This window comes from Oncorhynchus mykiss, chromosome 13, assembly GCF_057628025.1.
Source record: "Oncorhynchus mykiss isolate SJ-2025 chromosome 13, ASM5762802v1, whole genome shotgun sequence".
Classification (NCBI taxonomy): domain Eukaryota; kingdom Metazoa; phylum Chordata; class Actinopteri; order Salmoniformes; family Salmonidae; genus Oncorhynchus; species Oncorhynchus mykiss.
In genome coordinates this window covers 36,084,643-36,228,821 of record NC_143034.1, presented here as the reverse complement: position 1 = coordinate 36,228,821, position 144,179 = coordinate 36,084,643, and the positions used below count along the sequence as shown (strand labels likewise).

The window sequence follows — 144,179 nt, the reverse complement described above, 5'->3', positions numbered from 1 at the left end:
AGAACGAAGAGGAGAGCCGAGAGTGGCATCCCTGCCTGACCCCAGACGAGAGGTCAAAAACGTCACCTAAGTGACTATTTACACTAACTCGACACCCCGCTCCGACATATAAAGTACGGATCCATCCTATAAACTTCTCCCCAAATCCTAATCTACCTAACACCCTGAATAGAAAATATCTATTCACGCGATCAAAAGCTTTCGCCTGATCTAGCGCTGCTACCATTAAAGGCAGCCCTCTATCTTCAACCCAAGCGATGGAATCCCTGATCAACTGTAGGTTCCATCTTATAGAGCGGCCCTCTATCCCGCACGTCTGATCCTCGTGGACGACGTAGGGAAGGGCTGTGCGCAACCGGTCTGCTAAAACATTTTCAAGAATCTTGTAATCTACGCACAGCATGGTCAATGGCCGCCAGTTGCCAAGGTCAGTTCCTTCCCCCTTCTTATAAAGAAGTGACAGCACACCAACAGCCATTGATCCCCCGGGACCCCCGTCTCAAGGATGGCCTTCAAGACTTCGAGAACCACTGGTCCAAGTATACCCCAAAACTTGAGGTAAAACTCAGCCGGCAGCCCATCCATCCCAGGCACCTTCTCTTTTCCCATCCTCCTAAGAGCGCTCTCAACCTCTTCTAGTGAGATCTGGGCCTCCATCACGTCTCTAATGTCCTCTGGCAACCGCCGGGACAAGTGTTCTAAAAACACGTTTCCCTGCTCTACATCTATTTCCCTTTCCTTAAATAAACCTTGGAAATGATCAGTTGTTACCCTGACCATTTCCTCTGGTTTACTTACTATACTACCATTTTCTTCCCTAACTCCCTTCATTACCTTCCTACTCTGTCTGGCCCTAACCGACTTAAAGAACATAGCGGAACAAGTCTCATTATGTTCTAGAAAGCCACTATGCGCACGCTCCAGGAAAGCTCGAGCCTTCTGCTCCTGCAGCTCCCTGAGCTGCGCCTTTAGGGCTGCGAATCTCTCCCAGTCAATCGACCCGCCGAGGTTGCCTGCCTCGTACTCGAGTTCAATTAACCTTTGGATACGATCCACCTCCCTCCTTTCCTCCCTTTTTTTCCTTCTACAATATCCTATTATAAAAACCCTTATCCTCCCCTTGACTAAATCCCACCACTCTAACACCCCCTCGCACATGGACCGGAGGCCGTCAAGCCTCCGAAAGAAACAAAAAAATGCGTCAACGAAAGCCTGCTCCTCCAGTATATCCCGATCTAACTTCCAGTACCCCCTACCGAAGAGGCAGACTGGCGACCCCACCTGCAGGAACACCCCGTCGTGATCCGTGAAGAAAACAGGCAACAGCCGCCCAGACAACTGACCCAAAGACCTGGATACAAAAATGTAGTCGAGCCTCCGCGCAACCCCCCTGGAGTTGCGCCATGTAGGACCGACCATTGCCGGAGTAGTGTGCAGGCCACCATCAACCAGACCATGGCAAGCCATTAGCCCAGAGATGGCACCTGCACTGCTATCACCGCCTAACCCTAAATCTATATTAAAGTCTCCTCCTATCACCAAGTGCCTGTTTGTAACACACAGGGGCGCCAGACAGTCCACCATCTCCCTCCTGTCTGCCGCCACCTGTGGCCCATACACCCCAATTAACCTATATCTAGCTTCTCTAAACTTAACATCTATCCCCAAAACTCTACCCTGCATTATTACAAAAGTGTTCTCTATTTTAACCTCTCTATGCCCACACAAAATCCCTACTCCTGTTGAGTGCACCCCTCCTATGCCCCAAAAAGATTCCCCCTTATCCCACTCCCTCTTAAATCTACACACATCCCCACCATCCCTCAGGTGAGCCTCCTGTAAAAAACAGAAATCAAACCCCACACCCTCTAAATAACAAAAAACCGCCCTCCTTTTAACATTATCCCTTAACCCCCTAACATTTAGACTAAAAAAAGAAACAGAACTATTCATTTAATTATTTACAACAAATAAAAACCCCAAAACCCAAAGAAAAACCAGGAGACTCACCCGATGCTCCCCTGGTCCATCTCCACCGGCGGGGACGTCCTCTCCTCTCCTGACGCCCCCCCGTCCTCCATCCCAACCCATGATCCAGGCAGTGTGTTGGGTCCTCCCTCCCCACCCACCACCCCCCCCTCCCTGTTTGCCTCGGGGCTGCATATAGGGGACCCCATCTCCCCAAACAGGAGTTGGGATCCCTCTAGCAAACAACCCACCGACCCCTCACTGGAGTCATCCACTAAAATGCAAGGGGCTGAGGCAAACCGGGAGGACAAATTACCCCCCCCCCCCCCCCCCCCGCCACTCTCTTAACCCCCCCCTCCCCCTCCACACCCCCCTCCCTCTCACTTCCTGCCAAGCTCCCCCTCTTTATCCCTTTCTTCTTTGGTGAAGGAGGTAGCGGGGAGACACAACGTCCCATCCCCACTAACCCCTCCACCAAATCCCTCATTTCGACCTCGAGGAAGCCTGGCAGGCTGTCCCCCCACTCCTTCCCCCCATCTCCCCCCCCTCCCACCCCCTCCCCTCCCACATCCACTCCTCCCTCCTTCTCCGTCACTGTCCCCCTTCCCTCTTCCACTCCTTCTCGTACCACTGTCCCCTTCTCCCTCTTCTCTGCTCCTCCACGTTCTTCCACCTTCTTTTTAATCTCTCCTTCTTTTTCCTTCTTTCCATCTTCTCTCCTCTTTCTTTTCGCCTCTTCCTTCTTCCCTTCTTCGTCCTTCTCCGTCCTTTCCCCTGTGCCATCCGTACAATCCGCATGCGTCCTCTCTTTCCTCCCCCCATCCCCCGCTCCCCCCCCAGCTGCAGACGCGTATGACCTGTGACGAGCCGGGCAATCACGCCACAGGTGTGCTCTTGAGCCACACCCATGACAAGCCTTGGGCTCGTCACATTCCTTGGCCTCGTGCTCTTCCGACCCACAAAATCGACACCTCTTGGCACTGCACGAGGCCAGGATATGTCCGTAGGCCATACAACGCCTGCAGAACGGGGGCTGACGTGCATAGTAGAGTGTTCCCCTGTCAGCCCCCAGGGAGAACATCGCCGGAGGATGGAGGTAGCCATCCACACTCTTCGGGGACTCCCTGAGTAACGCCTGGAAACCTCTCCTCCCGTTCCAGAAACCCAGGGAGTCCCTGAGGTACCTCGCTGAGGAGACATTGTCCATGTACCTCCCCAGAAAGGCCCTCACCTCTTCATCTTTCACGTGCGGATTGTACATGGTTACGGTGACCACCCTGAAGTTGTTCTTCGCCAGGCTGGTCACCGCATAATGGCACAGGGGTCCCGTTTTCTCCGCTTCCTTTGCCATCTTCATTACTTCGTCGTGTTTTTCTTCTTTGTGAAACGTCACATCGAAAGCCTTCTCATTCGGGTTCCCTTGAAGGCAGAGCACTTCCTTCACCTCTATCCTGAGGCATCCCATCAAAATAGTCCTTCCAAATGTCTCTCTACTCCACGGCTCCATCTCATTTTCAGTCCAGGCAAATCGTAAGGTATTTGCCATACCAATCCCCGGAACCGATCTTGTTTGCTTGTATTGATTCATTTAAAAAAATAAGCTCTCTTCAGAAAGAAGCTTCAACTTGGAATGAAAACATATTTTAACCAAAAAGGAGGAGCAACTAAAGGTGTTGACTCTCCACATCTATCAAGACAACTGGAGCACTGGGCCAGACACTCTTAAATAGAACCTGGACCAGCTCATGTGAAACACCTTCCCACTAACGAGACGGACAAGCCAGCACAGGTGTAACACATACTGACTAACGAGGTGACACCAATCAGTGCATCCTACGTGCTAACGAGCTATACGTGCTAATGAGCCATATACGTGCTAAAGTCCAACCTCAAAACATAAATGGAAAAACCAAAGCCTGTAAAACCTTCCCCTTTAAGACAACAAATATATCCTATATTTTTGTTGGACAAGTTTGCTCACCACCAACAGAAAACAACATACATTTCACATTATAATCAACTACAATGCTTCACCTTCACCAATATAAACATGGTGTCTACTGGCTGTCAACAATTAAAAACAAGAAGAAGAAAAAACATTTCTAAATAATAATATACAATCATATAATTTTTTTTCTCCTTTTTCTTTCTATAGAATCCTAAAACTCACTAGCTTCTAGAACTCTCCTCCCCTTGGAACGAGCCCAAACAACTAACTAATCTCCAATACAGGAAAAACGTGCAGTCAAAATAAACTGTGATCCATTGCAACTCACTGCCTAAACGCAAAACACAATTTTTAAATTTATTTGACCCCTTTTCCCCCCGAATTTCGTGGTATCCAATTGTTTAGTAGCTACTATCTTGTCTCATCGCTACAACTCCCGTAAGGGCTCGGGAGCGACGAAGGTTGAAAGTCATGCGTCCTCCGATACACAACCCAACCAAGCCGAACTGCTTCTTAACACAGCGCGCATCCAACCCTGAAGCCAGCCGCACCAATGTGTCGGAGGAAACACCGTGCACCTGGCAACCTTGGTTAGCGCGCACTGCGCCCGGCCTGCAACTGGAGTCGCTGGTGCGCGATGAGTCAAGGATATCCCTACCGGCCAAGCCCTCCCTAACCCGGACGACGCTGGGCCAATTGTGCGTCGCCCCACGGACCTACCGGTCGCTTAACCACTACGCCACCCGGGAGTCCCAACACAAATCTTTTTGACTGCCCGCCCTTGAGACAATCAGCAACCAAGTTGTCCTTACCACGGACATGTCTGATTTCAAGAGGAAACTCCTGCAATATCCGTAGTAACTTTCCACCTCACTGCAGAGCTTCTCTCCCTTTTCAGGATTCACGAGATAGGCATGTTGTTGGATCGGGCCCAGTCCCCAATGTCATGCTCTAGTACATTTGGGTTGGCACATCTGAGAAGGAACCCTGATATTTTAAAAGCACAAAGTCAATATAATGTCAATATTTCACAATGTCAATATAATTGTACCCAAAAATTGTCAGCTGGTTGCATAAATAATTATGATTACTAAATGTTACATAAATTGTAAATATGAAAATCAAAACCAAATGTACACCCCTTTGTTAATATGTATTGGCAAAAATGAACTTGATGGTGAGACATGGAATAACTAAACATGTATCTGTTGTCAGGCTGAATGTTTGAAATGAGGTGATTTGAGACATGCTTCTTCAGTAGTGGAATAAAGACAATTAGCACTTGAATGTTGTAAAGAAATACTGGAGTGATGTAGGATTGTTCATAAAATTGATTATAGACCAATTTATTACACTGCGTCCATGTGTATAGTCTGCAAGTATGTTGAAATGAAGTTGTTTTCAAGTCATTGAAAAATCTACCCAAAAAGACATCTTTTCAACTTTCACTTTCAACTACAACCGAACATATATTGGACATCGGGCATAGTCTTATTTTCAACGTCTTTTCAATTACATTTTGCTAAATTGGAATAGCGCAATGTCAAAACACATTTTTAACGTGTCCAAATCAATAACCACTATGCAGAAACAGTTTGTGATATATTGAAAACCTAAACATTTTGGAGTGTTTCATTGTGATTCCAGTGGGTCACCAATGTGATAAACTGCTAGCTACATTGTGATTTCAGTCGGTCACCAACGTGGTAAACTGCTAGCTACATTTTGAAGTGTTGCATTTAGATTCCAGTGGGTCACCAACGTGGTAAGTGTAACAAACTCTTTTTTTGTTAGTCACTTTTTGTTCAATCACATAAATAGTAACTCTTTCAATTCAGAGCCTGGATTGTTTCCATGAAGCTAAAATCAATTGAGGGGGCAAACATTTAGGGTTCTACGTTGACATTCATTAAAATACTACTGATATAATGTTAAAATAATCTACATTGTGACATTATTTCATTGATATCATGAAACAACTCCTTCATGTATTTTCTGATGTTTGATCAGAGATCTTTTACTAGAGTATCTCTTCCCACATTGATCACAGCTATAAGGTTTCTGTCCTGTGTGTGTTCTCTGGTGTACAGTCAGTTGGCCAGATTGACCAAAACTCTTCCCACATTGATCACAGCTATAAGGTTTCTGTCCTGTGTGTGTTCTCTGGTGTACAGTCAGTTGGCCAGATTGACCAAAACTCTTCCCACATTGATCACAGCTAAAATATTTCTCTCCTGTGTGTGTTCTCTGGTGTATAGTTAGTTTGCTAGATGTAGTAAAACTCTTCCCACATTGATCACAGCCATAAGGTTTCTCTCCTGTGTGTGTTCTCTGGTGTATAGTTAGATTGCTAGATGTAGTAAAACTTTTCCCACATTGATCACAGCCATAAGGTTTCTCTCCTGTGTGTGTTCTCTGGTGTATAGTTAGATTGCTAGATGTAGTAAAACTCTTTCCACATTGATCACAGCTATAAGGTTTTTCTCCTGTGTGTCCCCGCTGGTGTCCTATCAGGCTGCTTAAGTGAGAAAAACTTGTCCCACATTGATAACAGCCAAAAGGTTTCTCTCCAGAATGTATTCTCTGGTGTGATTTCAGGGTTTCTAGCAGAATAAATCTCTTCCCACATTGATCACAGGCGTAAGGTTTCTCTCCTGTGTGTGTACTCTGGTGTATAGTTAGATAGCTAGATGTAGTAAAACTCTTCCCACATTGATCACAGCCATAAGGTTTCTCTCCTGTGTGTATTCTCTGGTGTATAGTTAGATTGCTAGATGTAGTAAAACTCTTCCCACATTGATCACAGCTATAAGGTTTCTCTCCTGTGTGAATTCTTTGATGTATTTTAAGGTTTGATGAAGAGTTTAATATTTTCCCACAGTCAGAGCAGCAGTGAGATTTCGTTCCTGTGGGTCTCTGCTGGTGTTTCTTGAGGAGTTCTGATCTGGAGAGACTTTTCTCTGCCTCGTCAGCATCATGATGTTGCTGAGGTTCCCCGGAGGATCCACGATAGTCACGTCTCTCTACTGTGTGAACGACAAAGTCAGACAGATGGTTAAAGGCCCACAACAGCAGAAATCCACTGTTTATTTGAGGTTAAGGGTGATGTCCAGAGCGTACCCATGAAGTTGTACATCAATTGACGTCTGTTAAATTTGATAGTCAAGACAGCAACAATAGTCAGATTTAGTCTTGTTTTCACATTAGTACTAACATCGATGATTGCATGCTAGAAATACATTTTTCAAGTTGTTGAAATCCTAAGCAGTGTGCCAGACGACCTTTGGTCTCCAATAGGCCCCTTACTGTGTTTGCTAAAATTGCGTCACGAGGGCAATGCACACACAATTTGGTTGCAGAAACTCCTCCATGCTAATGAGGAAACCGCTAGTTATGGATGTGGTATATCTGCCTGGAGCCAAAATGGTGAGCGAAGATTTTAGATTTTCACAATGTATTCTGAACACTACAGCGCAAGATCAGGAGTGCTACTCAAGGAAACCTCCATTAAGCTCTGTGTCTATTCACTAATTCATCACCATGGGGGAAAACTCAGGGGAGTTCTCATAGGCTGACAGCAAATATAGCCTCCAATTTACAGGTTGATTATGAGTGTATTTCACACTACTATTGGATTATACAGTGGAGCAAAAAAGTATTTAGTCAGCCACCAATTGTGCAAGTTCCCCCACTTAAAAAGATGAGAGAGGCCTTTCATCATAGGTACACCAACTATGACAGACAAAATGAGAAAAAAAATTCCAGAAAATCACATTGTAGGATTTTTTATGAATTTATTTGCAAATTATGGTGGAAAACAAGTATTTGGTCACCTACAAACAAGCAAGATTTCTGGCTCTCACAAACCTGTAACTTCTTCTTTAAGAGGCTCCTCTGTCCTCCACTCGTTACCTGTATTAATGGCACCTGTTTGAACTTGTTATCAGTATCAATGACACCTGTCCACAACCTCAAACAATCACACTCCAAACTACACTATGGCCAAGACCAAAGAGCTGTCAAAGGACACCAGAAACAAAATTGTAGACCTGCACCAGGCTGGGAAGACTGAATCTGCAATAGGTAAGCAGCTTGGTTTGAATAAATCAATTGTGGGAGCAATTATTAGGAAATGGAAGACATACAAGACTACTGATAATCTCCCTCAATCTGGGGCTCCACGCAAGATCTCACCCCGTGGGGTCAAAATGATCACAAGAACGGTGAGCAAAAATCCCAGAACCACACAGGGGGACCTAGTGAATGACCTGCAGAGAGCTGGAACAGTAAGTAAGTAGTAACAAAGCTACTAAGTAAGTAACAAAGCCTACCATCAGTAACACACTACGCCGCCAGGGACTCAAATCCTGCAGTGCCAGACGTGTCCCCCTGCTTAAGCCAGTACATGTCCAGGCCCGTCTGAAGTTTGCTAGAGAGCATTTGGATGATCCAGAGGAAGATTGGGAGAATGCCATATGGTCAGATGAAACCAAAATAGAACTTTGTGGTAAAAACTCAACTCGTCGTGTTTGGAGGACAAAGAATGCTGAGTTGCATCCAAAGAACACCATACCTACTGTGAAGCATGGGGGTGGAAACATCATGCTTTGGGGCTGTTTTTCTGCAAAGGGACCAGGACGACTGATCCGTGTAAAGGAAAGAATGAATGGGGCCATGTATCGTGAGATTTTGAGTGAAAACCTCCTTCCATCAGCAAGGGCATTGAAGATGAAACATGGCTGGGTCTTTCAGCATGACAATGATCCCAAACACACCGCCCGGGCAACGAAGGAGTGGCTTCTTAAGAAGCATTTCAAGGTCCTGGAGTGGCTTAGCCAGTCTCCAGATCTCAACCCCATAGAAAATCTTTGGAGGGAGTTGAAAGTCTGTGTTGCCCAGCAACAGCCCCAAAACATCACTGCTCTAGAGGAGATCTGCATGGAGGAATGGGCCAAAATACCACCAACAGTGTGTGGAAACCTTGTGAAGACTTAGCGAAGACTTACCTCTGTCATTGCCAGCAAAGGGTAAATAACAAAGTATTGAGAAACTTTTGTTATTGACCAAATACCTATTTTCCACCATAATGTGCAAATAAATTCATAAAAAAACCTACAATGTGATTTTCTGGATTTTTTTTTCTCATTTTGTCTGTCATAGTTGAAGTGTACCTATGATGAACATTACAGGCCTCTCATCTTTTTAAGTGGGAGAACTTGCACAATTGGTGGCTGACTAAATACTTTTTTGCCCCACTGTAATTGTAAGGCTTGCTTGAATCACCTGCTTAAAATGTTTGTTATTGTCTCAAATCATCTGCTTTATAGTTCAAAAAATACTTCAACCAGTAAAATTCTCTTTGGCTAGCTTTGCGATCAGCCTGAAAATAAGGGTTTGTACACTAAGTGTTTAACAAATTGGCACATTACTGCACCTAACAATAACATAGACCTACTATAGGACTCTTAACTCCATCCAACAATAACATAGACCTAAGACTATAAATAATTTAATATTTCAGGTGAAACATGGAACCTAAAATGTCTTTGTCATGACATTTCATAACCAGATAATTTTGTGAATAATCCCACTAGACTACTCTGTAATGGGTTGTCATTCTAAATAAGGGAAAATAGCTCTGTGTGTTGTACAATAGCCTATCCACCACGGGACAATTCTCTACACATTATGAGCTAATTATCTCTGTGTCCAAACAGACTAACGGGACCCTACAGTAAATCAAGCAGACAATAACACATTACAAACATCAATTTGTTAGGGATGTTGGATCTAACGTGGAGCACGGCATAACTGTCTTTACCAGAGTAATGAATGAAGAAGCACTTTGGTTGTTGTTGAATGTCGTGATGTTTGTCACATGACTGTCATTCGAAAATGATTTCCTGGATCAGCTGATGATAGTTGAACATGTGACTGTAACTAAACAGCTACAGTATTAAGAATGTGTAATTATTGAAGAACCTGCATTAATGACAGTGTCCATTTGGGTGTTGTCAATAAAGTTAAGGTGACTAGGTTAGGACCATTGGATTTAGCAAACTCTGAAATTCTTTAGGATTTCTGTGCCCATGAAAACAGTTTTCACAACATAATATAAGGAGACACTAAATGTTCCGTAGTTAAAGAGCATTTCAGAGATCTGCATACAAAAAACTGTCCTAACAGGACAATAACCTAAACCACAAGGCCAAATCTTCACTGGAGGAGCTTACCAAGATGACATTGAATGTTCCTGAGTGGACTAGTTACAGTTTGGACTTAAATCGTCTTGAAAGTCTATAGCAAGACTTGAAAATGGCTTTTTAGCAATGATTAACAACCAACTTGACAGAACAGGAAGGATTTAAAAAAGAATAATGAATTTCACATGAAGATCAGTTGCCTATTGGATGACATCGCGACTTCCTATCAAAGCCAACTCATTGAATGCCTTAGTATGACATCACTCACTCCTTCTAGTTTGCAATTGTCTAAAAAAACAATATTTTGCTGAAAACATTTATTTGTTTCCCTTCAGTTTCCCTTTAGTGTGTTTATACTTTACTGTATTTATATATTACTTTTTTTATTTATATTTATTTATCACTGGAACACGTCATGAACAATTCCGACAGGACAAAAACATATTCAAGTGTAGAATGCCCTTTTAAAAATCACACATTAGTTTAACAATTGCAGAGTTTTGAGTCCCTGTTTTTTAAGATAGTACTCACTGTATTTACTGGTGTTAATCAGATCTCCAGTCTTCTCTTCTTCGTCCTCCTCTAATTTGACAGTAATCTCCCCCTCTTCATCCTTCATTCCAAAAACGTCTTCATCTTCTTTCACTTCATCCTCTATTCCAAAAACTGCATCTTCCTCCTCTTCTTTCACAGTAACATCCTCCTCCTCTTTCACTCTGAACGCGTCTTCCTCCTCTTCTTTCACGGTAACAGCCTCACCCTCTACTTGTTTTTGTATTTTAACAGCCTCCTCTTCCTCCTCCTCCTCCTCCTCTTTCACCAGAGCTTCTTTCTCCGTCCAGCAGAGAAAAGGAGGAGAGTAGCTTAGTGAACTCATGTTCGGGGATAATAGCTAGTTAGCATTAGCTACCAGACTAGTGCTAACTTAACCAGCCAGCTAGTTGACTTACAACGTAAATATTAAATTAAATGGGCATCTAGTTGTTTCCACATAAGTATGTTTAAATCATAGTGGCAATTAAACCACGAAATTGTCTAAAGATCTTGAATGTTCCGACTTTGTTGTCTAGCGAGCTACCGAGGTGGCTGCAGTTGTTCCGTCCACGAGATTATACGTCACACTGGAAACATCGCCTGAAAGACACATATCGCCATCTGCTGTCTGGAGGGAGAAAACGCAGTTGAGGAGGGAAAACTTTTTTTATTCTTCATTGAATTATAATATTATAAAGCAGTTTAGGGAAACCGTTTTTTCTCTCCATTAAATTTGAATATTATATCAACACGTACAAAGAGCAACAAGTGTTGTTTGATTAGTTCAGATTTTTTATGAGAATTTAAAACATCTACTCCACATCTGTATTTCTGATTCAGTCAAATATCAAAATATATATATCAAATATATCAAAATAAGCACCTAGTTATTGATACCCTTGATCAAGATGAGCAAAAATGTATGTATAAAATAAATAAACTTTACCCACTACCAGGATATTTTAGCCCAAAACCGGGTTACCTCTCTGCTAGGAGGCTGAAACTTGGCCATAAGTGGATCTTCCAGCAAGACACATCAACATCCAGGAATAAACTGTTAATTTGGCACAAATTCAACATTTTTTATGGCCATCTCAGTCTTCGGACTTTCTCTGAGCAATTGTATCATAATAAAATAATATAAATTTCCCTTGATTTTTTGTGTGTGTAAGAATACATCATGTACAGTGGGGAGAACAAGTATTTGATACAGTGCTGATTTTGCAGGTTTTCCTACTTACAAAGCATGTAGAGGTCTGTAAACAAATGAAAATAAAGGTCAGAACGTGACACAGGTCTGTGAGAGCCGGAATTCTTACTGGTTGGTAGGTGATCAAATACTTATGTCATGCAATAAAATGCAAATGAATTACTTAAAAATATACAATGTGATTTTCTGGATTTTTGTTTTAGATTCCGTCTCTCACAGTTGAAGTGTACCTATGATAAAAATTACAGACCTCTACATGCTTTGTAAGTAGGAAAACCTGCAAAATTGGCAGTATCAAATACTTGTTCTCCCCACTGTATATAATGAACAGACTAGGTCTATACTGCTCCTACATGGTGTAACAATATATCACGTAGATGTATATAATGAACAGACTAGGTCTGTACTGCTCCTACATGGTGTAACAATATATCACGTAGATGTATATAATGAACAGACTAGGTCTATACTGCTCCTACATGGTGTAACAAAAGTTACATGACATATTATTTCCTAACCATTCACAATGCTGTCTGAGGTACGAGTAAATCATGACATATTATTTCCTAACCATTCACAATGCTGGCTGAGGTTTGAGTAAAACATGACATATTATTTCTTAACCATTCACAATGCTGGCTGAGGTATGAGTAAAACATGACATATTATTTCCTAACCATTCACAATGCTGGCTGAGGTACGAGTAAATCATGACATATTATTTCCTAACCATTCACAATGCTGGCTGAGGTTTGAGTAAAACATGACATATTATTTCTTAACCATTCACAATGCTGGCTGAGGTTTGAGTAAAACATGACATATTATTTCTTAACCATTCACAATGCTGGCTGAGGTTTGAGTAAAACATGACATATTATTTCCTAACCATTCACAATGCTGGCTGAGGTACCAGTAAAACATGACATATTATTTCCTAACCATTCACAATGCTGGCTGAGGTACGAGTAAAACATGACATATTATTTCCTAACCATTCACAATGCTGGCTGAGGTTTGAGTAAAACATGACATATTATTTCCTAATTGTCAAAAAATCCCCACTCCTTTATCAACTAGTCTCTCACTGTTTAACCAGAATAACATGAGTTGTGCCCTTCAAACTGTTAGACTGTTAGTCCATAATCATATTTAGCTACTTAGATGTCATGTATTGTCATGTTATGTTCTCTATAATGAAACATCACCAAGTGAAATAAAGTTGATAAGATACTCTTAATAGACATTAAATAAAAAATGGTTGTTCAGAAATCATTCATTATTATGTTGCTCTCATGAAATGAACAAAATATTTCACAATCATTCCCACTGCTGATATTCACATCGAATAATTACAAGGATCATATTTCTCAGTTGCATTGACCTGCAGACATCAGACACCACCTCTCTCTCTTATGCACATGTGACTGAAATGTAACCAATCAGAAAAATCACTGAGACAATTTTGATGGCCAAATAAAAAAAACAGCACGTTTCTGCACGTATCCAATTGGATAATTCCAGTACAGTACATGTCTAGAGGGATAATTCCAGTACAGTACATGTGTAGAGGGATAATTCCAGTGCAGTACATGTGTAGAGGGATAATTCCAGTGCAGTACATGTGTAAAGGCTGTGGAGGGAAGATTCCAGTGCAGTACATGTGTAAAGGGTGTAGAGGTATAATTCCAGTACAGTACATGTGTAAGGGGATAATTACAGTACATGTGTAGAGGGATAATTCCAGTGCAGTACAGTGCATTTGTAGAGGGATAATTCCAGTACAGTACATGTGTAGATGGACAATTCCAGTGCAGTACATGTGTAGAGGGATAATTCCAGTGTAGTACATGTGTAAGGGGATAATTCCAGTGCAGTACATGTTTGGAGGGATAATTCCAGTACAGGACATGTGTAGAGGGATAATTCCAGTACAGTACATGTGTAGAGGGATAATTCCAGTGCAGTACATGTTTGGAGGGATAATTCCAGTGCAGTACATGTGCAGAGGGATAATTCATAATTCTCTTGGATTCTAACATGCAAGCTTCTGCATGTCATCTATAGCCGACACCTTTCACAGAACAGTTCACAGAATTGTCCATTGAAATACATTTTCACAATTTAATCATTGATTGCTACCTTAAGGCCTGATTGGTGGAGTGCTGCAGAGATGGTTGTCCTTCTGGAAGGTTCTCCCATCTCCACAGAGGAACTCTGGAGCTCTGTCAGAGTGAACATCGGTGTCACAATTCATGTGTATAGGTGGCAGGGAAGTCAGGCACAGGAGAATTCAACTTGGTAAAATGGAGTAATTTAATAAAACAAAACATAACTCCAAAACCATAAATACAAAATGAAACAAATTGTGTATGAGGACTCGTCGCGCACCAAATACAAACAACACGACACTGAACATAAAACAATCTCTGACAAAGACATGATGGGAAGCCTAGTGGCAGGGTAGCCTAGTGGTTAGAGCGTTGGACTAGTAACCGGAAGGTTGCAAGTTCAAACCCCCGAGCTGACAAGGTACAAATCTGTCGTTCTGCCCCAGTTAACCCACTGTTCCTAGGCCGTCATTGAAAATAAGAATTTGTTCTTAACTGACTTGCCTAGTTAAATACAGTAATAAAACACATTTTTGCTATGATCCATGTCAGAAGTATGGTTCAATGCAAATATGTAGTGGGTGTAAAGTTTATTTAAATTTCTCACTCATTAAAAACAAATCAATCAACACATGCTTCTCTTTGAACGACTTAATATAATATTAAACTTAATAAATGTAAGGGAACACACCGCTGAAATGTACAAAAATGAATGGGAAGTCATTGGCACTGGACAAACCATATACACGGTGTCCAATACAACTCAATTCGGCGTCGTTTCATTCAAAGTTGATTGCAAATGCCATATGGCAAATGCCAAGTGTAACACTTTAAAAATCCAACAGATGGCGAGTGCACTCCACCGTGACTTTTCTTATTGCAAATGTAACACAAGTCAACATCCAAAAGTAAAATGTTTAAAAACTGAACAATTTTTCAAAAACGTATCACCCCTTAAAAAAGTGCTTTCTGGACCGTTTTTTGTCAATTACACATGTGTAAGAACTGTATGAATATACTTTTGTCCAATTTTATTATCATATTTTATTTATTTTTTACTTGTGCATATGGCATATTTGCAATATGATTTCATAGAAGTCAAAAGTAAAATAGCAAAAAAAAAAAAGTGTATAAGAACTGTATAAACACACTTTAGTCATATTTTATTATAATTTTTTTTTACTTGTGAATAAGGCATATGTTTTCTCCATTTGCAATATGATTTCATAGGAAGTCAAAATATGAAAGATTTGAAAATGCCAAATCAGGATGTTATGTCCATTTGCCATGTACCATCACGAATTTGACATGCTCAAAAATCCTGCAGAAATGCAAAATTGACTGGCCTGATGAACACAGGATGGCCGGGCAGTGATAGTGGTTCCTCTCCATCGCTCGTTGTGTTGATTTCATCATGTCCATTTGGTGATGTTTTTTCACTGTTGAATCATATTGCAAATGCACGTGCATTTGCAATATGTTTCAATGGTTATTTACCATCACGAATTTGTCATGCTCAAAAATACTGCAGAAATGCAAAATTGACTGGCCTGATGAACTCCGGATGGCCGGGCAGTGATTCTGGTTCCTCTCCATCGCTCGTTGGGGTTGATTTCAGAATGTCACTTTGGTGATAGTACCTCACTGTTTAAACATATTGCAAAGGGACAAAAGTCACCAGCAAGTCACCGTCCATCAGTCAATTAGATATCATTCTGACACCACACCCACTTTTTCCAACTCGTTTAGTTGGCTTCTATCACATACTTCAGAGCTGGCCCAAAATTCACAACACCTTCTGTTCAAACCCCCAAAAAACGTACAACACGTAGTTACGTTCTAGCTGTGGGTCCAGTTCTGACATTATGTGTAGGCCTAGCTGAGGCGACCCCGAATCCCAAGTTTCGGCTCAATAGGTAATTTGGTGCCCGAGCAAGACCTTAATTGGTGCTGAAAATCCACTTTTTTTCCATGACATGCTACGGGTCCTTGAATGAGCTATCGGACAGAAACGTTGGGGTCCGTCTATATGGCCCAGGCGGTCGCAATGCACCTAGTCTTGCGACTCTGAGACATTTCTAAATGTCAGCATTTTAGTGATGTAAAAATGAATTGAAGTTATTGCAAATGTACGAGGCTGTTTCTCGGTCCGGGAACCATCTAGAGCCACACGACCTGAGCTCTAGAACAGGTTTCTAAAGTTTCAGAATTCTAGCTCTGACGGTTCTTTAATAGTTCGAACAAAGTTAACTATTGCAGGCACTGTCTGTCTACGCACTCCAATGTGTCCCTCCTTCCAAGCTGTGTGTGTGTGTGTGATGTAGTTTTTCTTGGAAATTTTAAGTTTTAAGTCTTTACGTTAAGAACTGACTGATTTACACAGGGTTGAATGCACTATTTCTATCAAACTGCAGGTTGGGTATGGAAAAACTTTTAGGATGATTTTAACCACTTCCGGTTGCTTCAGGAAGGTTAGAATCAACACAGGTAGACCTCATAGTGGCCTGATGGACTGTCATCGAAGATAGCCTGCTCCTCTAAAGTCAACCTGAAGCCTATGTGGGTTATGAATGCCTTATGAACCTATGTATTCCTATGGGGAGAGAAGTAATTGTAATCTGTGAGATCAAAAAACGCTGATTTACTGTTAAGGGTTAATGCCACACGGTCGAGGTTAGGCTTGCACAGATAGGGAGGACCTCAGGAACGTACCCGAGGTCGAATTGTGCTTCTCACCCTAACGGTTCTCTCACTGTCACCCAAAATCAAATAACATTTAGGGTCAGGCTTCATTTTGGGCCTTCTTTTTTTTCAAGGTCGCTGCACTCAGAGTGAGCTACGGTCAAGCGGGGCATCTCGTTGAACTCGGCACGACCTTGAGAATATGTTAATGCCATTGTAGGCTCTGTGTGTCTTTGAGCACCGCATTTTGTCACTCCATCCTTGCTGTGTGTGTGTGTGTGAGAGAGAGCTTTTCTTTGACATCTGTTGGGAAAAATGACTGATTTACAGTTCATGAGGGTTGCCTAATCACACATATGAAGTTTTAAAAGATCTGACCTTTTTACCCCTTCGAAACAGCACCTATGACACCATTTAAGGCACTTCCGGTTGGCACAGGAAGCTATAAGTAAACACATATTTTGCTTCGGGTATGCTCTTACAGAATCCTGAGTTTTAAGTCTATGTTAAGAATTGACTGATCGACACAGGGTTGAATGCAGTGATTTTCATAATTGCAGGTTATGTTTTTCAAAACACTTTTAGGGTGAATTTAATCACTTCCGGTTGCTTCAGGAAGCTTAGAATCAACACAGGTGAACCTTATAGTGGCCTGATGGATTGTCCTCGAACACAGATTCATAAGATATTCATAACCCACATAGGCTTCAGGTTGAATTTAGGGGTGCAGGCAATTTATTCCTATGGGGAGAGAAGTTGTTACGGTGAGTGAATGAGGACCCAAAAGCGAATTAACTTAAACAGAGCTTCTTTAATAACCAAACATAGGTAGGCTCAGATAGACCGGCAGATTCCGACAGGACAGGACAAGGTTACAGCAAACATGACGATAGTCTGGTTCAGGCATGAAACACAACAAACAAGAATCCGACAAGGACAGGAACAAAAACAGAGAGAGATATAGGGACCTAATCAGAGGGAAAAAGGGAACAGGTGGGAAACGGGGTGAATGGGTAGTTAGGAGGAGACAAGGCACAGCTGGGGGAAAGAGGAGGAGAAAAGGTAACCTAACAACGACCAGCAGAGGGAGACAGGGTGAAGGGAAAGGACAGAAACACACAACATGACAATACATGACAGTACCCCCCCACTCACCGAGCGCCTCCTGGCGCACTCGAGGAGGAAACCTGGCGGCAACGGAGGAAATCCTCGATCAGCGCACGGTCCAGCACGTCCCGAGAGGGAACCCAACTCCTCTCCTCAGGACCGTACCCCTCCCAATCAACGAGGTACTGGTGACCACGGCCCCGAGGACGCATGTCCAAAATCCTGCGGACCCTGTAGATGGGTGCGCCCTCGACAAGGATGGGGGGGGGGGGGGAAGACGAGCGGGGGCGCGAAGAACGGGCTTAATACCGGAGACATGGAAGACCGGGTGGACGCGACGAAGGTATCGCGGAAGAAGAAGTCGAACTGCGACAGGATTAATGACCCGAGAAATACGGAACGGACCAATGAACCGCGGGGTCAACTTGCGAGAAGCCGTCTTAAGGGGAAGGTTCTGAGTGGAGAGCCAAACTCTCTGACCGCGACAATATCTAGGACTCTTAGTTCTACGCTTATTAGCAGCCCTCACAGTCTGCGTCCTATAACGGCAAAGTGCAGACCTGACCCTCTTCCAGGTGCGCTCGCAACGTTGGACAAAAGCCTGAGCGGAGGGGACGCTGGACTCGGCGAACTGAGATGAGAACAGCGGAGGCTGGTACCCGAGGCTACTCTGAAAAGGAGATAGCCCGGTCGCAGACGAAGGAAGCGAGTTGTGGGCGTATTCTGCCCAGGGGAGCTGTTCTGACCAAGACGCAGGGTTGCGAAAAGAAAGACTGCGTAAGATGCGACCAATAGTCTGATTGGCCCGTTCTGCTTGACCGTTAGACTGGGGGTGAAAGCCGGAAGAGAGACTGACGGAAGCCCCAATCAAACGGCAAAACTCCCTCCAAAATTGAGACGTGAATTGCGGACCTCTGTCCGAAACGACGTCTGACGGAAGGCCATGAATTCTGAAAACATTCTCGATGATGATTTGTGCCGTCTCTTTAGCAGAAGGAAGCTTAGCAAGGGGAATGAAATGAGCCGCCTTAGAGAACCTATCGACAACCGTAAGAATAACAGTCTTCCCCGCTGACGAAGGCAGTCCGGTGACAAAATCTAAGGCGATGTGAGACCACGGTCGAGAGGGAATGGGAAGCGGCCTGAGACGGCCGGCAGGAGGGGAGTTACCGGACTTAGTCTGCGCGCAGACCGAACAAGCAGCCACGAAACGACGCGTGTCATGCTCCCGGGTGGGCCACCAAAAACGCTGGCGAATGGAAGCAAGCGTACCCCGAACGCCAGGGTGGCCGGCTAACTTGTCAGAGTGAGCCCACTGAAGAACGGCCAGACGAGTAGGAACGGGAACGAAAAGAAGGTTCCTAGGACAAGCGCGCGGCGACGGAGTGTGAGTGAGCGCTTGCTTTACCTGCCTCTCAATTCCCCAGACAGTCAACCCGACAACACGCCCCTCAGGGAGAATCCCCTCGGGGTCAGTGGAGGCTACTGAAGAACTGAAGAGACGAGATAAAGCATCAGGCTTGGTGTTCTTAGAGCCCGGACGATAAGAAATCACGAACTCGAAACGAGCGAAAAACAGCGCCCAACGCGCCTGACGCGCATTAAGTCGTTTGGCAGAACGGATGTACTCAAGGTTCCTATGGTCAGTCCAAACGACAAAAGGAACGGTCGCCCCCTCCAACCACTGTCGCCATTCGCCTAGGGCTAACCGGATGGCGAGCAGTTCGCGGTTTCCCACATCATAGTTACGTTCCGACGGGGACAGGCGATGAGATAAATACGCGCATGGGTGGACCTTGTCGTCAGAGAGGGAGCGCTGAGAAAGAATGGCTCCCACGCCCACCTCTGACGCGTCAACCTCGACAACGAACTGTCTAGAGACGTCAGGTGTAACAAGGATAGGAGCGGATGTAAAACGATTCTTGAGGAGATCAAAAGCTCCCTGGGCGGAAACGGACCACTTAAAGCACGTCTTGACAGAAGTAAGGGCTGTGAGAGGAGCTGCCACCTGACCGAAATTACGGATGAAACGACGATAGAAGTTCGCGAAGCCGAGAAAGCGCTGCAGCTCGACGCGTGACTTAGGGGCGGGCCAACCAATGACAGCTTGGACCTTAGCGGGATCCATCTTAATGCCTTCAGCGGAAATAACAGAACCGAGAAATGTGACGGAGGAGGCATGAAAAGTGCACTTCTCAGCCTTCACAAAAAGACAATTCTCTAAAAGGCGCTGGAGGACACGTCGAACGTGCTGAAGATGAATCTGGAGTGACGGTGAAAAAATCAGGATATCGTCAAGGTAAACGAAAACAAAGATGTTCAGCATGTCTCTCAGGACATCATTGACTAATGCCTGAAAGACAGCTGGAGCGTTAGCGAGGCCGAAAGGAAGAACCCGGTATTCAAAGTGCCCTAACGGAGTGTTAAACGCCGTCTTCCACTCGTCCCCCTCCCTGATGCGCACGAGATGGTAAGCGTTACGAAGGTCCAACTTAGTGAAAAACCTGGCTCCCTGCAGGATCTCGAAGGCTGAGGACATAAGAGGAAGCGGATAACGATTCTTAACTGTTATGTCATTCAGCCCTCGATAATCTATGCAGGGGCGCAGAGACCCGTCCTTCTTCTTGACAAAAAAAAACCCCGCTCCGGCGGGAGAGGAGGAGGGGACTATGGTACCGGCGTCAAGAGCTACAGACAAATAATCCTCGAGAGCCTTACGTTCGGGAGCCGACAGAGAGTATAGTCTACCCCGGGGGGGAGTGGTTCCCGGAAGGAGATCAATACTACAATCATACGACCGGTGTGGAGGAAGAGAGGTGGCCCTGGACCGACTGAACACCGTGCGCAGATCGTGATATTCCTCCGGCACCCCTGTCAAATCACCAGGCTCCTCCTGTGAAGAAGAGACAGAGGAAACAGGAGGGATAGCAGACATTAAACATTTCACATGACAAGAGACGTTCCAGGAGAGGATAGAATTACTAGACCAATTAATGGAAGGATTATGACAAACTAGCCAGGGATGGCCCAAAACAACAGGTGTAAAAGGTGAACGAAAAATCAAAAAAGAAATGGTTTCGCTATGATTACCAGAAACAGTGAGGGTTAAAGGTAGCGTCTCACGCTGAATCCTGGGGAGAGGACTACCATCCAGGGCGAACAAGGCCGTGGACTCCCTTAACTGTCTGAGAGGAATGTCATGTTCCCGAGCCCAGGTCTCGTCCATAAAACAGCCCTCCGCCCCAGAGTCTATTAAGGCACTGCAGGAAGCTGACGAACCGGTCCAGCGTAGATGGACCGACAAGGTAGTGCAGGATCTTGAAGGAGAGACAGGAGTAGTAGCGCTCACCAGTAGCCCTCCGCTTACTGATGAGCTCTGGCTTTTACTGGACATGAAGTGACAAAATGACCAGCAGAACCGCAATAGAGACAGAGGCGGTTGGTGATTCTCCGTTCCCTCTCCTTAGTCGAGATGCGGATACCTCCCAGCTGCATAGGCTCAGCTCCCGAGCCGGCAGAGGAAGATGGTAGTGATGCGGAGAGGGGGGCAACGGAGAACGCGAGCTCCTTTCCACGAGCTCGGTGACGAAGATCAACCCGTCGCTCAATGCGAATAGCGAGTTCAATCAAGGAATCCACGCTGGAAGGAACCTCCCGGGAGAGAATCTCATCCTTTACCTCTGCGCGGAGACCCTCCAGAAGACGAGCGAGCAAAGCCGGCTCGTTCCAGCCACTGGAGGCAGCAAGAGTGCGAAACTCAATAGAGTAGTCTGTTATGGATCGATTGCCTTGACATAGGGAAGACAGGGCCCTGGAAGCCTCCTCCCCAAAAACAGATCGATCAAAAACCCGTATCATCTCCTCCTTAAAGTCCTGATACTGGTTAGTACACTCAGCCCTTGCCTCCCAGATTGCCGTGCCCCACTCACGAGCCCGTCCAGTAAGGAGAGATATGACATAGGCGACACGAGCAGTGCTCCTGGCGTAAGTGTTGGGCTGGAGAGAAAACACAATATCACACTGGGTGAGGAACGAGCGGCATTCAGTGGGCTCCCCAGAGTAACACGGCGGGTTATTGATTCTGGGCTCCGGAGATTCGAAGGCCCTGGAAGTGGCCGGTGGATCGAGGCGGAGATGGTGAACCTGTTCTGTGAGGTTGGAGACTTGGGTGGCCAGGGTCTCAACGGCATGTCGAGCAGCAGACAATTCCTGCTCGTGTCTGCCTAGCATCGCTCCCTGGATCTCGACGGCTGAGTGGAGAGGATCCGAAGTCGCTGGGTCCATTCTTGGTCGGATTCTTCTGTTACGGTGAGTGAATGAGGACCCAAAAGCGAATTAACTTAAACAGAGCTTCTTTAATAACCAAACATAGGTAGGCTCAGATAGACCGGCAGATTCCGACAGGACAGGACAAGGTTACAGCAAACATGACGATAGTCTGGTTCAGGCATGAAACACAACAAACAAGAATCCGACAAGGACAGGAACAAAAACAGAGAGAGATATAGGGACCTAATCAGAGGGAAAAAGGGAACAGGTGGGAAACGGGGTGAATGGGTAGTTAGGAGGAGACAAGGCACAGCTGGGGGAAAGAGGAGGAGAAAAGGTAACCTAACAACGACCAGCAGAGGGAGACAGGGTGAAGGGAAAGGACAGAAACACACAACATGACAATACATGACAGAAGTCATTGAAAACATTGCTCCAGGAAGCTTAGAATCAACACAGGTAGACCTCATAGTGGCCTGATGGATTGTCATTGAAGACAGGCTCATAAGGCATTATTAACCCACATAGGCTCTCGGTTGAATTTAGGGGAGCAGGCAATGTAGACTAATGACAATAGTTGCTCAAAGTTTTTTTTAAATATTTCCAACGCTCGATAACCACTCGGCATTGAAAAGGAAAATGAAATGCTCTGATCCAGTGGAAATGTCATAAAACCCCTGATGAGTTTTTATTCTTTGCACAAATAGCCTAGAGCTGTGTCGGTACAAAACTCACTAGAGCGGAAAACTTGAGGGCCCAGAATATTTTATACAATGTTGCAAGCTTGCTATTGCTAGTTTTGGACGACCCAGTTGATAGTTGATACAATGTTTTCGTTGTAGACAGGCCATGTGCAGCCAATAATGTGATTTATAAATTACATTTATTTTTAACAGGATATTTAACTGCAGGCTGCAATGTTTTTATTTGCTTTATTTATGTTTACAATAAAAAAAAGTACCTTTAGATTTGTATAATTTTCATTTAGATAGTTGATTTTATTAAACACATGGGGTCTATATATGGAAAAATACACGTTATAACATTTCAACAAATCGTTTGGTAGAATGAACAGACGACTCTTGGTTGACCAAGATATATTTCAGTTGGCGACAGCACTAGAACATGACTTTGGGTCTGCCGAGTGGTGCAGCGGTCTAAGGCACTGCAACTCAGAGCTTGCGGCGTCACTACAGACACCCTGGTTCGAATCACACACTTCAGACCCCTTCCCCTTTTCCACATTTTGTTTCGGTAGTCTTATTCTAATAATTATTACAATTAAAATAAATCCTCATTAATCTACACAAAATAGCCAAAAATGAAAACAGGTTTTTATAAATGTTTGCTCATTTATATAAAAAATGTTTTTTTAAATACCTTGTTTACATAAGTATTCAGACCCTTTGAGACTTCAGGTGCATCCTGTTTCCATTAATCATCATTGAGATGTATCTACAACTTGAGTGGAGTCCACCTGTGGTAAATTAAATTGATTGGACATGATTTGGAAGGCACACACCTGTCGATATAAGGTCCCACAGTTGACAGTGCATGTTAGAGCAAAAACCAAGCCATGAGGTCGAACGAATTGTTCGTAGAGCTCCAAGACAGGATTGTAGGCACAAATATGGGGAAGGGTACCAAAAAATGTCTGCAGCATTGAAGGTCCCCAAGAACACAGTATCCTCCATCATTCTAAACTGGAAGAAGTTTTGAGCAACTAAGAGCTCCAAAGTTCCTCTGTGGAGATGGGAGAACCTTCCAGAAGGACAACCATCTCTGCAGCACTCCACCAATCAGACCTTGACGATAGAGTGGCCAGATGGAAACCACTCCTCAGTAAAAGACACATGACAGCCTGCTTGGAGTTTGCCAAAAGGCACCTCAAGGACTCTCAGACCATGAGAAACAAGATTGGCCTGAATGCCAAGAGTCACGTCTGTAGGAAACCTGGCACCATCCCTAAGGTGGAGCATGGTCATGGTAGCATCATGCTGTGGGGATGTTTTTAGCAGCAGGGACTGGGAGACTAGTCAGGATCGAGGGAAATATTAAATGATGCAAAGTGCAGAGAGATCCTTGATGAAAGACCTGCTCCAGGGTGCTCAGGACCTCAGACTGGGGTGAAGGTTCACCGTCCAACAGGACAACAACCTTAAGCACACAGCCAATACAACACAGGAGTGGCTTTGGTAGAGGTCTTTGAATGTCCTTGAGTGGCCCAGCCAGAGCCATGACTTGAGCCCAATCTAACATCTTTGGAGAGACCTGAAAATAGCTGTGCAGTGATGTTCCCCGTCCAACTTGACAGAGCTAGAGAGGATCTGCAGAGAAGGATGGGAGAAACTCCACAAATGCAGGTGTGCCAAATAAATTAGCTAAATTAAAGTTTAAAAAAACAATTTAAACTCCCTGTTCGAAGACTGATTTAAGTCTGTCAATCACACAGCATAATCTGATTTAGGAATTTGCAGTGTGGCAGGCATTTGTGAGAAACAATTGTGATCCAATGCAGCATAGGTTTGATCATTTTCATGCGAGATTTGTACTGTAAAGCCACATTGGTACTTGTGCTGATTCATTGACTACGCTGTGTAAAGAAGGCAGAGATTGCACACATTAAAAACCCTGACCACGATGTGATTTGAACACGAAACCTTCTGATCTGGAGATGCGCTACCTTTGCGCCACGAGGTCTTGGACAAATTGTATCTTTGGAGGGGATGCCTAGTTCAGATTTCGTTGATTGTATCATTTGGAATGGAGGCCTGGTTCTCTGGGGAAATGTACCATCTGACAATTCCCACTCGTCAGTATGTGCCTCTGCCCGGCAGGTTAAGTGTGTGAAAATTAGCAAATACAGAGCCCGGATAGCTCAGTCAGCATCAGACTTTTAATCTGAGGGTCCAGGGTTCAAGTCCCTATTCGGGCGTTGCTTTAATGTTTAACTTCCTTCAGTAGGCAGTCGTCCTATACTTTCATTTTCTACGACTTTCCGTGACATGACAAATGACATGTTCACCTGTGGACAATACACTCCCAGAGCCAAAACAGTCTGAAGACTTTAGGATTTTTAATCTGAACCTCCAGGTTTAACCTTTCTGGCGCAGGAGTCCTGCTATCAACCCACCTCGACAACATCCGGTGAAATTGCAGAGCGCCAAAGTGTTATACATTGTCTTAAAGATAAACTTCTTGTTAATCCAGCATCTTTATCAGATTTCAAAGAGGCTTTACGGTGAAAGCATACCATGCGATTATCTGAGGACAGCGTCTTGCTTACAAAAGCATACAAACATTTTCCAACCAAGTAGAGGAGGCACGAAAGTCAGAAATAGCAATAAAATTAATCACTTACCTTTGAAGATCTTCATCTGGTTGCAGTCAAAAGAGTCCCAACTACACAATAAATGTTTGTTTTGTTCAATAAAGTCCCTCATTATATCCCTAAAACTCAATTTTGTTGGCGTGTGGTGTTCAATAATCCACAAGCTCAAAGGTGGTCAAAACAGGCAGACGAATACATCCTAATTGTACCGGTAACGTTCGTTGAAACATGTCAAACGATGTTTATAATTAATCCTCAGGTTGTCAGTTGTCTAAATAATCAATAATATTTCAACCGAACAATAGCGTATTCAATAATAAGGAAAAACAACAAAAAGGGCGTCAAAATACTGCCCTCAAGCCATAAATTGTTAATCAAATTTAGAAAGTAACAAAATGGAGAAAGGCAAGGGGTCTGAATACTTTCCAAATGCACTGTATACAGCAACACCTCCCCCATAGGCATTCCTGTATTTTCTGTAGATGTTATATCCCTGTATTGCTACTGCTGTATCAAAGGAATTATCTCAGTGAGTTTCAGAGATGAACAGTACAGTGCATTCCAAATTCAATAGCCAGGCAAGTAAACAAAAACGTTTTCAAATAAAAACTATTCCAGAAAATGTCAAAGCGTACATAACGCCTGTCCAAGAGACTGTCGACCAATCGCGTTCACATTGTCATGCTGTGACACACAGTTCCTAAGCTAATTCTCACTAAAATCCCTTTTTAAAGTCAGGGTATGAGTCGAGAAACATGCCTATTTTCCTTGGATGTATGTAATGTCACGATTGCAAAGCTATCGTGGGGGCGTAGTGACTATGCATAGGTAACAAACAACCAGTAGGTAGTACCAGTGCACAAAAGGGAGGGGGGTGGGGAGGTCAATGTAAATTGTCCAGTGGTGATTTTATGAATTGTTCAGCAGTCTTATGGCTTGGGGGTAGAAGCTGTTGAGGAGGCTTTTGGTCCTAGACTTGGCACTCTGGTACCGCTTGCCATGCGTTAGCAGAGAAAACGGTCTATGACTGGGTGACTGGAGTCTCTGACAATTTTGTTGTCTTTCCTCTTACACCGCCTATTATATAGGTCCTTATATAGGTCCTGGATGGCAGGAAGCTTGGCCACAGTAATGTACTGGGCCATAAGCACTACACTCTGTAGTGCCTTAGGGTCAGATGCCGAGCAGTTGCCATACGAGGCAGTGATGCAACCGGTCAGGATGCTCTCGATGGTGCAGCTGTATTACCTTTTGAGGATCTGGGGACCCACGCCAAATCTTTTCAGTCTCCTGAGGGGGAAAAGGTTTTGTTGTGCCCTCTTCCTAACTGTCTTGGTATATACCCACGTGGGTGATTAAAAGATGAACTGAGGTCCACACTCCAGTCCAGATGATAGTGGTAATGCACCTTAAAGTTGGTTGCCAACCTCCATATAAAGTCCACAGAAGACAAATAAGCCTGAAGGAAGGAGAAATTACGAGAAACTAATTTGGTTTACCATTTGGGGCGTCACAACTGGTTACCTATTTTGATGTGATATGAAAGTATTATTTGAAATGATTTTGATGTGATATGAAAGTACAGCGATTTGTGTTTCTAGAAATGTATCGCAATTGAGAATCAATTCACATTTAGATGTTATATTGGACTATTTTAGTTGCCAGAGCCAGTCTATACCTTGAGGAGTAACGGGGGCAGCAATCAGCAGTAGAAACAATAACAAAGCGTACTTCATGCCCGCTTCGGTAAAAAGCTAAGGGATGAGGCTGGAGAAATTCAACCATCCATGATATCAACATTATAGCTTTAACCATGTTTTGAGGATATACAGTGTTTGTTTATATTTACTCACAAACATTGGAGTAAAAAAAAAGCGTATATTTTGGTTTCTGGTGGGGTACGACAGTTGAACAAAGATCATGAGGCATTTATAAGGGATTTCTTCAAGAAACAATGGGTTCATATCATTAATGTATAAATCCCAAAATGGACGTAACAACTGCTGATTGCCCCTTTAAGACTACATATTGGGCTAATCTAATAAGAGATATTGAGGATTACAGTATTTCAGGTATTGTCATTGGATGCATTTGATCAATTGTTAATGTTTTGGTGATGGTCCACTCTTGATGTTCTACACGTTACAGTGTAGCTTCAGCCATTCCTACAGAACAACATTAAAGTGTAGAACCCCTTTACTGCATTTTGGTTCAACGACTGCAGAGACGGTACTTACTGGTGTTAAACAGATCTCCAACCTTCTCTTCTTCCTCCTTCTCCTCTTTCAATGTGACAGTCATCTCCCCCTCTTTCACTCCAAAAACTGCATCCTCTTCCTCCACTCTGAACGAGTCTTCCTCTTCTTTCACTGAAACGTCCTCTTCTTCTTTCACAGTAACAGCCTCACCCTCTACTTGTTTTTGTATTGTAACATCCTTCTCTCTCCCCTCCTCTTTCACAAAATATTATTTCTCCGTCCAGCAGACCACCTCTTTGTAGTATCTGGGATCTACATCTGTTTATATTAGTTACTGTGCTGTTACTAAGCAGTAATGCATTACGGCAGTGTTACGTTAGGGGTGCCGGGAACTGTAGAGCATGAGGGGTTTTGACTAAACGAAAACTAACTGTACTCCCGTCTCCTGCCTGGTCATTTCTCCACAACACAAATATTACAGTGGCGACGAGGTGATTAAACTACATAAACGGACATTGCTTGAAGGGAAGAATGTTGCGTGAGTAATGAAACTCAAAATAATTATGTAATTCGTCAGTTATTTTTTATTTTCTTTCGCCAGTATAAAAGGCTAACCACAGCTAGCACTGCTAGTACAGTATTCAGGAGCTGCCAAGTAGCAAGACTATTGGAGTCCAGAATAGCGACACTGCCCTCTGGTGGTTAAATAAAAAAAACTATCATTGAACCCATTGAAATTAGGCGATCTCAGTGGAGAAATATTGGCAAGAAAAAAAAAGGAAGAAGGAACGTAACACGGTGTGTACATTATTACAAATGAGTGCAGTGAATGAAGTAATTGCAGAAACTTCTGAAGTGAAGAATTAGATGAAAATTAAGGAATACAAGGAATAAGAAACTGAACAATTAACTGTGAAAATGGCAACCATTGGTCGAGTACCAGAGTTTGAGGCTACAAAAGAGGATTTTGATTCCTATTTGGAGCGTTTTGAGCGTTGGCTGGCTGCAAATGAAATCGAAGATGGAAAGAAAGCAGACGTATTTCTCAGTGTTTTGGGTCCAATTGAGTATGGATTGCTGAAAGGTCTCATTGAACCAATGAAAGCAGTGGAGTTGAACTATGCAGAACTGACTGAAACGCTTTCAAGGTATTTCAAGCCTAAGCCAATTCTCATTGCAGAACGTTTCAGATTTTACCAACGTCAGAGTCAAGGGGAAACAGTGGCTGACTACATCCTTGCTTTGAAAAGGCTGGCAAGTACAGTGCCTTGCGAAAGTATTCGGCCCCCTTGAACTTTGCGACCTTTTGCCACATTTCAGACTTCAAACATAAAGATATAAAACTGTATTTTTTTGTGAAGAATCAACAACAAGTGGGACACAATCATGAAGTGGAACGACATTTATTGGATATTTCAAACTTTTTTAACAAATCAAAAACTGAAAAATTGGGCGTGCAAAATTATTCAGCCCCTTTACTTTCAGTGCAGCAAACTCTCTCCAGAAGTTCAGTGAGGATCTCTGAATGATCCAATGTTGACCTAAATGACTAATGATGATAAATACAATCCACCTGTGTGTAATCAAGTCTCTGTATAAATGCACCTGCACTGTGATAGTCTCAGAGGTCCGTTAAAAGTGCAGAGAGCATCATGAAGAACAAGGAACACACCAGGCAGGTCCGAGATACTGTTGTGAAGAAGTTTAAAGCCGGATTTGGATACAAAAAGATTTCCCAAGCTTTAAACATCCCAAGGAGCACTGTGCAAGCGATAATATTGAAATGGAAGGAGTATCAGACCACTGCAAATCTACCAAGACCTGGCCGTCCCTCTAAACTTTCAGCTCATACAAGGAGAAGACTGATCAGAGATGCAGCCAAGAGGCCCATTATCACTCTGGATGAACTGCAGAGATCTACAGCTGAGGTGGGAGACTCTGTCCATAGGACAACAATCAGTCGTATATTGCACAAATCTGGCCTTTATGGAAGAGTGGCAAGAAGAAAGACATTTCTTAAAGATATCCATAAAAAGTGTCGTTTAAAGTCTGCCACAAGTCACCTGGTAGACACACCAAACATGTTGAAGAAGGTGCTCTGGTCAGATGAAACCAAAATTGAACTTTTAGGCAACAATGCAAGACGTTATGTTTGGCGTAAAAGCAACACAGCTCATCACCCTGAACACACCATCCCCACTGTCAAACATGGTGGTGGCAGCATCATGGTTTGGGCCTGCTTTTCTTCAGCAGGGACAGGGAAGATGGTTAAAATTGATGGGAAGATGGATGGAGCCAAATACAGGACCATTCTGGAAGAAAACCTGAGATTTGTCTTCCAACAAGACAATGATCCAAAACATAAAGCAAAATGTACAATGGAATGGTTCATAAATAAACATATCCAGGTGTTAGAATGGTCAAGTCAAAGTCCAGACCTGAATCCAATCGAGAATCTGTGGAAAGAACTGAAAAATGCTGTTCACAAATGCTCTCCATCCAACCTCACTGAGCTCGAGCTGTTTTGCAAGGAGGAATGGGAAAAAATGTCAGTCTCTCGATGTGCAAAACTGATAGAGACATACCCCAAGCGACTTACAGCTGTAATCACAGCAAAAGGTGGAGCTACAAAGTATTAACTTAAGGGGGCTGAATAATTTTGCACGCCCAATTTTTCAGTGTTTGATTTGTTCAAAAAGTTTGAAATATCCAATAAATGTCGTTCCACTTCAAGATTGTGTCCCACTTGTTGTTGATTCTTCACAAAAAAATACAGTTTTATATCTTTATGTTTGAAGCCTGAAATGTGGCAAAATGTCGCAAAGTTCAAGGGGGCCGAATACTTTCGCAAGGCACTGTACATGTGAGTTTGCACGATTTCTTGATGATGCTCTCCGAGACAAGTTTGTATGTGGTCTCACAGGTGACGCATATCACAGAAGGCTCCTGTCAGAGAAGGACCTGACCTTTAAGAAAGCCTGTGATATAGCACTTGGACTCGAGCTTGCCCACAGGGATACTATTGAGCTATCGGGACATGCAGAACATCAGAAAGGTGTTCACAAGGTCAGTGATGCACGTGGTGAAAAAAGCTCACAAAAGTAACACTTTTTTCAGTCCCGTCCTCAAGGTTACACAAGAACAAAGCAGCCCACATCTCAAAGGTTTAAGCCAAGTTGCTACAGATGTGGGGGAGATAATCATCAGCACAGTGAATGTCGATTCCAAAAGGAAAAGTGCCACAATTGTGGAAAGGTTGGACATTTACAGAGAGTGTGTAAAGCCTCAAAACGCACAGCAAGAGTGCACAAAGTGTCAGACGCAGCACAAGAAGAGGAAGGTACAACTGTAACAGTATTGGAACTGTTCACAGTGTACACAGCTCAACAACTAAAAGATGGAATCTATCTCAACATGGAGTTAGCGGGAAAACCAGTAAAAATGCAGCTGGACACCGGAGCGTCTGTATCTCTGGTTCCAGAGAGACTCTACAAAGAAAAACTGAAAGAGTGCCCGCGTCCATCCGCCTTTCTTCATACACTGGTGACACTATTCCTGTGTTAGGGCAGATCCAGGTACCAGTCCGGTATGAGGGGAAGGAGTGGACGCTACCGCTTGTCATTGTTAAAGGAGAAAAATCAGCCTTGCTAGGCAGAAACTGGCTACAAAAGATCAAGTTGAACTGGGGAGAAATCTTCAGTCTCAGAAATGACAAACCAGTGAGTCAGGCTACACTCACTAACATGCTGGAGACGCACAAAGAACTTTTCAAAGATGGCTACGGTGAAATACAAGACTTCACAGCAAAAGTCAGAGTGCAAGAAGGAACCAAGCCTATCTTTCACAAACCACGTCCGGTTCCCTATGCTCTTAAGGAAGCAGTAGAGAAGGAACTGGAACGCCTACAGAAGAATAACATAATCACGAAAGTAGCGAGGAGCGACTGGGCCGCTCCGATTGTTGTAGTCCCAAAGAAAGACAAGACCGTCAGGATGTGCGGTGACTACAAGGTCACAGTAAATCGCTGCATACTACCAGAGGAATATCCACTACCAAACGCTGAAGCTCTGTTTGCCACTCTAGCTGGTGGGAAGGTTTTCAGTAAGCTGGACCTGGCATTCGCTTATCAGCAACTGAAGCTGGATCCGGAGTCAGAACAGTATCTGACCATCAATACACACAAGGAGCTATTCAGATTCAATCGCTTGGCCTATGGAATCTCGACAGCTCCAGCGATATTCCAACAAACAATGGATCAGATCTTGGACGGTATAGACCATGTTGTGTGCTTTATGTACGACATCCTCGTGTCAGCACCAACCATTGGAGAGCACCTTGTAGTGCTGGACAAAGTGATGTCAAGACTGAAGAAATACGAAGTGAGAATGAAACGCAGCAAGTGTGAGTTCCTCCAGGACTCAATGGAGTATCTCGGATACAAGATTGATGCACAAGGCCTGCACCCAACCAACAGCAAGGTGGAAGCAATCATGAACGCACCAGCACCCACAAATATCTCAGAGCTGAGGTTTTTGGGGCTCCTGAACTATTACGGAAAGTTTGTGGCAAACTTGTCCGCATTGTTGCATCCGCTTCACCAACTGCTGCAGGCCAATACAAAGTGGAATTGGTCCCCACAATGCGAAGAAGCATTCAAGACTTGCAAACAGCGTCTGCTAAAGAGCAAGTGGCTTGCCCACTATAACACAGAGATGAAGCTGAGACTCGCATGTGATGCATCTCCATACGGAGTAGGAGCCGTCATCTCACATGTTCTACCGTCAGGTGAAGAACACCCTATTGCATTTGCATCACGGACTCTGTCACCAAGTGAGAAAAATTATGCTCAAATTGAGAAGGAAGCCCTGAGCATAATATTCGGAGTGAAGAAGTTTCACAAATACCGCTACAGAAGGAAGTTCCAACTGCTGACAGATCACAAGCCTCTGTTGGCCATCCTTGGACCAAAATCAGCTATACCAACCCTTGCTGCACTTCGAATGTAACGTTGGGCTCTGATATTGTTAGCCTACGACTACGAGATTGAGTACAGACGATCCAGTGATCACGCAAATGCCGATGCACTATCAAGACTACCATGCAATAGTGACTCTGACAGTGAAGATGATAGAGCAGTCTTCCAGATCTCTCTCATTGATGAACTGCCCATATCTGCTTCTGACATAGCAGAGGAAACAAGGAAAGACCCCATGCTTTCCAAAGTCTTGGACTTAACATTAGGCGGTTGGCCAACCTTCGTAAATGACGATAACCTTCGTCCATTCATCGACAAGAAAGACCAGTTGTCCACTGATCAAGGGTGTGTTCTGTGGGGATCAAGGGTGGTGGTACCTCACAAATTCAAAGAGGAAGAGAGGGTGATGGTACGTGATTTCAGACACCCTAAGCGCCTGTGGAACTCAGGTGTGATCTTGCAGCGCAGAGGACCTTTAACTTACCAAGTCCAAATTGGTCATCGCCAAATGTGGATCATCTGCTACGGTCCAACGCCCCAGCAGAGACATGCCGAGAGAACAAGAACAATAACGACCCCCAGGACTATTCTCCTGACTGTGGACGTACGGGAGAGACAGAGCCTGACCTTCCACCCGAACCTGGCCCACCACAGGAAGCCCAGGAGGAGCGGAGATATCCTATTCGACAGCGAAGGGCACCTCAAAAGCTTGACCTGTGAGTTGAGCTGGTTAAGGAGGTAACAGACAGTAAAACAAACACTTTAATATGTCCTCGATAAAAGGAAAGAAAAAGGACATTACCTGGGTTAGTTATTAGGACACAAACTCCATCTTCGGGGCAGAATAATCCCCTGGATTTGTGCTGGGCTCTGAAAAGTCTGCTTCAACCCAGTAGTTGAAAAATGTTTAAGAATGCATTGTTCAGATATTGCATTAGTAGTTACCAAACATATTTACCTTGTTCTCTGGGAGTTAAACACTATGGGGGAGGAGTGTAGTATCTGGGATCTACATCTGTTTATATTAGTTAGTGCTGTTACTAAGCAGTAATGCATTACGGCAGTGTTACGTTACTACACCTAATAGGAAATGCACATGCGCACTGGGGTGCCGGGAACTGTAGAGCACGAGGGGTTTTGACTAAACGAAAACTAACTGTACTCCCGTCTCCTGCCTGGTCATTTCTCCACAACACAAATATTACACTCTTCTTTATCAGGAGGAGAGTAGCTTAGTGAACTCACAGGCGGGGTCGTTAGCTAGCTAGCATTAGCGACTAGCCTAGCTCTAAGCTAACTTAGCAAGCCAGCTAGCTGACAAAGTAAATATATAATTAAATGGGTCAACAAGTACATATGACAGAAGTGCGTTTAATACACAGCGACTAATATACACCAAAAACAGTGTAAAGAGCGTGAATGTTGTAGCAGTGTTTGCTAGAAAGCTACCGAGGTGTCCGACTAGCTGTTGTTGTTGATGGAGCGTCCCGTCCACTAGATTATACGTCACACTGGCAGCGTCGCCGGAACCTAAAAGACGCACATTTTTCATTTATTTCATAAAAGTTTAATATTATATTAAGTCGTTCAAAAATAAGCATGTGTTGCTTGATTCGTGTTTAATGAGTGAGAATCTAAAACAAACTTTACTCACCACTATATATTTGAACTGAACCATACTTCTGACATGGATCATTTTGACCCCAAAAGGCATATCTTTTATCATAGTCAAAATGTGGTTTATTAAAATCTTCAAATGTTTAATTACTTTGTCAATCAACTTGTTCTTAATAAATCTAAATCATGGATTAGTGTTTCTGTATCAATATGGACTTTTAACAAATTCAAATCCTTTGGAGTCATTTTGACCCCAGCCAAAAGCACCTTTGATAAATAGGACATTTACTTCAAATCAAAATCTAATTTTATTGGTCACATACACGTGTTTAGCAGATGTTATTGCGGGTGTTGTGAAATGCTTGTGGTTTTAGCTCCGACAGTGCAGTAATATCTAACAATTTCACAACATATACCCAATACACACAAATCTAAGTATTCAAATCTAGGTTTCTCTGTAGACATGATCCATCCCACCATAGGGTGGAGGGGCACCTGTAACAGTGGTTTTGAACAAATAGACACCTGCAGATATAGTGCCTCCCATGTACTCTCCCAAGATCGGATTTTTCTATACCATGTATCACATGATACAAAACTGGCAATTGTAGAAAACTCTGCCAGCGGTAGAAAACTCTGCCAACACTCTGCCAGCAGTATAAAACTCTCCCAGTGGTAGAAAAGTCTACCAGGAGTATACAGTGCATTCGTAATGTATTCAGACCCCTTCACATTTTCCACATTTTGTTACGTTACAGCCTTATTCTAAAATGGAAGATTTTTCCCCTCATCAATCTACACACAATACCCCATGATGACATCATAATACCCCATAATGACATCACAATACCCCATAATGACAAACCAAAAATTGAGTTTTTAGACATTTTTGCACATTTATTTACTTTTACTATGAGACTCGAAATTGAGCTCAGATGCGTCCTGATTCCATTGATCATCCATGAGATGTTTCTACAACTTGATTGGAGTCAACCTGTGGTAAATTAAATTGATTGGACATGATTTGGAAAGGCACACACCTGTCTATATAAGGTCCCACAGGTAACCAAGCAATAAGGTCAAAGGAATTGTCCGTAGAGCTCTGAGACAGGATTGTGTAGAGTTCCCCAAGAACACAGTTGCCTCCATCATACGTAACGGAAGAAGTTTATTATTATTTGTAGTCTTGCATCTCATCTACTTTGATGCTAATAAGCATGTTTAAATAAGGTTTATTAAGGATCGCCATTAGTTCCTGCCAAGGCAGCAGCTACTCTTCCTGGGATTTATGGAATTATTGTTGTGGAAAAACAAAAGTCTAATTTCAGTACTATTATATATATTTTTGTACTTTGACCCGTTTTTGTGATTACAACTCCCCTACGGACTCGGGGGCGAAGGTCAAGAGCCATGCGTCCACTGAAACACGACCATGCCAAGCCACACTTTACTTCTTGACACACTTAACCTGGAAGCGTGTCAGAGAAAACAGTCCAGCTGGCGACGGAAGTCAGCGTGCATGCGCCTGGTAAAAACATGTCACATTTAAGCAATAAGGCCAGAGGAAGTGTGGTATATGGCCAATAGAGCAGTAAAAATACATGTTTTGTCATACACATGGTATACGGCCTGATATACCACGGCTGTCAGCCAATCCGCATTCAGGGCTTTAACCACCCATTTTAAAATGTAGCTTTAACATTATATTATAACATCAATTCCTATAGTACAGAACAAAATGTAAGTATAGAATTTCAGTAGCATGCTGCTTAAAAACTACACATTCGTTCAAAACATTTGGAAAGTTAGTGCCCATTATTAAGACAGTACTTACTGGTGGTAATCAGATCTTCTGACTCCTCTGTCAATATGACCGTTCTCTCCCTCTTTCTCCTTCACTCCAAAAACTGCATCCTCCTCTTTCTCTTCCTCTTCTTTTACTGTAACGTATTTTTCTTATTTCACGGTAACAGCCTCACCCTCTACTTATTTGAACAGTGACATCCACCTCTTCCTCCTCCTTTTTCACGACAATGTTCAGCCCTAGAGCTTCTTTCTCCGTCCAGCAGACCTCCTCTTTAACATCACTGAGCTCATGATCGGGGATGTTAGCCAGTTAGCATGAGCGACTAGTTTAGTGCTAGGCGAATTTATGAAGCCAGCTAGTTGACTAACAATGTACCTATAACATTTAAATGGGGGCAATTAACTAGATGTCAGAAGTATATTTAAAACACAGATGCAAATATGCACAGAAACAGCCTAAATGTTTCGGCTTTGTTGGCTACAAAGGTGGCTGACTCGTTGTTGATCCGTTCCGTCCACTAGATTATACATTACGCTCGCAGCAGCCTGAAAGACGCACATCGCTGTCTGCTGATTGGTGTGGGAAACGCAGTTAAGATACTTTTTTTTGTTGCACACAAATGTATTTTTCATTCCTTTCATGAAATAATATTATATTGAGACGTTCAAATTGAGCAGTGCATATTTTGAGTGAGAATTTAAAACATACTGTCCTTCACATCTGTATTTAAGGCAGTTTCATATTCACACACTGGTTGATTTATCTGTCAAACTAGGAATGCTCTGCAGCCTAGTTTAACAGTGATCTATGTTCTATGAAAGCAGCTGGGAGCAAACTGGAGAATAGTTAGAGGAAAACAAACCTAACTGCATCCCCAGTTCCTGGTATATCATCAGACTGCATACAAACCTAACTACATCACCAGTCCCTGGTATATCACCAGACTGCATACAAACCTAACTGCATCACCAGTCCCTGGTATATCACCAGACTGCATACAAACCTAACTACATCACCAGTCCCTGGTATATCACCAGACTGCATACAAACCTAACTGCATCACCAGGCCCTGGTTTATCATCAGACTGCATACAAACCTAACTGCATGCATAGTCCCTGGTATATCATCAGACTGCTGTGACGACCCTCCCACTCTGTCTGCCGAATTCTTTCTCTTTGCTCTTGTTTTCCTTAATAGGATGTCAGTGGGTGGAGCCGGGAGGGTAATCAGTGAAATGGCAGATTTTGGTTGTGCCATTTTTTGTGGCAATTTTGGTTGGTTGCGTTGGCACCTTTCAACACCCCTCATTATCACATGTATACACGCGACCACTTACACTACTGACTAAACACACACCAGTGTTAATTGTATTTACTTTACTTCAGTTAATAAATATATTTTGTTCTTCTTTATCTCCACGTTGTCTCACTTTTTGTTACGGTCTTCGAATGGAGACCAGTTAGAACCCAACTAACAAAACCCAACTAAAACATGACTGCAGATCAGAAGAGCAGAGACATACAGAATGATGGCAGAGAAAATCCCCAACATCCAAAATAGGTAAGATTCCATGATGGGTAAACAAAGCTTCCTGAAGCATTGATGCTTTACAGCCAATTGTCTCAAAAATAGGTTCATTACTCAAGGCTTTGGGCAACACAGAATTTAGAACAGCCAAATTATTTTAAATGACACCCCACACCGTAGCACGTAGCAGCATAGCCTTTGTGACATTATTAGAGATGACATCCCACACCGTAGCACGTAGCAGCATAGCCTTTATGTCATTATTATAGATGCGATACCACACCGTAGCACGTAGCAGCATAGCCTTTATGTCATTATTATAGATGCGATACCACACCGTAGCACGTAGCAGCACAGCCTTTGTGTCATTATTATAGATTACATCCCACATCGTAGCAGCATAGCCTTTATGTCATTATTATAGATGACATCCCACACCATAGCACGTAGCAGCATAGCCTTTATGTCATTATTAGATATGACATCCCACACCGTAGCACGTAGCAGCATAGCCTTTATGTCATTATTATAGATGACATCCCACACCATAGCACGTAGCAGCATAGCCTTTATGTCATTATTAGATATGACATCCTACACCGTAGCACGTAGCAGCACAGCCTTTGTGTCATTATTATAGATGACATCCCACACCGTAGCAGCATAGCCTTTATGTCATTTACTAAACCACTGGCCGTGTTCGAGAGCATCAAATCCATGCTGCATTGTGGGTAAATGGTGACTGGCTGACTGATTTATAAATCATAATGAGTAGTTATTTATCATGCGAGGTGATTTGTAGATCAATCAGTCGCCTGCAGTGTCGAACCAGCCCAATACCAAACCAATCAGGTGGTTGTTCGATTAAATGAATCTTCAGACGTCGTTGATGACGATAAAGTGATACAGGCATCAATCAGCACACTGCTTTGAAGTTTACTGCTTAGAGATTTGGACGCATGCCTCGCTTCTTTCAGCAGCAGCAACAGTTAGTCACCCACCTCTGTAGCTTGCTAGACAAAATAGCCGAAAGCTCTTTAGACGCTTTAGTGTATATTAGCCACTGTGTTTTAAACCCACTTCTGTAGTTAGTTATCCGCTTTAATTTCATATTTACGGTGTTGTTGTTATTAGTCAGCTAGCGGGCTGGTTAAGTTAGCATTAGCCTAGCTAGCTAACATCTCCGACCATGCGGCCAGTAAGCCACTCTCCTTCTAATGAAGAGGAGGATATCACAATAAAACAAGAAGTAGAGAGTGAGGCCGTTACTGTGAAAGAAGAGAAAGACGCGTTCAGAGTGAAAGAGGAGGAGGATGCAGTTTATGGATTGAAAGAGGAGGAGGGGGAGATGACTGTCCCGTCCAAAAAGGAGGAGGAAGAAGAGGAGGACCCTGGATATCTGGGCCCGGTTTCCCAAACGCATCTTAAGGTGTCCAATGGTTCTAACGGTGCAGTTAGCAATAAGATGGTTTTGAGAAACCGTTCCCTGATTAACACTAGTAAGTATTGTCTTAAAAACAGAGGCTCAAACTCTGCAGTTGAACTGATGTTTGGTGTTAAAATGGAAATATGCAATAGCTACATCCATATTTAGACTTATTTATTTATAGCTATTGATTCTTGAAGAATATAACACATGCCTCATGAGCTTAGGTCAACTGTTGTACTCCATCAGATCCCCAAATAAGCTTTTTTTTACTCTAATGTTTAGAAACAATGTAAATCAACGCTGTATAGCCTCAACATGGTTAAAACTATAATGTTGATGGTCAGTCCTTGCATCCATAGGTCTGTCTCTGAATTTTGAAAGTAGTTATATTTCTCCAACCCCATAATCATTTTATTACCAAAACAGTGGTGGAATGACAGATTTGTTATTGTTTGAACTGCAGATTGCTGGGTTGTGTGGGTTTTTTAAAAGCAACAAAATGGCTGCCCAGAGGCTTGGTTTGGTTAAGAGCTGAGGGATGGGGGAAGGAGAAGTATATCCACTCTCAAATTCATAGAGAACGATATTGTAGCAACCGTAACCTAACACTAAGCGACCTCGTCAAGAAGTTCAGAAATCTTGGCGTAACAGTTATAAGGTGTTGGCTTGACAGTCACTGGACCCAGGTTTGAGTTCAGCTCGGGGCTACCCCCAGAATTCACTACACAATGAATAGTGACTGGCCATCCACAAGATCAAAATGATTGTTTTAAACAGATTGCGGCTATATAGTATATTCTATAATTGCCAGTGTAGATTTCCTGTGGGGGCAAATTATTAGCGCTGTTAAGTCATTGTGTAATTTTCAGCCAATTTTTTTCATGCCATTACATTAAAGGCAAGACATTCCTAGATTCAATTACATTCATGAATTGGCTTGAAACCTTTGTTTTAAACCTTCCTCAAAGTTGGTGCCTTGACGGATTTGTAAAAAATGGTTTGTTATGAAACACTTTTTTTATTTATTTAAATGTAACCTTTATTTAACTAAGCAAGTCCGTTAAGAACAACATCTTATTTACAATGACTACCTACCGCGGACGACGCTGGGCCAATTGTGCGCCACCCTATGGGACTCCCAATCACTGCCGGTTGTGATACATCCTGGATTTGATCCAGGGTGTCTGTAGTGACTCCTCAAGCACTGATATGCAGTGTCTGCTGCAACACTCGGGAGCCCCAAAATCATGTTCTAGTGTTGTCCCCAATTAAAATATATCTTGGTCAACCAAGAGTCATCTGTAATTTCTACCAATCGCCCCATGTGTTTTTATAAAATCTATATGTACTGAACGTATGATGCTTTAAGCACGCTGTTTGATTAAATAAATAAGACACACAAATGACTAGAGGGAGCCAGTCATCAATATAACCTGACTAGGTGGAGCCGGTTAAGAACACATTCTTATTTTCAATGACGGCATAGGAACAGTGGGTCTGCCTTGTTCAGGGGCAGAACGACAGATTTGTACTTTGTCAGCTTGGGGATCCGATCTTGCAACCTTTCTGTTACTAGTCCAACGCTCTAACCAACGCTCTAACCACTAGGCTACGCTGCCACCCCAACCTAACCAGAAGAACCCCCCCCCCCCCCCCCGCTGCTGGACTTCGTAAATTCTGCCGTTCTTGCGGGGTCCTCCTCTAACGTATCTTGTAGGGTCAGGTCTGGGTGGTCTGCCAGGGGCCGTTTCATTTAGTATCTGTTTGGGTCTGCATGAGGAATAATTGTATTTTCCCATAGTATGTTTCCTGAAGTTGACCAACTGAAAGGGAGTGTAACTTTATGACTATTGTTGGATTCTAAACTTTGAACATTGAGATATTAAAAACATGATAGGTCAGACGCAGAGTATATAAACGAGTGAGATCTGTAGAAAGTGGAATGTGCTGGGTGGACAGGAGGAGATCACAGGATTGCTATATCTGTGGATTAGGCGAAGGAGGGGTTGAGGTCAGGAGGTCAGGTCAGATCCCCTGAAGGGAGTAATAAGTGTTTAGTATCCTGTTACCCTCTTCCTGTCGACCCAGAAGATGTAAGGATTGGAGGGAAGGGGGGGAGTGTCCAAAGTGGGGTATATGTACCTGTGATGGTCAGAACATGTTTTTGTCTGAATTACAACTGTAACGACCCTTAGGGATGAACTAAAGTTGTTTAAACACTTCTGCAAGCAGGCCTTTCTAATCGACCTGGCCCGGGTATCCTGGAAGGATATTGACCTCATCCCGTAAGTAGAGGATGCCTGGTTGTTCTTTAAAAGTAATTTCCTCTCCACCTTAAATAAGCATGCCCCTTTCAAAAAATGTAGAACTAAGAACAGATATAGCCCTTGGTGCACTCCAGACCTGACTGCCCTTGACCAGCACAAAAACATCCTGTGGCATACTGCACTAGCATCGAATAGTCCCCACGATATGCAATTTTTCAGAGAAGTCAGGAACCAATACACACAGTCAGTTAGGAAAGCAAAGGCTTGCTTTTTCAAACAGAAATTTGCATCCTGTAGCTCTAACTCCAAAAAGTTTTGGGACACTGTAAAGTCTATGGAGAATAAGAGCACCTCCTCCCAGCTGCCCACTGCACTGAGGCTAGGAAACACTAACACCACCGATAAATCCATGATAATCGAGAATTTCAATAAGCTTTTCTCTACGGCTGGCCATGCTTTCCTCCTGGCTACCCCAACCCTGGCCAACAGCTCTGCACCCCCCGCAGCTACTTGTCCAAGCCTCCAAGAGTCTCCTTCACCCAAATCCAGATAGCTGATGTTCTGGAAGAGCTGCAAAACCTTGACCCGTACAAATCAGCTGGGCTAGACAATATGGACCCTCTCTTTCTAAAATTATCTCAACCTCTTTCGTATCGTCCAAGATTGTTAAAGATTGGAAAGCTTCAAACGGGGTGACACTCTAGACCCAAACTGTTACAGACCTACAGTGCCTTGCGAAAGTATTCGGCCCCCTTGAACTTTGCGACCTTTTGCCAGATTTCAGGCTTCAAACATAAAGATATAAAACTATTTGTTTGAAGAATCAACAACAAGTGGGACACAATCATGAAGTGGAACGACATTTATTGGATATTTCAAACTTTTTTAACAAATCAAAAACTGAAAAATTGTCCGTGCAAAATTATTCAGCCCCTTTACTTTCAGTGCAGCAAACTCTCTCCAGAAGTTCAGTGAGGATCTCTGAATGATCCAATGTTGACCTAAATGACTAATGATGATAAATACAATCCACCTGTGTGTAATCAAGTCTCCGTATAAATGCACCTGCACTGTGATAGTCTCAGAGGTCCGTTAAAAGCGCAGAGAGCATCATGAAGAACAAGGAACACACCAGGCAGGTCCGAGATACTGTTGTGAAGAAGTTTAAAGCCGGATTTGGATACAAAAATATTTCCCAAGCTTTAAACATCCCAAGGAGCACTGTGCAAGCGATAATATTGAAATGGAAAGAGTATCAGACCACTGCAAATCTACCAAGACCTGGCCGTCCCTCTAAACTTTCAGCTCATACAAGGAGAAGACTGATCAGAGATGCAGCCAAGAGGCCCATGATCGCTCTGGATGAACTGCAGAGATCTACAGCTAAGGTGGGAGACTCTGTCCATAGGACAACAATCAGTCGTATATTGCACAATTCTGGCCTTTATGGAAGAGTGGCAAGAAGAAAGCCATTTCTTAAAGATATCCATAAAAAGTGTCGTTTAAAGTTTGCCACAAGCCACCTGGGAGACACACCAAACATGTGGAAGAAGGTGCTCTGGTCAGATGAAACCAAAATTGTTTTTTTGGCAACAATGCAAAACGTTATGTTTGGCGTAAAAGCAACACAGCTCATCACCCTGAACACACCATCCCCACTGTCAAACATGGTGGTGGCAGCATCATGGTTTGGGCCTGCTTTTCTTCAGCAGGGACAGGGAAGATGGTTAAAATTGATGGGAAGATGGATGGAGTCAAATACAGGACCATTCTGGAAGAAAATCTGATGGAGTCTGCAAAAGACCTGAGACTGGGACGGAGATTTGTCTTCCAACAAGACAATGATCCAAAACATAAAGCAAAATCTTCAATGGAATGGTTCAAAAATAAACATATCCAGGTGTTAGAATGTCCAAGTCAAAGTCCAGACCTGAATCCAATCGAGAATCTGTGGAAAGAACTGAAAACTGCTGTTCACAAATGCTCTCCATCCAACCTCACTGAGCTTGAGCTGTTTTGCAAGGAGGAATGGGAAAAAATGTCAGTCTCTGCAAAACTGATAGAGACATACCCCAAGCGACAGCTACAGCTGTAATCGCAGCAAAAGGTGGCGCTACAAAGTATTAACTTAAGGGGGCTGAATAATTTTGCACGCCCAATTTTTCAGTTTTTGATTTGTTAAAAAAGTTTGAAATATCCAATAAATGTCGTTCCACTTCATGATTGTGTCCCACTTGTTGTTGATTCTTCACAAAAAAATACAGTTTTATATCTTTATGTTTGATGCCTGAAATGTGGCAAAAGGTCGCAAAGTTCAAGGGGGCCGAATACTTTCGCAAGGCACTGTAAAATGTAAAAAATAAATATCGTAACTTTATTGACAACACCCAAATGGATACTGTCATTAACGCGGTTTTTCAACAATTACACATCTTAATACTGTAGCAAACAGGACATTCAAACGAGCCTTACAATTATAATCCAAAGTAGTGTGAAATGTACTCATAAGCAACCTGGAAATGGAGGTTACTCCCCTGAGTTTTCCCACATTCACATTCAGAATACATTGTAAAAAAGTAAAATCTTTGCTCACAATTTTTGCTCCAGGCAGATATACGACATCCATAACTATCGGTTTCCTCATTAGCAGGGAGAACTTTCTGCAATCAAATTGCCATCGTGCCGCAATTTTAGAAAACACAAAGGGGCCTATATTGGAGACCAAAAGACTTCTGGCACACTGCTTAGTTTCAACAACATGAATATCTTACTTCTAGCCTACAATCTTCGATGTCACTACTTATGTGAAAACAAGACAAAATATGACTATTCTTGCTCATTTTAAGACAATTGTCAAATAATTTTAACATCCATTACAGACTTCAATTGTTGTCGAACATTATGGCTATGCTGTTGGCATCATCTTTTACAGTGGATTACCGCTGTTGTGGGCCTTTAATCATCTGTCTTTGTTGTTCACACAGGAGAGATACAGGACTATCGTGGATCCTCTGGGGAGCCTGAACAACCTCATGATGGTGATGAGGCAGAGAAGAGTCTCTCCACATCAGGACATGTCAAGAAACACCTGCAGAGACCCACTGGGAAGAGAACTCACTGCTGCTCTGACTGTGGGAAGAGATTCACCTCCTCATCAGGCATTAAAATTCATCATAGAATCCACACAGGAGAGAAGCCTTATAGCTGTGGTCAATGTGGGAAGAGTTTTACTTCATCTAGTTGTCTTATTGTACACCAGAGAACACACACAGGAGAGAAACCTTATCTCTGTGATCAATGTGGGAAGAGTTTTAATTCATCTAGCTGTCTTACTGTACACCAGAGAGCACACACAGGAGAGAAACCATATAGCTGTGATCAATGTGGGAAGAGTTTTGCTAGATCAAACATTCTGACATTCCACCAAAGAATACACACAGGAGAGAAACCTTATAGCTGTGACCAATGTGGGAAGAGTTTTACTTCATCTAGTGGTCTTATTGTACACCAGAAAACACACACAGGAGAGAAACCTTATAGCTGTAATCAATGTGGGAAGAGATACTCTGATAAAAGATCTCTGATTAAACATCAGAAAATACATGAAGGAGTTGTTTCATGATATCAATGACTTAATGTCACAATGTAGAATGTTTTAACATTGTAGTAGTAAGAGTATTTTTATGATGTCACAATGAAGCTTAAACGTTTGCCCCCTTATCAATTGATTTCAACATGATATGGATATTAGCCCCAGGGGCAAAATACAGGCTCTGAAATGAAATAGTTACTGTTTATGAGATTTAACAAAAAGTGGAAGAAAAAAAAAGTTTGTTAGTCAGTATGAGTTACACTTGTGCTGGCTTGTCCATCTCGTTAGTGGGAAGGTGTTTCACCTGAGGTGGTCCAGGTTCTATTTAAGAGTGTCTGGCCCAGTGCTCCAGTTGTCTTAATAGATGTGGAGAGTCAATGCCTTTAGTTGCTCCACTTTTTTGGTTTGCTTCCTGTCTTTCAGTTTGTTTTGGGTTTTTCTTTTGTTTTTCTCTTGTGCAGATTTAGTGGGTCTCGTGGTGGGTGTCTTTTAGGTCCCAGTTGTTGTTACTAGTCAACTTTCAGTGAACACCATAGTGTCTATCGGAACCGCTCCTAAAAAACAAGTTATGTTTTGGGTTGGATGTAGCATCATATTGTTAATATTTTAATCAATGGCATTTCCTTACAATGCTCATTAGTATTTCAGTTGTTAGTCTTCAGTTTTTTATTCTCAATATTTCTGTTTATTTTCATTGTTTTTCCCTGTGAAGCCATTGTGTTTCATCCATGTCTGAAATGTGCTGTATAAATAAAGCTTGATATGATTTGAACATATTGCAAAACAAATGAACAATTAATCAACAGACTCTTGGTCCATCTTAGTATGAAAAACAGTATATTCCCACTTTTCCAGCCTGCTAAAGGCGAGATGGAGTGGTAAACACCACCCCTGGCTCTACAAGAGGCTTGAGGTGGTCGCCCACAGCTCTGCTTATGTCATGTTCTGTGGCTTTGCCGTTCCATTTCTTGACTGCCCCTGCAACACAGAAAGAAACACATTTAGTCATATCAAATAAAACAAGTAATGGATATGGAGCATCTACAGCCTCAGTTACCCCTGGCACCTAAATGTGACTTCTGTCATCTGATCATTCCAAGCTGCATTAGGTCTGGATGCACAAAAGTCACAATATGCTGCATTAGGTTTAGATCAGCCAGGATGGGCATTGTGTTCCGAATTTGAGTCTGGCCACCGAATATGCATAAACAATGTAAAAGATGGGGTGAATGAGTGGGGAAAAGTATATTTTACACAAATTACCTTCATAATATCAAAGTACGAATGCATGTGCCTGACGGTAAATTAACTTTCATACAGCCGAAAGGGGTGAGAAATTACACCAATATCAATGGACAATTTGCACTAATGTAAATAAACATGGATGATGGAACATATTACCTTTTGCTTACGTGATGAACCGCAAAGGGGACATAAATATTTACCATCTAAACCATGTGTGACCTTTCACCTCTCTGGCTGTAGAAGTGTTCTTCCTAACCAGTCCCTCAACAGCTCTCTGACTGAGCTCCACCCTCACTGGGTCTTCAGAGGAGAGGAAGGCTGAGGAGGGATGGAAGGATGAATGGATCAGTCAGTCAATAAAGTGGGACGTCCCTAGCCCATTGAAGTTGATTTTTTAAATGGTTAAGGTAGGGGTTAAGGTCAGGGTTTAGGGTAGAGATTTCCCAAGGATCCCTGATAGCATTGACCATTGTGCATTATTCTGTCTCTTTTACATAGCAGGTGTAAAATAAACAGACACGGCAAGTAGACACGCAGTGCATTATGGTCATTGTAGTGTTAAAATAGCATCTAATTTTGCCAATTTGTTTGTGGAGTTTGAGAATAATGTGATTGTCAGCCCTAACAAACCATTCTAGCATCTCACCAGGCTCTGTAAATGGCTTCCTTTGATGAAGTGTTCCTTCTATTCCAGGGGACAGCAGAGGAACTTCATCGATTCCACTCCTTCATCAATACAAGCAGTGAACATCTGAAATTCACCCTCACCTTTGATGGCATGAAACAAGTTATCTGGACAATTTTATTAAAAGGGAGGGGGGTGGCTTTAGCACAGACCTATACAGGAAGCCGACGGGCATAAATTCCCTGTTACGCCGGGACAGCTTCCACCCTACACCCCTAAAAAAGATCCTCCCCATCAGCCAATACAGTCGCATACACAGGATTTGTAGTACACATAGTGACTATGACAAACAAGCCGACTGTCTGGATGAGTGTTTCAGTCAGTTGGGTTACCCAGAGGAACGGCTGGATGAGTGTTTCAGATAGCGGGGTTACCCAGAGGAATGGCTGGATGAGTGTTTCAGACAGCGGGGTTACCTAGAGGAATGTCTGGATGAGTGTTTCAGATAGCGGGGTTACCCAGAGGAATGGCTGGATGAGTGTTTCAGACAGCGGGGTTACCTAGAGGAATGGCTGGATGAGTGTTTCAGACAGCGGGGTTACCCAGAGGAATGGCTGGATGAGTGTTTCAGACAGCGGGGTTACTCAGAGGAATGGCTGCATGACGCAAGTGATCGTTATAAAAATACAGTGGTGGAAAAAGTACCCAATTGTCATACTTGTCATTTTAATTTTGTAACTATTAAACAAAAACATAACTGTTTGTACTCATATGTAACCAAATCGTGGCTACGACTAAGTTAATAGGTCTTTACCCACACTGTATTGTTACACTGTTGAGTAAAAACTCATGCTTCCTACACTTTAACTTTTTGTCTGAAAATAAAATATACATTTTACTCACCTGCGTCCAGTCAGCAGATGGACTTTAGGCCGCCCGTTGTGACTCCAAGAATTCAGCAGAGCAAGTTTGTATGAAGGTCTGGTTATTAAATGGGTACATAGTTCAATAGTACTATCCTCTAAAACGCTCTGGTGACAAACTTTGCTGCCCTGTTTCCAGTTGTCCACATTGCTGGGAGAACCTATTCAAGTAAGTAAGTAAATAGATTTTGGAAATGTAAAAAAAAACCCAATGTATTATTAGCTAACTAGCTACAGTGCGGGCTAACTCAAATGAGCTGCTAAATGAGCTATCTAGACAACTTCACATACTGTATAGATAGATAGCTAGCTAAGTTAATTAAATATCAGCAACTACCTAACTTTAAATTAGCTAGCTATCTATTTATCACAGTAAAAAACAAACTCCAAATGCATTTGTAGGTAGCTAGCTAACAGCCATGGAGGAGGGTGAAAGGATAGCAGCCCCAACTGTCAGTGAGAGAGGAGGCTATTCTGGATAGGGCAGGTACTTTTGTGTTGTTCCCGTCCCTAGAAGTGAGGACGGAGATAATAGTAACATAATATTCCGTGTGGTGTAATTTGACTATAATGAAGTCTGTTTCTTGTGAGGTTTTCTGTCCTCAGATAAAGAGCGCCATGAAAGCCAGTCAACATATGAAGAGGTCCCAATGAAGAGCAGAGGTTCTCAGTCCTGGGGACTCAAAGAGGCACATTGTTGTTTTTGCCTCAGCACTGCACAGCTGATTCAAATGATCAACTCATCATCAAGCTTCAAGTAGTATTTATGTATTCATTTGTGATGCCATCCTTGATATGATCCTGTTATTGTCAAATGCTACACATGCATATATGTGTGCTCATGTGTCTATCAATCCAATGTCATGATTTGTTTGTACACCATAGACTACACTATGCACAACCAGAGGCCCTTTTAAGAGCAATTCACATTGCAATAAGAGTATTCTTCCATTTACTTAGCTATGTCAACTGCAGTTATTCAATTCCCAATTTCTCTCCCTTTGATTTCTACGTCTTATGTGAGGTTGCTGTTTAGGTAAGGGTGTGTAGTCTGTGCAAAAACAATACAGGCTATTTTAAATCACCCATATAGAAAAAATGTAGAACAATTAGACACCCTATAACCCTACTTGAGTAAAGGTCAAAGTATTTGGTTTCAAATATACTTAAGAATCAAAAGTAAAAGTATGAATAATTTCAAATTCCTTATATTAACCAAACCAGACGGAACCATTTTCTTGTTGTTTTATTTACAGATAGCCAGGGGCACACTGCAACACTCAGACATCATTTACAAACGAAGCATTTGTGTTTAGTGAGTCCGTCAGATCAGAGGCAGTAGGGACGACCAGGGATGTTCTCTGTTTCCATCAGACTCTATTCTAAAATATTACTTTATTTTTGGAATGTAGTGAAGTAAAAGTAAAAGTTGTCCAAAACAAAAATAGTAAAATAAAGTACAGATTCCACAAAACAACTACGTCAGTAGTTCTTTTACTTAAGTACTTTACACCACTGGTACTGTTACAGCTGCTCTCTCCTCCTCAATGCAAGGAACTAGGTCCAAATCCCTATCCTCCGTGGTTTCCCCAACCTAAACTCACTGAGATGAGGTCCAAAGCCCTCTCCTCCAAGGTTTCCCTAAACTCACTGAGATGAGGTCCAAGGAGGTGAAGTCTATTAGAGGTGGTTTGGTTAACCACATCAGTATCCTTGCCTGAAGACTTGTTAGGTTTCCAAGCACTTTAATTTGTTGTCCATGTTTCTTGGAAAGAGACAGCAAAGTTAAGCCCAGTGTGTACCAGGTGGACAATGGGTTTGATCCAGACCCTGTCAGTGTGCCAGGTGGACATTGAGTTTGATTCAGACCCTGCCAGTGTGCCAGGTGGACATTGAGTTTGATTCAGACCCTGCCAGTGTGCCAGGTGGACATTGGGTTTGATTCAGACCCTGTCAGTGTGCCAGGTGGACATTGGGTTTGATTCAGACCCTGTCAGTGTGCCAGGTGGACTTTGGGTTTGATTCAGACCCTGCCAGTGTGCCAGGTGGACATTGGGTTTGATTCAGACCCTGTCAGTGTGCCAGGTGGACATTGGGTTTGATTCAGACCCTGTCAGTGTGCCAGGTACACATTGGGTTTGATTCAGACCCTGCCAGCATGGCCAGAAATGTATTCCAAGGTCAGTAATTTATAACCACAGAACCACCACAGACCTTTCATGCGTAACTAAAAACACCTAAGTATTAGATTTACTGCCATGGTCTAGTATGTCACCGCCTCAGATACCATTCACAATGCTGGCTGAGGTATGAATAAAACATGACATATTACTTCCTAACCATTCACAATGCTGGCTGAGGTACCAGTAAAACATGGCATATTATTTCCCAATTGTAAAAAATGGTTTTATCTCAGTGGGCTTTTCTATTGTTGAGGAATGCAAGAAGTGTTGTAACATAACTGCCTGATATGTGGGGGAAGGGAAGCTGCTCACTGATTGTCTGTAGTGAAAAGGGTCCCTCCAAAAATCTATCACTATTCCAACTGACATATCAAATTCTCCCCCAAATCTACCACTACTATGCCAAGCCTCCACAGACCCTGTGAACAAATCATTTAACATTCAAATATGTCATTTTAAATATCTCAATTCAATCCAGCTGGGCCTTTTTAACACAGACAGCTGTTCCTGCTTTAGATGTTATGCCTTTGTACAGATCTAGGATCAGTTCTCCTCCACAATGCATATACAGTACCGGTCAATTGTTTGGACACACTGTCGTGGAAATTTCCTGTATTTACCAAATCATGAGAGCAAACCACACACAAGTTATCACAAAGTCCATCTTTAATTACAGTGCCTTGCGAAAGTATTCGGCCCCCTTGAACTTTGCGACCTTTTGCCACATTTCAGGCTTCAAACATAAAGATATAAAACTGTATTTTTTTGTGAAGAATCAACAACAAGTGGGACACAATCATGAAGTGGAACGACATTTATTGGATATTTCAAACTTTTTTAACAAATCAAAAACTGAAAAATTGGGCGTGCAAAATTATTCAGCCCCTTTACTTTCAGTGCAGCAAACTCTCTCCAGAAGTTCAGTGAGGATCTCTGAATGATCCAATGTTGACCTAAATGACTAATGATGATAAATACAATCCACCTGTGTGTAATCAAGTCTCCGTATAAATGCACCTGCACTGTGATAGTCTCAGAGGTCCGTTAAAAGCGCAGAGAGCATCATGAAGAACAAGGAACACACCAGGCAGGTCCGAGATACTGTTGTGAAGAAGTTTAAAGCCGGATTTGGATACAAAAAGATTTCCCAAGCTTTAAACATCCCAAGGAGTACTGTGCAAGCGATAATATTGAAATGGAAGGAGTATCAGACCACTGCAAATCTACCAAGACCTGGCCGTCCCTCTAAACTTTCAGCTCATACAAGGAGAAGACTGATCAGAGATGCAGCCAAGAGGCCCATGATCACTCTGGATGAACTGCAGAGATCTACAGCTGAGGTGGGAGACTCTGTCCATAGGACAACAATCAGTCGTATATTGCACAAATCTGGCCTTTATGGAAGAGTGGCAAGAAGAAAGCCATTTCTTAAAGATATCCATAAAAAGTGTCGTTTAAAGTTTGCCACAAGCCACCTGGGAGACACACCAAATATGTGGAAGAAGGTGCTCTGGTCAGATGAAACCAAAATTTAACTTTTGGCAACAATGCAAAACGTTATGTTTGGCGTAAAAGCAACACAGCTGAACACACCATCCCCACTGTCAAACATGGTGGTGGCAGCATCATGGTTTGGGCCTGCTTTTCTTCAGCAGGGACAGGAAAGATGGTTAAAATTGATGGGAAGATGGATGGAGCCAAATACAGGACCATTCTGGAAGAAAATCTGATGGAGTCTGCAAAAGACCTGAGACTGGGACGGAGATTTGTCTTCCAACAAGACAATGATCCAAAACATAAAGCAAAATCTACAATGGAATGGTTCAAAAATAAACATATCCAGGTGGTAGAATGGCCAAGTCAAAGTCCAGACCTGAATCCAATCGAGAATCTGTGGAAAGAACTGAAAACTGCTGTTCACAAATGCTCTCCATCCAACCTCACTGAGCTCGAGCTGTTTTGCAAGGAGGAATGGGAAAAAATGTCAGTCTCTCTATGTGCAAAACTGATAGAGACATACCCCAAGCGACTTACAGCTGTAATCGCAGCAAAAGGTGGCGCTACAAAGTATTAACTGTAGGGGGCTGAATAATTTTACACGCCCAATTTTTCAGTTTTTGATTTGTTAAAAAAGTTTGAAATATCCAATAAATGTCGTTCCACTTCATGATTGTGTCCCACTTGTTGTTGATTCTTCACAAAAAAATACAGTTATATATCTTTATGTTTGAAGCCTGAAATGTGGCAAAAGGTCGCAAAGTTCAAGGGGGCCGAATACTTTCGCAAGGCACTGTATATGAGCTCCATCACAACCCTGTGACTCTCAGATCAATTCAGTGTCTATAAATGAATTCTCTGAGAGTCCTTACACATTGCAACTGAGATCCTTTATAGCAAAGACACACATAGCCAGACAGCATTGGCCATAATTTATCGTTCAGCTTTGTCTCCTAAACTATGTTATTTTCTCAAACTCAGAACCATAAAACAAATCCTCATATCAACAGGCATATATCACATCCACCCTATCTTGACAAGATCACAGAGACACATTGACTGGCACACAGATATTGTGGAGCTAAGAGATACACGCTTGACCTCTCCCCTCTCTCCGGCCCAAGTAACTTAGTCCTGACAGAGAACAGATAACTGCAAACCCGACCACAGTATTATACAATAATAAACATTCTGATGAGAAGTAACTTACAAACATATGATGAATATAAAACATCTTACCTATGTTACCAACTAATTCTGATTATTCCCCAACAACACCTACAAATTCAATATTTATTCTTTATTTTAACTATTTTCTACATTGTAGAATAATAGTGGAGACATCAAAACTATAAAATATCTCACATGGAATCATGTAGTAACCAAAAAAGTGTTAAACAAATCAAAACATGTTTTATATTCTTCAAGTTCATCATTTTAAAAGGCTAATTGATCATTAGAAAACCCTTTTGCAATTATGTTAGCACTGCTGAAAACTGTTGTTCTGATTAAAGAAGCAATAAAACTGGCCTTCTTTAGGCTAGTTGAGTATCTGGAGCATCAGCATTTGTGGGTTCGATTACAGGCTCAAAATGGCCAGAAACAAATAACTTTCGTCTGGAACTCATTAGTCTATTCTTGTTCTGAGAAATTAAGGCTATTCCATGCGAGAAATTGCCAAGAAACTGAAGATCTCGTACAACACTGTGTACTACCTTCACAGAACAGCGCAACCTGGCCCTAACCAGAATAGAAAGAGGAGTGGGAGGCCCCAGTGCACAACTGAGCAAGAGGGCAAGTACATTAGTGTCTAATTTGAGAAACAGATGCCTCACAAGTTTTCAACTGGCAGCTTTATCAAATAGTACAACAACAACAGTCTCAACGTCAACAGTGAAGAGGCGACTCCGGGATGTTGGCCTTCTAGGCAGAGTTGCAAAGAAAAATCCATATCTCAGATCGTTTAAAAGAAATAGGATTAAGATGGGCAGAATAACACAGACATTGGGCAGAGGAAGATTTGAAGAAAGTGTTATGGACAGACGAATATAAGTTTGAGGTGTTCGGATCACAAACAAGAACATTCATGAGATGCAGAAAAAATTAAAAGATGCTGGAGGAGTGCTTGACGCCATCTGTCAAGCATGGTGGAGGCAATGTGATGGTCTGGGGGTGCTTTGGTGGTGGTAAAGTGGGAGATTTATACAGGGTAAAAGGGATCTTGAAGAAGGAAGGCTATCACTCCATTTTGTAACGCCATGCCATACCCTGTGGACGGCGCTGAATTGGAGCCAATTTCCTCCTACAACAGAACAATGACCCAAAGCACAGTTCCAAACTACGCGATAACTATTTAGGGAAGATGCAGTCAGCTGGTATTCTGTCTATAATGGAGTGTTCAGCACAGTTACCAGATCTCAACCCTATTCAGCTGTTGTGGGAGCAGCTTGACCTTGTGATACGTTAGAAGTGCCCATCAAGCCAATCCAACTTGTGGGAGATGCTTCAGGAAGCATGGGGTGAAATCTCTTCAGATTACCTCAACAAATTGACAACTAGAATGCCAAAGGTCTGCAAGGTTGTAATTGCTTTAAATGGAGCATTCTTTGACGAAAGCACAATTATTATTCCAATTATAAATGATTATTTATTACCTTGTCAACGTCTTGGCTATATTTCCTATTCATTTTGCAACTCATTTCATGTATGTTTTCATGGAAAACAAGGACATTTCTAATTGACCCCAAACTTTTGAAAGGTAATGTAGGTTCAACAGGTTTGAGCAACACAGAATTTAGAACAGTCACATTATTATAGATGACGTCCCACGCGGCCTAGAGCGTGCGCAGCGTAGCCTTTATGTCATCTACTAAACCACTGGCCATGTTCGAGAGCATGAAATCCATGCTGAATTGTGGGTAAATGGTGACTGGCTTATAAATAATAATGAGTGGTTATTTATGATGTATAGTGATTTGTAGATCAGTCAGTTGGCAGTCGCCTGCAGTGTCGAACAAGCCCAATACCAAACCAATCAGATGGTTGTTCGATGAAATGAATCTCCAGAAGTCATTGATACAGGCATCAGCACACTGCTTTGAAGTTGACTGCTTAGCGATTTGGATGCATGCCTCGTAGCTCCGGTATCAAACGTAACATCCTACCGAAAAGTTGACCAAACAAAAAGGAGCAAGCAGGTGTGATTTTCTCATTTGTTTTGAGCCCACGGCAAGAAGGCACCAGAGCCTACCATGCTAATGTGTTCCCACTAGATAACACAACCACACAGTACATGGAAAGCATGAGGTGTGGCTGACATCTGCAAGCTTGAGCCAGCTACCGAGTTGGAAAACAAACTCTGTAGCACAGAGTAGATACTCAATATGACGTTGAGAAAAAGTGCATTGTGGGTAGTTTAGAAGATATCTGGAAATAAGTGAATGAATATGTAATGACCCAAAAACATAACTGTTTGTGCTTATAGGTAACCAGATCTTCAATACAACTAAGTTACTAAGGCTTCAACCACACTGTTTTGTTACACTGGTGAGTAAAAACTCATGCTTCCTACACTTTAACTTGTTGTCTGAAGATAGAAATTTACATTTTACTCAACTGCGTTACCCACTCCAGTCAGCAGATGGCGGTCTGCGACTTTAAGGTTATGCTGTTAGTGTGATGTATAATCTAGTGGACGGAAAGCTTCTTTCAACAGCAGCAACAGTTAGTCAGACACCTCGGTAGCTTGCTCGACAAAATAGACAAACCAATAAAGCTCTTTAGACGCTTTAGTGTATATTAGCCACAGTGTTTTAAACCCACTTCTGTCGTCTAGTTAGATATTCAATTTAATTTCATATTTACGGTGTTGTTATTATTCAGCTAGCCGGCTGGTTAAGAGGCGTTTGGGAAACCGGGCCCAGATATCCAGTTTCCTCTTCTTCTTCCTCCTTTTTCGATGTAACAGTCATCTCATCCTCCTCCTCTTTAACTCCATAAACTGCATCCTCCTCTCCTTTTACTGTAACATCCTCCTCCTCTTTAACTCCATAAACTGCATCCTCCTCTCCTTTAACTGTAACATCCTCCTCCTCTTTCACTCTGAACGCGTCTTCCTCCTTTCACAGAAATGGCCCCACTCTCTACTTCTTGTTTTACTGTGATATCCTCCTCTCCTTTAGCAGGGGAGTTGCTTCGTGACCGCATGGTCGGGGATGTTAGCTAGGCTAATGCTAACTTAAGGCGTCCGATGGTTCTAACGGTGAACTTAGCAATAAGATGGTTTTGAGAAACCGTTTCCTGATTAACACTAGTTAGTACTGTCTTAAAAACAGAGGCACAAACTCTGCAGTTGTTGAACTGATGCTTGGTGTTCAAGGGGAAATGTGCAATTGCTACATCCATATTGTGACTTTTAAATAATTTATTTATAGCCATTGATTCTTGAAGAATATAACACATGCCTCATGAGCTTAGTTCAACTGTTATACCCCATCAGAAACCCAAATAAGCTTTTTTTTACTCCAATGTTTAGAAACAATATAAATCAACACTGTATAGCCTCAACATGGTTAAAACTATAATGTTGTTATCATGGATGGTCAGTCCTTGCCTCCATAGGTCTGTCTATGAATGTTGAAAGTAATTGCATTTCTCCAACCCCATCATCATCTTATTACCAAAACAGTGGTAGAATGACAGATTTGTTATTGTTTGAACTGCAGATTGCTGGGTTGTGTGGGTTTTTTAAACAGCAACAAAATGGCTGCCCAGAGGCTTGGTTTGGTCAACAGCTGAGGGATGGGGAAAGGAGAAATGTAATCACTCTCAAATTCATAGAGAAAGCTATTGTAGCAACCGTAACCCAACACCTAGCGACCTCGTCAAGAAGTTCAGAAATCTTGGCGTAGCACCCCTAAATTCACTACACTATGAATACAGGGACTGGCCATACATGAGGTCAAAATTATCGTTTTAAACAGATTTTGAGGCTATATAGAAAATTCTAGAATTCATCCATGATTTCATAATGATATTTTAACCAGGTTTCTAGGATATATAGTATATTCTAGAATTGCCAGTGTAGATTTCCTGTGGGGGTCAAATTATTAGAGCTGTTGATAAGTCATTGTATAATATTCAGCCAATTTTTTTCATGCCATTACATTAAAGGCAAGACATACCTAGATTCAATTACATTCATGAATTGGTTTGAAACCTTTGTTTTAAAACCTTCTCAAAGTTGGTGCCTTGACGGATTTGTAGAAAATGGTTTGTCATGAAACACTTTTTTATTTATTTAAATGTAACCATTATTTTACTAGGCAAGTCAGTTAAGAACAAATTGTTATTTACAATGACTGCCTACCCTGGACGACGCTGGGCCAATTGTGCTATGGGACTCCCAACCACGGTCGGTTGTGATACAGCCTGGATTTGATCCAGGGTGTCTGTAGTGACGCCTCAAGCCCTGAGATGCAGTGTCCGCTGCGCCACCTGGGAGCCCCAAAATCATGTTCCAGTGCTGTCCCCAACTAAAATACATCTTGGTCAACCATCTGTTCTTTCTACCAATCGCCCCATGTGTTTTTATAAAATCAAATATACGTACTGAACTTGTCTGATGCTTTAACCTGTCTGGCACCAGTGGGACGGTAGCGTCCCACCTCGTCAACAGCAAGTGAAAGTGCAGGGCGCCAAATTCAAAACAACAGAAATCCCATAATTAAAATTCCTCAAACATACAAGTATTATACACCATTTTAAAGATAAAATTCTCGTTAATCCAGCCACAGTTTCCACCATAAATGTTTGATTTATGTTTGTTGGCTTTATGAAATTTAAATGCATCACTCCAAAATGTAGCTGACTGTCTTCTGCAGGTTGTCCTCTAACCAGTGAGGTAAAAGATTTCTCCCATTTCTATGTGTTTTTTTTTGTGTGTTAATTTCAACAGCACGTACAACCTGATTTCCCCCCTAATCGATATCAGTGATTTATTGCTACTTGTTAAAACAACAGCATTTTTGGTGCTTGTGTCCATGGTGAAGACCATTTGGTTTCTGATTGTCTCAAGATTGGGCAGTCAAAAAGATTTGTGTTTTGTGTTTAGCGAGTGCGTTCCATGGATCACAAATTATTTTGACTTTCCATTTTGGAGATGAGTTTTGTTTGGGCTCGTTCCAAGGGGACGAGAGTTCTAGAAGCTAGTGAGGTTTGGGAAGACGACATGTAGGGAGAACCGATTTAAAATGAAAAATACACGTTATTCTTTCTTGTTTTAATTGTTGACAGCCAGTAGACACCATGTTTATATTGTAGTTGATTATAATGTGAAATGGAAGTTGTTTTCTGTTGGTGGTGCGCATTCTCTTAAGGTGTTACAGTCTTTGCTTTTTCCATTTATGTTATAGGTTGGACTTTAGCACGTAGGATGCACTGATTGGTGTCATCTCGTTAGTATGTGTAACACCTGTGCTGGCTTGTCCATCTCGTCAGTGGGAAGGTGTTTCACCTGAGCTGGTCCAGGTTCTATTTAAGAGTGTCTGGCCCAGTGCTCCAGTTGTCTTGATAGATGTGGAGAGTCAACACCTTTAGTTGATCCACTTTTTTGGTTTTTCTTTTGTTTGCCTCTTCTTGGGCAGATTTACTGGGTCTCATGGTGGGTGTCTTTTAGGTCCCAGTTGTTGTTACTAGTCAACTTTCAGTGGACACAGAGCAAAACTGCAACATTGTTATAATACTTTTATTTGATAAAATTGTTGTTTTTTGCAACAGAATAGAGGGTTCTTAGAACTATTGTGTCTGTGTGTTCTACTGAGGATGGGCCTCTGGGAGATAATACTGACAGGAGAATTACAATGTCTTTTGGGTGATAAAACCTAAAGAGACCACATTCCAGAGCATGAGTTAATGTTCTATATGGTACCAGAGAGAGATGACCCCAGGGCCAGAACCTGGTCTCTACACAAAGAGTACTGTTTTTACATGAGATACTGTCTGCTGTGAATTATAAATTACATTTATTATAGTGTACAATTTTCATTAAGCCAAGTTGGCTTTATGGAAACTATATACAATATATAGGAAAGAATATAGTTGAGGGAAATAATCCAAACTTACAGTGCCTTGCGAAAGTATTCGGCCCCCTTGAACTTTGCGACCTTTTGCCACATTTCAGGCTTCAAACATAAAGATATAAAACTGTATTTTTTTGTGAAGAATCAACAACAAGTGGGACACAATCATGAAGTGGAACGACATTTATTGGATATTTCAAACTTTTTTAACAAATCAAAAACTGAAAAACTTTCAGTGCAAAATGATTCAGCCCCTTTACTTTCAGTGCAGCAAACTCTCTCCAGAAGTTCAGTGAGGATCTCTGAATGATCCAATGTTGACCTAAATGACTAATGATGATAAATACAATCCACCTGTGTGTAATCAAGTCTAAACAGTTTTATATCTTTATGTTTGAAGCCTGAAATGTGGCAAAAGGTCGCAAAGTTCAAGGGGGCCGAATACTTTCGCAAGGCACTGTAGTTGTGCCTAGTTAGGACATAACGTTATCTAGCTAGATAACGGTACTGTATTGTAGCTCATACAACCCTGACGGTCACCCGGCTTTCTAATATTTACGTTAATTAACTATAGTAACGTTATGGAAGATATTCACAGAAAACCATCATTGTCTTCGTTATTCATTATTAGTATGTTATATTATTATAATAAATTATTTCGAGACATATTCAGAGCCAAACATCAACACAACTTAACCTTTTTAACTTGTTATCGCATCCAAACTTGTCACCATCGTTTTCAGTTGTAATTGCGAAGTTCCCGGAAGAAGTCCAGCAACAACGGAGGTTCCTCGATGAACCCACCTTCTAACAAGTTCTTTGAAGAAACTTTTGGGGCTGTTTTTCATTGACCAAGAACCCTACGGTTCTTAGGGGATCTGAGAACAACTCCAGTTGAACCCTATATTTTTAGAGTTGTAGTCGGCTCTATTTACTCTCATATTCAAACATGCTGATTAGCATCAATGATCAAGTCAGCTGCTGCTGCTCCAATACAGTATGCGGTGAGACGGTGAACTGACGTTGAATCATAATAATTAAGTTAATTAAAATAAATTAATTATTGAAACTGTTAGTATATAGCATATTAAATATATTAGGCTATTGTTATCATATAGAAACATCATGGAATAATTGTACATCATATTTTTATTTTTTATATTTCACCTTTATTTAACCAGGTAGGCTAGTTGAGAACAAGTTCTCATTTACAACTGCGACCTGGCCAAGATAAAGCATAGCAGTGTGAACAGACAACACAGAGTTACACATGGAGTAAACAATTAACAAATCAATAACACAGTAGAAAAAAAAGAGAGTCTATATACATTGTGTGCAAAAGGCATGAGGAGGTAGGCGAATAATTACAATTTTGCAGATTAACACTGGAGTGATAAATGATCAGATGGTCATGTACAGGAAGAGATACTGGTGTGCAAAAGAGCAGAAACGTAAATAAATATCAACAGTATGGGGATGAGGTAGGTAAAATTGGGTGGGCTATTTACCGATAGACTATGTACAGCTGCAGCGATCGGTTAGCTGCTCAGATAGCGGATGTTTGAAGTTGGTGAGGGAGAAAAAGTCTCCAACTTCAGCGATTTTTGCAATTCGTTCCAGTCACAGGCAGCAGAGAACTGGAACGAAAGGCGGCCAAATGAGATGTTGGCTAAAGGGATGATCAGTGAGATACACCTGCTGGAGCGCGTGCTACGGGTGGGTGTTGCCATCGTGACCATTGAACTGAGATAAGGCGGAGCTTTACCTAGCATGGACTTGTAGATGACCTGGAGCCAGTGGGTCTGGCGACGAATATGTAGCGAGGGCCAGCCGACTAGAGCATACAGGTCGCAGTGGTGGGTGGTATAAGGTGCTTTAGTAACAAAACGGATGGCACTGTGATAAACTGCATCCAGTTTGCTGAGTAGAGTATTGGAAGCTATTTTGTAGATGACATCGCCGAAGTCGAGGATCGGTAGGATAGTCAGTTTTACTAGGGTAAGTTTGGCGGCGTGAGTGAATGAGGCTTTGTTGCGGAATAGAAAGCCGACTCTAGATTTAATTTTAGATTGGAGATGTTTGATATGAGTCTGGAAGGAGAGTTTACAGTCTAGCCAGACACCTAGGTACTTATAGATGTCCACATATTCTAGGTCGGAACCATCCAGGGTGGTGATGCTAGTCGGGCGTGCGGGTGCAGGCAGCGAACGGTTGAAAAGCATGCATTTGGTTTTACTAGCGTTTAAGAGCAGTTGGAGGCCACGGAAGGAGTGTTGTATGGCATTGAAGCTTGTTTGGAGGTTAGATAGCACAGTGTCCAAGGAAGGGCCGGAAGTATACAGAATGGTGTCGCCTGCGTAGAGGTGGATCAGGGAATCGCCCGCAGCAAGAGCAACATCATTGATATATACAGAGAAAAGAGTCGGCCCGAGAATTTAACCCTGTGGCACCCCCCATAGAGACTGCCAGAGGACCGGAAAACATGCCCTCCGATTTGACACACTGAACTCTGTCTGCAAAGTAGTTGGTGAACCAGGCAAGGCAGTCATTAGAAAAACCGAGGCTACTGAGTCTGCCAATAAGAACATGGTGATTGACAGAGTCAAAAGCCTTGGCCAGGTCGATGAAGACGGCTGCAAAGTACTGTCTTTTATCGATGGCGGTTATGATATCGTTTAGTACCTTGAGCGTGGCTGAGGTGCACCCGTGACCGGCTCGGAAACCAGATTGCACAGTGGAGAAGGTACGGTGGGATTCGAGATGGTCAGTGACCTGTTTGTTGACTTGGCTTTCGAAGACCTTAGATAGGCAGGGCAGGATGGATATAGGTCTGTAACAGTTTGGGTCCAGGGTATCTCCCCCTTTGAAAAGGGGGGTGACTGTGGCAGCTTTCCAATCCTTGGGGATCTCAGACGATATGAAAAAAAGGTTGAACAGGCTGGTAATAGGGGTTGCGACAATGGCGGCAGATAGTTTCAGAAATAGAGGGTCCAGATTGTCAAGCCCAGCTGATTTGTACGGGTCCAGGTTTTGCAGCTCTTTCAGAACATCTGCTATCTGGATTTGGGTAAAGGAGAACCTGGAGAGGCTTGGGCAAGTAGCTGCGGGGGGAGGGGGGGGGGGGGGCGGTGCTGTTGGCTGAGGTTGGAGTAGCCAGGAGGAAGGCATGGCCAGCCGTTGAGAAATGCTTGTTGAAGTTTTTGATAATCATGGATTTATCGGTGGTGACAGTATTACCTAGCCTCAGTGCAGTGGGCAGCTGGGAGGAGGTGCTCTTGTTCTCCATGGACTTTACAGTGTCCCATAATTTTTTGGAGTTAGAGCTACAGGATGCAAATTTCTGCCTGAAGAAGCTGGCCTTTGCTTTCCCGACTGACTGCGTGTATTGGTTCCTGACTTCCCTGAACAGTTGCATATCGCAGGGACTATTCGATGCTATTGCAGTCCGCCACAGGATGTTTTTGTGCTGGTCGAGGGCAGTCAGGAGTGAACCAAGGGCTATATCTGTTCTTAGTTCTGCATTTTTTGAACGGAGCATACTTATCCAAAATTGTGAGGAAGTTACTTTAAAAGAAGGACCAGGCTGACGGGATGAGGTCAATATCCTTCCAGGATACCCAGGCCAGGTCGATTAGAAAGGCATGGTCGCAGAAGTGTTTTAGGGAGCGTTTGACAGTGATGAGGGGTGGTCGTTTGACTGCGGATCCGTAGCGGATACAGGCAATGAGGCAGTGATCGCTGAGATCCTGGTTGAAGACAGTGGAGGTGTATTTGGAGGGCCAGTTGGTCAGGATGACGTCTATGAGGGTGCCCTTGTTTACAGATTTTTAAAATTAGTAGTTCGAACTGTTTGGGTATGGACCTGGAATGTATGACATTACTTTGTCGGCTATCTCTGCAGTAGACTGCAACTCCTCCCCCTTTGGCAGTTCTATCTTGATGGAAAATGTTATAGTTGGGTATGGAAATTTCAGAATTTTTGGTGGCCTTCCTAAGCCAGGATTCAGACACGGCAAGGACATCAGGGTTGGCAGAGTGTGCTATAGCAGTGAGTAAAACAAACTTCTGATGTTGACATGCATGAAACCAAGGCTTTTTCGATCACAGAAGTCAACAAATGAGGGTGCCTCGGGACATGCAGGGCCTAGGTTTACCTCCACATCACCCGCGGAACAGAGGAGGAGTAGTATGAGGGTGCGGCTAAAGGCTATCAAAACTGGTCGCCTAGAGCGTTGTGGACAAAGAATAAAAGGAGCAGATTTCTGGGCATGGTAGAATATATTCAGGGCATAATGCACAGACAGGGGTATGGTGGGGTGCGGGTACAGCGGAGGTAAGCCCAGGCACTGGGTGACAATAAGAGAGGTTGTATCTATGGACATGCTGTTTGTAATGGGTGAGGTCACCGCATGTGTGGGAGGTGGGACAAAGGAGGTAGCACAACAACAGCAGGTAAAATGGCGTTGACTAGGCAGAGGGTCGGATTAACTACACACAGAGCCTGAGTGCGGCTGGGGCCGACAGATAAAAACCTAAACAAACAGAATGGAGTACCGTGATTAATGGACAGTCCAGCAGGCATCAGCTATGTAGCCAAGTGATCACAGTGTCCAGCAGGCATCAGCTATGTAGTCAAGTGATCACAGCATCAACATACATTATTGTTTCATTCAATTTCACTTCACATAAGGATATTTCATATTTTCAGAAGTTCAGAAGTCAGAACCCATCACCTGCTATGTAAAAGAGACAGAAGAATGCACAATGGTCAATGCTATCCGGGATCCTTGGGAAATCCCTACAATAACCCCAAACCTTAACCATTTTAAATGTCAACTTCAATGGGCTAGGGACGTCCCAAGGATGTATCTATACCTGAAAATACATGATCTAAGTGATTGATAGTTGGTATTCAGCAGTCAGTAAGCCTTAATTACTTTAATGAACTACTAAAATAGTGATTTTGTCAGAAAGCAGCTTTACACTTTATCGAGTGACTGATCCATTCATCCTTCCATCCCTCCTCAGCCTTCCTCTCCTCTGAAGACCCAGTGAGGGTGGAGCTCAGTCAGAGAGCTGTTGAGGGACTGGTTATGAAGAACACTTCTACAGCCAGAGAGGTGAGAGGTCGCAGATGGTAAATATTTATGTCCCCTTAGCGGTTCATCACGTAAGAAAAAGTTAATATGTTCCATCATCCATGTTTATTTACATTAGTCCAAATTGTTCACTGATATTGGTGTAATTTCTCACCCCTTTTGGCTGTATGAAAGTTAATTTCCCCTCAGGCACACACATTTGTTATTTGATATTTTGAAGGTAATTTGTGTACAATTTACTTTTCCCCACTTCTCTTTACATTGCTTATGCATATTTGGTGGCCTGATTGCATCCAGACTATGTCAAAGGCCCATCCTGTTAGATCTTAACCTAATGGAGCTTAGTGATCAGATGACAGAAATCACATTTAGGTGCCAGGTGTAACTGAGGCCATAGATGCTCCATATCCATTACTTTGAGAGCTTTATATAATATGACTAAATATATTTCATTCTGTGTTGCAGGGGCAGTCAAGAAATGGAACGGCAAGGCCACAGAACATGACATAAGCAGAGCTGTGGGAGACCACCTCAAGCCCCTGGTAGAGCCGGGGGTGGTGTTTACCACTCCACCACTCCTTCAGCAGGCTGGAAAAGTGGGATTGATCCAGTTGTTTGCTTCTGTTTTCAGTAGTTGAATCCTTTGACGTATTGTTGATTTCAACATTTTTCATCTTCAACAAATGCACTGAATTTATACTGTTTTTCATACTAAGATGGAGCAAGAATCTGTTGATTGGTTGGTCATTGGGTTAATTTATTTTGCAATATGTTCAAACCAAGCTTTAATTAAACAGCACATTTCAGAAATGGATGCAATGCAATTCACAGAAGAAAAAAAACTAATAAAAACATACACAGCAAACAAGAATAACAACTGAAAGACTAATGAACATTTCAAGGAAATGCCTTTTATGAACAAGAACTGGATGCTAAAACCCAAAATATAAGCTTGTTTTACTACATTGTTTGTTGTTACGTTCCCCAGCAAGAAAACCAAAAATGTCCCTTTAACAGAAGAGGGAACTAACAAAGAGTTACTGACAACAACCACAACTAAACAGGTGGGTTTTAGGAGGGGTTCTGAATGACACTATGGTGTCCACTGGAAGTTGACTAGTAACAACAACTGTCCCTAAAAGACACCCACCATGAGACCCACTAAATCTGCCCAAGAAGAGGCAAACAAAAGAAAAACCCACACCAAACTTAAAGACAGGAAGCAAACCAAAAAGGTGGAGCAACTAAAGGTGTTGACTCTCCACATCTATCAAGACAACTGTAGCACTGGGCCAGACACTCTTAAATAGAACCTGGACCAGCTCAGTGAAACACCTTCCCACAACCGAGATGGACAAGCCAGCACAGGTGTAACACATTCTGATACCAATATGTGCACCCAAGACACATTTCAGTTGAATGCATTCAGTTGTACAATCAATCAATCAAATGTATTTATAAAGCCCTTCTTACATCAGCTGATGTCACAGAGTGCTGTACAGAAACCCAGCGTAAAACCCCAAACAGCAAGCAATGCAGGTGTAGAAGCACGGTGGCTAGGAAAAACTCCCTAGAAAGACGAGAACCTAGGAAGAAACCACGCTCTGAGGGGTGGCCAGTCCTCTTCTGGCTGTGCCGGGTGGGGATTATAACAGAACATGGCCAAGATGTTCATAGATGACCAGCAGGGTCAAATAATAATAAACACAGTGGCTGTCGAGGGTGTAACAGATCAGCACCTCAGGAGTAAATGTCAGTTGGCTTTTCATAGCCAACCATTCAGAGTATCTCTACAACTTCCATTTCACATAATCATCTACAATATAAACATGGTGTCTTCACATACATTTAATTCTGTAATTGGTTACATTTTTACAATACATGTCAACAATTAAAAACACGTATTTCTGAATAATAATATACAATCTATAATTTTTTAATGCTTTTTCTTTCCATAGAATCCTAAAACTCACTAGCTTCAAGAACTCTCGTCTTCCTAAAACTCACTAGCTTCAAGAACTCTCGTCTTCCTAAAACTCACTAGCTTCTAGCCCAAACAAAACAAAACTCAAATCATATTAGTCACATGCGCCGTATACAACACTGGACGGCTTACACTACGAGCCTCTAACCAACAGTGCAGTTTCAAAAAATACAGAAAAGAATAAGAGATAAAACTAATCTCCAACACGGAAAAACGAGTCGAAAATAAATTGTGATCCATGGTAACACACTGGCTCATGTGCAAAACACAAATCTTTTTGACTGCCAACCCTTGAGATAATCAGCAACCAAGTTGTCCTTACCACACACGTCTGATTTCAAGAGGAAACACCTGCGAAATACGTAGTAACCTTTCACCTCACTGCGGAGCTTCTCTCTCTTTTCAGGGTTCACTCGATAGGTACAGTGGGGCAAAAAAGTATTTAGTCAGCCACCAATTGTGCAAGTTCTCCCACTTAAAAAGATGAGGCCTGTCATTTTCATCATAGGTACACTTCAACTATGACAGACAAAATGAGAAAAAAAATCCAGAAAATCACATTGTAGGATTTTTAATGAATTTATTTGCAAATTTAGGTGGAAAATAAGTATTTGGTCACCTACAAACAAACAAGATTTCTGTCTCTCACAGACCTGTAACTTCTTCTTTAAGAGGCTCCTCTGTCCTCCACTCGTTACCTGTATTAATGGCCTGTCCACAACCTCAAACAGTCACACTCCAAACACCACTATGGCCAAGACCAAAGAGCTGTCAAAGGACACCAGAAACAAAATTGTAGACCTGCACCAGGCTGGGAAGACTGAATCTGCAATAGGTAAGCAGTTTGGTTAAAATAAACTGTTAAAATAAACTACATTGTGACATTATTTCATTGATATCATGAAACAACTCCTTCATGTATTTTCTGATGTTTGATCAGAGATCTTTTACCAGAGTATCTCTTCCCACATTTATCACAGCTATAAGATTTCTGCCCTGTGTGTGTTCTCTGGTATACAGTCAGTTGGCTAGATGTAGGAAAAGTCTTCCCACATTGATCAGAGCTAGAAGGTTTCTCTCCTGTGTGTCTTCTCTGGTGCACTGTCAGATTGCTAGATTGACCAAAACTCTTTCCACATTGAACACAGCTATAGGGTTTATCTCCTGTGTGTGTTCTCTGGTGTAAAGTCAGCTGGCTATATTGACCAAAACTCTTCCCACATTGATCACAGCTATAAGGTTTCTCTCCTGTGTGTGTTCTCTGGTGTACAGTCAGAGAGCCAGATGTAGTAAAACTCTTCCCACATTGATCACAGCTATAGGGTTTCTCTCCTGTGTGTATTCTCTGGTGTACTGTCAGCTGGTCAGATTTGACAAAACTCTTCCCACAATGATCACAACTATAGGCTTTCTCTCCTGTGTGTCTTCTCTGGTGCACTGTCAGATTGCTAGATTGACAAAAACTCTTCCCACATTGACCACAGGTAAAAGGTTTCTCTCCTGTGTGTATTCTCTGGTGTAATGTCAGCTGGCTAGATTGACCAAAACTCTTCCCACATTGCCCACAGTTATAAGGTTTCTCTCCTGTGTGTGTTCTCCGGTGTAAAGTCAGAGAGCCAGATGTAGTAAAACTCTTCCCACATTGATCACAGCTATAAGGTTTCTCTCCTGTGTGTATTCTCTGGTGTAAAGTCAGCTGGTCAGATGTAACAAAACTCTTCCCACATTGATCACAACTGTAGGGTTTCTCTCCTGTGTGTCTTCTCTGGTGCACTTTCAGATTAATAGATTGACCAAAACTCTTCCCACATTGTCCACAGCTATAAGGTTTCTCTCCTGTGTGTGTTCTCTGGTGTAATGTCAGCTGGCTAGATTGACCAAAACTCTTCCCACATTGTCCACAGCTATAAGGTTTCTCTCCTGTGTGTGTTCTCCGGTGTAAAGTCAGATGACCAGATGTGGTAAAACTCTTCCCACATTGAGCACAGCTATAAGGTTTCTCTCCTGTGTGTATTCTCTGGTGTATAGTCAGCTGGCAAGATGTAGTAAAACCCTTCCCACATTGATCACAGCTATAAGGTTTCTCTCCTGTGTGTGTTCTCTGGTGTAAAGTCAGAGAGCCAGATGTAGTAAAACTCTTCCCACATTGATCACAGCTATAAGGTTTCTCTCCTGTGTGTGTTCTCTGGTGTAAGGTCAGAGAGCCAGATGTAGTAAAACTCTTCCCACATTGATCACAGCTAAAAGATTTCTCTCCTTTGTGTGTCCTCTGGTGTATTTGAAGTTTTACTGAAGAGTTGAATCTTTTCCCACAGTCAGAGCAGCAGTTAGATTTCTTCTCTGTGGGTCTCTGCTGGTGTTTCTTATGTTCTGATCTGAAGGGACTCTTCTCTGCCTCTTCAGCATCATGATGTTGTTGAGGCTCCACAGAGGATCCAGGATTGTCACATCTCTCACCTGTGTGAACGACAAAGTCAGACAGATGGTTAAAGTCCCACAACAGCAGAAATCCAGTTTATATGAGGTAAAAGGTGATGCCCAGAGCATACCCATGAAGTTGTACAACAACTGAAGTCTGTTAAATTTGACAATTAAGACAGTCAAGTTAGCAACAAGTCATATTTTGTCTTGTTTTCACATTAGTGGTAACTAGAAATAAGTTATTCAAGTTGTTGAAATCCGAAGTAGTGTGCCAATATAGGCCCCTTTCGGTGTTTGATAAAATTGCGGCACAAGGTCAATTTGATTGCAGAAACTCCTCCATGCTAATGAGGAAACCGCTAGTTATGGATGTAGTATATCTGCCTGGAGCAAAAATGGTGAGCGAAGATTTGTTTTTCACAATGTATTCTGAATATTACAGAGGAAGATCAGGAGTGCTACTCAAGGAAACTCACATTAAGCTCTGTGTCTATTCACTAATTCACCACCGTGGGGGAAAACTCAGGGGAGTTCTCATAGGCTGACTGCAAATATAGCCTCCATTTACAGGTTGCTTATGAGTGCATTTCACATTACTTTTGGATTAAAATCGTAAGGCTCGTTTGAATCTCCTGCTTAATATGTTTGGGTTATCGTCCCAAATTAACAGCATACTTTAAAAACACTTCAACCAGTAAAATGCTCTTTGGCTAGCTTTGTACACTAAGTAGTTAACAAATTGACCCATAACTTCACCTAACAACAACATAGACCTACTGTAGGACCCATAACTTCACCGAACCACAATAACTACAGACATACTAGAGCACGGCATAATGGTGTAATGAATGAAGAAGCACTTTGGTTGCTGTTGCATGTCGTGATGTTTTTCATTTGACTGTCATTCAGAAAATGATTTCCTGGATCAGTTAACATGTGACTAACTAAACAGCTACAGTATTATGTGTATTTATTGAAGAACCATGTTAATGACAGTGTCCATTTAGGTGTTGTCTATAAAGTGAAGGTGACTCTCGGTTAGAACCATTGGATTTAGCAAACTCTGAAATTATTTAGGATTTCTGTGCCCACAAACTGTTTTCCCAGCTTAACATAAGGAGCCACTAAATGATACGTAGTTAGAGAACATTTCAGAGATCTGAATACAAAAAAACTGTCCCACAGCAAGATGCAGTATTTAAGTTGAAGTTCATCATATGACAAGCTTAACGTTAGGACTATAACTATTGTACTCTGAAGGAGGGAAACGAGGTACAACATAAAATTAAATCCACACGTTATGACTATAACTACTGTTCCCTTAAGGAGGGAAACTAGGTACAACATACTATTAAATCCACACGTTATGACTATAACTACTGTTCCCTGAAGGAAGGAAACGAGGTACAACAAAAAATTTAATTTGTGCCTCGCTGGAAGCCACGCCTTCCACAGGTGATGCGCGTGAGGCTTAGATTTATTCCTTAAATGTAATATTGCTCTTCACTGACCCAGAAAGGGGAGGGGGAAAACAGGTGTTGTACGTCATTTCCCTCCTTCAGGGAACAGTCATTTTAGTCATAAAGTTATGCTCCCTTTCAGTCGGTACAACATACTATGGGGAAATTCAATCATTCCCCATGCCGACCCAAGCAGATACAAAATGAAATGGCCCCATGGCAGACCACCCAGACCGTACCCCGCAAGATGCGTCAGTTTTGTCAATTTATTCATTGTCTTTTGTTTGAAACACTCCTGTCAATGTTGATTAAGGATGCACAGCTAATCACGCTTACAGAAGTAGGACTAGTCTACCTGATTACACATATAGTAGTAGGACTTGTCTACCTGATTACACATATAGTAGTAGGACTAGTCTACCTGACTACACATATAGAAGTAGGACTTGTCTACCTGGTAACACATATAGAATTAGGACTAGTCTACCTGGTAACACATACAGTGGGGCAAAAAAGTATTTAGTCAGCCACCAATTATGCATGTTCTCCTGTTTAAAAAGATGAGGGGCCTGTAATTTTCATCATAGGTACACTTATTATTAGGAAATGGAAGACATACAAGACCACCGATAATCTCCCTTGATCTGGGGCTCCACGCAAGATCTCACTCCGTGGGGTCAAAATGATCACAAGAACGGTGAGCAAAAATCCCAGAACCACACGGGGGGACCTAGTGAATGACCTGCAGAGAGCTGGGACCAAAGTTACAAAGCCTACCATCAGTAACACACTACGCCGCCAGGGACTCATATCCTGCAGTGCCTGACGTGTCCCCCTGCTTAAGCCAGTACATGTCCAGGCCCGTCTGAAGTTTGCTAGAGAGCATTTGGATGAACCAGAAGAAGATTGGGAGAATGTCATATGGTCAGATGAAACCAAAATATAACTTTTTGGTAAAAACTCATCTCGTCGTGTTTGGAGGACAAAGAATGCTGAGTTGCATCCAAAGAACACCATACCTACTATGAAGCATGGGGGTGGAAACATCATGCTTTGGGGCTGTTTTTCTGCAAAGGGACCAGGACGAATGATCCGTGTAAAGGAAAGAATGAATGGGGCCATGTATCGTGAGATTTTGAGTGAAAACCTCCTTCCATTAGCAAGGGCATTGAAGATGAAATGTGGCTGGGTCTTTCAGCATGACAATGATCCCAAACACACCGCTTGGGCAACGAAGGAGTGGCTTTGTAAGAAGCATTAAGGTCCTGGAGTGGCCTAGCCAGTCTCCAGATCTCAACCCCATAGAAAATCTTTGGAGGGAGTTGAAAGTCTGTGTTGCCCAGCAACAGCCCCAAAACATCACTGCTCTAGAGGAGATCTGCATGGAGGAATGGGCCAAAATACCAGTAACAGTGTGTGAAACCTTGTGAAGACTTACAGAAAACGTTTGACCTCTGTCATTGCCAACAAAGGGTATATAACAAAGTATCGAGATAAACTTTTGTTATTGACCAAATACTTATTTTCCACCATAATTTGCAAATAAATTCATTAAAAATCCTACAATGTGATTTTCTGGATTTTTTTCTTCTCATTTTGTCTGTCATAGTTGATGTGTACCTATGATGAAAATTACCTCTCATCTTTTTAAGTGGGAGAACTTGCACAATTGGTGGCTGACTAAATACTTTTTTGCCCCACTGTATATATATATATATATATATAGTAGTATGACTATTCTACCTGGTTACACATATAGTAGGACTAGTCTACCTGACAACACATATAGTAGTAGGACTAGTCTACCTAACAACACATATAGTAGTAGGACTAGTCTACCTGACCACACATATAGTAGTAGGACTAGTCTACCTGACCACACATATAGTAGTAGGACTAGTCTACCTGACAACACATATAGAAGTAGGACTAGTCTACCTGACCACACATATAGTAGTAGGACTAGTCTACCTGACCACACATATAGTAGTAGGACTAGTCTACCTGACATGCACACAAATGTGACTATAAATGTTCCCATTTGGGAATGTCTGATAGTATTTCTCATTGTCTTAACGCACCACCACTAATGAGTTCTGGAGCTTCTCAAAGTAATTTTTCTTCACCTCCACAAACAGCAAGTAAACAAAGTCTAATCAAAAGCAATTGCGAATGACAAGTTCCTCAAAGTATTTTCGTAAAATATTTCCATCCCTCACCCTTTCGATAACCACTCAGCAGAAAATGGAAAAATGTAATGCTCTGATCCAGTGGAAATGTCATAAAATACTTGATTACTGTCCAGAACTCACTGGAGCAGGAAACTGAGGGCATAGAATTTTTTATACAATGTTGCAAGCTTGCTACCTGAGTTTCCTGACCCAGTTGATAGTTAAAACCTGTTGAGGACATGGCAGATTTACGCCCCCTTTGGAGATATTGGGTACCCCTAGAAAACTGAAAAAAAAATTGTAATAAATTGCTAATATATGCATATAATAATTATTATTGGATAGAAAACACTCTAAAGCTTCTAAAACCGTTGGAATTATGTCTGTAAGTATAGCAGAACTCACAGGGCATGCATTCTTCCAAACTAGTTTTGTGGTCATGAAAGTTGGAGCAACTTTGACGTCATCGCCCCCACCCTTCCCAACCACTTATGGATCTGGGGAAACTTTCCATCTCTTCCACTAGATGTCCTCATTCTGTAGAGCGTTTAATTGTTCAAATCGCGCGAGAATTGACCCTATGGGAGTGATTTGAGTAAGTGCCGCGAGAAAAAACCTGTGCATTAGGGCGCGAATTGGTCACAGCCATTCCTTTGTTCCAGCACTCCTGGGAAGAGCAAACGATGCCCGGTTGAATTGAAATTTGTTTTGTGTGTTAAAAACATCATAAAGCTTGCTTCTGCACTTAGTTTGACCTGTTTAGTCGACATATAATATGTAATTTTGAAGTTTTGATGCGCAATTTTTCCGGACCAGAGGACATTTTGGGTGCATTTCAGCTGATGTTATTAGCAGTAGCTAATACAAAGACGCAAAACTTGAAACCATACGATGTATTGGGTAAGTATGAACCCTTCCAGAACATTCTGAACGAAGACCATCGAAGGTAAGGGAATATTTATGCTTAAATCTGTGTTTCTGTTGACTCCAACATTACGGAGAAATGTAGCTTGTATCTGAGCGCCGTCTCAGCATATTGAATAGTGTGCGATTTCTGTAACGTTAAAAAGAAATGTAACAAAGCGGTTGCATAAAGAAGCAGTGTATCTTTCTAACTATATGTAGAATATGTATATTTAGCCAAAGTTTATGATGTCTATTTACGTTATCTTGCCGCGCTACCTAGATTTCCTGCGGACATTTTTGAGTAATTTCTGAACATGAGCTCATTGTAAATGGACATTTATGGATATATATGGCATATTATTGAAAAAAATAAAATGTACTGTGTAACATGTCCTATTACTGTCATCTGATGAAGATTTTCAAAAGGTTAGTGAATGATTTATTTTTTAATCCTGCTTTTATAATTTTATATTTTCTGGGACAAAATGGCTGCCTCTTGTCTTGATTTCGGTGGTGGTCTAATATAAATATGTGGTGTGTTTTCGCCGTAAAACATTTAAAAAATCTGACATGCTGGGTAGATGAACAAGGTGTTTATCTTTCATTTGAGCTATTGGACTTGTTAATGTGTGGAGGTTAAATATTTCTAAGAATATTTTTGCGTTCCATGCGCCACGGGTTGAGCTGAACGGGGGGGGGGGGGGGTGGCGTTCCTCTAGAGGAACTCCTGGCATCAACTTAATACAATGTTTAAAGTTTGTTGTAGACAGGCCATGTGCAGCCAATGTGATTTCTAGGATATTTATTTTTATCCAGATATTTTCTACCTGCAGAATACAATGTTTTCATTTTTTGGCTTTATGTAGGCTATATTATTTAACATAGTTGGCAATGGCAATAAAAGATACTTTTAGATATCTATAATTTTCATTTAGATTTAGATAGAACGTAGATGAATCACAGACAATGATTTTGAGATACTATTATAATTTAAATGAAACTGTTCCATGAAAATGTGCATTTGAAAATCATTACTGGCACACAGATTGGTAGAAATGGTCAGATAAATTGGCACTCCAACTGGAAAAGGTTGCAGACTGCTGGTGTAGTCTATTACTGAAAATTTCAGGAGCAGAACAGCAGAATTTACGAAGTCCAGCAGCAGAGGGGGGAGGCTCCCTCTGGTCAGGTGGTGTGTTGACGACCGGCTCCCTCTGGTCAGGTTGTGTGTTGACGACCGGCTCCCTCTGGTCAGGTTGTGTGTTGACGACCGGCTCCCTCTGGTCAAGTTGTGTGTTGACGACCGGCTCCCTCTGGTCAGGTGGTGTGTTGACGACCGGCTCCCTCTGGTCAGGTGGTGTGTTGACGACCGGCTCCCTCTGGTCAGGTGGTGTGTTGACGACCGGCTCCCTCTGGTCAGGTTGTGTGTTGACGACCGGCTCCCTCTGGTCAGGTTGTGTTGACGACCGGCTCCCTCTGGTCAGGTTGTGTGTTGACGACCGGCTCCCTCTGGTCAGGTTGTGTGTTGACGACCGGCTCCCTCTGGTCAGGTTGTGTGTTGACGACCGGCTCCCTCTGGTCAGGTTGTGTGTTGACGACCGGCTCCCTCTGGTCAGGTTGTGTGTTGACGACCGGCTCCCTCTGGTCAGGTTGTGTGTTGACGACCGGCTCCCTCTGGTCAGGTTGTGTGTTGACGACCGGCTCCCTCTGGTCAGGTTGTGTGTTGACGACCGGCTCCCTCTGGTCAGGTTGTGTGTTGACGACCGGCTCCCTCTGGTCAGGTTGTGTGTTGACGACCGGCTCCCTCTGGTCAGGTTGTGTGTTGACGACCGGCTCCCTCTGGTCAGGTTGTGTTGACGACCGGCTCCCTCTGGTCAGGTTGTGTGTTGACGACCGGCTCCCTCTGGTCAGGTTGTGTGTTGACGACCGGCTCCCTCTGGTCAGGTTGTGTGTTGACGACCGGCTCCCTCTGGTCAGGTTGTGTGTTGACGACCGGCTCCCTCTGGTCAGGTTGTGTGTTGACGACCGGCTCCCTCTGGTCAGGTTGTGTGTTGACGACCGGCTCCCTCTGGTCAGGTTGTGTGTTGACGACCGGCTCCCTCTGGTCAGGTTGTGTGTTGACGACCGGCTCCCTCTGGTCAGGTTGTGTGTTGACGACCGGCTCCCTCTGGTCAGGTTGTGTGTTGACGACCGGCTCCCTCTGGTCAGGTTGTGTGTTGACGACCGGCTCCCTCTGGTCAGGTTGTGTGTTGACGACCGGCTCCCTCTGGTCAGGTTGTGTGTTGACGACCGGCTCCCTCTGGTCAGGTTGTGTGTTGACGACCGGCTCCCTCTGGTCAGGTTGTGTGTTGACGACCGGCTCCCTCTGGTCAGGTTGTGTGTTGACGACCGGCTCCCTCTGGTCAGGTTGTGTGTTGACGACCGGCTCCCTCTGGTCAGGTTGTGTGTTGACGACCGGCTCCCTCTGGTCAGGTTGTGTGTTGACGACCGGCTCCCTCTGGTCAGGTTGTGTGTTGACGACCGGCTCCCTCTGGTCAGGTTGTGTGTTGACGACCGGCTCCCTCTGGTCAGGTTGTGTGTTGACGACCGACTCCCTCTGGTCAGGTTGTGTGTTGACGACCGGCTCCCTCTGGTCAGGTTGTGTGTTGACGACCGGCTCCCTCTGGTCAGGTTGTGTGTTGACGACCGGCTCCCTCTGGTCAGGTTGTGTGTTGACGACCGGCTCCCTCTGGTCAGGTTGTGTGTTGACGACCGGCTCCCTCTGGTCAGGTTGTGTGTTGACGACCGGCTCCCTCTGGTCAGGTTGTGTGTTGACGACCGGCTCCCTCTGGTCAGGTTGTGTGTTGACGACCGGCTCCCTCTGGTCAGGTTGTGTGTTGACGACCGGCTCCCTCTGGTCAGGTTGTGTGTTGACGACCGGCTCCCTCTGGTCAGGTTGTGTGTTGACGACCGGCTCCCTCTGGTCAGGTTGTGTGTTGACGACCGGCTCCCTCTGGTCAGGTTGTGTGTTGACGACCGGCTCCCTCTGGTCAGGTTGTGTGTTGACGACCGGCTCCCTCTGGTCAGGTTGTGTGTTGACGACCGGCTCCCTCTGGTCAGGTTGTGTGTTGACGACCGGCTCCCTCTGGTCAGGTTGTGTGTTGACGACCGGCTCCCTCTGGTCAGGTTGTGTGTTGACGACCGGCTCCCTCTGGTCAGGTTGTGTGTTGACGACCGGCTCCCTCTGGTCAGGTTGTGTGTTGACGACCGGCTCCCTCTGGTCAGGTTGTGTGTTGACGACCGGCTCCCTCTGGTCAGGTTGTGTGTTGACGACCGGCTCCCTCTGGTCAGGTTGCGTGTTGACGACCGGCTCCCTCTGGTCAGGTTGCGTGTTGACGACCGGCTCCCTCTGGTCAGGTTGCGTGTTGACGACCGGCTCCCTCTGGTCAGGTTGTGTGTTGACGACCGGCTCCCTCTGGTCAGGTTGTGTTGTAGTGATTGTGATTCATGACAAACCATTTTTACAAATCCGCCAAGGCACCAAGTTTGAGAAGGGTTTAAAACAAAGGTTTCAAACCAATTCATGAATGTAATTCAATCTAGGTATGTCTTGCCTTTAATGTAAGGGCATGAAAAAAAAATTGGCTGAATATTATACGATGACTTATCAACAGCTCTAATAATTTGACCCACACAGGAAATCTACACTGGCAATTCTAGAATATACTTTATATCCTAGAAACCTGGTTAAACTATCATTATGACATCATGGATGAATTCTAAAATATACTATATAGCCTAGAAACCTGGTTAAATTATCATTATGACCTCATGGATGGCCAGTCGTTGTATTCATTGTGTATTGAATTCAGGGGGTAGCCCTGAGCTGAACTCAAACCTGGGTCCAGCGACTGTCAAGACAGCACCTTATAACTGTTACGTCTATACTTCTTGACGAGGTCGCTAGCTGTTGGGTTAAGGTTTCTACAATATCGTTCTTTATGAATTTGAGAGTGGTTACACTTTTCCTTCCCCCATCCCTTAGCTGTTTAAGTCTCTGGGCAGCCATTTTGTTTCTGTTTTAAAAAAAAAAACACAACCCAGCAATCTGCAGTTCAAACAATAACAAATCTGTCATTCCACCACTGTCTTGGTAATAAAATGATTATGGGGTTGGAGAAATGTAACTACAGACAGACAGACCTATGGATGCAAGGACTGACCATCCATTATATCAACATTATAGTTTTAACCATGTTTTTACCATGTTGAGGCGATACAGTGTTGATTTACATTGTTTCTAAACATTATAGTAAAAAAAGCTTATTTGGTGTTCAGGTGGGGTACAACAGCTGAACTAAGCTCCTGAGGCATGTGTTATATTCTTCAAGAATCAATGGCTATAAATAAATAATTTAAAAGTCACAATATGGATGTAACAATTGCAGATTTCCCCTTTAACACCAAACATCAGTCAGTTCAACAACTGCAGAGTTTGTGCCTCTGTTTGTAAGACAGTACTTACGAGTGTTTATCAGGGAACGGTTTCTCAAAACCATCTTATGGCTAAATTCATCATTAGAACCATTGGATGCCTTAAGATGCGTTTGGGAAACCGGGCCCAGATATCCAGTTTCCTCCTCTTCTTCCTCCTCTTTTTTCGATATAACAGTCATCTCTCCATCCTCCTCTTTCAATCCATAAACTGCATCCTCCTCTACTTTTACTGTAACATCCGCCTCCTCTTTCACTCTGAACGCGTCTTTTTCTTCTTTCACAGTAACAGCCTCACTCTCTACTTCTTGTTTTACTGTGATATCCTCCTCTTCCTCCATCCAGCAGACCTCATCTTCTATAGCAGGAGGAGAGAAGCTTAGTGACCGCATGGTCTGGGACGTTAGCTAGCTAGGCTAATGCTAACTTAACCAGGCCGCTAGCTGACTAATAACAACACCGTAAATATTAAATTAAATCGGATAACTAACTAGACGACATAAGTGGGTTTAAAACACAGTGGCTAATATGCACTAACGCGTCTAAAGAGCTTTATTGGTTCAGCTATTTTGTCTGGCAAGGTACCGAGGTGTCTGACTAACTGTTGTTGCTGTTGAAAGAAGCGTTCCGTCCACTAGATTATACGTCACAGTAGCAGCATTGCCTTAAATTCCCAGTCCGCCCTCTGTTGCCTGGAGTGGGTAACGCAGTTGAGTAAAATGTATATTTAATTTTCAGACAACAAGCTAAAGTGTAGGGATGTCACGTAGGGACGTTTGATTCCGGGAATACGAGGCATGCGTCCAAATCGCGAAGCTGTATACTTCAAAGCAGTGTGATGCCTGTATCATTTTATCAGCAGCACGTCATCAATGACGTCTGAAGCTTCATTGCATCGAATAACCACCTGATTGGTTTGGTTTTGGGCTGGTTCGTTTCGTTTCGTTTTAAAATAATCTTTGTCTGAAAATAAAATATGATCCTCAACTGCGTTTCCCATCCAGTCAGCAGACGGCGATGTGAGTCTTTCAGGCGACGCTTCCAGCGTGACGTATAATCTAGTGGACGGTTCTTCAGAAACAGCTCGTCAACCATCTTGGTAGCTTGCTAGCCAACATAGCCGAAAGATTCAAACTATTTATACGCTTTCGGTGTATATTAACAACTGTGTTTTAGACACACTTCTGTCGTATCTACTTGTTAACCTATTTAATATTACGTTATTTTGTGATAGTCAGCTATAGTATCTGTCTGGTTTAGTTAGCACTAGCCTAGTCGCTAATGATAGCTAGCTAACATCCCCGACCATGAGTTCACTAAACCTCTCCCCTCCTGTTAAAGAAGAGGTCTGCTGGACGGAGAAAGTGTCTGTGGCAGAACATTGTTGTGAAAGAGGAGGAGTATGTTACAGTAAAACAAGTAGAGGGTGAGGCTGTTACAGTGAAAGAAGAAGAGAAATACGTTTCAGTGAAAGAAGAGGAAAACGCTTTCAGAGTTAAAGAGGAGGATGTTACAATAAAAGGAGAGGAGGATGCAGTTTTTGGTGTGAAAGAGGAGGAGGGGGAGATCACTGTCACATTGGAGGAAGAAGAGGAGGTTGGAGATCTGTTTAACACCAGTAAGTACCGTCTCTGTAGTCGTTGAACCAATATGCAGTAAAGGGGTTCTACACTTTAATGTTGTTCTGTAGGAATGGCTGAAGCTACACTGTAACATGTAGAAAGAACATCAAGAGTGGACCATCAACAAAACGTTAACAATTGATCAAATGCATCCACTGACAATGCTTGTAATACTGTAGTCCTCAATATCTCCTATTAGATTAGCCCAAGATGTAGTCTTAAAGGGGCAATCAGCAGTTGGTACATCCATTTAGGAACTTATACATTAATGATATGTACCCATTGATTCTTGAAGAAATCACTTAAATGCTTCATGAGCTTAGGTCAACTGTCGTACCCCATCAGAACCCAAAATATAAGCTTTTTTTACTCCAATGTTTTTCAGTAAATGTAAACAAACACTGTATATCCTCAACATGATTAATTGATTTAATTTAGTCTCAAGCATTTCTAAAACATTTTCATTTAATTCTTATAAAAAAATCTAATTTAGAATAAGTAACGTAACAAAATGTATAAAAAGGGAAGCGGTCTGAACTTAATGAATGCACTAGGGCCCCAACTAAAAACCATCATGGGTCAACCAAGAATCATCTTTTCTTTCTACCAACCGATTGGTAGAAATGTTATAGCGTGTATTTTTCCATAAATAGACACACCCCATGTGTTTTAATTAAATCAACTATATGTACTGAACTGGTCTGATGCTTTAAGCACGCTGTTTGATTAAATAATTAAGACACACAAATGACTCGGGAGCCAGAGATCAAGATAGCCTAACCACCAGGGAAAAAAAACTCTTCCTCCTCCCGCTGCTGCGGGCCTTTGTAAATTCTGATGTTATGCTCCTAATGTTTCTGGTAATAGACTACACCAGCAGTCTGCAACCTTTTCCATTCCATCCATCCTTTGGGTTCCTTTTGGCAAACTCCAAGCAGGCTGTCATGTGTCTTTTTCTGAAGAGTGGCTTCCGTCTGGCCACTCTACCATAAAGGCCTGATTGTTGGAGTGCTGCAGAGATGGTTATCCTTCTGAAAAGTTTTCCCATCTCCACAGAGGAACTCTGGAGCTCTGTCAGAGTGACCATCAGGTTTTTGGTCACCTCCCTGACCAAGGCCCTTCTCCTCCAATCCCTCAGTTTGGCCGGGTGACCAGCTCTAGGAAGCGTATTCCATTTAAAAATGATGAAGGTCACTGTGTTCTTGGGGACCTTCAATGCTGCAGAATTTTTGGTACCCTTCCCCAGATCTGTGCCTCGGCATAATCCTGTCGTGGAGCTCTACGGACAATTTCTTCGACCTCATTTCTTGTTTTTTTTCTCTTGACATGCACTGTCAACTGTTGGACGTTATATTGACAGGAGTGTGCCTTCCAAATCATATCCAATCAACTGAATTTACCACAGGTGGACTCTGAACAAGTTGTAGATACATCTCAAGGATGATTAATGGAAACAAGATGCACCTGAAAGCAATTTCAAGTCTCATAGCAAAGGGTCTGAATACTTATGTAAATAAGGTATTTCTGTTTATTATCTGTTGTCATTATGGGCTATTGATGACACCCCTCTGAAACAAGAGAGCCTAACCATCAGAAAAACCTCTTCCTTAGCCTACTCCTCCCGCTGTTGCTGGCCTTTTTTTTTTCTTTTTTTTTCTTTTTTTCTGGAGGGTGGATCAGCTTAATATTGCGGAAAGAATATTGCTTCCAATGTAATTGTCTGCATCATTTCCAATCCCCCATATTTTTTGGGTAAATATATATATCCATACACGCATGCATATATATATACACATATATATACACATACCTGTATAGACATACATACTTTTTTAAAGAATATACCTTTATTATAATTCCCTGCAAACCCTTCCGCCGATCCCCCAATTGGAGTAAACTAATCAACACTTCTGCTTCTACCTTCAATCCATACATCTTATACACAATCTACAGACACAATCTACTTTACAATAGTTCTCTCTTGTTTGTTCTTAGTCCTTCCTCTATTTCTGATGTCCATCCAGTTTGATTTCTATTTGTAACTATGCTATTTCACAAAAGCTCCGAACCTATATACATTCTACAGATCCCTTATGCCATTGTTTATCAGCTGCTGCTGGCCTTTGTAAATTATGATGTTATGCTCCTATAGTTTCTGGTAAAAGGCTACACCAGCAGTCGTTATGCTCCTATAGTTTCTGGTAATAGGCTACACCAGCAGTCAGCAACCTTTTCCCTTTGGTGTGTCAATTTATCTGACCATTTCTACTGATCTTGTGCCAGTTATGATTTTCATATCCACATTTTATTGGAACAGTTTCCTTTCATTTATAATAGTAATAATAATTATTAGTCTTTATCTCAACATCATTCTCTGTGGTTACTCTACATTCTATTTAAATGAAATTATAAATATTTTTTTATTGCCATTGCTAAGTTTTTTTTATTTTATAACCTACATGAAGCTCAAAAATTAACATTGCAGCCTGCAGGTAGAAAATATCCTGAAAAAATAAAAATCATATAAATCACATTTGCTGCACATGGCCTGTCTACAACAAACTTGAAAACATTGTATCAAAACTCAAGATGGCCCAGAAGCTTGCTCTCAGTTTCCCGCGCCAGTGAGTTCTCAACCGACACAGCTGTAGGCAATTTGTGAAAGGGATAAGAAGTAATCAGGTATTTTAACATTTCCACTGGATCAGCGCATTACGTTTTTCTCTTTCGTGCCGAGTGGTTATCGAAAGGGCGAGAGCTGGAAATATTTTTCACATACTTTGAGGAACTATTCTCATTTGCAATTGATTCTGATTAGACTTTGTTTTTTTGCTGTTTGAGGTGAATAAAGCATTACTTTGAGAAGCTCCAGAACTCATTAGTGGTGGTGCGTTAAGACAATCAGAAATACTATCAGACATCCCCAAATAGGCACATTTATAGGCCTACATTTGCACTCAGGCCAGGTAGACCAGTCCTACTACTATATGCATAATCAGGTGGGCGTCCTTACTCAACATTGACAGGAGTGTTTCAAACAAAATACAATAAATAGATTGACAAAACTGACGCATCTTGCCGGGTCAGGTCTGGGTGGTCTGCCAGGGGCCGTTTCATTTAGTATTCGTTTAGGTCGGCATGGGGAATGATTGTATTTTCCCATAGTATGTTTTACTGAAGATGACAGACTGAAAGGGAGTGTAACTTTATGACTATTGTTGGAATCGGGCTAAACTTTGAACATTGAGATATTAAAGACATGATAGATCAGATACAGAGTATATAAAGGAGTGAGATCTGTAGAAAGACAGAGTGGCTGTGGAATGTGCTGGGTGGACGGGAGGAGATCACAGGATTGCTATAGGGGAAGCGGATGGACATCTGTGGATTAGGCGAAGGAGGGGTTGAGGTCAGGTCAGATCCCCTGAAGGGAGTTATAAGAGTTCCTTCCTGGGTCGGTGAAGAGTGGTATTACATTTAAGTAAGAAACCCGAGCCTCACGCTCATCACCTGTGGAAGGCGGGGCTTCCAGGGAGGCGTGAATTTAATATCATGTTCAAATTTATTTATATACAGTATATCACAAAAGTGAGTACACCCCTCACATTTCTGTAAATATTTGAGTATATCTTTTCATGTGACAACACTGAAGAAATGACACTTTGCTACAATGTAAAGTAGTGAGTGTACAGCTTGTATGACAGTATAAATTTGCTGTCCCCTCAAAATAACTCAACACACAGCCGTTAATGTCTAAACCGCTGGCAACAAAAGTGAGTACACCCCTAAGTGAAAATGTCCAAATTATATATCATATATATATATTATATATTTTGTGTGGCCACCATCATTTTCCAGCACTGCCTTAACCCTCTTGGGCATAGAGTTCACCAGAGTTTCACAGATTGCCACTGGAGTCCTCTTCCACTGGTGGATGTTAGAGACCTTGCACTCCTCCACCTTCCGTTTGAGGATGCCCCACAGATGCTTAATAGGGGTTAGGTCTGGAGACATGCTTGGCCAGTCCATCACCTTTACCCTCAGCTTCTTTAGCAAGGCAGTTGTCGTCTCGGAGGTGTATTTGGGGTGGGTATCATGTTGGAATACTGCCCTGCGGCCCAGTCTCCGAAGGGAGGGGATCATGCTCTGCTTCAGTATGTCACAGTACATTTTGGCATTCATGGTTCCCTCAATGAACTGTAACTCCCCAGTGCCGGCAGCCTTCATGCAGCCCCAGACCATGACACTCCCACCAGCATGCTTGACTGTAGGCAAGACACACTTGTCTTTGTACTCCTCACCTGGTTGCCGCCACACACGCTTGACACCATCTGAACCAAATAAGTTTATCTTGGTCTCGTCAGACCACAGGACATGGTTCCAGTAATCCATGTCCTTAGTCTGCTTGTCTTCAGCAAACTGTTTGCGGGCTTTCTTGTGCATCATCTTTAGAAGAGGCTTCCTTCTGGGACGACAGCCATGCAGACCAATTTGATGCAGTGTACGGCGTATGGTCTGAGCACTGACAGGCTGACCCCCCACCCCTTCAACCTCTGCAGCAATGCTGGCAGCACTCATACGTCTATTTCCCAAAGACAACCTCTGGATATGACGCTGAGCACGTGCACTCAACTTCTTTGGTCGACCATGGCGAGGCCTATTCTGAGTGGAACCTGTCCAGTTAAACCGCTGTATGGTCTTGGCCACCGTGCTGCAGCTCAGTTTCAGGGTCTTGGCAATCTTCTTATAGCCCAGGCCATCTTTATGGAAAGCAACAATTATTTTTTTCGGATCCTCAGAGTCCTTTGCCATGAGGTGCCATGTTGAACTTCCAGTGACCAGTCAGTATGAAGGAATGTGAGAGCGATGACACCAAATTTAACACACCTGCTCCCCATTCACACCTGAGACCTTTTAACACTAACGAGTCACATGACACCGGGGAGGGAAAATGGCTAATTGGACCCAATTTGGACATTTTCACTTAGGGGTGTACTCACTTTTGTTGCCAGCGGTTTAGACATTAATGGCTATGTGTTGAGTTATTTTGAGGGGACAGCAAATGTACACTGTTATACAAGCTGTACACTCACTACTTTACATTGTAGCAAGTGTCATTTCTTCAGTGTTGTCACATGAAAAGATATACTCAAATATTTACAAAAATGTGAAGGGTGTACTCACTTTTGTGATATCTTGTAGCCCTTTGTACATCAGCTGATATCTCAAAGTGCTGTACAGAAACCCAGCCTAAAACCCCAAACAGCAAGCAATGCAGGTGTAGAAGCACGGTGGCTAGGAAAAACTCCCTAGAAAGGCCAAAACCTAGAGAGGAACCAGGCTATGAGGGGTGGCCAGTCCTCTTTTGGCTGTGCCGGGTGGAGATTATAACAGAACATGGCCAAGATGTTCAAATGTTCATAAATGACCAGCATGGTAAAATAATAATAATCACAGTAGTTGTTGTCGAGGGTGCAGCACCTCAGGAGTAAATGTCAGTTGGCTTTTCATAGCCGATCATTAAGAGTATCTCTACCGCTCCTGCTGTCTCTAGAAAGTTGAAAACAGCAGGTCTGGGACAGGTAGCACGTCCGGTGAACAGGTCAACAGGTGAACAGTCAACTGGAGCAGCAGCACGGCCAGGTGGACTGGGGACAGCAAGGGGTCATCATGCCAGGTAGTCCTGAGGCATGGTCCTTGGGCTCAGGTCCTCCGAGAGAGAGAAAGAAAGAGAGAATTAGAGAGAGCATACTGACATTCACACAGGACACCGGATAAGACAGGAGAAGTACTTCAGATATAAAAAACTGACCCTAGCCCCCCGACATAAACTACTGCAGCATAAATACTTGAGGCTGAGACAGGAGGGGTCAGGAGACACTGTGGCGGGGCATCCGATGATACCCCCGGACAGGGCCAAACAGGAAGGATATAACCCCACCCACTTTGCCAAAGCACAGCCCCCACACCACTAGAGGGATATCTTCAACAACCAACTTACCATCCTGAGACGAGGCCGAGTATAGCCCACAATGATCTCCGCCATGGTACAACCCAAGGGAGGGCGCCAACCCAGACAGGAAGATCACGTCAGTGAGTCAATCCACTCAAGTGACGCACCCCCCTAGGGACGGCATGATAGAGCCAGTGACTTAGCTCCTGTAATAGGGTTAGCTGCAGAGAATCCCAGTGGAGAGAGGGGAACCGGCCAGGCAGAGACAGCAATGGCGGTTCGTTGCTCCAGAGCCTTTCTGTTCACCTTCACACTCATGGGCCAGACTACACTCAATCATATGACCCACTGAAGAAATGTCTTCAGTAAACACTTAAAGGTTGAAACCGAGTCTGTGTCTCTCACATGGGTAGGCAGACCATTCCATAAAAATGAAGCTCTATAGGAGAAAGCCCTGCCTCCAGCTGTTTGCTTAGAAATTCTAGGGACAATTAGGAGGCCTGCGTCTTGTGACCGTAGGTATGTATGGCAGGACCAAATCGGAAAGATAGGTAGGAGCAAGCCCATGTAATGCTTTGTAGGTTAGCAGTAAAACCTTGAAATCATCCCTTGCCTTAACAGGAAGCCAGTGTAGGGAGGCTAGCACTGGAGTAATATCATCAAATATTTGGTTCTAGTCAGGATTCTAGCAGGCGTGTTTAGCACTAACTGAAGTTTATTTAGTGCTTTATCCGGGCAGCCGGAAAGTAGAGCATGTTGCAGTAGTCTAACCTAGAAGTAACAAAAGCATGGATACATTTTTCTGCATCATTTTTGGACAGAAAGTTTCAGATTTTTGAAATGTTACATAGATGGAAAAAAGCTGTCCTTGAAACAGTCTTGATATGTTCGTCAAAAGAGAGATCAGGGTCCAGAGTAATGCCGAGATCCTTCACAGTTTTATTTAAGATGACTTTACAACCATCAAGATTAATTGTCAGATTCAACAGAAGATCTCTTTGTTTCTTGGGACCTAGAACGAGCATCTCTGTTTTGTCCGAGTTTAAAAGTAGAACGTTTTCAGCCATCCACTTACTTATGTCTGAAACACAGGCTTCTGGTGAGGGCAATTTTGGGGCTTCACCTTGTTTCATTGAAATGTACAGCTGTGTGTCATCCTCATCATCCATCATCTGCATAGCAGTGAAAGTTAACATTTTGTTTTCGAATGACATCCCCAAGAGGTAACATATAGAGTGAAAACAGTAGTGGTCCTAAAATGGAACCTTGAGGAACTCCGAAATGTACAGTTGATTTGGCAGAGGACAAACCATTCAGAGACAAACTGATATCTTTCCAACAGATAAGATCTAAACCAGGCCAGAACTTGTCCGTATAGACCAATTTGGGTTTCCAATCTCTCCAAAAGAATGTGGTGATCGATGGTATCAAAAGCAACACTAAGGTCTAGGAGCACGAGGACAGATGCAGAGCCTCGGTCTGACACCATTAAAAGGTAATTTACCACCTTCACAAGTGCAGTCTCAGTGCTATGATGGGGTCTAAAACCAGACTGAAGCATTTCATATACATTGTTTGTCTTCAGGAAGGCAGTGAGTTGCTGCGCAGCAGCTTTTTCTAAAATGTTTGAGAGGAATGGAAGATTCGATATAAGCCGATAGTTTTTTATATTTTCTGGGTCAAGGTTTGGCTTTATTACTGCCACTTTTAGTGAGTTTGGTACACATCCGGTGGATAGAGAGCTGTTTATTATGTTCAACATAGGAGGGCCAAGCACAGGAAGCAGCTCTTTCAGTTTAGTTGGAATAGGGTCCAGTATGCAGCTTGAAGGTTTAGAGGCCATGATTATTTTCATCAGTGTCAAGAGATATAGTACTAAAACACTTAATTGTCTCTCTTGATCCTAAGTCCTGGCAGAGTTGTGCAGACACAGGACAGCTGAGTTTTGGAGGAATATGCAGATTTAAAGAGGAGTCCGTAATTTGCTTTCTAATGATCATGAGCTTTTCCTCAAAGAAGTTCATGAATTTTTACTGCTGAAGTGAAAGCCATCCTCACTTGGGGAATGCTGCTTTTTAGTTAGTTTTGAGACAGTATCAAAAATAACTTTCTAAGGTCCCTCTTAGAAAAACAGTATCACTTTTCAACCCTGCTGAAGGCGTGGTGGAGTGGTAAACACCACCCCCGGCTCTACCAGGGGCTTGAGGTGGACTCCCACAGCTCTGCTTATGTCATGTTCTGTCGCCTTGCTGTTCCATTTCTTGACTGTCCCTGCAACACAGAAAGAAACACATTTAGTCATGTTATATATAACATTCAAAGTAATGGATATGGAGCATCTATGGCCTCAGTTACACCTGGCACCTAAATGTGACTTCTGTCAACTGATCACCCCAAGCTGCATTAGGTTCAGATCTACCAGGATGGGCATTGTGTTCGGAATTTGAGTCTGGCCACTGAATATAAATAAGCAATGTAAAGAGATGTGGGGAAAAGTACATTCTACACAAATTACCTTCATAATATCAAATAAATGTGTGCCTGAGGGGAAATTAACTTTCATACAGCCAATAGGGGTGAGAAATTACACCAATATCAGTGGACAATTTGCACGAATGTAAATAAACATAGATGATGGAACATTTTCCCTTTTGCTTACGTGATGAACCGCTAAGGGGACATATTTACCATCTAAACCACGTGTGACATCTCACCTCTCTGGCTGTAGAAGTGTTCTTCCTAACCAGTCCCTCAACAGCTCTCTAACTGAGCTCCATCCTCACTGGGTCTTCAGAGGAGAGGAAGGCTGAGGAGGGATGGAAGGATGAATGGATCAGTCAGTCAATAAAGTGGAGAGCTGCTGTCTATGCTGTCTGATAAAATTTAGTTGTTCATTAAAGTAAATAAGGCTTTATGACTGCTGAATACCAACTATCAATCACTTAGATTGTGTATTTTCAGGTAGAGACACATCCTTGGGACGTCCCCAGCCCATTTTAGTTGACATTTAAAATGATTAAGGTTAGGGTAGGGATGACCCAAGGATCCCTGATTGCATTGACCATCGTGTATTCTTCTGTCTCTTTTTCATAGCAGGTGTAAAAGAAACACAGACAAGTCAAGTAGGCACGCAATGGATTGTGGTCAGTGTAGTTAATTACGTTTTATGCGCTAAACTATGTAGAATATTGGCCTGTTGGAGACTACAACTCTACTACATCACACAGTTCAGGCTGGGTCTGATTTATCTCCAGACTAGCTCTAGACAAACCCTCTGGGCAGAGAGGCCGAGGCGCTTGCTTTCCCCAATTCGGGGAACCGTTGATCTACTTCAGAGGAACTGTGTCTAGAGTGATTTCCTGTTGTTTTGACACCTCACTAGAAGACTAGAATAACTAGCTGTTGCTACAGACGACCAATTCACAGTTAGTCTGTGTCTCGTTCTCCACACATGTACACATACCAAGATCAAGTGTTTTCTATATGCACAAGATAGTTTGACTATATAAGGCTTCTGAACTCCTTGTGTCATCGAGCTCTCGGCCTTCCACCTCAGAGTGTAGGGCTGACCAGCTACATTATTGCAATTCTTATCAAATAAAGGTTGATTGTTTGAAGAAATGTCAGTCTCTCCTTATTGGTTAGAATTTTGACCACTATGTGCAGTAGGCTTTTTCAATACCAACAATGATTGATCAGACTCATAGTACAGAATGAATGACTGACTGCCCGGTTCAACAGCAGTTCAACGTCTCACCTCATACTGTATTGGAACAGCAGCAGCTGACTTGATCATTGATGCTAATCATCATGTTTTGAATCTGAGAGTAAATAGAGCCGAGGTCAACTCTAAAAGTAAAGGGTTCAACTGGAGTTGTTCTCAGATCCCCTAAGAACCGTAGGGTTTTTGGTCAATGAAAAACAGACCCAAAAGGTTCTTCAAAGAACTTGTTAGAAGGTGGGTTCATCGAGGAACCTCCGTTGTTGCTGGACTTCTTCCGGGAACTTCACAATTACAACTGAAAACGATGGTGACAATTTTGGATGCGACAACAAGTTAAAAGGTTAAATTGGGTTGATGTTTGGCTCTGAATATGTCTTGAAATAATTTATATATAACAATATAATATAACATACTAATAATGAATAATGAAGACAATTATGGTTTTCTGTGAATATCTTCCATGACGTTACTATAGTTAATTACCATAAATATTAGAAAGCCGGGTTTGACCGTCGGAGTTGTATGAGCTACAGTACAGTACCGTTATCTAGCTAGATAACGTTATGTCCTAACTAGGCACAACTAGATTTGGATTATTTCCCCCAACTATATTATTTCCCATATAATGTATATCGTTTCCATAAAGCCAACATGGCTTTACACTCTCATTAACGTAAGTTTCCAATCTAGAGCAGTTCTCACTTTTGTGATAATGAACTAACTAACTAGCTAGCTAACTAAGTAACGACGGTGACCTGTCCAGACGAGATGTTACAACGAACTGAATCGTCAATGGAGGTCTTCCTCTTTATATAGCCTGCTACAGCATGCGATACTATCAACTCACATGGGGGCATAACGTTACATGTACAATACTATCCTATTTTGGAAACGTTACATGTACAATACTATCCCGTTTTGGAAACGTTACATGTACAATACTATTCCATTTTGGAAACGTTACATGTACAATACTATCCCATTTTGGAAACGTTACATGTACAATACTATCCCGTTTTGGAAACGTTACATGTACAATACTATCCCGTTTTGGAAACGTTACATGTACAATACTATCCCATTTTGGAAACGTTACATGTACAATACTATTCCATTTTGGAAACGTTACATGTACAATACTATCCCGTTTTGGAAACGTTACATGTACAATACTATCCCGTTTTGGAAACGTTACATGGACAATACTATCCCGTTTTGGAAACGTTACATGTACAATACTATCCCGTTTTGGAAACGTTACATGTACAATACTATCCCGTTTTGGAAACGTTACATGTACAATACTATCCCGTTTTGGAAACGTTACATGTACAATACTATCCCGTTTTGGAAACGTTACATGTACAATACTATCCCGTTTTGGAAACGTTACATGTACAATACTATCCCGTTTTGGAAACGTTACATGTACAATACTATCCCGTTTTGGAAACGTTACATGTACAATACTATCCCGTTTTGGAAACGTTACATGTACAATACTATTCCATTTTGGAAACGTTACATGTACAATACTATCCCATTTTGGAAACGTTACATGGACAATACTATCCCGTTTTGGAAACGTTACATGGACAATACTATCCCAATTTGGAAACGTTACATGGACAATACTATCCCGTTTTGGAAACGTTACATGGACAATACTATCCCATTTTGGAAACGTTACATGGACAATACTATCCCATTTTGGAAACGTTACATCTACGTCCCATATTGGAGGGAAATTAATAGCTTAGATGGTAGCTGTAGATGGGATTCAAATGCGTAATGGTATTAATACAGTGTCTAGACTATCCTCTTTTGTATAAATGCCCTTCAGAATCCAAACACAGTATTGCCACACAGAAAAATGTTGCATATAATCTTTCAAGTCAGCCTGTTAATAAATTGAACAATGTGTGTACAAAGATATATTGAAATGTGATATTAGGCCTGTATGGCACTTCTGTTACTGTATGGCAGTACTGTATTGGCTAGTGCTTTCTCCAATATGTTCTTCTATTTTGCATTCAATTGGGATCAAGAAGAAATCAAATTTTATTTGTCACATACACATGGTTAGCAGATGTTAATGCGAGAGTAGCGAAATGCTTGTGCTTCTAGTTCCGACAATGCAGTAATAACCAACAAGTAATCTAACTAACAATTCCAAAACTACTGTCTTGTACACAGTGTAAGGGGATAAAGAATATGTACATAAGGATATATGAATGAGTGATGGTACAGAGCAGCATAGGCAAGATACAGTAGATGGTATCGAGTACAGTATATACATATGAGATGAGTATGTAAACAAAGTGGCATAGTTAAAGTGGCTAGTGATACATGTATTACAGAAGGATACAGTCGATGGTATAGAGTACAGTATATACGTATGCATATGAGATGAATAATGTAGGGTAAGTAACATTATATAAGGTAGCATTGTTTAAAGTGGCTAGTGATATATTTACATCATTTCCCATCAATTCCCATTATTAAAGTGGCTGGAGTTGAGTCAGTGTCAGTGTGTTGGCAGCAGCCACTCAATGTTAGTGGTGGCTGTTTAACAGTCTGATGGCCTTGAGATAGAAGCTGTTTTTCAGTCTCTCGGTCCCAGCTTTGATGCACCTGTACTGACCTCGCATTCTGGATGATAGCGGGGTGAACAGGCAGTGGCTCGCGTGGTTGATGTCCTTGATGATCTTTATGGCTTTCCTGTGACATCGGGTGGTGTAGGTGTCCTGGAGGGCAGGTAGTTTGCCCCCGGTGATGCGTTGTGCAGACCTCACTACCCTCTGGAGAGCCTTACGGTTGAGGGCGGAGCAGTTGCCGTACCAGGCGGTGATACAGCCCGCCAGGATGCTCTCGATTGTGCATCTGTAGAAGTTTGTGAGTGCTTTTGGTGACAAGCCGAATTTCTTCAGCCTCCTGAGGTTGAAGAGGCGCTGCTGCGCCTTCTTCACAATGCTGTCTGTGTGAGTGGACCAATTCAGTTTGTCTGTGATGTGTATGCCGAGGAACTTAAAACTTGCTACCCTCTCCACTACTGTTCCATCGATGTGGATAGGGGGGTGTTCCCTCTGCTGTTTCCTGAAGTCCACAATCATCTCCTTAGTTTTGTTGATGTTGAGTGTGAGGTTATTTTCCTGACACCACACTCCGAGGGCCCTCACCTCCTCCCTGTAGGCCGTCTCGTCGTTGTTGGTAATCAAGCCTACCACTGTTGTGTCGTCCGCAAACTTGATGATTGAGTTGGAGGCGTGCGTGGCCACGCAGTCGTGGGTGAACAGGGAGTACAGGAGAGGGCTCAGAACGCACCCTTGTGGGGCCCCAGTGTTGAGGATCAGCGGGGAGGAGATGTTGTTGCCTACCCTCACCACCTGGGGGCGGCCCGTCAGGAAGTCCAGTACCCAGTTGCACAGGGCGGGGTCGAGACCCAGGGTCTCGAGCTTGATGACGAGCTTGGAGGGTACTATGGTGTTGAATGCCGAGCTGTAGTCAATGAACAGCATTCTCACATAGGTATTCCTCTTGTCCAGATGGGTTAGGGCAGTGTGCAGTGTGGTTGAGATTGCATCGTCTGTGGACCTATTTGGGCGGTAAGCAAATTGGAGTGGGTCTAGGGTGTCAGGTAGGGTGGAGGTGATATGGTCCTTGACTAGTCTCTCAAAGCACTTCATGATGACGGAAGTGAGTGCTACGGGGCGGTAGTCGTTTAGCTCAGTTACCTTAGCTTTTTTGGGAACAGGAACAATGGTGGCCCTCTTGAAGCATGTGGGAACAGCAGACTGGTATAGGGATTGATTGAATATGTCCGTAAACACACCGGCCAGCTGGTCTGCGCATACTCTGAGGGCGCGGCTGGGGATGCCGTCTGGGCCTGCAGCCTTGCGAGGGTTAACACGTTTAAATGTCTTACTCACCTCGGCTGCAGTGAAGGAGAGACCGCATGTTTTCGTTGCAGGCCGTGTCAGTGGCACTGTATTGTCCTCAAAGCGGGCAAAAAAGTTATTTAGTCTGCCTGGGAGCAGGACATCCTGGTCTGTGACTGGGCTGGATTTCTTCCTGTAGTCCGTGATTGACTGTAGACCCTGCCACATGCCTCTTGTGTCTGAGCCGTTGAATTGAGATTCTACTTTGTCTCTGTACTGACGCTTAGCTTGTTTGATAGCCTTGCGGAGGGAATAGCTGCACTGTTTGTATTCGGTCATTTTACCAGACACCTTGCCCTGATTAAAAGCAGTGGTTCGCGCTTTCAGTTTCACGCGAATGCTGCCATCAATCCACGGTTTCTGGTTAGGGAATGTTTTAATCGTTGCTATGGGAACGACATCTTCAACGCACGTTCTATTGAACTCGCACACCGAATCAGCGTATTCGTCAATGTTGTTGTCTGACGCAATACAAAACATGTCCCAGTCCACGTGATGGAAGCAGTCTTGGAGTGTGGAGTCAGCTTGGTCGGACCAGCGTTGGACAGACCTCAGCGTGGGAGCCTCTTGTTTTAGTTTCTGTCTGTAGGCAGGGATCAACAAAATGGAGTCGTGGTCAGCTTTTCCGAAAGGGGGGCGGGGCAGGGCCTTATATGCGTCGCGGAAGTTAGAGTAAAAATGATCCAAGGTCTTTCCACCCCTGGTTGCGCAATCGATATGCTGATAAAATTTAGGGAGTCTTGTTTTCAGATTAACCTTGTTAAAATCCCCAGCTACAATGAATGCAGCCTCCGGATAAATGGTTTCCAGTTTGCAAAGAGTCAAATAAAGTTCATTCAGAGCAATCGATGTGTCTGCTTGGGGGGGGGATATATACGGCTGTGATTATAATCGAAGAGAATTCTCTTGGTAGATAATGCGGTCTACATTTGATTGTGAGGAATTCTAAATCAGGTGAACAGAAGGATTTGAGTTCCTGTATGTTTCTTTCATCACACCATGTCACGTTAGCCATAAGGCATACGCCCCCGCCCCTCTTCTTACCAGAAAGATGTTTGTTTCTGTCTGCGCGATGCGTGGAGAAACCCGTTGGCTGCACCGCCTCGGATAGCGTCTCTCCAGTGAGCCACGTTTCCGTGAAACAAAGAACGTTACAGTCTCTGATGTCCCTCTGGAATGCTACCCGTGCTCCGATTTCATCAACCTTGTTGTCAAGAGACTGGACATTGGCAAGAAGAATGCTAGGGAGTGGTGCACGGTGTGCCCGTCTCCGGAGTCTGACCAGAAGACCGCCTCGTTTCCCTCTTTTTCAGAGTCGTTTTTTTGGGTCGCTGCATGGGATCCGCTCCGTTGTCCTGTTTGTAAGGCAGAACACAGGATCCGCGTCGCGAAAAACATATTCTTGGTCGTACTGATGGTGAGTTGACGCTGATCTTATATTCAGTAGTTCTTCTCGACTGTATGTAATGAAACCTAAGATGACCTGGGGTACTAATGTAAGAAATAACACGTAAAAAAACAAAAAACTGCATAGTTTCCTAGGAACGCGAAGCGAGGCGGCCATCTCTGTCGGCGCCGGAAGTATAAAAGATACAGGGTACAGATCTGTTGTAGGACAGCTGCATTTGAAGTGTACATTTAACCTAGCGGTCAATACAAACTGAAATCTATTAACATACAAATGTGTGCAAATTATCTTTTTCAGATCTTCTCAGAAATGAATCAAGTCCATGGAATGGATATAGACAAAAAGATAATTCAAGGACTATCAGAGGTAGAGAGGCGAGGCAGGGGTGAGGACATCATCCTGCTATTTTGACAGTCCCTGAAGGACAACACAGAAGAGGTACTTGCTCTTATTCCTTCCCTTTCTCTAATGTATTTTGTAATAAAATTAGCAAGTGTAGTAAGATCATTGCTTTACTTTACTAGGACTGGAGACCACAGCAGCGATTCTGCTCTTGCCCAACCTCTTCAATGAGGACCCGAGTGGACTTTATGTCCGTGAAAAGGTATGCCTATGCACCAATCATCTGTTTCTTCATAAACATAAGTGTGCATGCTTATATATAACTACAGCTGAACATTTGTTCTGTTCTTTGTTAATTGTTTGTGTATTAATCTTTTCTTACTTTTGTTGACACAGATTTCACCGCTCTTCACTCCTTTACTGCACATCGGCGGAAATCCATTTCACCATGAGAGTGAAATCCCGCTGGCCTTTGATGGGGAGAACATCCACGCCCTCGAGGACGTCCCCATGGACTTGGGGCTCTGCTACGGCTGTATTTTTTTTTTTTTCCTTAAATTTCCCCAAAATGTCAGAAAAACACTTATGTTGTTAAGTTACTGTGTTCTGGGGAGAAGAGAAGTTGGGGTGAAGTTACCAGGGCCGGTCATAAAGACAAACTTCCTAACACAACTAAGTGAATATGATATACACACTAAAGCTGAAAAAATCTGTATTTAGCATCAAGTCTACAATATTGTTAGTTTACCTATGATTCATTTTTAATGTATGTTTTATTGTACGTCATTATTATTATTTTTTTTTAAATGTCATGGAAAGCACTATACAAAGTAAATGTATTATTTAATATGGTCTGACATGTCTGCAGAAATGTTGGTAAGTTGTTTTGTAAATATTAATTCACATTTGTGGTGCCACTAAATAAACAATTAATTTTTAAGTCAGTATTGTCAATATTATTATAATATGTTTTTATGATGGAGGGAGGACAGGGAGTAAAAAAATGAACCCCAAAAGGTTATTTGAGGAACCATGATAAGGGGATCTTCAAAGAACTTATAGGGGTTCTCACAAAAGGTTCTTCAAATATCTTTTAGGGGTTACCCCACAGTTTCAATTTGAAGAACCCCTACAGGATACTCCAGGAACCTTTACTTTTTAGAGTGTATATTGATAAAAGTCACCTTGTCTGAGAGACATTTACATGGTTATACACAGCCCAATTTAGGATGACTATTTTGGGGCGAAATAGCAGCCACAACCGACAGACCTGATATCGCCCATTAATTCGACCTCCTTGGACGTCATGTGCTGAGTGAGTATGACCAAAGTTATTCTATTTAGCTACACTTTGTAGTACATTTTTAATGTTTCTGATGGCACATCGCCTGTTTTCAAAGGGAGTCGTTGGGTTTTAGGGGCAGTCGCTTTTTGTCTGAAAGTATTTTCTCAACTGCGATACCAACTCCAGTCAGCAGATGGCTTTCAGGTGATTCTGCCACTGTGATGTATAATCTAGTGGACGGGACCCTTCAACATCAACAGCTAGTCAGCCAATTTGGTTCACTCTATCTTTATGGAAAAAGGTTTATTCAATAAATATAGCAACTCCTCTCATCATGGGAAGACCCCCCCCCCCCCAGGACTTAAGGCAGTTTTATTTCAAATGTTGTACCCGGGCTGATAAAAATCCAAGAAGCACTTTATAGTTACGTCGTTAGGGTAATTTACCCTAAAGTGGACACACTCCCACCAGTTTGAGACAACTGCCCAGACTTTGTAGACTGTTTAATAATGCTTAAACCTCATCTTTATCAAATTATCCATTAAAGATACCAACTCAAAACCTACGTTCGTCTACATATGGGTTGTTTAAATTGTATCTAATTATATTCCCAGTATAACTTCAAATGTTTAGTAATCATTATACACACACATACAATTCATCATATTTTCATATATTCAAAGAATCCACATACGCTTCTTCAACAACAAGTCAGACACCTCAGTAGCTTGCTTGGTGAATGAGCTGCAAAACAGCCGAAACATTGACGTTCTTTGGACTGTGTCGGTGTATAGCCACTGTGTAATCAACATAATTATATCGTATCTACTTTTCAATTCATATTTAAGTTGTTAGTCAGCTAACTTAGTTGGCTTGATAAATTAGCCTAGCACCACACTAATGCTAGCTAACGTTAGCTATTATCCCCAACCATGAGCACCCTAAACTACTCTCCTCCTGTTAAAGATGCGGTCTGCTGGACGGAGAAAGAAGCTCTGGGGCTGAACATTGTTGTGAAAGAGGGGGAAGTCACTGTAAAGGAAGAAGTAGAGGGTGAGGCTGTTAGTGAAAGAAGAGAAAGACGTTTCAGTGAAAGAAGGAAGATTCGTTCAGAGTGAAAGAGGAGGAGGATGTTACAGTAAAAGAAAAGGAGGCAGAGAAAGAGGAGGATGCAGTTTTTGGAGTGAATGAGGAAGGAGAGGAGGAGACAGGTCAGATTAACACCAGTAAATACTAATTTAATAATGGGGCCACAAACCCTGCAGTTGTACAACTGATGTTTTTATTTTTTTTATTTCACCTTTATTTAACCAGGTAGGCTAGTTGAGAACAAGTTCTCATTTGTGACTGCGACCTGTACACAAACGTGGTTTTAAAGCACCAATGTTTTTTATTTTGCATACATTTTAAAGTGAAATATCAGAGTGTAATTCGGTTACTGTGGAATTGTCCAGCTTCTAACTATACTGAACAAAAATATAAACGCAACAATTTCAAAGATTTTACTGATTTACAGTTCATAGAAGTCAATTGAAATAACTTAGGCCCCAATCCACAGATTTCAAGACTGGGCAGGTGCGCTGGCAGGCCCAGCCAATCGGACTGAGTTTTTCCCCACAAAAGGGCATTATTACAGACAGAAATTCTCTTCAGATGATCCCGCATGAAACATGGGATTAACACTTTCCATGTTGTGTTTATATTTTTGTTCAGTATATAATCTCAGGAACACATGTCAACGTAGAGCTCTGAACTATAATAATACGTCAGCAGTTTATCTGGCAGGACAGTGTGGTGTGTAGTGATATGGAGGCACTTTGTTGATTCTTGATGTTCACTTGTACAACTGTTCATCATTACTATTGTATCAATGTTACAAATCCCTTTTGGCCCGACAGTCTAGGGGAGATGGGAACGAGACCCGTAACATAACTCATGCAAATTATAATAGTGAAGAAGTAAAAGTGAGAACAAAATAACCACAGACAACTAAATTACCGTCAAACATGGTTTATTAGAAAACACACGGTAATGGGGGGGGGGGGGGGGGGGGGGCAGGAAAAGGGGCTGAGCTGGACCCAAGGAAAGAAATGATAAATATTCAAAAACACCCCTAAGGTAGACGAGCCTATTTCAACAACAGCTAACTAACTAACCAAGAATACAGTGGGTGGTCCGCCCAGTTCTAGTTAGTGTTAACAAAGTTTACCTACAGGTAGTGTATGCCCATGGGTGACTTGTCTTGTTTCCCCACCATTAAACAAACACTCAAACACCATAACCAAAAACAATACTAACAGGTGACAAGGTGATACAGAGGTGCTCAAACAAAAGAGCGCAAGATAGAGCGACATAGTAGGAGAGCGTGAACCATAGAGCTCTACAGACATGGCATTTACAGAGCGATTGAGCTCTAGAGCAAACAACTGACAGGGTTTTTAAACCAAGGGAAAGGAACTGTGTTTGGGTAGGAAACAGGAGGAGGTGTGTCTTCTGATTGATGATTGATTGGTGACTGATTGGGGAGTGATGATTTTCACCTGTGAGGGGAGAAGGAGAGAAAAGAACATAGGATACACACACACACACAGGATACCTGTATCCGTAACAATCTAAATGTATTATTTTAACACATTGGTTAAAAGACTCGGGTCACAAAAATGTCATTACATTGAGCAATATACCACATTACTTCATGCTTACATTTCTTGTTTTACAAACATTGCCAAGCTGCTCATTCGTTTTCTTGTTGTTGTGATTTTTTGTGTAATCATTCATGGCAAAACAATATTTGGGCTGGTAAAAAATCAGTGGCATGTATTTTCTCTCATCTGCCTGCTACAGTGGCTGGTATTTTCTCTCATCTGCCTGCTACAGTGGCTGGTATTTTCTCTCATCTGCTTGCTACAGTGGCTGGTGGACCAAAATCAAACTAAAACAAGACTTAGAAGACGTTTGTCAAATTTTGTGTATATGTATTTTTTAAAACATTCACTATATTGACTGTCTGACTTTGACATTCACACAGGAGAGAGACGGGACTATCGTGGATCCTCTGGGGAGCCTCGGCAACATCATGTAGCTGACAAGGCAGAGAAGAGTCTCTCCACATCAGGACACCTCAAGAAACGCCGTCAAAGACCCACAGGAAAGGAACCTCACTGCTGCTCTGACTGTGGGAAACTTTGCAAATCTTCATCAGATCTTAAAAAACACCAGCGAGAACACACAGGAGAGAAGCCTTACAGCTGTGATCAATGTGGGATGAGTTTTACTCATTCAAGTAGCCTGATATCACACCAGAGAACACACACAGGAGAGAAGCCATATAGCTGTAATCAATGTGACAAGAGATACTCTCATTCAAGTGGTCTGACTAAACTTTTTTTTTATCCTTCATTATATTATATATATATATATTATCATATTAACTTTTTTTCTTCTTCAATTAATTATAATATTATAAAGCAGTTTAGGTAAACATGTTTTTCCTCTCCATTAAATATGAATGTTATAATAATATGAGCAAAGAGCAACAAGTGTTGTTTGATTAGTTCAGATTTAGAAATAATTAGATATCAAAATAAGCACCTACTTATTGATACCCTTGATAAAGATTAGTGAAAATCAAACAACCAGGATATTTTAGCCCAAAACCTGGTTACCTCTCTGCTAGGAGGCTGAAACTTGGCCATAAGTGGATCTTCCAGCAAGACACATCAACATCCATAAAGAAATGGTTAATTGGGCACAAAATCAACATTTCCAATGTCCATCTCGGTCTTCGGTAAATCCTAATTTACTAATTTTACAAATTTATTTCCGGACTTGAACTCCATTGAAAACCTGTGGTTTGAATTGAACAGGGCAGTCCACAAGCGCAGACTAAATAAAGGACCTGTTATGAAGCTGTTATCCAGGCTGGTCGGGCGTATTCAAAGAGGGATCGGATGTAGCTGATATAGACCTTCAGCACTGTCTGAGGTGAGGCTCCATATTTTCTTCCGCACATCGTTTTTAGGTGGTTTAGTCTTTTTCGTCCCTCTCTCTCTATGTTCGCTATATGGATTGTCCAGTGCATGTTCTTCTGGAAGGTGACTCCAAGGAATTTTGCTTCTTTTTCTACTTTTATTGTTTCACCGTAGAGTTTGAGATCTATGGGTTTCCTGTTTTTTTTGCTGGTGCTTCTTGAGAAGAGGACACATTGGGTCTTTTGTGGGTTCAATTTTACTCGCCACATGTTAGACCATGTCTCGATCATTTCAATAGACTTCTGGATTTTTTTTGCAGCAAGTTGAGGACATTCGGAGCTGGCCCAGTAGCAGAGGTCATCGGCAAACTGTGAGACTTGACCTATGGTGGCCATCATTTTCCGCTGTTTGTCTGATATTTTCAGGACCCTGCACTTGTTTTTTTTAAGTCTATCCAAATCTTGTTGTGGCACCTGATACATTTTATTGGCCATCACCCTCTGTGTTCAACCCCCACGTCTGGCAGCGATAAGGCTGGTGATGAAGGGCACGGCTATACTTAGTAAAGGTAGAATAAAACCGCCAGACTGTTGTATGCTTTGTCTTTTCTTTTGAAGACTGGCTCTTTTATTGGCAAAGAGTTTGATCGCGGTCTTTTGTCTCTTTAATTTTTTCAATTGGGTCAGGGTGAATGGAATGTGTCCTTTGAGAAGATTCAAAGCAATCTCACATAGGGATAATATGAGATCTGAAGAACAGTGACCCAAGATGGCCTTCCGTTCATTAGCTGTAGCCCCAACTAGGCTTCTCAAGAGGGGCAGGTTTCTTTTTAAACGCAGAGACATAGCGGTTACTTTTTAGGAATGTACGCAGCCGGCCACTCCCACGGGAACAGACCTGTTCGTAGCCTCAGGTGTTCTGGAGTATTTGCTTTTAAATCCACGATTAAATAAGAAAATGGTGCTTTGGTAGCGTCCTCATAGCTCTCCATAAAGTAGGATTTCCTTCCCGGGTACATCTGCTGAGCTAGAGTGTTTATTTGTAGTTTGTCTCTAGGATTTTTTAACAAAACCATGTAATTGCTGTTCAAACTGATGGTGCGGCTTCACCTGGTTCACCTTGGTGAAACACATTCTGCACCAAGTAAAGCACGGATAGGTTTCTATGATGAGTATATTGGGTAAAAGCTTGGGCAATTTTGGGATGTTCGCTACCTGCAAATAGCATATCGTCCAAAACCAGCAGATTGTTTTTATGAGGAGGGAGAGGTTCGTCATCAGACAGGGATTCAGGTATTCCTTCAACAAACTAGATTTTTATTGTCTTCAACAATTCATCATACAGAGGTTGATAACAAGAATAACACCACACAACATTATCAGGCTTTTGAGATGACACATGATCAGAATTCTCTAAAATAATTTTTACAAAACAAGTTTTACCACTATTAGACGGCCCTGCGATTAAGGCTAAAAATGGTAGTTGCAACCGGGGGTCAAAACCTTCTACAGCAGTCATTATATCTTAAGCTTTAAGACACACTGCGGCTTGTAGCATAAGTCAGTAGCCAAAGGGCAATGTGGTCCCGTCAGGCAAAAGCAGTCTCTTGTCATAGACTACACTGAATCTTTTAGTAAATGGGGCATTCCTTAGATGGAAGCCCTTTTTGTCCCTAACAATTTTTTTGTAGGAGCTCAAAATCTCCAAGTCACTTTTCCTGTCATTTATGAACCCCTCGACCAAGCGTGTGATTGAATCCAAGTTTACACGCAGGGCATTTTCATGGTTTTGAGTCACGCCTTTGGCTTTCAACACCACGTGATTATTTTTAGTCCTAAAAGCATAGCTTTTGGGACCACAGGAGGACCATTCTGTGATATGGTCACCCTCTTCGAGTTCACTCGTTAAGCCACCCAGATAGTTGCTGAGTGGGGGCTCCAATCCCCCTGTTTGCTTACATAGACCACAGAGTCTGTGTCGCGGTAAAGAACCCGCCTGTGAAGCTGCTCCATGAGCGTGTACGGTTCAAGTCGGCCATAGGCTGTGGTAAATGCTGCAAGAAACACATTTACATTACCCGGGGGTAGAACCCACTTCTTGTTACGTCGCCATTGCACCAGGGCAATGTCTTGACTCAAGAATGAAAAATTTGAAATTTCGTATTGGGCCGAAAAACAAATTCCCAAAATTATTTGGGGTCTTTAATAATTGACGTTGTTAGCATATTACATCTATACGATATTTTGCCCCAAAGCGAATTTAAGTACAATTTCGACACATTTCGTTTGGTTTTGTTGACCTCTATTCTGTCAGGGTCAAGAAGTATGCCTTCTCTGTCATGATAGTCTTGAATGTACCTGTCTTTGCTCTCTTGATCTGTGACCGATGCAGGATAGCCTGAAGCCATTTGCTTGCATCTCAAGAAGGTCTTGATGTACTCTTTAAAAAGAGTGTCTGATTTCCTGGAAAAGTTCCACACTTCAAAGATTTTGGCCACACGATACCCCATCTCTAAAGCCTTAGAGAATTCAACTGTGACCCAAACCCCTGTCAGGGCTCTTTCTTGATCTGAGTGATTACATGGGGTTTGCTGTTTGTTTTCACTGCAGGTGCGACAAAGGGGAAAGAAAAGTTTTCCTTGATGGCCCCTGTAAGGCAACACAGGTATAAACAAACCCCTAGGAGGGTAGACAGTTGCTTTGATCAGACCAAAATAGTTTTGAGGTAAGTCAAAATCGCGATGAATAATTTCCGGATGCCCCATAGGATAGCATGAGGAACTCATTACATGAGGATAAAGGGATGTAAAATCTACATATCCTATTGTCTCGTCGGGTTGCGCTACATACCGCAAGGTCAAAGCATTGGTGCGGCCTCCATACAAGGCCTGTCGTGGTTCCAGGGGTTCTGGTGTTGGAAAGCTGGAAAGGAAGGCTTGAACATGAGGATCAGACTTTTTGAGGGCGGCCCATTCGTGCTCCCACAAAACCTCCACTTTTAGCCCGTAAGTAGCCTGTAAAGAATCCAATTTGTCTTGAAAGTCTTGGTACATTTCCCCAAAAGTATTTTGGGTTAGGACACATAGGGCCTGGGGCACAAAGCAAGATTTACAACCATGGAAGAAACAACCGTTGTACTCCTACACGGTCTCAACCCCGTCAATCTGGGTGTATCCCATCTACATGGTAAGAGCCAAACGCCTTCTCCCCCCGATTCAAAGCATGTTGAATAAAAATGTCTTTATCCTGGGACAAATACTCCAACCATTGAATGGACCCACTAGAGTATGACTTGAAATGGCGTCGGTAGTTGTCAGGCGAGGGGATTGCTATAGATAATGTAGGCAGATAGTGTGTACGATAGGTTTTCATGCATGCCGATGCAATAGTTGTATAACTCCAGGGGTTTGTACCTTGTCAGCTCGGGGATATGAACTTGCAACCTTTCAGTTACTAGTCCAATGCTCTAACCACTAGGCTACCCTGCCACTAGGCTACCGAGACTCTCGGCCGTTTGGAGCTCTCTAGCCTTTTGCAATGCCATCAGATCAGTACATCCAGGGTTGAGTAAATGCGCTAGGCCTATTGCAAAGCATAGCTTATTACCTGGATTGTGAACGTTTATGAGGTAGGCCCTTTTATTGCTTATGATTTCTGACTGCATTAGGATATCAAGCTTCCTTCTCTGACCACCACCACCCTGGGGTTGCCGTATTATTTGCACTACAAGCTCGAGGGTCCGATCTGCTATGACGGCTAAATTTGACTGAACAAGGCGTTCAAGCAGTGCAATAAATTGTTCAAGATCTGCTTCGCCATTGGGTAAAATAAGAGATACCGTGTTTTTTAAAACTATTTCTTACAGATAAAGGGGCTGGTTAGCCCTGACCATTATCCGTTTCCAATTCACCATCGCAAAGACGCTTGCCCGCTCCCTCAAAGCTCCGTACGTTTTCACTCCAGGGAATGATCCTCCTTCTGGTTTGTGAATCCTGTGATTGTCTCATCGCCGTAATTGTTCACGATTTTGGAAAAGACTGGAAAAGACTGTCCAGCTTATTCATCAGTGTTCTGAAAATATGATAATCGCGCCATTTAAAACTGAACACAGGCATAACAAAGTTTACATCCTTGCATGCTTTGGAAAATACATATGAACTGACAGTTTTTGTCGCATTTGCACTATCAAATTGTTCACATGCTAAAATTGTCACTTTGGAGTCAGGGGTATATGCCATTGAAGCGATTCTTAGGGCCATCGGATCACTTCGTCCGCAGACCAGTTCTTCCAACGCATATCCGGGTAAACTTGAAGAGCTCAGGGCCTGTTCAATTTGACACAGCACAAGTCTTATCTTAAGCCATTCTCTCATCCTTAGCGCTGGAAAAAAACTCCCGGGTTCTGCCCGATAAAGGGGATTGGGGCCGCTGTCTGTGAATATCTTAACCGTAGATTCCTCAGGTTGGTATATGTAAGACATATGTCCCTCACTCGTACCCAAAACTCCTATAAAACATTCTGGGGCCTCACGCAAAACATCCTCCAGGCTTTTGTCATTGGGTTCATGACATGAGCTGCATAGCACCCCGAGAATTGGCCTAGGAGACATATTTTTATGTTTAATATTCTGGGCTTTATTAAAAAAATCTTGTTTACTGTTCTGGGGTCGCATGTCTTGTTCTGGACTTATTTATAATGCGTCTTCCACAGCCAATACCCCGTACATTCCTGCTTCATAGATAGCAACCATAAGGGCAATAAAACTGGGGGTGTGGGGTCATAATCTTTCAAACACCCCCCCCCCCCCCCCCCCCAGTTCAACCAGGTCCCTAGACATCAATCAGCATAACAACTTCAAAGGAATAGATGCAAGATGCCGTCTACTTTATTCTCTCTCACACACACTACTGAGACTCATTTTGACTTGTTTTAAGGACATTACATCAAAGTTAGATCAGCCTGTAGTGTGGTTTTCCACTTTAATTTTGAGTGTGACTGCAAATCCAGACCTCCATGGGTTGATAAATTTGATTTCCATTGATAATTTTTGTGTGATTTTGTTGTCAGCATATTCAACTATGTAAAGAAAAAAGTATTTAATAATAATATTTCATTCATTCAGATCTAGGATGTATTATTTTAGTGTTCCCTTTATTTTTTTGAGCAGTGTATATCTCCCTCACTAACTTTAAGCATCAGCTGTCAGAGCAGCTTACCGATCATTGCACCTGCACACAGCCCATCTGTACATAGCCACACCCAACTACCTCATCCCCGTATTATTTATTTTTGCTCCTTTGCCCCCAGTATCTCTACATTCATCTTCTGCACATCTATCACGCCAGTGTTTAATTGCTAAATTGTAATTATTTCGCCACTATGACCTATTTATTGCCTTACCTCCTTACTCCATTTGCACACACTGTATATACATTTTCTGTTGTGTTATTGACTGTGCTTTTGTTTATCCCACGTGTGTTGTTTTTGTCACACTGCTTTGCTTTATCTGGCCAGGGGCCTGTTGCACAAAAGTAGAATTAAGACATCCGGGATAAATGACTCAGCTGAGCTCAATGAAGCCAAAACATGTGCGTCCAGGCTTAATTGGTTGCACAAAGACCAAGCCAGGATGAGCAGACACGGATTCATTAAGCCAGGTGAAACCAATCCTGGATAGGTGCGCGCTCACGGCTCACTCAAATAGACCCCGCCACAGATCACAGATTAACTGATTTACCATGGCAACTAGAGCCGCGTACTTTTCCCCGTCGGAAGCACAAATCCTCATGGAGGCATACGAGGAGGTAAAAGATATAATTAAGAAGAAAGGCAACACCGCCACAGTGATAAAGCAAAGAGAAAAAGCGTGGCAAAGTATTGCAGACCGCCTGAATGCGTAAGTAGTGCACAATTACACACTCACCGCTCCGCTGAAACATCACAATTACAATTCAAATATTTAATTCACATCTCCAAAAATGCAGTTGTACTGTAATTATGAAACGGTTAATTTTTTTTATTGAAATGCACTGCAGATATGAGTGAAATTGTGTAAAGTAACTCCATCACACTGTATAAAGCTATGATAAAATTTTTGATATTTTTACTGAAAACAAGACAAAAATACCAAGTAATTTTTTGCAGTGTGACTCCATTAAGTGTGTGTGTGTGTGTGTGTGTGTGTGTGTGTGTGTGTAGATTAAACATGAACGGGCCAAAACGGACATGGCAGCAGGTCAAAATCAAATACAAGAACATTCTGCAGAATGGTATGGTCCCTGACTAATATTTAACAAAGCACAAGCATATATTGTACCCAGAAGGTGCCTGCTCACACATTGTCTGTACTGTTTTAGCAGTGAAAAAGAATACCCACAGACAAGGCACGGGTGGTGGGTCACCAAAGGCTGACCTTACCCCAGCAGAGGACATGGCCTTGGAGCTAAATAAAGGCAGGCCCGTCTTAGAGGGGATCCCTGGGGGGAAAGAGACGAGCATAGGTTCCTCCCAAGATGCCACCCGCTTCATTCAAGGTATGTCCTTCCATCTCTACATGGGATACAACCACATTCATATTGAATCAATTTGGACTGTCTGACTTTGGTTTACCTATTGCCTTGCAGTGTCTGGCAGCACTGTGTTCCTGTTAGAGCCACCAGCACAAGCACCAGACGATGCTGATCCAGTGAGTACTCCATCAAAGGCATACTGTAGGCCTGGCATGTCTTGTCTACTAGCTTCAATATGAATCTGATTAAATGTGATAGGGTGAAGGCCCCAGTTCAGCAGCAACAGCACATGATGGAGACGATGATGAGGAGGAGACCATCTCTCTGGATTCCAGAAGGCATGAGGTATCATGTTAAGACTGTGAAAGTACTATTTACTCTACAATGGTGAGGAGTCCTCATCAAAATCAAAAAATCTAATTTCTTTTACAGGACCCAGATGCTATACAGTGGGAAAACCAGCCTGGCAACATAGTGCGTATTAATAAAAGGACACCACATCCTGCCAAATTCCAGCTGCGCTAATTGTATTGTGTTCACAGAGCTCACAAGCTATCAGAAAGTTGTATGGCAACCACCTCCGGTGCCAAATAGAACTGGCAGACATAGACATTCAGTACAAGAAGAAAAAGATGGAAAATCTTGCACTGGAGTTCGAAATAAAAAAGAGGACAATTAGGAAACTGGACCTTGAAATAAAAAAACTTGAGAGGGAGGTGAGATATGCCTTCAATGTACACTGTATGCTAACTGTAACACAAATGTATTAATCATTATTTTTCTTTCCTCCCCCAGCTCCAAGAAGATGACACAGCTCAAAATAAAAATTAGGTATATTCTCGTAAAGTCAAGTGAGCCATGACATATGAGCTCTTATTGTGAGCACACAGGACGGTGGCATCTTTCTAAGGTTTTTTTTATTTTCCCAGCAATCAGTACAACCAAGTCATCGTTATAAGGCATCGCCCTCTTTTGCCCACCCCCCCCAGCACCAGGTGTGGCCACTAGCCTATATGAAGGCCCAAAATTGTGTGTTCCTTTCTGCTCTGACAATGGCATGCCCATTCGTGCGAGATGTGGTGGATGAAGAAGCACTTGTGCTGAGGAGAGCCTTCAGGTGAGAAAGGGTCTTCAGGGACCGGTTGGACCCACTGGCCTTCCCTGATGACCATCTATATGAAAGATACAGGTTTTCTGCAGATGGCATCAGGTATCTATGCAGACTACTGGGTCCCAGGATTAAGCACCGCACTGCACGGAGCCATGCACTGAGTGTGGAGCAAATGGTTTGTGTGGCCTTGCGCTTTTTTGCTAGTGGAGCCTTCCTGTACTCAGTGGGGGATGCAGAACAGCTGAACAAGGCCACAATTTGCCGCACAATAAGGAGTGTGTGTCTGGCTATCAAAGCATTAGCAGATGTCTTCATCTCCTTCCCTGGCCACAGAAGACTCTGTGACATCAAAGAGGAGTTCTATAGGATTGCAGGTAAGAGGATCTACAAATTACAGGACAACTGTTAACACATAGTAGGATACTCATTACTTTGTGTGACAGGTTTCCCCAATGTCATTGGTGCAGTGGACTGCACACACATAAGGATAAAAGCCCCCTCAGGTGCCCATGAGGCCGATTTTGTGAATAGGAAATCCTTTCACAGCATTAATGTTCAGGTGAACATAACTTTTTGATATTGTCCATTGACGAACACTCTGCATTGCCAGTGATGTGCATTGATTGGTGTAATATTCCTCATCTTATGATTTCAGATGGTCTGCAATGCTGACTGTGTGATCAGCAATGTTGTGGCAAAATGGCCTGGCTCAGTCCATGACTCCAGAATCTTTCGGGCCTCTGAAATCTATCAGTGCCTATCACAAGGTAAGCCACACAACCCCTATTTATAACCATCATGGCTGTGTCAAGAATATCACTGTGTTTATGAGGTAGTAATGATGAGATTTTGTGTTGACAGGTGAATTCTCTGGTGTGTTGCTGGTATGGCTGCCAGCCTTTTCTCCTGACACCTTTCACAGACCCCCAGGAAGCACAGCAGGCCTACAACCATGCCCATGCCAGGACCAGGGCCAGAGTTGAAATGACCTTTGGCCTCCTGAAGGCACGCTTTCACTGCCTTCACAAATTAAGGGTCAGCCCTGTTAGGGCATGTGATATTACTGTGGCTTGTGCTGTCCTCCACAATGTGGCCTGCCTGAGGAAGGAGAGGGCCCCCAGAGTGCCACCAGCCATGGACTGGGACAATCCGGCAATCTTCCCTGATGACGACAGTGGTCGGCTGCTGAGGGACCAATATGTGTTGAATTATTTTAGTTAGTATGTGTGCTTTCAATTTTGGTTAAATATGTCCTGCGGTGGCAGAGGAATTTGGGTTTTTTTGGGTTCGTTTTTTGACGAATTTGGCCTCTTATGATGTTTGTGCGGTATACTGTGTGTAATACAAGGCTGCAGGGAGGCTACTGCATCCATTCATTTGTCTGTTCAGTTGATGTGTATGGATTTGTCCTGCATTTATTTTAGTGTGCAGACATGCAGGGTGTGTTATACACATTCAAAGGTCTGTATATGTATCATTTTGTATAATATGCTTAGATTCTGTGCTTTCCATCTTGTAGAGTCACTGTGACTTCAGTTTTGAAAGGAGCTGATGGTTTACCTGCTTTGTTTTGTCCTTATTCAATAAAGGAACATAATGTTACACATTGTGTTTTTATATTCATATGGAATGTGTATTTGTTTATATGACAGAGTACTAGGGCCACACTGAAGAAAAAGGATAAAGTCATAAATTTATGAGGCTGGTTCTTTCTGCAGAAAAGCTACATATTGTTTTTACAGTTTTGATACTTATGACAATGTGATACTTAATATTCTGGCACATCAGCATGTCTTTGTTTATGAAACCATACTGAAGTACAATTTCACGAAATGCCCCACATCTGTCATTTTAACAACTGTCCTCCTTTAAAACAACTGGTTACAATATTATGACTTGTGTTTTTTTCCCCTCTGTGGCCCTAATATTCTAGCATTTTATATATAGCCTTATAGTCTATGGGAAACTGTAAATTATCTAATGATAGCAACATCATCTAAAAATCATTTTTTATCCAAAATCATTGAAATTAATGATCACAAACGTTTAAATAACAGTGGGTCTAGTTATATGTGATAACAATGTATAGTGAGCAGTGAAATAACTATTGGTTTCCATTTGTGGTGACTGCTGACTGACATTAGGGATGAGATTAAATAGATCCTGGAATTTAGCCTGGTCTGGAGCAGGCTAGCTCCACAGAATAAATCTCCATGGTAATTTATACCATAACATATCCTCCTGCCCCCTATCCATCTTTAGTGCAATCGGATTACGGATCAATTGAGCCAGGATCACCAAGATATCCTGGCTTAATCCCTTATCCTAGTTTTGTGCAACAGGCCCCAGGTCACAGTTGTAAATTAGAACTTGTTCTCAACTGGCCACCTGGTTAAATAAAGGTGAAATAAAAATAACATTGTTGTTGAAATCAAATCAAGCTTTCTTTATACAGCACATTTCAGGCATGAATGCAACACAATGGCTTTACAGGAAAAAACAATGAAAATAAACATATTTAGTACACAACAAACAGAAGACTAACAATTGAAAGACTAATGAACATTAATGAAATTCCATTGATTCAAATATTAATCGGATGCAATATCCAACCCAAAATATAAGCTTGTTTTTTAGGAGGGGTTCTGAAAGACACTATGAACGTGTCCACTGAAAATGGACTTGTAACAACAACTGGGACCTAAAAGACACCCACCATGAGACCCACTAAATCTGCCCAAGAAGAGGGAAACAGAAGAAAAACCCACAACAAACTTAGTTTGTTTTCAATATATCAACAAATGAACTGGGTTGGTTGAAAAGTGATACTAAACGTACATACCAGCACTATTTTGACAGTGGAAGATATGAGTTTATACTGTTTTTCATACTAAGATGTTTTGCTTTTGCATATATTTATTCATTGGTTTAGCAAGAGTCTGTTGATTGGTTGGTCATTGGGTTCATTTGTTTTGCAATATGTTCAAATCAAGCTTTATTTATACAGTACATTTCAGACATGATGCAACACAATGGCTTCACAGGAAAAAATAAGGAGAAATATTTAGTACACAAACATAAGCGGATAAAAAACAGAAAAATAACCACTGAAAGACTAATGAGCATTGAAAGGAAAGGCCATTGATTAAAATATTAATAGGATGCAACATCCCACCCAAAATAAGCTGTTTTTTAGGAGAGGCTCTAAAAGACACCCACCATGAGACCCACTAAATCTGCCCAAGATGCAAACAAAAGAAAAACCCACACCAAACTTAAAGACAGGAAGAAAACCAAAAAGGTATTGACTCTCCACATCTATCAAGACAATTGGAGCACTGGGCCAGACACTCTTAAATAGAACCTGGACCAGCTCAGGTGAAACACCTTCCCACTAACGAGATGGACAAGCCAGCACAGGTGTAACACATACTGTCTAACGAGGTGACACCAATCAGTGTGTCCTACCTGCTAACGAGCTAGACATGCGAAAGTCCAACCTCAAAACATAAATGGAAAAACCAAAGCCTGTAAAACCTTCCCCCTTAAGACAACACATATATCCTATATTTTTGTTGGACAAGTTTGCTCACCACCAACAGAAAACAACTTCCATTTCACTGTCACGCACTGGCCTTAGTTATCTTTGTTTTCTTTATTATTTTGGTTAGGCCAGGGTGTGACATGGGTGAAATATAGTTTGTCTCATCTAGGGTGTTTGTACTGTCTTGGGGTTTTTGTAGATTTATGGGGTTGTGTTCATTCTAGGTGTTTATGTAAGTCTATGGTTGCCTAGATTGGTTCTCAATCAGAGGCAGGTGTGTATCGTTGTCTCTGATTGGGAACCATATTTAGGCAGCCATGTTCTTTGGGTATTTTGTGGGTGATTGTTTCCTGTGTCTGTGCCACATGGGACTGTTTCGTTGCCAGTTCACGTTGTATATGTGTTATGTTCAGTTTTTCACATTTAAAAACTGTTACGGAGTCTAGTTGATAGGTAATCGACTAGCCGGACTGTTCCCCGGATTCCAGGTGTAGGGATTTGTACAATGCACAAACAAGGCTATTGAACCTGACATAGGTGTCTGTCTTTATTCCTTTATCCAACAAATCATACTGAAACATGGTATCAGAAGTGGCACGGAAAACACACGTTTGTTATTTTTGTAGCTAAGTACAGTATAGGCGCAATTACGTTCCATATGCGAACACACGCCGTTTCCTACTCACAACACTGATCAACTCGTTGTTAGCTGGCTAGCTAGTATCACTACCTACTTCGATGACTGAAGGCAAAGAAATCTCATATTCCATTGCTATGGCAGCGAACATTCCGCCACCAAATCCCATGGTTCTCACAGGGGACTGGAACACTAATTGGGACAACTTCAGGGATGAATTCGAGGACTATGCGCTGGCGACCGGTCTACATGAGAAACCTAACGAGGTACAAGCTGCAACTCTGAGGAGTTGAATGGGCAGCGAATGCAGGCATGTCTACCGGCACAATCTCACCCTCACAGCACGGGTGAGCAGTAACTGCCATCGAAATGTGCCGCACTGCTGAAGTCACTGACATGAGAATGAGAGCAATGGAAATCGAAACCCCACGCCCCGACGTTGATACTGTTCACGCTGTTGCTAGGCAGACATTCAGACTAAACCAATCGAGGCAGAGCAATTCACCACGAACGGTGAACACAGAGAGCCCCGTAGCATGTAAATACTGTGGGAATACACACACACGTGGCAAAGAGCACTGCCCTGCCTATGGAAAACCATGCAGAGCTTGTGGAACTAATAATCATTTTGCAAAGTGTGTCTCAAAAGCAAAAGAAGGGTGAGTGAGGGCAAGATTCACTGTGTTGATGATGTCACTCAATGTTCAGAGCTGAAAAGTGAAAGTGACATTTACATGCATGAATCCATTGGAGCTGTACACTCGAGGGAAGAAATGGTTTGTGACACTACGATTACACAAGCAACAACAATGTCAACTGGATTCTGGTGCTACATGCAACATAATGAGCTACAAAGACAAAATCAATCTGGCACCTGACACATCTATTGCCCAGAGATACTAGACTAAAGCTGTACTCAGGAGAGCTAATGAGCTCTATGGGCACCTTTGAGACCGAATGTGTTATTCGGGGACGCAAACACAAGCTGGAGTTTGAGATTGTAAAAACCAGTCAACATCCTCTCCTCTCAGGCTCTACATGCGAACGCCTGGGACTGGTGCAGTTCACTGTACCAAATGACCTGCACATTGTGGATCATGTCCAGCATGGACCCCTGTCCAAAGAACAACTACTCAGCAGATATGACGATGTATTCAACATGCCCGTTGAATCTGTGCCTGGGGAGGTACACTTTGAAGTGGATGAGAGCATCACTACAGTCCAATGTGCTCCTCGCAATGTGCCCATTGCAATGAAAGTGGCTGTGAAGGCCCAGCTGGACAAGTATGAGGCCGATGGCCACATGACATCTGTGACTGAAACAACTGACTGGATCAGCAACATGGTCATAGTGAAAAAAAAACAGAGAAGCTGAGGGTCTGCATCGACCCAAAGCATCTGAACCAAGTACTGAAACGATCCCACTACATCATGCCGACACTAGAGGATGTCCTCTATAAGGTTCCCAAGGCCAGGATTTTCACCTTGGTGGATGCCCGAGATGCATTCCTTCAATGCAAGCTGGATGAAGAAAGCAGCTTCATGACTACCTTCTGGCGCCTGAGATATACCAACGTAAGCAGCACGAGTTACTGGCTGGGCTCAAGGGCATTGAATCCATCGCCGATGATGTCCTGATCGTAGGCTGTGGTGACACAGATGAAGAAGCAGAACGCGACCACGATGTGAAGCTCCTGGCACTGATGGAGCGCTGCCGATCAGTTAAGCTTCGCCTTGGCCTGAAGAAGCTGCAGTTCAAGGTGAAAGACGTCCACTTCCATGGCCACATTCTCTCGTCAAAAGGCCTGAAGCCGGACCCAGACAAGGTCAGAGCGGTCCTCGACATGCTAAACCAGTCTGATGCAAAAGAAGTACAGCATCTCATCGGCTTTGCAAACTATCTTGCAAAGTTCATGCCACACCTATCAGCAGTCTGTGAGCCTCTGCGCCGGTTGCTGGACAAAGACACACCATGGCACTGGCTACCCAAGCACAAGGCCGCAGTGCAGGAGATGAAATCTCTGGCTTCATCCATGCCAGTGTTGCGCTACTACGACGTCATGAAGCCTAACACAATCCAGAGCGACTCCAGCCAATAAATGTTGTTCCACTTCATGATTGTTTGTGACCCACTTGTTGTTGATTCTTCACAAAAAAATACATTTTTATATCTTTATGTTTGAAGCCTGAAATGTGGCAAAAGGTCGCAAAGTTCAAGGGGGCCAAATACTTTCACAAGGCACTGTACATATTCTCATTCACCCCTTTAGATTTGTGTGTATTAGGTAGTTGTTGGGGAATTGTTAGATTACTTGTTAGATATTACTGCACTGTCAGAACTTATATTACTGCACTGTAACATCTGCTAAACATGTGTACGTGACCAATAACATTTGATTTTATTCGATTTTCCAGTTAACTACCAACTTGAAAGAGGGCACTTTAGCATACAACCCACATGGAAAACTGAGATTCGGCAAATAACATTTAAAGAGAGGCTTATTTGACACCAAACCAACAACAGTACATACTAAAACATAAATTGCTAATGTATGATTTAATAAGATTTGATTTTTGATTAGATTTTCCAGTTAGCTACCAACTTGAAAGAGGGAACTTTAGCATACAACCCACATGGAAAACTGAGATTCGGCAAATAACATATTATAACGACCCTGGGTTTATAAGCGCGGAAATCGACTCCAGCGTGTATGCTTTTGCTGCACAGTCTATAGCGCGCCCGACCACGGGCTCAAAGGTCGAGGGTTCGAGACCTGCTCCCTGCCTGTTTCATTAAAATATAAAGTGAGGCTTACTTGACACCAAACCAACAACAGTAGTTACTAAAACATAAATGTACGATGTTAAAGGTGGATTTTATGATGTAATGTCAACTTTATACATTTCTATCCCCGGGACCAAAAACTCATGCTTCCTACATTGAACTTGTCTGAACATTTTCAATATACGTTTTACTCAACTGCGTTACCCACTCCAGTTAGCAGATTGCGGTCTGCGACTTTAAGGCAATGCTGCTGTTGTGACGTATATTCTAGTGGACGGAACGCTTCTTTCAACCGCAGCAACAGTTTGTCCGCCACCTCGGTAGCTTGCTCGACAAAATAGCCGAACCAATAAAGCTCTTTAGACGCTTTAGTGTATATTAGCCACTGTGTTTTAAGCCCATTTCTACCCTCTAGTTAGTTATCCGATTTAATTTCATATTTATTGTGTTGTTGTTATTAGTCAGCTAGCGGGCTGGTTAAGTTAGCATTAGCCTAGCTAGCTAACATCTCCGACCATGAGGTCACTTAGCTACTCTCCTGATAAAAAGGTGAAAGAGGAGGAGGAAGAGAAGGATGTTACAATACAAAAACAAGTAGAGGGTGAGGCCGTTACCGTGAAAGAAGAGAAAGACGTTTCAGTGAAAGAAGAGGAAGACGTGTTCAGAGTAAAAGAAGAGGAAGACTTGTTCAGAGTAAAAGAAGAGGAGGATGCAGTTGTTGAAGTGAAAGAGGGGGAGATGATTGTCACATCGAAAAAGGAGGGGGAAGAAGAGGAGGAAACGGGATATCTGGGCCCGGTTTCCCAAAGGCATCTTAAGGCATCCAATGGTTCTAACGATGAACGTTCCCTGATTAACACTAGTAAGTACTGTCTTAAAAACAGAGGCACAAACTCTGCAGTTGTTGAACTGATGTTTGGTGTTAAAGGGGAAATCTGCAATTGCTACATCCATATTGTAACTTTTTAATTATTTATTTATAGCCATTGATTCTTGAAGAATATAACACATGAGCTTAGTTCAACTGTTGTACGCCATCAGAACCCCAAATAAGCTTTTTTTTACTCCAATGTTTAGAAACAATGTAAACCAACACTGTATAGCCTCAACATGGTTAAAGCTATAATGTTGATATCATGGATGTTAAGTTGTTGCATCCATAGGTCTGTCTATGAATTTGAGAGTAGTTACATTTCTCCATTTCTCTTATTAGCAAAACAGTGGTGGCATTACAGCTTTGTTATTGTTTCAACTGCAAGTTGGTTGAATGATTTATGTGGCTTTTTTAAAGGGACAACCTAGGTTTTAAACAGAAACAAAATGGCTGCCCAGAGACTTGGTTTGGTAAACAGCTGAGGGATGGGGGCTGGAGAAATGTAACCACTCTCGTGCCGAGTGGATTTCATTAAGACTTTGTTTACTTGCTGTTTGAGTTGAAGAAGAAAAAATACTTTGAGAAATTCCAGAACTCATTAGTGGTGCAGTGTTAAGACAATCAGAAATACTATCAGACATCCCCAAATGGGCACATTTATAGGCCTACATTTGTGTGCAGGTCAGGTAGATTAATCCTCCTTCTATATGTGTAATCAGGTGTGCATCCTTACTCAACATTGACAGGGGTGTTTCAAATGAAAGACAATGAATAAATTGATAAAACTGACGCATCTTGTGGGGTCAGGTCATGGGCCGTTTCATTTAGTATCCCTCCTTCAGGGAACAGTAGTTATTGTCAACGTTAAGCTTGTCATATGATGAACTTAAATACTGGATCTTGCTGTCGGACAATTTTTTGGACAGTCAAATGACAAACATCACAACATGCAACAACAACCGAAGTACTTCATTACTCTGGTAAAGACAGTTATGCCGTGCTCCACTTTGGATCCAACATCCCTAACAAATTGGTGTTTATAATGTGTTATTGTCCGCTTGATTTACAGTAGGTTCTCGTTAGTCTGTTTGTCTCGTTAGTCGTTAGTCTGATACTTTGCTCATAATGTGTAGAGAACTGTTCCTTGATGGATAGGCTATTGTTTAACACACAGAGCTATTTTCCTTTTTTCAGGACATTTAGAATGACAACACATTACAGAGTAGCCTAGTGGGATTATTCACAAAATTATCTGGTGATCAGGTTATGAAATGTCATGACAAAGACATTTTAGTTTCCATGTTTCACCTGAAATACTAAATTATTTATAGTCCTCGGTCTATGTTGTTGTTAGGTGAATTTATGGGTCCTACAATAGGTCTATGTTATTGTTAGGTGAAGTTATGGGCCAATTTGACATACACTTACTGTATAACCTCATTGTCAGTCTGATGTTAAAGCCAGAGCATTTTACTGGTTGAAGTGTTTTTTAAGTATAAAGCAGTTGATTTGCGACAGTAACACAAACAGAAGATTCAAGCGATCCTTACAATTATAATCTAAAAGTACTGTGAAGTGCAGTCATAAGCAACCTGTAAATATAGGTTATTTTTGCTGTCAGCCCATGAGAACCCCTCTGAGTTTACCCCCACGGTGGTGAATTAGTGAATAGACATAGAGCTTAATGTGAGTTTCATTGAGTAGCACTCCTGATCTTGCGCTGATAGTGAGCTGTAATATTCAGAATAGATTGTTAAAAACTAAAATCTTTGCTCACCATTTTTGCTCCAGGCAGATATACTACAACCATAACTAGCGGTTTCCTCATCCGTATGTAGGATTTTCTGCAACCAGATTGTGTGAGCATCGCCCTCGTGCCGCAATTTCAGCAAACCGAAAGTCGTCTGGCACACTGTTTAGGATTTTAACAACTTTAACTTATTTCTAGCCTACAATCATCGATGTTACTACTAATGTGAAAACAAGACAAAGTGTGATTGTTGCTCACTTGACTGTCTTAATTGTCAAATCATTTAACAGATGTCAATTGTTGTACAACATCATGGGTATGCTCTGGGCGTCACCTTTTACCTCACGCTCATCCTGTGGCGTTCTGCATTGGCATCGAAACGTGTCTGAATCCTGCCTTTGGAAAGCCACCAAAAATTCTGATATTTCCATCCCCTACTACAACATTTTCTGTCAAGATAGAACTGCCAAAGGGGGAGGAGTTGTAATCTTCTGCAGAGATGGCCTGAAAAGTTCTGTCATACTTTCCAGATCCATGACCAAACAATTCGAGCTTCTAATTTTAAAAATGAATCTCCCCAGAAATGAGTCTCTCACTGTTGCCGCCTCTTATAGACCCCCCCCCCGCCCCCCAGCTCCCAGCTGTGCCCTGGAGACCAACTTGCCCTCCAAATACACCTCTGCTGTTTTCAGTCAGAATCTCAGCGATCACTGCCTCATTGCCTGAATCTGTTATGGGTTTGCAGTCGAACGACCACCCCTCATCACTGTCAAACGCTCCAAAAAACACTTCTGCGAGCAGGCCTTTCTAATCTACCTGGCCCGGGTATCCTGGAAGGATACTGACCTCATCCCATTTGTAGAGGATGTCTGGTTGTTATTTAAAAGTAATTTCCTCACCATCTTAAATAAGCATGTCCCTTTCAAAAAATGTAGAACTAAGAACAGATATAGCCCTTGGTTCACTCCAGACCTGACTGCCCTCGACCAGCACAAAAACATCCTGTGACGTACTGCACTAATATCAAATAGTCCCCGCAATATGCCATTTTTCTGTGAAGTCAGGAACCATTAAACACAGTCAGTTAGGAAAGCAAAGGCTAGCTTTTTCATACAGAAATTTGCATCCTGTAGCTCTATCTCCAAAAAGTTTTGGGACACTGTAAAGTCCATGGAGAAGAAGAGCACCTCCTCCCAGCTGCTCGCTGCACTGAGGCTAGGAAACACTGTCACCACCGATTAAATCCACGATATTCGAGAATTTCAAGAAGCATTTCTCTACGGCTGGCCAGGCTTTCCTCCTGGCTACCCCAACCCCAAATCCAGATAGCTGATGTTCTGAAAGAGCTGCAAAACCTGGACCCGTACAAATCAGCTGGGCTAGAAAATCGGGACCCTCTCTTTCTAAAATTATCAGCCGCCATTGTTGCCACCCCTATTACTAGACGGTTCAACCTCTCTTTTGTATCGTCCGAGATTCCTTAAGATTGGAAAGCTTCCGCGGTCATCCCCCTCTTCAAAGGGGGTGACACACTAGACCCAAACTGTTACAGACCTATATCCATCCTGTCCTGCCTTTCTAAAGTCTTCGAAAGCCAAGTTATTAAACAAGATCACTGATCATTTCAAATCCAACCGTACCTTCTCCGAGCTGGTCATGGGTGCACCTCAGCCATGCTCAAGGTACTAAATGTTATCATATTCGCCATCGATAAAAGACAGTACTGTGCAGCCGTCTTCATCAACCTGGCAGTCTCTATGGGGGTACCACAGGGTTCAATTCTCGGGCCGACTCTTTTCTCTGTGTATATATATATATTTTTTTATTTATTTATTTTACCTTTATTTAACTAGGCAAGTCAGTTAACACATTTTTATTTTCAATGACGGCCTAGGAACAGTGGGTTAACTGCCTGTTCAGGGGCAAAACGACAGATTTGTACCTTGTCAGCTCGGGTTTGAACTTGCAACCTTCCGGTTACTAGTCCAACGCTCTAACCACTAGGCTACCCTGCCGCCCCAGCGATCTCGCTCTTGCTGCGGGTGATTCCTTGATCCACCTCTACGCAGACTACATCATTCTGAAAACATCTGGCCCTTCTTTGGACACTGTGTTAAATTAACAAACATCAAAACGAGCTTCAATGGCATACAACACTCCTTCGGTGGCCTCCAACTGCTCTTAAACGCTAGTAAAACTAAATGCATGTTCTTCAACCGATCGCTGCCCGCACCCGCCCTCCCGACTAGCATCACTACTCTGGACGGTTCTGAAATAGAATATGTGGACAACTACAAATACCTAGGTGTCTGGTTAGACTGTTAACTCTCCTTCCAGACTCATATTAAGCATCTCCAATCCCAAATTAAATCTAGAATCGGCTTCCTGTTTCGTAACAAAGCCTCCTTCACTTACGCTGCCTAACACCCTCGTAAAACTGACTGTCCTACCGATCCATGACTTCGGCGATGTCATTTACAAAATAGCCTCCAACACTCTACTTAGCAAACTGGATGCAGTCTATCACAGTGCCATCCGTTTTGTCACCAATGCCCCATATACCACCCACCACTGCGACCTGTATGCTCTTGTCGCCTGGCCCCCGCGACATATTCGTTGCCAAACCCATTGTCTCTAGGTCATCTAAAAGTCTTTAATAGGCTGGCTTAACTCGGCTCACTGGTCACCATAGCAACACCCACCCATGGCACGCGCTCCAGCAGGTATATCTCATTGGTCATCCCCAAAGCCAACACCTCGTTTAGCCGCCTTTCCTTCCAGTTATCTGCTGCCAATGACTGGAACGAATTGCAAAAATCGCTGAAGTTGGAGACATTTATCTCTCATACTAACTTTAAGCATTGGGTATCTGAGCAGCTTACCGATCGCTGCAGCTGTACACAGCCCATCTGTAAACAGCCCATCCAACTGCCTACCTCATCCCCATGTTTTATTTACTTTTTTTTGCTCTTTTGCACACCCGTATTTCTACTTGCACATCATCATCTGCATATCCATCACTCCAGTGTACTTTGCTACTATGGCCTATTTATTGCCTTACCTCCTTACTCCATTTGCACACACTGTATAAACACTTTCTATTGTGTTATTGACTGTACGTTTGTTTATCCCACGTGTAATGAGAACTTGTTCTCGACTGGCCTACCTGGTTAAATAAAGGTGAAATACAAAATACAATCTTAACTTTATTAGCAAAACCCAAATGTATACTGTCATTAACTCGGTTCTTCAACAAATACATACAATTCTTAATACTATAGCAAACATTATATTAAACAGAACATTCAACCTAGCATTACAATTATAATCCAAACTAGTGTAAAATGTACTCATAAGCAACCTGGAAATGGAGGTTAGTCCCCTGGGTTTTCCCCCATTCACATTCAGAATACATTGTGAAAAACGAAAATCTTTGCTCACCATTTTTACTCCAGAGAGATATACTACATCCATAACTATCGGTTTTCTCATTAGCAGGGAGGAGTTTCTGCAACCAAATTGTTTGTGCATCGCCCTTGCACCGCAATTTTATTAAACACAGAAAGGGGTCTATATTGGAAACCAAAAGTCGTCTGGCACACTGCTTAGAGTTTCAACAAAATGAATAACTAGTCTACAATCATCAATGTTACTACTAATGTGAAAACAAGGCAAATATGACTATTCTTGCTCATTTAAAGAGGATTGTCAAATAATTTTTACATTCGTTACAGACATCAATTGTTTTACAACATCATTGGCTACTTTGTTGGCCTCGACTTTCTTTTACAGTGGTTTTCCGCTGTTGTGGGCCTTTAATCATCTGACTTTGTTGTTCACACAGGAGAGAATGGGGACTATTGTGGATCCTCTGGGGATCCTCAACAACCTCATGATGCTGAAGAGGCAGAGAAGAGTCTCTCCAGATCAAAACACATCAAGAAACACCTGCAGAGATCCACAGGGAAGAGAACTCACTTCTGCTCTGACTGTGGGAAGAGATTCACCTCATCAGGCATTAAAATTCATCAGAGAACACACACAGGAGAGAAACCTTATAGCTGTGGTCAATGTGGGAGGAGTTTTACAACATCTAGCTCTCTGACAGTACACCAGAGAACACACACAGGAGAGAAACCTTATAGCTGTGGTCAATGTGGGAAGAGTTTTGGTCAATCTGGAGAGCTGACAGTGCACCAGAGAACACACACAGGAGAGAAACCTTATAGCTGTGATCAATGTGGGAGCAGTTTTCCTTCATCTAGCTATCTGACAGTACACCAGAGAACACACACAGGAGAGAAACGTTATAGCTGTGATCAATGTGGGAAGAGATTTACTTTCTCTGGCACTCTGACTCAACACCAGAGAACACACACAGGAGAGAAACCTTATAGCTGTGATCAATGTGGGAGGAGTTTTACTACATCGAGCTCTCTGACAGTACACCAGAGAAAACACACAGGAGAGAAACCTTATAGCTGTGGTCAATGTGGGAGGAGTTTTACTACATCTAGCTATCTGACAGTACACCAGAGAAAACACACAGGAGAGAAACCTTATAGCTGTGGTCAATGTGGGAGGAGTTTTACTACATCTAGCTATCTGACAGTACACCAGAGAAAACACACAGGAGAGAAACCTTATAGCTGTGGTTTATGTGGGAGGAGTTTTACTACATCTGGCCATCTGACAGTACACCAGAGAAGACACACAGGAGAAAAATCTCATAGCTGTGACCAGAGATAATCTGTTAAAAGATCTCTGATCAAATATTAGAAAATACATACATGAAGGAGTTGTTTCATGTTTTCAATGAATTAATGTCACAATGTAGAATGTTTTAACATTGTAGTAGGAGTATTTTAATGATGTCACAATGTAGAAGCCTAAACGTTTCCCCCCCTTTATGATTTGATTTCATAATGATATGGATATTAGCCTCACGGGAAAATGGAAGAGTACTATTTATGTGATTTAATAAAAATTGACACAAAAAAAAGAGTTCAAATCAAATGTATTTATATAGCCCTTCTTACATCAGTTGATATCTCAAAGTGCTGTACAGAAACCCAGCCTAAAACCCCAAACAGCAAGCAATACAGGTGTAGAAGCATGGTGGCTAGGAAAAACTCCCTAGAAAGGCCAAAACCTAGGAAAAAACCTAGAGAGGAACCAGGCTATGAGGGGTGGCCAGTCTTCTGGCTGTGCCGGGTGGAGATTAAAACAGAACGTGGCCAAGATGTTCAAATGTTTATAAATGACCAGCATGGTCAAATAATAATAATCACAGTAGTTGTCGAGGGTGCGTCAGGTCAGCACATCAGGAGTAAATGTCAGTTGGCTTTTCATAGCCGACCATTAAGAGTATCTCTACCGCTCCTGCTGTCTCTAGAGAGTTGAAAACAGCAGGTCTGGGACAGGTAGCACGCCCGGTAAACAGGTCAGTAAAGACTTAAAGGTTGAGACTGAGTCTCTCACATGGATAGGCAGACCATTCCATTAAAATGGAGATCTATAGGAGAAAGCCCTGCCTCCAGCTGTTTGCTTAGAAATTCTAGGGACAATTAGGAGTTGTGTTACACTTATCACGTTGGTGACCCACTTGAATCAAAATGCAACACTTCAAAATGTGGCCAACTGTTTTCGACAAATTGTCCTCTAACCAGTGATGTACACATTACTTCCAGATTCCGTGTGGTTTTTGAGCTGTTAATTTTAACAGGATGTGCAACCTCATCTCTCTCCTCTCGCACAAATGAGTTTAGCATGATATCGATGAGTGATGACAAATAAGTGTTGCATTCCCTTGTTTAGCAACCCCTAAATTGAAATGCATCACTCCAAAATGTAGCTGACTGTCTTCTGCAGGTTGTCCTCTAACCAGTGAGGTAAAATATATCTCCCATTTCCATTTGTTTTTTTTGTTGTGTCAGTTTGAAATTACAACCTAATTTCCCCCCTAATCGATATCAGTGATTTATTGCTACTTGTCAAAACAACAGCATTTTTGGTGCTTGTGCATTTTAAAAGCTGCTTGTTTAAACAAATACAAGTAATATGATTATTGTAGCAGATGTTTGTGTACATAGAACATTTTATGTTTAGGTTTTCAATTTATCCCAAACTGTTTCTGCATATTGGTTATTGATTTGGACACATTAAAACTGTGTTTTGACATTGGGCTATCCCACGTAAGACTATGCAACCAAATATTTCATATTTACATTTCATGTAACATTTAGTATTCATAATTATTTATACGACCAACTGACAATTTTTGGTACAATTATATTGACATTGTTTCCCTGCTTTTAGAATATCAGGGTTCATTCTCAGATGTGTCAACCCAAATGTACTAGAGCATGACATTGGGGACTGGGCCCCGATCCAACATCATACCTATCTAGTGAACCCTGAAAAAAGAGAGAAACCCCGCTCTGCAGTGAGGTGGAAAGTTACTACGGATATTGCAGGAGTTTCCTCTTGAAATCAGACATGTCCGTGGTAAGGACAACTTGGTTGCTGATTTTCTCAAGGATGGGCAGTCAAAAAGATGTGTGTTTTGCGTTTAGCCAGTGTGTTACCATGGATCACAATTTATTTTGACCACATGTTTTTCCGTATTGGAGAGGAGTTTTGTTTGGGCTCGTTCCAAGGGGATTGATATTGTAGTTGATTATAATGTGAAATTGAAATTGTTTTCTGTTAGTGGTCAGCAAACTTGTCCAACAAAATTATAAGATATATTTGTTGTCTTAAGGGGGAAGGTTTTACAGGCTTTGGTTTTTTCACTTATGTTTTGAGGTTGGACTTGGCCTTATAGCTTGTTAGCATGTAGGGAGAACCGATTGGTGTCAGTATGTGTTACACCTGTGCTGTCTTGTCCATCTCGTTAGTGGGAAGGTGTTTCACCTGAGCTGGTCCAGGTTCTATTTAAGAGTGTCTGGCCCAGTGCTCCAGTCATCTTGATAGATGTGGAGAGTCAACACATTTAGTTGCTCCACTTTTTTGGTTTGCTTCCTGTCTTTAAGTTTGGTGTGGGTTTTTCTTTTGTTTGCCTCTTCTTGGGCAGATTTAGTGGGTCTCATGGTGGGTGTCTTTTAGAGCCTCTCCTAAAAAAACAGCTTATATTTGGGTGGGATGTTGCATCCTATTCATATTTTAATCAATGGCATTTCCTTTCAATGCTCATTAGTCTTTCAGTGGTTATTCTTGTTTTTTATCCGCTTATGTTTTTTTCCTGTGAAGCCATTGTGTTGCATCATGTCTGAAATGTACTGTATAAGTAAAACTTGATTTGAACATATTGCAAAATAAATGAATCCAATGACTGACCAATCAACAGACTCTTGCTAAACCAATAAACAAATATGTGCAAAAGCAACACATTTCTTGGTCCATCTTAGTATGAAAAACAGTATAAATTCATATCTTCCTCTGTCAAAATAGTGCTGGTATGTATGTTTAGTATCACTTTTCAACCAACCCAGTTCATTTGTTGATATATTGAAAACAAACTAAGTTTGTTGTGGGTTTTTCTTTTGTTTCCCTCTTCTTGGGCAGATTTAGTGGGTCTCATGGTGGTTGTCTTTTAGGTCCCAGTTGTTGTTACTAGTCAACTTCCAGTGGACACCCCCATAGTGTCATTCAGAACCCCTCCTAAAAACCCACCTGTTTAGTTGTGGTTGTTGTCAATGATTCTTGGTTAGTTCCCTCTTCTGTTTAAGTGACGTTTCTGGTTTTCTTGCTGGGAAACGTAACAACAATGTAGTAAAACAAGCTTATATTTTGGGTTGTAGCATCCAGTTCTTGTTCATCAAAGGCATTTCCTTGAAATGTTAATTCGTCTTTCAGTTGTTATTCTTCTGTTTGCTGTGTATGTTTTTATTTGTATTTTTTCTGTGAAGTGCATTGCGTTGCATCCATGTCTGAAATGTGCTGGTTTGGTTTGAACATATTGCAAAATAAATGACCAACCAATCAACAGACTCTTGCTCCATCATAGTATGAAAAACAGTATAAATTCAGTGCATTTGTTGAAGATGAAAAAATGTTGAAATCAACAATATGTCAAAGGATTCAACTACTGAAAACTGAAACAAACAAATGGATCAACGAGATCAATCTCACTTTTCACGCCTGTTGAAGGCGTGGTGGAGTGGTAAACTCCACCCCCGGCTCTACCAGGGGTTTGAGGTGGTCTCCCACAGCTCTGCTTATGTCATGTTCTGTGGCCTTGCCATTCTATTTCTTGACTGCCCCTGCAACACAGAAAGAAACACATTTAGTCATATTATTTAAAACTCTCAAGGTAATGGATATGGAGCATCTATGGCCTCAGTTACACCTGACACCTAAATGTGACTTCTGTCATCCGATCACTCTAAGCTGCATTAGGTTCAGATCTACCAGGATGGGCCCTTGACATAGTCTGGACGCAGTCAGGCCAAACAAATATGCATCAGCAATGTAAAGAGATGTGGAGAAAAGTAAATTCTACACAAATTACCTTCATAATATTAAAGACCAAATGTGTGCCTGAGAGGAAATTAACTTTGATACAGCCAAAGGGGGTGAGAAATTACAATATCAGTGGCCAACTTGCACGAATGTAAATAAACATAGATGATGGAACATTTTCCCTTTTGCTTACGTGATGAACCACTAAGGGTACATACATATTTACCATCTAAACCACGTGTGACCTCTCACCTCTCTGGCTGTAGAAGTGTTCTTCCTAACCAGTCCCTCAACAGCTCTGACTGAGCTCAAATCAAATCAAATCAAATTTTATTTGTCACATACACATGGTTAGCAGATGTTAATGCGAGTGTAGCGAAATGCTTGTGCTTCTAGTTCCGACAATGCAGTAATAACAAGTAATCTAACTAACAATTCCAAAACTACTGTCTTGTACACAGTGTAAGGGGATAAAGAATATGTACATAAGGATATATGAATGAGTGATGGTACAGAGCAGCATAGGCAAGATACAGTAGATGGTATCGGGTACAGTATGTACAAATGAGATGAGCATGTAAACAAAGTGGCATAGTATAGTATAAAGTGGCTAGTGATACATGTATTACATAAGGATACCGTCGATGATATAGAGTACAGTATATACGTATGCATATGAGATGAATAATGTAGGGTAAGTAACATTTATATAAGGTAGCATTGTTTAAAGTGGCTAGTGATATATTTACATCATTTCCCATCAATTCCCATTATTAAAGTGGCTGGAGTTGAGTCAGTGTCAGTGTGTTGGCAGCAGCCACTCAGTGTTAGTGGTGGCTGTTTAACAGTCTGATGGCCTTGAGATAGAAGCTGTTTTTCAGTCTCTCGGTCCCAGCTTTGATGCACCTGTACTGACCTCGCCTTCTGGATGATAGCGGGGTGAACAGGCAGTGGCTCGGGTGGTTGATGTCCTTGATGATCTTTATGGCCTTCCTGTGACATCGGGTGGTGTAGGTGTCCTGGAGGGCAGGTAGTTTGCCCCCGGTGATGCGTTGTGCAGACCTCACTACCCTCTGGAGAGCCTTACGGTTGAGGGCGGTGCAGTTGCCATACCAGGCGGTGATACAGCCCGCCAGGATGCTCTCGATTGTGCATCTGTAGAAGTTTGTGAGTGCTTTTGGTGACAAGCCAAATTTCTTCAGCCTCCTGAGGTTGAAGAGGCGCTGCTGCGCCTTCTTCACGATGCTGTCTGTGTGAGTGGACCAATTCAGTTTGTCTGTGATGTGTATGCCGAGGAACTTAAAACTTGCTACCCTCTCCACTACTGTTCCATCGATGTGGATAGGGGGGTGTTCCCTCTGCTGTTTCCTGAAGTCCACAATCATCTCCTTAGTTTTGTTGACGTTGAGTGTGAGGTTGTTTTCCTGACACCACACTCCGAGGGCCCTCACCTCCTCCCTGTAGGCCGTCTCATCGTTGTTGGTAATCAAGCCTACCACTGTTGTGTCGTCCGCAAACTTGATGATTGAGTTGGAGGCGTGCGTGAGAGCTCCACCCTCACTGGGTCTTCAGAGGAGAGGAAGGCTGATGAGGGATGGAAGGATGAATGGGTCAGTCAATAAAGTGTCGAGCTGCTGTCTATGCTGTCTGACAAAATCACTATTTTAGTAGTTCATTAAAGGAAATAAGGCTTTATGACTGCTGAATACCAACTATCAATCACTTAGATTGTGTATTTTCAGGGAGCGATACATTCTTGGGACTTCCCTAGCCCATTGAAGTTGACATTTAAAAGGGTTAAGGTAGGGGTGTCCCAAGGATCCCAGGTAGCATTGACAATTGTGCATTCTTCGGTCTCTTTTACGTAGCAGGTGTAAAATAAACAGACAAGACAAGTAGACATGCAGTGCATTGTGGTCATTGTAGTTTTAAAAATAGCATCTAATTATGCCAATCTGTATGTGGGGTTGTTAGAGAAGAATGTGATTGTCAGCCCTAACAATCCATTCTAGCACCTCATCAGGTTCTGCAAAAGGCTTCGTTGATGACGTGTTCCTTCTATTCCAGGGGACAGCAGAGGAACTTCATCGATTCCACTCCATCATCAATACAAGCAGTGAACATCTGAAATTCACCCTCACCTTTGATGCGCATGAAACAAGTTATCTGGACATTTTGATTAAGAGGGAGGGGTGTGGCTTTAACACAGACCTATACAGGAAGCAGACGGAGAGGAAATCCCTGTTACGCCGAGACAGCTTCCACCCTACACCCCTAAAAAAGAGCCTCCCCATTACCCAATACAGTCGCATACACAGGATTTGTAGGACACAGAGTGACTATGACAAACAAGCCGACTGTCTGGATGACAGCGGGGTTACCCAGAGGAGTGGCTGGATGAGTGTTTCAGACAGCAGGGTTACCCAGAGGAATGTCTGGATGAGTGTTTCAGACAGCAGGGTTACCCAGAGGAATGGCTGGATGAGTGTTTCAGACAGCAGGGTTACCCAGAGGAATGGCTGGATGAGTGTTTCAGACAGCAGGGTTACCCAGAGGAATGGCTGGATGAGTGTTTCAGACAGCAGGATTACCCAGAGGAATGTCTGGATGAGTGTTTCAGACAGCAGGGTTACCCAGAGGAATGGCTGGATGAGTGTTTCAGACAGCAGGGTTACCCAGAGGAATGGCTGGATGAGTGTTTCAGACAGCAGGGTTACCCAGAGGAATGGCTGGATGAGTGTTTCAGACAGCAGGGTTACCCAGAGGAATGTCTGGATGAGTGTTTCAGACAGCAGGGTTACCCAGAAGAATGGCTGCATGACGCCAAGGATCGTTATAAAAATACAGTGGTGGAAAAAGTATCCAGCTGTCATACTTGAGTAAAGAAAACATTTAAAATGTAATTATAATTTTTGTAAATTTAAAACAAAAACATAACTGTTTGTACTCATATGTAACCAAATCGTGGCTGCAACTAAGTTACTAAGTCTTTAACCAGACTGTATTGTTACACTGGTGAGTAAAAACTCATGCTCCCTACACTTGAACTTTTTTGTCTGAAAATAAAATGTACATTTTCCTCAACTGTGTCCAGTCAGCAGATGGACGAGATGCCACTTAGGCCGCCCGTTGTGACTCTGTCAAGATGTCAGCAGAGCAAGTTTGTATGAAGGTCTGGTTATTAAATGGGTACATAGTTCAATAGTAATATCCTGTAACACCCTCTGGTGATGAACTTTGCTGCCCTGTTTCCAGTTGTCCACATGGCTGGGAGAACCTATTCAAGTAAGTAAGTAAATAGATTTTGGAAATGAAAAAAAACAATGTAGTATTATCTAACTAGCTACAGTCCCTGCTAACTCAAATGAGCTGCTAAATGAGCTAACTAGACAACTTCACATTCTGTATAGATAGATAGCTAAGTTAATTAAATATCACCAGCTACCTGACTTCATATTAGCTAGCTATTTATTTATCACTGTAAAATACAAACTCCAAATGCATTTGTAGGTAGCTAGCTAACAGCCATGGAGGAGGGTGAAAGGATAGCAGCCCCAACTGTCAGTGAGAGAGGAGGCTATTCTGGATAGGGAAGGTACTTTTGTGTTGTTCCTGTCCCTAGAAGTGAGGACGGAGATAATAGTAACATAATATTCAGTGTGAGTTCATTTGACCATAATGAAGTCTGTTTCTTGTGAAATGCTAATTAATTACTTAAAAATCATACAATGTGATTTTCTGGAATTTTGTTTTAGATTCCGTCTCTCACAGTTGAAGTGTACCTATGATAAAAATTACAGACTTCTACATGTTTTGTAAGTAGAAAAACCTGCAAAATTGTCAGTGTATCAAATACTTGTTCTCCCCACTGTATGTAAATAAGCTATTCCTGTTTTGTCATTATGGGGTATTATGTCATTATGGTGTATGGTGTGTAGATTAATGAGGATCACAATATTATTTAATACATTTTAGAATAAGGGTGTAACATAAAAAAATTTCAAAAAAGTCAAGGGGTCTGAATACTTTCTAAATGCTCTGAATATGCTGTTGGTTTACTGTTATAATACGTTGTATGACCACCAATACTGTTCCACGATTCACAGACCTAGAAAATACATGGCCAACCTTGCTGCTAGAGATCTAGCTACTGGGTGTGCAGGTTTCTGTTCCAGCCCTGCACTAACAGTTGACATTGTGCTGATTATTTGGATTAGGCACTATTCAATCATGTCTTGATTTGGAGTCAGATGGATGTCTATACCCACTGCCCATTTCCACAGGTGTTCTTCATGATAGGAAATAAAGTGGTGATTCACAGAAGGAAGTGTAGTGTCTTTTTGGGTCATTGAACATAACCTGTTTGTCTGGTTTTTTGGGTTGTTACTCTAATTTAGTCTGATATTGCACAATCATTACTTAATTCTGCTACATTTAAAAATTTGTTTCATTTAATCTTTATTTAACTAGGCTCATGTGGTTTGTAATTTCGATACTGAAACAGGATTTGCTAATCCTCCCACATTGTTTCCATGTTGCTGAGATGTTTTATCCATTTGAAATGATACTGTTAGAAATAGGTAAAGCACTCAAACATCTGAGAACTTGTGTGTGCTAATCATTAGTTAATAACTTGAAAGAAAACAAAAGGCTGATTGATACTGATCAGTGTGTGGGTTTTCTTTTTCATCAGACAATTAATGAGGCTCATAATGAGGCTGACCATGTTGAAGGAGAGCAGTTAAGACTCATAATGAGGCTGACCATGTTGAAGGAGACCAGATTAGACTCATAATGAGGCTGACCATGTTGAAGGAGAGCAGTTTAGACTCATGAGGCTCACCATGTTGAAGCAGACCAGATTAGACTCATAATGAGGCTCACCATGTTGAATGAGACCAGATTATTAGACTCATAATGAGCCTCACCATGTTGAATGAGACCAGATTAGACTCATAATGAGCCTCACCATGTTGAAGCAGACCAGATTAGACTCATAATGATGCTGACCATGTTGAAGGAGAGCAGATTAGACTCATAATGAGGTTTACCATGTTGAAGGAGACCAGATTAGACTCATAATGAGCCTCACCATGTTGAAGCAGACCAGATTAGACTCATAATGATGCTGACCATGTTGAAGGAGAGCAGATTAGACTCATAATGATGCTGACCATGTTGAAGCAGACCAGATTAGACTCATATTCAGTGGTGGTGAAAGTACCCAATTGTCATACTTGAGTAAAAGTATAGATACCTTAATAGAAAGTTATCCAGTAAAATACTACTTGAGTAAAAGTCAAAGTATTTGGTTTTAAATATACTTAAGTATCAAAAGTAAAAGTATGAATAATTTAAAATTCCTTATATTAAGCAAACTAGACAGAACCATTGTCTTGTTTTTATTTATTTACAGATAGCCAGGGGCACACTCCAACACTCAGACATCATTTACAAACGAAGCATTTGTGTTTAGTGAGTCCGTCAGATCAGAGGCAGTAGGGACGACCAGGGATGTTCTCTGTTTAGTGAGTATGTCAGGAAGGAGCAATGAATGGATAGTTAATTTATTTCCAAAGCTGCAATGATGGGACACACACAGTATGGATGAATGATCAGTAGTGATGGGATATAAATAGCACACCCACAGCAATTCTCCATTAATCTGCCCTATAATATACTAACAAAAAAAACCAATTGATATGTCATTCAAAGTTATTGTGATTGTTTAGTGGATTTAACTATTCCTACTAATTCTTAATTGACTATAATAAATTAATACATTGTTTCCATGTGTCTCATATTCACAACATCAGAATAAACTGTCATCCATTTTAGTATCAAAATATATCAAATTAACCTGAAAAACTGAAGAAGTATAATACACCTAAACTAACAAAACCGGGCTGATAAAGTGGCTGGTGTTCATGAGTTTATAAAACATATACTTTATACATTTGTCATAAACTACCTGCATTGATGAGACACAGTGTCTATGAATGATCAGTAGTCAACAGTGTAAAAATAGCACTCCTAAAGAAGATGCATTTTCCAGTTAGATACCAAGAGGGAACTTTAGCATAAAACCCACATGGAAAACTGAGATTTGGCAAATAACATATAAAGAGAGGCTTATTTGACACCAAACCAATAACAGAAGTTACTAAAACATAAATTGCTAATGTAGGATTTAAAAGGTGGATTTTATGATGTAATGTCAACTTTATACATTTCTATCCCAGGACCACTCAATTTTCAAATTCTCCATAAATCTGCTGTGGATTACCCAGAATCCAGAAATAAATTAATACATATGTGATAATTCAAAAACACATCTGTTTGTGCTTATAGGGAACCAGATCTTCAATACAACTCAGTTACTAAGTCTTTAACTACACTGTATTGTTACACTGGTGAGTACAATCTCAGGCGTCCTACACTTTAACTTGTTATCTGAAGATTAAATATACATTTTACTCAACTGCGTTACCCACTCCAGTGCGACTTTAAGGTTATGCTGCTGGTGTGACGTATAATCTAGTGGACGGAACGCTTCTTTCAGCAGCAGCAACAGTTTGTCAGACACCTTGGTAGCTTGCTAGACATAATAGCCGAACCAATAAAGCTCTTTAGACGCTTTAGTGTATATTAGCCACTGTGTTTTAAACCTAGCCTAGCTAGCTAACATCCCTGACCATGCGGTCACTAAGCTACTCTCCTAAAGAAGATGAGAATATCACAGTACAATAAGAAGTAGAGGGTGAGGCTGTTACTGTGAAAGAAGAGGAAGACGTGTTCAGAGTGAAAGAAGAGGAGGATGCAGTTTATGGAGTGAAAGAGGAGGAGGGGGAGATGACTTACATCGAAAAAGGAGGAGGAAGAAGGAGGAAACTGGATATCTGGGCCCGGTTTCCCAAACGCATCTTAAGGCATCCAATGGTTCTAATGATGAATTTAGCCATAAGATGGTTTTGAGAAACCGTTCCCCCCTGATTAACACTAGTAAGTACTGTCTTAAAAACAGAGGCACAAACTCTGCAGTTGTTGAACTAATGTTTGGTGTTAAAGCGGAAATCTGCAATTGCTACATCCATATTATGACTTTTAAATTATTTATTTATAGCCATTGATTCCTGAAGAATATAACACTTTTCTCATGAGCGTAGTTCAACTGTTGTACCCCATTAGAACCCCAAATACTCCAATGTTTAGAAACAATGTAAATCAACACTGTATAGCCTCAACATGGTTAAAACTATAATGTTGATATCATGGAAGGTCAGTCCTTGCATCCATAGGTCTGTCTGTAGTTACATTTCTCCAACCCCATAATCATCTTATTACCAAAACAGTGGTGGAATTACAGATTTGTTATTGTTGGAACTGCAGATTGCAGGGTTGTTTTTTTTTAAACAGCAACAAAATGACTGCCCAGAGACTTGGTTTGGTAAACAGCTGAGGATGGGGGTAGGAGAAGTGTAACCACCCTCAAATTCATAGAGAAAGCTATTGTAGCAACCGTAACCCAACACCTAACGACTTCGTCAAGAAGTTCAGACATCTTGGCGTAACAGTTATAAGGTGTTGGCTTGACAGTCGCTGGACCCAGGTTTGAGTTCAGCTCAGGGCTACCCCCAGAATTCACTACACTATGAATACAAGGACTGGCCATCCATGATGTCATAATGATAGTTTTAACCAGGTTTCTAGGATATATAGTATATTCTAGAATGTGTCCATGATGTCATAATGATAGTTTAAGCAGGTTTCTATGATATATAGTATATTCTAGAATTCGTCCGTGATGTCATAATGATAGTTTAACCAGGTTTCTAGGCTATATAGTATATTCTATAATTGCCAGTGTAGATTTCCTGTGGGGGTCAAATTATTAGAGCTGTTGATAAGTCATTGTATAATATTCAGCCAATTTGTTTCATGCCTTTACATTAAAAGGCAAGACATACCTAGATTGAATTACATTCATGAATTGGTTTGAAACCTTTGTTTTAAAACGTACTCAATGTTGGTGCCTTTGTAACAGTACTCTGCTTGCGTTGTGTACAATCAGTCATCGACACGGAACTCCAACGTGTAGCACCAGTCATGTAGATTTATTCTGATAGGAACAGCACAAAATTGCACGTCATGCAATGCACAGCTCACCATCCAACTCTGCACTCACACACTGTACAAAATATATGAACCCCCCATCAGACACAGTAAGTTGCTAGCTAGTACTGGCGGGAATTCTTTACAACAAAATGCACAACAAATATTATCCAAACAAGGCTGCATCTTATGTGTGATGTTCCGAAGAACATTTACAAACAAATTGATAAAAATTGTACATTGAAATCATCACTTGGGAGTATAAAAATCACTTTGACGTACAGTGCTTTGCAACCAACAACTTACCGCTGGTTTGGTGGTTGTTCACTGGGACGATTCTAACTGGAACATTCCCCCTCGTAAGCAAGCTACTGTTGGAATTATTATGAATAAATGAATAAACAATATCCCCATTTTAAATAGAATTGTAACTAAGTAAACTTATACTCTGTTTTATTATATCTGATTAACTATATGAGTTCAGAAGGTGGGATGGTGTGACACGGACAAGGAGTAATTAAAATTAATGAACACCATTCCAACTAGGAAGAAACTAATGGGTTGGGGACTGTGTAAACACATAAGGTCGTTAACCTAGCGTTGAACCTACAGAAACTTAGCTCTGGGGTTTTTAGATAAGACAGTGAGTGCATTCCTAGGTTTTCTGTTAATTAGAACTGTCAGCTCAGTGGTGATCGATAATGTTGAGGGGTCAAAAGTTACCTGGGAGTGTGTTAGTAAGTTAGAATGAACTTTTCACTTCACTTTGTCCCGGTCGAGAGGAGGAGATTCTGTTAAAGCAATGAAATGACGTCATGATCTGTATATAAACTGTTGCTCGTGGTTAAGTGGCAGCGCGCTCCGAGAATAAATTCTGTTACCTATTATTGAAAGACTGGTCTGCGTCTATTTTATGCAAACAAGAATCTTACAAATTCTCATAAAATAGATTAAGGGTTTTCAATTAATGAAAGCACATTGGCAAAATTAAATTACAGTAACAGCTACGCAAACCAGCCAATAACAAAACTCAAACCAAAAACCCATTGGCTTAACAATAAAGTGGCAAGGGGAATCACCAATATAACCCTGTTACACTCCCCCCTCCGGAATTCCACTTGCCAAGAAAAATAATAAAAATACAAAACGGCACTGTGCAAACATACCAGATACAGAGACACTCAACATATGTACAGAATAATCCAGAGAAAAAAATATATCTATATTTTTATACTACCTAATAGAGAAAACTAAAAGGTAAAGCTGTGTATATCAAGGATGCAGACCCTGCTTTAAATCAGTCACTACATATTCCAGGCATTATACTATTCTCCTTGAGAATTAGAGTGAAAAGCGGTTGATCAATCCCCTTAGCCCTCATAGGTAAACATGCCTGTTACAGTGCATTGCGAAAGTATTCGGCCCCCTTGAACTTTGCGACCTTTTGCTTCAAACATAAAGATATAAAACTGTATTTTTTTGTGAAGAATCAACAACAAGTGGGACACAATCATGAAGTTGAACGACATTTATTGGATATTTCAAACTTCTTTAACAAATCAAAAACGGAAAAATTGGGCGTGCAAAATTATTCAGCCCCTTTACTTTCAGTGCAGCAAACTCTCTCCAGAAGTTCAGTGAGGATCTCTGAATGATCCAATGTTGATCTAAATTACTAATGATGATAAATACAATCCACCTGTGTGTAATCAAGTCTCCGTATAAATGCACCTGCACTGTGATAGTCTCAGAGGTCCGTTAAAAGCGCAGAGAGCATCATGAAGAACAAGGAACACACCAGGCAGGTCCGAGATACTGTTGTGAAGAAGTTTAAAGCCGGATTTGGATACAAAAAGATTTCCCAAGCTTTAAACATCCCAAGGAGCACTGTGCAAGCGATAATATTGAAATGGACGGAGTATCAAACCACTGCAAATCTACCAAGACCTGGCCGTCCCTCTAAACTTTCAGCTCATACAAGGAGAAGACTGATCAGAGATGCAGCCAAGAGGCCCATGATCACTCTGGATGAACTGCAGAGATCTACAGCTGAGGTGGGAGACTCTGTCCATAGGACAACAATCAGTCGTATATTGCACAAATCTGGCCTTTATGGAAGAGTGGCAAGAAGAAAGCCATTTCTTAAAGATATCCATAAAACGTGTAGTTTAAAGTTTGCCACAAGCCACCTGGGAGACACACCAAACATGTGGAAGAAGGTGCTCTGGTCAGATGAAACCAAAATTATACTTATTGGCAACAATGCAAAACGTTATGTTTGGCGTAAAAGCAACACAGCTCATCACCCTGAACACACCATCCCCACTGTCAAACATGGTGGTGGCAGCATCATGGTTTGGGCCTGCTTTTCTTCAGCAGGGACAGGGAAGATGGTTAAAATTGATGGGAAGATGGATGGAGCCAAATACAGGACCATTCTGGAAGAAAACCTGATGGAGTCTGCAAAAGACCTGAGACTGGGACGGAGATTTGTCTTCCAACAAGACAATGATCCAAAACATAAAGCAAAATCTACAATGGAATGGTTCAAAAATGAACATATCCAGGTGTTAGAATGGCCAAGTCAAAGTCCAGACCTGAATCCAATCGAGAATCTGTGGAAAGATCTGAAAACTGCTGTTCACAAATGCTCTCCATCCAACCTCACTGAGCTCAAGCTGTTTTGCAAGGAGGAATGGTAAATAAATTCAGTCTCTCGATGTGCAAAACTGATAGAGACATACCCCAAGCGACTTACAGCTGTAATCGCAGCAAAAGGTGGCGCTACAAAGTATTAACTTAAGGGGGCTGAATAGTTTAGCACGCCCAATTTTTCAGTTTTTGAATTGTTAAAAAAGTTTGAAATATCCAATAAATGTTGTTCCACTTCATGATTGTGTCCCACTTGTTGTTGATTCTTCACAAAAAATACAGTTTTATTTATGTTTGAAGCCTGAAATGTGGCAAAAGGTCGCAAAGTTCAAGGGGGCCGAATACTTTCGCAAGGCACTGTACATGTTAAGTACACTCAGTGACTTTAAAACATCCAAGTAATAAAATAAACTACCATAAGAGAGTTGATCATATCTGTCACATTACCATCCCGCAACCTCTAATCATGGTCACAATGATGTAAAAGCAAAACAAATAAAAGATACCATTGACCCTCTATTCACATATTTAACCTTCAAGAGCTAACTTTCTGCTGATTCATAATCTCAATCAGTCTTGACACTGGTTTAAATAGCCTTCCTGCCCTTTACCTAATACGACCCCGACTACCTTCAACTGGATAAGGGGTAACAGTGTTGTGTACTGTTGCAATAGTGTGTCCGTCAACACAGTCCGTGCGTAACTGATCAGGTAAGGAATGGTCTGCGTTTGGTAGGTCAGTACAGATATCGTAAACAGACTGGTCAATTAGCTCACTCACTACACTGTTACAGTCTCGGTCAGATTCTTGAAGACTCTCTGATTGAGGCAGACCTTCCAGCTGCAGTATATCATCCACAGAATCCAAAGGTGGAATATCCTGAGCATCCAAGGATCGCACATCACCCTCCAGGCTTGTGTCACCTGTTCCTTCAGAAGACAATTCTGACACCCACACTCTGGTACTGTATTCAGCACCATCATCCACTGCAGTGTCCATGGCAGCTGAGACCACAAGGCTGTCATTCATGTCCTCAGACTCTGTTAATCCAGACATGTCTGTTCCCTCATCAACGGCAGCATGAGGAAGAGGAAGAAAGTTGACTGGCATTATCAGGTTGCGATGTACCGTCTTCTCCCATCCAGTGGAGCTGTTCTTAAAAGTGTGACTGTCAGCATTCAATCCAGTGACAAGGTAGACAGTATCCTCCCAACGGTCAGCGAGCTTCCGCTTTCCCCGCTCCCCCTTTTTAGCCAGCAATAATCGATCCCTAATCTCCACTGGTTCTCCTCTGACTCTTCTGTCATAAAGGTCAGCATGCCTCTTCAACTGCTTCACTGCAGATGACTGTGCTGCATTCAGGGCTTCTTTCAGATCTCTCCTCAAAGACTGAACACACTGGTCATAGTCGACAACTTCTGGGTTCTCTATGACAGAGCCAAAGACTATGTCAACAGGCAGTATTGGCGTCCTCCCAAACATTAGCAGGAAAGGGGCAAAGCCTGTGGTCTCTTGGATTGTACAATTGTCCTCAAACGTGTGGGACTTCAGCGCCTGAGGCCATCTGTGCTTTGCTCTCATTGGCAGGGCCCGGATCATGTTTCCCAAAGTCCTATTCATCCTTTCACAGGACCCATTCCCCATCGGATGGTACGGAGTGGTGTGAGACTTCTGAACGCCTGCAACACTCAACAGTTCGGTTATTAAAGCGCTCTCAAAGTTGGCTCCCTGGTCTGAGTGTATACGGCGAGGCATCCCGTAGACACAGAAATAGTTGTTTCACAACTGATGAGCTACTGATTTAGCAGACTGGTTCGGACACAAGAAGGCATGAGCCAATTTGGTAAAGTGGTCAGTAACAACGAGCACATCCAAGGACTTGTTTGAAGAATCTTCTGCTAACCAGAAGTCTATGCACACTAGTTCAAGAGGCTCAGTTGTTATTATGCTCTCAAGAGGAGCTCTTGCTTCCGGATCAGGAGTCTTGCTCACTGCGCATCTCCTGCAGCACTTCACATAAGCTTTTACCTCCCTCTCCAGTCCATGCCAGAAGAACCTCTGTCTTGTCAGGTAGACTGTTCTCTGTTGGCCCTGGTGGCCAGCTTCATCATGGACACCCTTCAACACCATTGCTTTCATGGAGGCTGGAACCACATACAGATTTTTCCTTTTTCCTCTTTGTAACCACATTCTTTGAAACACGATACAGTACACCCATCTTCATGGTCAACTTGTCCCAACTTCTGAGAAGACACAACACCTCAACACTCTCATGGGCACGCTCTCTCCGGGATGGTCTTCTCCCCCTCTCCACAAAGAAGATGACTCTGCTGATCATGTTGTCATCTCGCTGCTTACTCATCAGTAGGTCGTGTGGCAGAACATCGACATCAGTCTGCTCTGATGGCATAACAGCATGTGGAAGCTGTGGCAACAGCAGTGAATGTGAGCCCACTTCACCCACCCAGCTCCTGTGTGAATGAAGAACAGCTGCAACTTCATGTCTTGATAAAGCACCAGATTGGGGGTCAACAGTAGCCGGACAGCTAATGACCACTTTGTTGGAGTCAGAGGCTTTGTCAAAGGGGTGGCTGGACCAGCGAAACACATCTTGCACTCTGTCTGTGCGCACAGCGTCGGCTTCAGCTAGTAAGGTCTCGTACGGGACCCTTGTCAGGCGATGGAGTGCACTGGGTCGTACGAAGGGCTCTCTGCTCAAAGCATCTGCAACAACATTTATTTTTCCAGGGATGTACTTCATGATAAACTTGTACGGTGCCAGCTTGGCGAACCATCTCTGTTCACAAGCATCAAGCTTTGCTTTGGTCAGAATGTATGTCAAGGGATTATTATCCGTCCATACTGTGAACTGCTGTCCCTGTAACCAGTGGTGGAACTTGTCACAGATAGCCCATTTCATGGCAAAGAACTCGAGCCTGTGCGCAGGATACCTCGACTGTGCATAACTGAGAGACTTGCTCGCGAAGGCTATAGGTCTCGCTGTAGCTCCCGGTTCCTGCACCTGAGACAGCACAGCACCTAAGCCATTGCTGGATACATCCACCGAGAGTAGTAAGGGTTTTTCGAAGTTGGGGTGGGCCAACAAAACCTGGTCCAGTAAGGCTTGCTTTAGCTGGAATAAGGCCTGTCTGCATTCTGTTGTCCAGTCGGCAGCCGTCAACTTCCTGACAGGTGAGCTTCGCTTATTTTTCCAGCATGGAGCCTTGTGTCCAGTAGTCAATCCAAAGAGAGGCTTTGCAATGGCGAGCAACCTTCAATGAACTGTTGATAATACACCACCATCCCAAGGAATGACCTCAATTTCTTCTGAGATGGAATGTCAGTGCCATCTTTCATCAGATCAGCTTCTGTTACTCCTGTAATGGCCCTCACCTTCTCAGGGTCTGTAGCTACACCATCCGCACTAATGATATGCCCCAGAAACTTCACAGACCTCTGCAGAAAGTTACACTTTTTTGGCGCCAACTTCAGGTTGTGAGCCTTGAGACGCTCAAAACCATTTCCAGGCGCTGTATAGCCAGATCTACAGTGGGCGCATAGACCAAGACATCTTCAAGGTAACACAGCAGGCTAAGAAAGTTCTGATCCCCAAAGATGTTTAGCATCATCCTCATAAAGGTTGCAGGACTATTACGTAACCCCTGTGGCATACGATTGTATTCGTACAATCCAAATGGCGACGTAAAAACTGTGAATCTCCGGTCATCCTCATGCACTTCCACATTTTAGTAGCCAGAGGTAAGGTCCTTTGTCGAGAAAAAGGCATTTCCACCTAACGCAGCCAGCGCGTCAGCCTGGTGAGGGAGTGGGTGGGCGTCTTTGATGGTGCGAGCATTGAACAAACTAAAATCAGTACAGAGTCTCAGATCTCCAGACTTCTTCCATACAAGGACAAGGGGAGAGGCGAACTCACTACTACACTTCCTTATGCTATCACGTTCTTCCATCTCATTCAATGCTTGTTTGAGCTTCTCATAATTATTTGGTGAAAGGCGTCGGTAGGGCATCCGAAAGGGTTTCTCATCACTCAGTTGAATGCGGTGAAGACATCCGGAAGCTTTTCCACAATCCAACTTGTGCCTGGAAAAAATAGACTGTTACTCAGCTATGAGCTGGGTGAGTTTCTTCTTACCAGCAGGAGACGCTTGACAGGAGGAGACATCAATATCAGTCAAACCTAAGTCACGTAAGACCTCAGGATCGCTTGAACTGTCAGGTCCATCAGTATCGTGAAGTTGGCTGGAACCGTCAGTCAGTGTCAAGTCATCTTGGCAGTCAGTGAGTATATCAGCCGTTCTCTGCACTTGCTGCTGGAAAGCTGCTGATGAATCATCATTCACACACGAACAGTCAAAGTCTTCTAGAGCCATGCAAGGAAAGACATCGGCTAGAGTGGCGTTTCGTCTCAATGTCACTGTCTTCTGAGAAGGGTTTATCACTCTAACAGGGAGCCACCCATCCCCCCGCAATAGAGCTACTGTCCTCCCTACCAGTATTGACCTTGGTGTTGACCTTGAACTGCTGGGCTCAATGACAACAGCACTGCCAGCTGATAGATTCTGAGTGTTTCGTAGTCTGCCCCAGACTAAGTGCTCCTGCACAGGCTCTAGAGTCACAGCCCCTTTTAGTCTCACAGTTCCAACTTTGTCAGGTACTTCACTGTCTCTCCATCTCTCCACATTAGCCATCATATCGATTAGCTTGCTCTCCTCACCCCCGTCACACACAGGAGTATAAACTCTCTTCCAGAGATCTCCATCTGTCTTCAGGTGGCGAATCAAGTGCTTTAGGAGATTGCTGCCCAAGATGAGGTCATCACTCTGGCCTTCCACCACCAGTGTAGGCACAGCAACTCTACATCCGTACACCTCCATCTCCAGCTCACATACTCCCAAAGGCCTCGTCTTCAACCCACCACAACCAACCAAGACTACCTCTGTAGGACTCAATGATGGACTTTTCAACACTCCTGCATGCAACAGTTCAGGTAAGACCCTAGAGCTCAAGGTACAAGCCATGGATCCACTGTCAAGCATAGCTCTCACTTCTACTTCTCCTCCTATTAACACCTTGGCATTGAATAAATCATCATACGGGGAAAGTCTCTGTGTGTTCTGCATTATGATACTCTTCTCAGTCTCCATTTCGTCACAAACACTTTTATATACAGACTCCAAATCAACAGCTCTCACTGATGGGGACTCTACAAAAGGCCCAACACTCTCCCCTTCTACATGCAGGCCTACTAGTTTTCCGGGAGCTGAGCAGTGATTACTGTAGGGACTCCACCAGCTGTGTTCAGAGCTGCGGCCTTGGGGCACTGAGAGCGTGCGTGGCCAGCTACATGACAAAGAAAGCAGAGGTGATTGGCCCTGCAGTGAAAGTAAGTATCATGTCCAGCATCCTTGTTATGTTACATGGCCCATTAGACTTCACTTTGCTCCTATTCCCTTTTTGGAACTTATGGTCAGACTGTTGTGGCCTCTGCTCCAGCACACGCTCCAGCATCGCAAGGATACGTTCCATCGGCTCAGCTGAGCCCTGAATAGTCTGGGCTGGGTAAGGCAACGTATTGGGTACTTTCATGTGGGGCCTCACAGCAGGCATGGTGATCGGCATGACAGCACCAACTTCCTGCTTCATTGTTGCGATGGCTGGGGTCACCTTAGATAAGTGAGAGTACCTCTGCTCCCTCCTGTATTCATCCAACCTCTCATGAACATCTGCAGCGGTCCACTACTGTAATGGCTTGCACTTAAAGATAAGGGACAGTTCAGCGTTAGGGCAATGTCTGATGAACATGACTGTGAGCTCACGAGATGGGTCTTCAACACTTTTTTTCTGTCTCTTTAGACAATCTTCAGCAACCTCCATAGCCCTGTTCCGTCTGAGACAATATTCAAATGGTTGTTCATCAGTCAGAGGTAATGTGGCATAAAAGTCAGCAAGGGGCATGCTTGAAAAAACAGTGTCACTAAAATCTTGTTTCAGTATGTCAAAGATGGGACTCGGGCCTTTAGATAAATCAATGGAGGGATTGCTGCGTATGCCAACATTAACAACATCGCGGGCCCTTCCCATAAGCCTGCCCATAACCTCAACTGCTTGGTCCATCACAGATACACCCTTCTTACGCATGTAAACCATGACCATATCCTCCCACTCATGCACTGTGCACTTTTCAGAGCCATCCCCCCGAAAGTACACCGGTTCCCTGATATCAGACTTCAATACCAGGTTCAGGCCTGACACATCCATACCCCTCGAGCTGCATACACTCCCCATAACATTGTCCCCAACATGTCCAACAATTGCCTTTGACTCCAAACGGGAGGCAATGTTCTCCCCAATGGAATGACCAACCTGCTGTACTATGTCTGCTATAAAATCCATGGAGATCTCCCCACTCCCAGTATTTGACAAAACTCTTTCATACACATCCTTGGGCGTGTCCATGGGTAAAATATCATCAAAACCCTCCAGTTTAGGCATAGAAGTAACTGGAATTTTGGCTGAACCCCTAACAACAGATGGTGACAGATTAAATGACAGGAAACCCCTACCTCTCCCAACACCTTCCATTTTAACAATGGGAAATCAACACACTAATAAAAATGGAAATAGCAAAAAATGTGTGTGTATATATATATATATATATTTTAACCTCACGTCAAAATCTAACCTATATATAGTACACTGGTAAAACTCACCCTACTTATATCAGATATACATTAGAATTGCAAATAAACAAGTAACACAAAAGTTATCGTTTATCTGTGAAGAGTCTCAGCCAGAGAAATCATACATTTCGATAATAAAACTTTCTAGTGGCGCCCTCTTGAGGCGAAATGCGATATCGCCATAAACTGCACCAGCAACGTCTTATCTGATTCTTCAACGGCAACCACGGCGAAGTTCTGAGATGGAAATCCAGCGAAGGATGATCCGATCCAGAAGAACGGTCACGGCACCACTGTAACAGTACTCTGCTTGCTTTGTGTACAATAAGTCATCGACACGGAACTCCAACGTGTAGCACCAGTCATGGAGATTTATTCTGATAGGAACAGCACAACATTGCACGTCATGCAATGCAAGGCTCACCCTCCAACTCTGCACTCATGCAAGCTGGTTTGGTGCATGTTCACTGGGCTAGTTATCAAAATAATACAATTACAAAATACAATATAGTATCTTTAACAATGTACCTGATTGGAACAGCACAAAATTGCACGTCATGCAATGCACGGCTCACCATCCAACTCTGCACCCCCCCACCAGACACAGTAAGTTGCTAGCTAGTACTGGCGGGAATTCTTTACAACAAAATGCACAAAAAATATTCTCCAAAAAACGCTGCATCTTATGTGTGATGTTCGAAGAACATTTACAAACAAATTTATATAAATTGTACATTTAAATCATCACTTGGGAGTATAAAAATCACTTTTGACGTACAGTGCTTTGCAACCAACAACTTACCACTGGTTTGGTGCTTGTTCTAACTGGAACATCCCCCCTCGTAAGCAAGCTACGCAAACCAGCCAATAAGATGCCATGTTGAGTAGCTGAAGGCAAGACAAAACTCAAACCAAAAACCCACTGGCTTAACAATAAAGTGGCAAGGGAATCAACAATATAACCCTGTTACACCTTGACGGATTTGTAAATAATGGTTTGTCATGAAACACCATTTTTTTTAATTGAAATGTAACCTTTATTTTACTAGGCAAGTCAGTTAAGAACAAATTCTTATTTACAATGACTGCCTACCCTGGACGACGCTAGGCCAATTGTGCGCCACCCTATGGGACTCCCAACCACGGCCGGTTGTGATACAGCCTGGATTTGATCCAGGTGTCTGTAGTGGCGCCTCAAGTGCTGAGATGCAGTGTCCTCTACGCCACCTGGGAGCCCCAAAATCATGTTCTAGTGCTGTCCCCAACTAAAATACATCTTGGTCAACCAAGAGTCATCTGTTCTTTCTACCAATCGCCCCATGTGTTTTTATAAAATCAAATATACGTACTGAACTTATAGCAGTGATCAATGTGGGAAGAGTTTTACGACATCTAGCTCTCTGACTATACACCAGAGAACACACACAGGAGATACATCTTATAGCTGTGATCAATGTGGGATGAGATACTCTGATAAAAGATCTCTGATCAAACATCAGAAAATACATGAAGGAGTTGTTTCATGATATCAATGAAATAATGTCACATTGTAGAATTTATTAACATTTTAGTAGGAGTATTTAATGGTGTCACAATGTAGAATGTTTAAACATTGTAGTAGGAGTATTTTAATGATGTCACAATGTAGAATGTTTTAACATTGTAGTAGGAGTATTTTAATGATGTCACAATGTAGAATGTTTTAACATTGTAGTAGGAGTATTTTAATGATGTCACAGTGTAGAATGTTTTAACATTGTAGTAGGAGTATTTTAATGATGAACTTATCGTTTGCCCTGTTCAATTGATTGCAGCATGATATGGATATTAGCCTCAGGGGAAAATCCAGGCTCTGAATTGAAAGAGGTTTATTTAGCAAAAAGTGACTAACAAAAAAAGAGCTGTGTTACACTTACTGCGTTGGTGACCCACTTTAATCAAAATGCAGAACTTCA

At 42.4% G+C, this 144,179-nt stretch overlaps 4 protein-coding genes and 1 non-coding gene across 5 annotated transcripts; 3 read left to right on the top strand and 2 right to left on the bottom strand.

Annotated features, from left to right (window-relative positions):
* Positions 1-5,050: 5,050 nt before the first annotated feature.
* LOC118938433 (uncharacterized) lies at positions 5,051-11,299 on the bottom strand. The gene is made up of 2 exons (XM_036942370.2): positions 10,651-11,299; positions 5,051-6,942 (listed from the first exon to the last, which is right to left on the bottom strand). The coding sequence occupies exons 1-2, from the start codon at positions 10,994-10,996 to the stop codon at positions 5,885-5,887; spliced, it is 1,404 nt and encodes a 467-aa protein (XP_036798265.2). The 5' UTR covers positions 10,997-11,299; the 3' UTR covers positions 5,051-5,884.
* Positions 11,300-38,313: 27,014 nt separating this feature from the next.
* LOC110487384 (uncharacterized) lies at positions 38,314-45,548 on the top strand. Its single transcript, XM_021559316.3, has 2 exons — positions 38,314-38,987; positions 44,169-45,548. Exons 1-2 carry the CDS (start codon positions 38,678-38,680, stop codon positions 44,804-44,806), a joined length of 948 nt encoding a protein of 315 aa, XP_021414991.3. The 5' UTR covers positions 38,314-38,677; the 3' UTR covers positions 44,807-45,548.
* An 18,615-nt stretch (positions 45,549-64,163) lies between these two features.
* LOC149978857 (uncharacterized) lies at positions 64,164-77,779 on the bottom strand. Its single transcript, XM_090196085.1, has 2 exons — positions 76,874-77,779; positions 64,164-67,868 (listed from the first exon to the last, which is right to left on the bottom strand). Exons 1-2 carry the CDS (start codon positions 77,232-77,234, stop codon positions 66,310-66,312), a joined length of 1,920 nt encoding a protein of 639 aa, XP_090052211.1. The 5' UTR covers positions 77,235-77,779; the 3' UTR covers positions 64,164-66,309.
* Positions 77,780-77,916: 137 nt separating this feature from the next.
* On the top strand, positions 77,917-105,618 carry LOC110485120 (uncharacterized). The gene is made up of 3 exons (XR_016485862.1): positions 77,917-78,460; positions 98,143-105,354; positions 105,442-105,618. It is a non-coding gene; the product is annotated as an uncharacterized LOC110485120 (transcript).
* Positions 105,619-113,471: 7,853 nt separating this feature from the next.
* Positions 113,472-124,282, top strand: LOC118938436 (uncharacterized). Its single transcript, XM_036942391.2, has 2 exons — positions 113,472-114,533; positions 120,140-124,282. The coding sequence occupies exons 1-2, from the start codon at positions 114,188-114,190 to the stop codon at positions 121,042-121,044; spliced, it is 1,251 nt and encodes a 416-aa protein (XP_036798286.2). The 5' UTR covers positions 113,472-114,187; the 3' UTR covers positions 121,045-124,282.
* Positions 124,283-144,179: the final 19,897 nt, after the last annotated feature.

What these genes read in the sequence shown, in the direction of transcription:
- LOC118938433 (XM_036942370.2), bottom strand. Translation starts at nt 10,996, where the DNA reads ATGAGTTCACTAAGCTACTCTCCTCCTTTTCTCTGCTGGACGGAGAAA. An exon ending in GATTAACACCAGTAAATACA is followed by an intron (nt 6,943 to 10,650) that starts GTGAGTACTATC and finishes TCGTTCACACAG; the next exon opens with TAGAGAGACGTGACTATCGT.
- LOC110487384 (XM_021559316.3), top strand. Translation starts at nt 38,678, where the DNA reads ATGCGGCCAGTAAGCCACTCTCCTTCTAATGAAGAGGAGGATATCACA. An exon ending in CCGTTCCCTGATTAACACTA is followed by an intron (nt 38,988 to 44,168) that starts GTAAGTATTGTC and finishes TTGTTCACACAG; the next exon opens with GAGAGATACAGGACTATCGT.
- LOC149978857 (XM_090196085.1), bottom strand. Translation starts at nt 77,234, where the DNA reads ATGCGGTCACTAAGCTTCTCTCCTCCTGCTATAGAAGATGAGGTCTGC. An exon ending in CCGTTCCCTGATAAACACTC is followed by an intron (nt 67,869 to 76,873) that starts GTAAGTACTGTC and finishes TCGTTCACACAG; the next exon opens with GTGAGAGATGTGACAATCCT.
- LOC118938436 (XM_036942391.2), top strand. Translation starts at nt 114,188, where the DNA reads ATGAGGTCACTTAGCTACTCTCCTGATAAAAAGGTGAAAGAGGAGGAG. An exon ending in ACGTTCCCTGATTAACACTA is followed by an intron (nt 114,534 to 120,139) that starts GTAAGTACTGTC and finishes TTGTTCACACAG; the next exon opens with GAGAGAATGGGGACTATTGT.